Consider the following 122,967-nt stretch of genomic DNA (forward strand, 5'->3'; position numbering starts at 1 on the left):
TAATTTGCTAAATTTTACACTGTTTAGGGAAAACAAATTAAATATTTAATCACCAATTGCTTAATACTGGCAGACAATCATCTGACCCATAGGTGGCAGCCATCTCAAGCCAGAGGACGAGAGGACTCTAGCCGCCACGCATATAAAGGATTTAGAGTGAAAAACTTTGTTTTTACGGGTTTACTTGTATCGCTCCAACTCCACGATCGACGTTTTCCCGAACGCGTTGGGTCGGTTGGAATCATCCCCACAGCCCGTCTGCATATAGACAAGACTATTGACAGACGAGTGAATTGCAGTCGGCACACGGCACCACGAGCATTATTAGAACGTTGACCTCTGTTGAGTACCCGAAGCAGCGTCCTCTTGTGTTGGCTTTTGTTTGCTAACTTTGCCTTTTATAATAGCGCCCGATGAATTTCGCAATTGTGAGTTTGATTTCAAACTTGTTTTCTTTTATTCAGTTATTCTCTCAATGGTTTTATGGGTGGGTGCTCGTTCGCAACACTTTTACAGCTTTTAACACTCTTGCTAACGGATCGTTTGTCTTCAATACACCTGCATATTCGACACATTTTTACTGCGGTTGGTTTAATTGGTGGTGATGCCTGATTCTTTTATTCATGTCATCTTTTTTGCCGTTAGTAACTGATGAAAAAAGAAGGGGGAAAAATCAGCAAAAGGAGCACATGAAACAATATACAAAGTATGTATTAACTGAGAAAAAGAAAACATAATTGATCATTCACAAAGATGCTTGAGGCTTGGGAAATACATTTGCCAATTATTTTGCGACTGCTTACACCAGTGTTATTCACACATTTTCAGAGGGGGGCCACTTTCGCCGATAAGACATCACCAGTGTGAGGGCCGCCACACATTTGACACCATTGGGTTTGACAACATGATGGGGTGTTTCCACATTTGTGTATTGGAGGGTGGAGGGGGGGCGTCAGGAGGCGCACAAAAGGCCACCAGCGGCCGCCAGTCGCCCGTGGGCCTTGCAATGAAGATCACGGGTGAAGAACAGGTCTGTCGGAAAGACAGCGTCTGAATGACGCTGTCTATTCGACAGACCTGTTTGTTTTTCACCTGAGGACGGCTGCTTGCGTTGTGGCCGAAACGTCGTGAGAATTGTATTATTTTATTATATTTTATTTTTATTATTTTATTATCTCCCTTCTACGTGACTTTACCGAAAGAACCAAGAAGATGAATCCCTGCAGTCACGAAAGCTTTAAATCGAAATTTAAGACCACGGGGTTTATACAGTATTCATTGCGGGTAAGAAAAGTAGCCTTGGGTAGGAGACGCCACACGGTCAAATCTGATGGTCGGTGGTAGAGATGCACGGCGGAGCGGCAGCCAAATGAGGGAACTCACCAGAGAGCACGTCGATCGTGGAGATGGAGCCATGGGGTCAGCTCGTGTACAGCAGCTCCATGGACTATTGCATCTCAGGAACCGTGAGAGATGGTGGCGACGTGAATCATTCGTCGAGCCGTGGATAGATCATGGCTGATATTTCCTACACTTTGATGATACCTCTCATATACTTTGCACTACAATCGTTTTTTTTATTGTTCCTTGTTCTGACGTTGTGATCCGCCCCTACTGGACATCTGTGAAAAAGAGCTTTATAGATCATCGGATTCCTCCTGCAGTATAAATACATACAGTATTCTGATTATGATATTGATGTAGCCGGCGCAGATTTACATGTTAATGGTCATTTAATTGATGAATGCTGCCACCTGGCGGATGTGAGTGTCATCGCGGGCTCTAACAGAATCAGAATTATTTTTTTCTGGATGAATCCGATGAGCTATAAAGCTTTTTTTGTACAAATATCCAGCAGTTTTTCACAATGTCCAGTCGCAATCATCACATTGGTATCTATTAAACCCCACTATCGATGAGTAACTATGCGGTTTCCTGCTCAAACGAGAGCGGCATCTCTTATTTCGAGCCACGACTCAGTGGAAATTCCACACTGCTATGACGGGACATTAGTTACGAGTTAATAACATTAAATGTTGTTTACATTTCGAACCGGTAAAAGTCCAAAGTGGGTCACGATAAATCATCAATACTTTCCGGCCTTGTGTCAAGCCACTGCTGGATAAAGGTATCTCCATGAGTTTCGATCTTGGGGGTTGTTAGACCATGCTTGATTAAAAGCTGGTAAGTGCGCGTTGGTGAATGGGTGGCCTCGGATAGTATGTATCTTGAACTTCTTTCGCACCGTGTACAGCAAACTGTGCTAATTGGAGGTGCGTGGGAAGGACAACAAACGAGACACAACCAGAAGCAGTTGTAAAGAAATTAGTTTTAAAGGATCGGTTCAGATAACACTCACCACAATGGGTTCATCCATGGCCGGGAATCGAACCGAGCTCGCAGGGTTCATAGGGCAGTTGTGACCACTGCGCTAACCGCTGCGCCACCGCTCGTCCCGCCGCCACCAATGTATTCGGTGCAAATAACTCAGTGCGGGGAGGAATAAAAAAAACTCGGAAATATCTGCAGACATCGATCAAGCTGAGTAAGCAAAGTTGCCCGGCGATCACTCTTTAGCAGTTCGGACAACTACTGCAGATTGTGACGTTACTCATAGTCCCTCTTTAAAAGCCATGGCAGACAGAGAACGCAAATCGAACATGATTGCAAACTTTGTGGGATATTGCATAATGCATAGCTTCTGCATACAGCACTGACGTATGATAAATTGTTTCCACTGTTAAATGCACATTTTTATTCATTCATAGCGCGTGTTACACACATCGATATAACAATTTTACGCACGTGATTTTTTTTATCGTGTACAACAATTCAAGTAATTTGCTCTTGGCATTTAGATGTTATCGTTAGTTTTACTCTTAGCTCATAACCATTCCTGTATGTTCTCACAAATGCTCCTGATTCAAGGAGGTGCTTAACTCGCAGGCGCTTTTTCCTAGTGACCTTGCAGTCGTTGACCCTGAATCCCAACCTCCTTCACTCGTGAAATCGATCCCAGTTCGTCGTGGACAACTTTAGATTCACTGGGTATTTTAAATGTCACGTTAATCTCCAGAGCTTCACTCCGTATCTCTAAATAAGGGATTATTTGACAGCGACGTGATAGTCAACACATAAAATGTATTACGCACAGTACCAAATAAATAAATAAACAATTATAGAAAGGTAAGTTAGATGTCTTTGACACGTCATGAGAAAACTGGAGCAATAAACACAGGATATATATGTATCAAACAAGCGCGCTTCTTTAGTGATTTGCGAATGTGCACTCCTATTGAGTTTTTTTGTACTGTTTATTGTTGTAACGTTCTGACCCGCTCCTACTGGACATCAATGAACAAAGAGCTTTACGGATCATCGGATTCCTCCAGTAGAAATACATATCCTGATTCTGACATACAAATTAGCTTAAGTCATAACCATCCCCTGTGCAAGAATGAATAATAATCGATTCTTAACGAACGCGCTCCTCTGTCCACGTGACCACTTCCCACTCGCATTTAGATTTCGCACCACGGATAAACCCGCGCTCCCCACACCCCCTCAAACCACCCAAGGAGACTTTGCAACCCCGCTTTTGCATTTCCCAACACGGATAAACCTCCCTCTGAAGGTCTCCAGCCGAGGTGGGGGTGGGGTGGGAAGTGTGGGGGGGGTAGGGCGTCGTGCCCGTCACGTGCCACGCTTCCACCCAATCGCAGCGCGCGGCCTTCGACAAGCCTCCCAGCGTGACGTCACGCCTCGCGAGCCGCGCATGCGCCGTAGCGACCCTAAAGGCCTCGCCACGCACAGCCAAACCCACCGCCACCACCACCCGAGACGCGACCAACGCCGGCACTCGGCCTCGGGAACGCAGACATCGCCTCGCTCGCTCGCTCCTCGGGCTCGCCCTGCGCTCGCCGCCCTCTGCAATCGGTAGGAAGGCCCGCGCGCCGCTCGAGAGCCACCCCCCCCGCCAGCCAGCGTGTAAACAACGGGGGGTGTTGGTGGGGTGCGGCCTTGCGGGAGCGCTTCGGTCAGGCGAGCCCCATTGCATTGCAGCACTTGGAAGGGTTTTTTTGTTTGTTTGTTGGTTGCGTCGAGTTGTGTTCGTTGCGCGTTGGGGTCGAGCGCTGTGTGGCCGTCTCGTGAAGAGCGTGGTAACAAGCGTTGAGAGAGCGAGAGAGGTCGAGCGAGCGAGTGACAGGTGGCGGGGCCTGTAAAATCGGGGCTTTGCACGTGCGGGATGGGGGGGTCAATTGTGGAAATGCTGGCGCGAGTTTACGACTCGCCGTCGGCACGAAACGTCGCAGCGATTGGCGTACACCGGCATTCACGGGGGCACTGGTTGACCGCGGTGAAAGTGAGACTCGCTGGTTGCCATCGTGCTTGCCAACCCCACATCGCTAGGCCCCACTCTCTGTGTTAATCACTAATACGCATTGCCACTCGGCGTAATTGTCTGAACGGTTTGGCTTTAGAGTATTAGCATGACTTTCTCGTTCACACTCACATCGTGTTTACCACGCCTGCCGTTGATACAACTTGTTAATATGACTGAAATATTTACACTAATCGCCAACTAGCATGCTCTTTTTCGCAGTCGTAGCTGTCGAAATCATGAACTTTTATCGCTCCTCCCGTCAACCAGAGATGAGTAGGAGGTCGCTCATTTTCCTCTGCTGCCCTCAGAGTCTGGAATCCCATTGCCCAATAAGAGCTTATTGGCTCACAGGGTATTCAAACAAAACTGATCCGTGCAGGCGATTTCAGCCTCTGTTCAAGTCCACCAGACTCGGATATCTTTATTTTTTCCGCGCAAAAAAATGCGCCCGCCGTTTTTGTAGACCGTCCATTAATGTTTGCCATGCATTGAAGCGAAAATAGGAATTATTGGTAATGTGTGACAATAATTATACTAATTCGTGGTAATGATAATTGTCAACGCATGTCCATTACCATAATCACTTATCAGGTATGTTAGACTTTGCACGTGGCAGTTAAATCATTCGAATTCATTGTTCGTCCTCTGGGGACCGTGCCCTCATCTTGGGAATGTGGAGTTTCTGCTACTGGCTGACACCGGCACTTAACATAATTGAAGACGCTTTGGACCAGATTTATACGCTGGAAAACGTTTAATGGTTGTAGTTGTCTTCACAATGCGGCGAATCTGTTATTTCATCAACATCGAAATCTGTTCATAAGTCTACCAATGCAGAGAGCGTTAGGCTTTTGGAGCGGTACAAGTTTATGCTTTTCCTTCTTGTGGGTCTAATTTCTTGTTTAAAACGTCCAGCCGCTCCTACCCGTGCGTGGGTTGTGTCCACAGCGGTTGGCAGCAAGAGCATGTTGGGGAGCAGGCGTGAAACCAGGGAGGGAGTTGTGGTCACGATGTGCTGCAGGCCATATGGCTGTGTAAACAACAGTGGCTGCCGATTAATATTAGGCTGTAAATGGTGTATAATGTACAGCCTGTAATCAATCAAATGTTGGATGAAGGCCTCCCCACAACCTTTAGTCATGATAGTTTGACCATGCTCACGATGGTCAGTGTGGGTTGGTGGGCCGGGTGCCCATGAATGGGTCGGATATCACTCTCCATCGCTGGTGTTGGCTGTCTCCATACATTAAATTAATGTCGCCTGGGTTCATCGCTTAGTGCACTAACCACTACCCCCCACCCTACGCTGAAACGTATCAAGTGATAAATACACGTGTAGTGTTTATGTAATGCTGGGAGACCTTTTAACAAAACAACTCCTTTCCAAAGGGGGGCAGAGTTTTCAACGAGGCCGCACCCTGGCACAAAATGTGGCACCTATAAATCAAACATTGAAAAAAATATTTAACCAGGTAAGGCCCACTGTGCTATATAGCTTTTTTCCAGAAGCGACCTGGCCACAAATTATATCTCAAAGAAGAAGTGGCTTATGTGGACATTTATAGCAGCCAAATACTCAGAACCGCATGTTTCTAAATGTGGAGAGGAAAAACCGGAGGAGCCGGAGAAAAATCCGCGCAACCACGGGGGAGAACATGCAAACTCCAAATATACAAGCGTCAGCGTCCGGATCGAACCTACGACCTCCTGTACACCAGGCGAGGTAGTTCAGATCTTGTCACCGTGGCGCGCCTATCAGGGTGAAACTGTTCTCTTTGCTGCCTGTTAGCGCGCGCTGGGGGCGGGGTATATGTTCGTATGTTGCCTCGGTAATTTTTACACGCGGCTGCAGTCTGGAGCAGGTGTGCAAGCAGAGGCGGTGGCGGTATTTTTAACAAATGATCTCAATGCCATTGGGACTATAAAAGGCAACTCTTCAGCTCAATGAAAATATGGAGGGTCATTTGAACTGGTCGGTATGCAATGCTGAGGAATATGTTTTATTATTGATATTATTGTACATTAATTTCATGCTGAACTAAACTGCAGGTTACGTGGTGGGCATGATTGTGTAAAAAAAAAATCTACATCTGCTTTAACGTAGGTGTTGGTGACTATAATTGTTAGAGTCGTTGATTTGGCAATGGTTAATGTTTGCCTATGTATGTTGAACTTTTGAGCCGTACGTAGCCAACTCAAGCCAAACGTAACTTTTTTTAATCTTAAGGTATCACTTAGCACTGCAGTGCCATAGCGACACAAACAAGATTTTAAATAGTGTGTCTACTTAGTGTGTCTACTTAGAACATACTGTTTAAACCGGGCTAGTGTAATATACAATTTTTACATTTAATGTGTGAGTATAATATTAAGCATTAGTTAAAAGTATCAAAGCTAAACTTTTATTGGATAAGATTATATCTGTAAAGTCTATGACCAAATCACCTGGAATACACCAAATCTCATTAGATATTGGACACTTAGCGGGCGTGAGCCTGGATAGTGCTTGGATGAGTGACCATCATGCACAAACAGATTGCCATAGGATTCTGGATGGCTTGCATGGTAGGTAGGAGTTATATTAAAGTTATATGCTCTCCACTTGCCAGTGTGGTGAAGTATGGTCCAGTAATCCCCCACTACCTGCACAAGGGTGGGGATGCCCTCATTCAAGTGGAAAATGTATTGTACAATATTACAATTCAGGTCCGCAGAATATTGAGATTCCATTAAGATTTAACAAAGAAATAAAATGAGGTAGAATAACTCAATTAAAAGTAAAAATTAACATGATTAAATTAATTACAATTACTCTTTCTAAAAAAATCACTCCAAAGGTTCCATTAAACATTCTATGAATGAATAGATGTTTGAAAATATTAAATAAAAACGTAGTTATTTTAATATTGTTCTGAAATTAAAACAATCACACTTCCGATTTAGAATGGTTGGCTACGTACGGCGTGAAAGAAGTTCAACACACATACGTACAAACACTAGTCATGAAATAAAACTGCAAATGCCATACCTTCATTTCTTCTCGCAACTGATTGAGCGCTGCCACTCCAATGTCTCCGCAGGCTTGGTGTGGCGAGCGTGTGATGATGAAGACTCCTGGTTCCGGCCGCCCCTCCGCTGGCCCCCCTTCGCCGGGCAACATCCCCTCAGTCCCTGGTTCGGCCATGCAGCAGGGTGCCACAAACAATGGCAGCAGCGGTAGCAGGAACGGCCCTCCGATGCAGATGCCGCCTCAGCCGATGCCCCCGCACCACCAACACCATCACCACCACCACCCCCACAATTACCCGGGGCATCTGCATCACTTCCAGCACATCCCACCATCTCACCACATGCACCTCCAGCACCCGCAGCAGCATGGCGGCGGGGGCCCTGGGGACGAGAACCCGTTCGCCGACTTCATGTGGATGGAAAACGAGGAGGATTACAACAGACAGGTGCTTGGGCCTGTTCTGTACTGCACGTGCACCTAGAGCGCGCAAAAACAGGCGCAGACCCAGGAAGGCATCTTGACTGAAATCTCACTGCTGAAGCAAATGCAATGGTGTAAATTGAAAGGGGCCGTCAGTTTTTTCAAATAACTTTCACGAGCTATAATCATGAGCTCCCCCTGCTCTTCACTAACCAGACACTGACCAGCGTTGAAGTATGGCCAATATCCCCTTAGCTGTAAGTGGATTGACAAAATGGCTGTAGATGTAAACATCTGATATATGCGTCCAAACACGATGGATATTTCTTTATGAAACTCCCTGCAGCAGAGGACCTCTACGCCTTAAGTTAATTATTCCGCAAATTTTTTTTTCCAAGATTGTACAAGTGCAAAAAAGTTATTACCATTACCACCTAGTGAACCACTTAATTATGAAAAATTCAACAATGGCATTGAAGCAGTCCATGACATATCAACTAAAGCCATTTGCTGGCTAACAAATTTGGACCTAGACATACAGGTTCCTATTGATCCAATCATATACAAGAAGATTGCAACAACTCAATGAATGAATGAAGGTAAACATACTTTCCCCATGTGCACACAGGTAGAGCAGGAGCTGTGGGAGGAGGAGTTCCTGGAGCGTTGCTTCCAGGAGATGCTGGACGAGGAGGAGAGTGAATGGTTCATCCCGTCACGTGACCTTCCACGCCAGGCGGCCGCTGAGGCAGCAGCGCAGCTCAACGGTCTGAGCCTGGGCGATGGGCCAGCCAGCTCTGCTGCCCCCGCGCAACCGGTGAGCATGCGGACTTGGGTGGTGGTGGTGGGGGCAAGGAGGAGAGGGTGGCAGTGCCCTGCGCGCACACGTGTGATCTGACATTGCCTTGCTGCTTTCAGCTCGTGAGCTTGTCTGTGATCTCTACCGCAAACAGCCACGTTCGCCACAAAGCTGTAGTGTGGGTTTGTGGAAATGTGCAAGCCGATGTTTGTTTTTACAAGGTCGATTTGAGCACAAAGAGGCAGTCATTGGTAGGGAAGTGATTGCACGCTGTTAAAGTGACAGCATGCGTAGAGTGATTTGGATACGTCTGTTTACATTTGGTACAGTTAAAAGTTGCAAAAGTTGTCATTGCTTGGGCGAATTTTCGTTTGTGGATGAGAATTAGTTCATGGAGGTGCTGCTTTTCAAACATTTATGCAGGTCAACAGAGGCTAGACATAAATAATTAACGAATTTGAAACCTAAGAAAATATAATATTCTGCAATAGGTTGCTAAATGTATAACGAAAAACAGATGGTGGTATTGTAACATTTTTGTATGCAATGTTAACTTATCCTCTGCCAAATGCCATATCACTGGATCTCCTGGATGACATTCACATGCACAAATTCAAAACATTTTGCATATGTTTAACTGAATAGCTTGTATAAGTGCCCACCTTGTTACCGCAAGTAGTTTGTTTACAGCCAGTTAAATTGAGATGTGTGCAAGTGATCTGACACGGTCTCCTGTCTACCTGTTGCAGGTTTCCAGCAGCCTGAACCCCAATGCCAAGGAGTTTGTCCCAGGAATGAAGTACTAGTACGCTTTCAAGGCAGTTGCGAATGTGGGGCCAGTATGTTAGAAAGCTCTTGACCGACAAAACTGGGTTCGGCTGGAGGGCAGGGCCTTGTCAGACTTTGCACCCAAGTTTGACCGTGAAGCTGCAGGTAAAATGAAAAAGTGTTTAGTGATGGTGTGCATCTCCTGGATTGATTTTGTCCATCGGGATTTGGCGACATAAAGGTGCAGCATTTTGGAATTAGGACATTTATCGTTGGCTTGCCTTGAAGCAAAAGTGCAAAGTTAATCTTGTTTGAGCAAGTTTCTAAGATGTTTCATGAGACATAGGATTGCAATTAAGAAAAAAAAGTGCATCAAATTGCCGAGTTTGAGTTGTCCTTTTGTTTTTCCCCCCCAAACCAAACACTGTAACAAGGTACTGATACTGGCAACTGTACAGTAACTGGTCTTGGATCAGTGTTGAAACATCTGTAAATATTTGTCTAAAGAAGCAGTGGTTTCCTACTTTCCAAGCAAGTTTTGAGTAATGTGTCAATTTACTCTTCAGCAAACCCGTACCCTCTTTTCTAATCTGCCTAAATAATCTGTAAATGCACAAGATCTGTGAGGAGGAACACATTGGTTTGCATTTGGCACTTGCATTTAAATACAACACAGTGAGGGAGGAGAGCTCGACTTGGAGTTTGATATGTTTCTATTCATCTCATCTGATTAGATTTTAATGTAACAGCAGTGAGCTACAATGTTAATTTTGAACAATTTCTAAGTCTGCATTCATGGAACAGTATTTGCAAGCATGTTCAAGCCATGGTCAGTATTTCCTGACTTCCTGTCTGGAATAAAAAAAATATATCCCTTGTGCATTGGTTTTGCACTAACTGCCAAATGAATGTAGAAGCATTTCTTTTACGCATTTCCAGTTTTTTTTATGGTGGTGCTTTTTTAAAAATAGGTTTGGAAAGATGAACTCATTTACAAAATAATCAACCAGGCTCTAAGGTGTGTTGACACCTTTTCGTCATTCATCCTGTTAATGAAATGGTAATTTTTCTACTAGTGGTGCTCAATCTTTACTTTTTAAGACTGATGCATTCTTCAACAGTCAATAAAAAATGAACACTAACATATGAACCCATTGCATATCTTTAATTGCAAGGACAGGAAACTGCTGCTCTTGATTTAAGCCCTTGCTTTTCTTTAAAGACTAAAACTTTTCAAAGAAAAATTTTGCTGCGGCTTTGTGTAAAAAAGAAACGAAATACAAAAAAAATTTCAAAAAGTTAAAATTGTAAAAATAAAAAAACTATTTAAAAAAGTGTCCAACTCGCAGCACGGTTGGCAAAGTTTTTGTTCCCGTCGTCTACGTACCAGTTCTTTTTCCCGCAAACCAAAATTTAGTTTTTGTTCAGCAGACTATAAAATTGTTGGCTGGATACTTCAGTTGCTGTAGGTTTTCTACCCAAAAAAAAAGAGCCAGGGTAGCATTAAGTGTTTACTCGCAACACTTCTCCTTATCTGGCTGCTTGTTCTGGCAATTTGTAAACATGTTTGAGCTTTGTAATAAATGGTGGCGTCACCAAACAACTGGAGTGTTGACTCGTGCCCCCTTTGAAATTTGTAATGCTACTTTTACAAATATTGTTTTTCATGTTCATAGCAGAACTCCGTGCCTCCAATTTAGTTTTTAAACAATTTGGCTATGCCCACTGATGAATTGTAATGCATGATGCACACTCCTTACCAGCTGTTGTAAATTGTAAACACGTAAACAAAATCAGAAATTACAAGCTATGAAAATTGCTTTTATTTTCTTCAATTAAAGTTTCAATTGTGCTTCATTTTACAAAACATCCTTAAGACGCTGCAAGATATTGGTGCAAGTGACACTGTACAAAATAATGCTGCTCTATACTCTGCTCTTGGATTCCCAGCCCTGTGACCAAATCCCAAGACATGACCTAAAAGTGTCAGTGAGTAGTGTCTCAATGGTGCAATTGCTTTTAACTAAACCTCAAGGGGGAGTGGCTGAGTGAGGTGGACAGTGGAAGATTGGGCACAGTCACCCCCTTTGCCTGTTACTGGTCGCTGGTCCTGCTGCCTTGGAAAGTGTGTGTGAAAAAGACACTGGTGTTGGTGGCGCAGTCGAGAGGGAGGCTTGTGCCAGCGTGCTGGGCTCCCAGGCGTGCACCTCCCACAGCTGACGATCGCATCAGGGTGAGCAGTGAGATGCGGCTGAGGCGTCGGCCGACAGCGGAGGACTGCGCTTCCTCCAGGACTGACAGGAAACCTGCCGTTGCATGGTAACGATGCCGGAAGGAAGCCAGCCGGTGGAGAAGGAACAATTTTTAATTTCCACATCCATAATGTGGCATTTGTAAGCTATTGGGGCATTCAAGACTAGTGCATTGGAATACTGCATGAACACACCGCCTCAATACACGAGCGATTATGTTTGCAGGAGTGCGTCGGACAAAAAAAAATGCTAATAGAAAAGCCTGATTTGGTAAAAAATAAAAATCGATGAAGGGTGGGCAGTGTGGTTTGGGCTTCTTTGCTTGTGGCGTCTCACCTACATCTTCACCTGAAGTTTTTGTTGCTATTGCTGGAGTGGGCAGGACACGTTGAGTGCCGTATACAGCACATTGCCTTTCTAAATAAAAGTCTCGGCGTGGCTTGGAGCCTTTGCCTATTTTTTTCCCCCCGCTCTGCGATGACCCTGTACTTGTACGCAAATGTAACTTTATCGCAGCAGCAGTTGAGTTGTCCCAGGTCTCGAGCATCCTAGGAAAGGTCAATTGAGCTGACAAGTTTGATTACCTTTGTGCTGTACATCTACACAGGTGTGCGGAGTAAGCTGCTTCAAAGGTGAAAATCGTCGCTTCAGTCTAAGTGCATTGCTTTTGTTAAGAACAAGTTTAATACTGGAAGGAACCTCCTGGTTACACCAGCCCACAGGGGATTATTGTGTCCGTCGTGCAGGGTAGGGAGGGGTGGGGCTGGGTGGGGAGGGGCTGGTCACCCCGTGGTGCCCTTATAAAACTCAACGTTTAACCTACTCACACCAGCTTGTGCCCTCGGCCATGTTTGTGGAATACACCACGCCGCCGTTGACTCTGGCCATTGACTGAGCAACCCAACGTTCCTACCAGCTCCCTCCGCAGGAATGTGTTCTAACAGGGATGGTTCTCATTCCTGTAGCCAATTGTGCACAATTCCTAACAATGATTTTTGTTTTCCCTTTGATCACCGATTTATATTGTAAACAGGGGAAAAGACTGAATACAACTGACCATTGGGTGCTAAGCAGCCTCTAGATTTCCAAAATCTGCATGTTAGCCTCTTGGGCTTCCCCGAGTACTTTTGGAAAGTATTTAAAGGCTTGTTGCCAAGGTGTCCATAGAGGATGGTTAAGATAGCAATGCCCACTGCTGTGGATAGTGTTTGGTCTTGACACATCGACTGGCAGGAATATCTAATATGGCAGTGTTTTTTTTTTAAAGCTTTCGTGACTGCAGGGATTCATATTCTTGGTTCTTTTGGTAAAGTCACGTAGAAGGGAAATAATAAAAATATAAAACAAAATTATCACGACGTTTCGACTGCAACACAAGCAATCATCAGGTGTGAAATCCAAATTTTCTTTCTGTGGATTTCACACCTGATGATAATTGCTTGTGTTGCAGTCGAAACGTGAGAATTGTATTGTTTTATATGTTTATTATTTCCTTCTACGTGACTATCAAAAGAACCAAGAATATGGCAGTGTTTGTGCAGTGTAACACTTTCTGGCATGCTTGTCTCCCCAAAAGCTTATACTGATATACCACCACAATTAGAGCCATCCCTCCCATTCGTAGTTGATTTTTCATGGCACCGTTGTGTTTAGATAGTGCTGTTGGGTTCTTTCTGATATCCCGATTGAGTGGATGATGGTGTAGTCGAGCTATCGTGAGCGTCTGGACGCAATCGCCTCTCGACACGCTGGTCTGGTTGTGATTTAGCATTTTTTAAGGTGGGGTGAGGAAAACCAAGTCTCAATTTTGCAGGTCTCTTAGTCGGTCGCCACATTCCCCTTGGCTGTGCGTTCAGTGTTTTTCTAAATAACATTTTCCATTTGTTAATTTACTATTGTGTCTGATGCTCTACCGCTATAGTAATAGCCAGTGTAACGTGGTGGTGGTAGTATTTATACTCTTAATTTTTTCGGTAAAGTTACGTAGGTAAAAATTTGAAATAAAAATTAATAAAAATAAAATAAAAAATCACGACGTTTCGGAGGCAACACAAGTCTCCGTCATCTACTTGTGTTGCCTCCGAAACGTGATTTATTTTATTTTTATTAATTTTTATTTCAAATTTTTACCTACGTGACTTTACCGAAAAAACTAAGAGTATGAATCCTTGCAGTCACGAAAGCTTCAAATCTAGGTGGTAGTATTTATTCGTCAGTGTAACAGCTGAGAGGGGTGGCTAGCACTTAGAAAAATATAACATTCATGCGGTCGGTGCTTGTGGAAAAAGGACGAACCTTCCTTCATCAAGTCCCAGCTTTTCCACACGGAGCCCACACACACGACAGGCAGACCCAGGTCACCTGTGAGTAGAGTCTGGTGAGCAGAAAGGGTGCGGACTGGAGTTACGTTGTCCTGCTGGCATCATCGTTATTGCTGTTTTAAGGGTGACGGTCATGATCCATATGCCAAAAAAATGCCTGCTGGAAATGCATCTGCTGCTAACGGTAATCACTTGCAGATGTTTAAATCAACACATTTAAAACGTATTGCGTTTGAGAATAATACAGTAGTGTTTGATTATAAACAACTGGGACATAGGCTGCTATTAATAACCAATTTTCCATTACAGCAGGACCTTTTCAAAAGGGGTAAATCCCACGATGTATCCTCATAACTGGGGCATTTATAAATAATGCAGATCTATCTGGAGCAGTGACAGAGTAGAATATTTGAGGGCTGAGAGCACACAAACGTTGGAAGAAATGGCAATAAAAAGTGCGGCTATGTATTGTACTGCGCTTCAACCTGTTGCTGATCAGGCTGGTACAGTGATGCCATTAATCCTCCAACAAGCCCTCCAGAGAATGCAAGGCAGAGAGACGGGGAGGACAGGTGCACGATACCACCACCACTGCAGCCCAGTTGTGCCACTCGCAATTACCGTTGGATGTGGTGTCAATGTGAATGTACACCGCTCGATGTTAGTGCATGATTTGAGTATATTCAGCTTCTCAATCAGCATTTGTTGCACTCGCAGACCATGGTATATAGTACCACTTCATAACTGGCATTGTACCGTACTTATACTGCCTTTGACCAAAGCACATGGAATGCACACGATTTTGTCAGATCTTGAAGGCTGTGGGGCTACACTGAGCAGCAACGGGCAGTGCAGAACAATCCATTCTCCTGGACTTGTATGCCCCCTACCTTCAATCTGCACGGTTAAGTATGGTCAAACAACCCCTACCCCACAACCTGCATGTCGTGGGAAGGCCCTCATCCAGCAGTGGACTGACGGCGCTTTGCCTGTACAAATACACATTCATAATCACGTGTGTTCTTACAGGTAATGGAAGCTGCCAAAAAAGCTCCCTGGAATCCCAACGTTCATTTCGGGACTGTACCGTGCTTTGTCACCAGCAGTCACTTCAGTGACATTTGGCACGGAGCGGTGTGGTATTCATACCTCGGATGCCTTGGGCAGAACAGCAATGATGTGCCGAGCCAGCAATCTTCCTGCCTGGCGGAACACGTGCCGACACAAGGGGTCTCCCTCCTGGGCTCCTAAAAACACGTAACCGCGTGCCCCGGTCATGTGAAGCGCAAAGACTCCCCTGTTTAGCCTTTAACAGACATGGGGCAAATTATGTTAGTGAGCACCTATGAAGGCCGGCATGGCGCGGCGCAAGAGGGGGTGGGTGACCAACACCAGGCCGGGCCACCTTTGTCTCCGCAGTGGTGGTGTTTATGCGCACCAGGTACTCATTTAAGTTTGAGTCGACCTAGGGGAAGCCCAGGAACCGGTTCACGTATTCACCAATGTTATTGGTCGTGAGCGGGAAATTAACTTAGGTCACCAGATTCGTAGTGCAATTCCCCAACCACTGCACTACCGCTTCCAATATAATATAACTCACACACATACACAAGGGTATGGGCAAAGACTAAACAGCAGCTTGTGATCAGGGCTAGATTAAGTTTGACCGGGAGCCCAGGGCCAGCATCGTTGAGAAGGGCCACAATTTGTATAATCACTTCCATTGACTGATTTACCATCACCCATGCCCGATGCTAAACACTCTTGGTTTAGTTTCCATTAAGGTAAAAAAAAACAATAAAACCCTGGCGAGCTGGATTTTACATTTAACCGAACCAGGGGGAATTAATAATAATAACAGCACAGGGCCCACACGCCCAGCAGATGGCTCTCCACTTGCAGATCCGTACCCGGCCGGGTACGGGTACCTGTTTGCGACCCTGGTGCGGCCGGGTACGGGTAGGCCGTGAGTCACTGGTGAGTCACCGTTTGTCACTCATTTCCCAACGTCTTGTCTCTTCTGACAATTCAAGTTCCTAGAATCAACCCACCCGCGCCTGCAACATGGCTTCATCCCAGAGGTCGCAATCGGCTACCCGCGTACCCTACCAGATACCCGGCCGGGTACGGGTAGCCGGGTATCGGGTAGGGTACGGGTACCCATTTGCGACCCTGGTGCGGCCGGGTACGGGTAAGGAATCAAAACCCGTTTGCGACCTCTGCCCCTGTAGCACTTTCTCTCCTGCTTTGTTCTGACTCATTGTTTTTGTCTTTCGGTTTTCGTCTTTTTTTTTGTGTTACCACCACTTCGGTTTTTCTTTTGCCTTTCGTGGTGTATTTCACTCGGTGTGCCTGTTCATCGTTGGGTTTTACATCTCCGGGAGAATCCACATGCAGCTCAAATGTGAGTACAGTGCTGCACACACACTGTACAGTATTACTTCATGTTGTAATACAGGTACATCTCCAGGTGGATAAACAAGTTATTTTTCACACGTTTAACATGTGCGTAATTCTTTACGGTGTTGTTTATGTGCTAGTATATTTAGATTAATGATTTATAGGGTTAATTGTTGAAGCAGCTAGGCCGACTTATCAGACCAGCGTTCCCCTTTAAGTCCAGGCAGCTGAGGTTTGACTACGTGCGAATTAATACGCTAAATCAAAGTAAGAACTAATAAAACTATTTTAACTTCGGCATGTAGCTGTTGGCAACATACAGGGACGCTATGGCGTTAATCACCAAATGACAGTACAGTATAGGCTTTCTCGCAGTGCCATAGTATTTCATTTAATCAATTTTCGCACCTCCAATTAGCACGGTTGGCTACGTACGGTGCGAAAGAAGTTTAACAAACATACAACAATTAAAACGCAGTGTATAATGGGAAGGCTTCAAATTATGAAGCTCTGGGTTGTGGGCTCTGATTCTAAGTTAATCCGGGTCTGTTGAGATGAAAGCAAACTCATCAAAGGATGGGCATTTATTAAGAGTGATACTCACACACCAAAATAATAGCCATGTGGATAACGTTGAGCTATTGTACCACTGTTGACATTCAATTTTCTTGAATATCAATTTACAAAAAAAAGTTTATACACCCATATTAACAATAACATTCAAAATATACGTATAACATTGCATTCATTTCTCTCGAGATGTCCTGCAAACAACACATCAATGAAAATTTTAACAATATTTCTATGTAGTAATAAGTTTTTACCCTTTCAACTGGTACAAAAACTGACACCTTTATACAAGGCATCATCTTTGCAATAACCACAACACAAGCAGTCAAAATGCAAACAAAAATAAACTCTGATAATGATATGCACTGTCCTTGAAGTTGATTGGTCCACACCCGAGACAGCTTTTCTTAGAGCCTAGTCTTCATTGGTGTTGGACCAGATGACGCCAAAAGGCGTACCTTGTATAAAGGTGTCAGTTTTTGTACCAGTTGAAAGGGTAAAACCCTATTAATATATCTTGCCACTGGTAAAGGAGATGTCTCATAACATTTCTATGCTGAAACAGGCAACAATTAAGCTTTCATAAAAAGCACACAAAACACTTCAACGGCACCAGTAATGCGCATCTCACTTGCCTTCGGAGAGCTTTTTGCAAAACCCAGCGAACTTGGACTTGTCGAAGCTTCGGTAGAGATGGGTGAGGAGGCCCATGCGGCCTTCGACCTGCGAGGGCAATCGCAAGCGAAGCCCAAATGCGGCTCTTGAATCCGCACGGCGACTGCACGGCGCAGCCTCTACACTACAGGGCTCATCAACTGTCATTTATAGTGGGCCTCAAAACAAGCGTGCGTTGGCAGGGCACATGTATGTTGAACTTCTTTTGCACCGTACGTGGCCAACTGCTTATCGGAGGTGCGATGGCCCATGGCACCATGTGACATCACGTCATAGCATCATAGCATCGTGATGTCACGATGTCTGCTCATGTGACCGCTAATGTGTACGTGTTGTCTACAGCACTTTCTTCTTGGTCATAAAATTACGTAATAATACTTTACAGACATCTGTCAATCCAATGTTGGATATAAAGAGCTCAGCCATTTTCATTACAGGGGACCATACAACATATAACGATGCAATGCCTGATCCACAAATATGAAGGAGACATCGCAGCGATACACTGAATGTGAAATTGCAGTTGTTGCTCTGCATTTACATCAGCCATACGAGGGAATAATATTATGCGGGTTGTTTGACCATACTTCAGAGGAGGGGGAACGGGGGCCAGGACTGGGTAAGGCATTACTCGCGCACTGATAGTAGTCGTGGCCAGGAACCAAACGCGGATTATCGGGTTCATAGGGCAGCTCTACCACCTCGCATATCTCTACGTTTATCTTTCATCTCACCAATCAGTGTCTATGTGCCTTCTCGAGCCATATCTCTCGGCAGGCCGTAACTTATCGGGCCACTCCTTGAGTGTCCCAAAGACTTCCAATTAAAGCACCCTGTTCGAGGTGATCATAAACCTACATATGCTTTAATTATTACAAGACGTTGTTATTCGGGAGAGAGCTTAGGCAGCGGAATTGACTTACTTCAAAATACTCGCACATTGCCTTCTTGACGAACTCGATGTCGTGAGGCATTTCCACCAGCCCGTCCATGGCATCAAACACAGACTTGATAGCCAGGTGCGAGATCCAGTACGCTACGGCAGAGGGACGGCACAGGCACGACTCGCATCAAGTGTGTCCACGGTGGCTATCAGTTGGGTTACGCATGTTATCGTTCAATTGAAAAGCCCAAGAAATATTGCTGAGTGTATGAGTGAGCTGCGTCTGAATAGGCTGCAGGGAACTGGAGTATGTGTGTGTGTAATTCAGGAGTTGTAATGCAGCGGTTCATGCACTTTGATAAGGATCCTGCTGTCAAACAATGTATATGCTTCCCCTAAACATGTGTCCTTAGGAATATCACAACTGTCTCGGGCAATGTTTTTTAAATACAGTCATCATGAATCCCACAAGGTTTACCTCTTCATTTATACCAATCTTCTCTATTTGCATGCAAATTAGGACACTGCACATTGCACGCACTGGATGGTTGGTACCATATGGGGGTCACAAGGACCTGAGTTGAGAAACACTGGTTCTAGGAAGTTTACGTAAAGGCTTTCCTGACCAGAATGCCCAGACCATGCTCCCTGTTGGTGTGTGATAGTAATTTTACTCACGTAGAATTTGGACCCTGGGGTCACAATCATATTATTTATAGACCGTAGGGTTGAGCACGATGACTCTCAGCCCTGGGTCTGAATTAGGGTAAGAACTCTGACCCCGTGGGGGTCATAATCAGAGAACTAGGCTAGAGAGCTAAACTACCACAGCAAGGGTGGGTGGTTAAAATAATTTTCGGTATTCTAACCCTTGGATTAGAGTTCTACAGGGGTCAAAATATTATCCTTCATTAGCCCAGCGGTAGGGCTGGAGTGTGGCGGTGGGGGCGAAGAGAAGGGAGGCGCTCACCAGAGCCCTCATCGCCCATCATGTGACCCCAGCCGCCGCAGTTATGGGAGGAGCCGTCCGGGTTGAGCAGCGTGCAGTTGGAGCCCGTTCCAGAGATCAGCACCACTCCTCCTGCGGGGCACAGCAGTGAACCATCCTGCCACTGTTAAGTCACCAGTCATATGACATTATCATCATCAGCCATAATGAATCTACTCCACTCCTGGATGAAGGCCTCCGCCCCAAGCTGTTGCCATTTCCGAGCACCTGCACATGAGCTAATTTCATTGCTCCATTCCTGATGTACCCAGTGACACTTCCCCTCCTTTGGCCGCCACTACATTTGGATGTTTGGCCAATTCCATAAATGAGTGTTTTGTGTGAGGGAGGAAACGGGAGTACCTGGAGAAGTCTCACACATACGAGGGTGGAAACACTCAAGGCTCCGCAAAAATAAAACAAAACATTGCTCTGCTGCCATCTGCTGGTCACCTCGCAGCCCAACGGCGAGTCGTTTGGGAATTTCTTGTGTTTGATACTTTCACATTGTTTCTAAGAATTGAACGCCTGATGCTGGGTAAGATGGGTGCACATGGGGATAGATTGGGACACTCGGGAGACAAGGGGACACGAAGTGTCTCACCGTTGTCAGAGGCTGTGGCGATCGCCCCCTGGGTGTCCGTGGTGATGATGAAGCTCTCACTCAGTGCCGGAAACCTCGCCTTTATTTCCAACAACATCTTCTCTTTCGCTTCCGGCTGCTCGCCACCACTCAGCGACAGACCCTGGCCGAGAAGCACAATCGCAAACAATTACAGCACCATGCCAGCCTCCAAAGAATTACAAATACTGTAATCATAATGATTACAGTCCTTTGTCAATCCAGGTTTCCCCCGTCAATTTCGGCAATGGAGTTATTGGACCATACTACACCATGCTGGTCCGTGTGGGTTGGTGGAGAGGGGCATCCAGGACCAGTTTGGAAATCACTTGCCACTGATGTTAGTCATGGACCGTAATCAAACTTAGGTCACCAGATTGACAGTGTAGTGTGCTAACTACTTCAGACTTATCACCATCATCATCGACCATTGCTGGATAAAGGGCTCCACAAGCTGTTGCCATCTCTTACGGTCATGCGATGTACAAAAGCATCTTTTCCACAATATTAGTAATCAACTAAGCTCAAATGGCCCTCAGCCAAACTGTTGAACTTGACCTCGCAAGAGTGCGTGTGCAGTCTGCCGTTAAGAGGTAACATGCATAGAGCTCACGCACCTCAATACAGTATTAGGTCTGTAACAATGATTCCCTCTGAATAACTGAATTTTCACGATTGAATATACGTCTGCTGTCGTGAATGTAGCACCTCTCGTGGTTGCAGAATTCATGCGACGCAATTACGTACAGCGTATAACATTATACGTGATAGCTCTTGGCTAATTGACTGCTAGATGAAGGTTTCCCAATACCATATTGGTCATGGATGTTACCTTACCATGCCTCACCATGCTGCTCAGTGGCATTGATTAATGTAGCGGGTTCCTAGGACTGATTCAGATATATCACTCGCCACTGATGTTAGCTGTGGCCTGGAATCGAACTCAGGTCGCTGGGTTCAGAGTACAGTGCGCTCAAGCAGAGCGGCCATGGGGCGGTGACTCACCACAGCATGCAGTCGGTCACCGGGCCCCATCCCAGCTTTCACCTTGGCCTCCGTAAGCATTGTGTTGATGGCCTCCAAGCACTGATCCACACCGACGAGCTGGGAGCACAGGCACACACGGGCCCCAAGTTATCACACCCGCAGATGCAGGAGGGCATCAGGGCTGCAGAGTGTACGTGTATATATATGTTGAACTGCTTGAGCACCGTATTTAGCCAACCGGAGGTGTGGGGGAAGGACAACATATTAAGCGCCTAAAAAATGCGTTTTCAATCTAGATTTAAAAGTGCATAGCTCCAGTGGCTTCCTAATATCGGAAGAGTGTTCCAGACGACCACAGAAGTGCATCTGAAAGCGTGCGATGCAGTGGCCGTCTTTGTTCGATGGCCAGCCAAGAGCCGCTGCGAGGATGACCGGAGTGATGGGGTGGGTGGGGGGCAGCTAGAACAGTGATCACTGGGATGAGGGGCTTCAGAGGGCCTCATCTAACATTTTTACGAGGACCCCCAAAACAATTTGGCGACAACTGTAGGACACTGCATTATGGGTACAGTGACACAGGTTGGTGGTCGAACAACACATTGAAGGATATCTTAAAGGCATGGGGACATCGAATTCAGATTATACCACTGTACGAATAACCCAGTCATCAGGGAAACGCAATGTCTGGTCAATATCAGCACGAGCTCTCTTGAAATGTGAATTCCTTGGGCTTTAATAGTTGAAAAATGTTCTCAAAACAGCAGGATTGGTAAGATATACATAAGAGAATTTCGTTACTGAACCAAACATTCGTACATTGCTCTTTGAATGCCATAACCATGGAATGGCGTATATGCTGATGTGTCCCGAGACTACATGTTTAAATCTGTTTGCTTGATGACGCAAGAGAATTACTGTCTTGCACCTTGAACCTTTCACAACTTCAGGTGTACCCATGCATGTGACCTACAAAGTCTTCTTTTAAATGTATTTTTCCCTGCATGTGATCCCGATTGTCCAGGGGGCATGATGTCTTGAGATGAAAAAATCCACTCGGATCTCTCGCACAGCACCTCAAACCTTCACGTTAGAGAATGGCCAACAGAAGTGGATATCACAGAACTCATACTGAGAACTCTTTCAAGTGACTGTTGTGGTCCACGTAGTAGGGGGCAGAACTGTTCTTGGAGCTGGAAGTAGCCAAATTAAATACACAACCAAATGCACTACGCAGGGTTGTTTGTCCATTCATTGATTAGGACCATCAACTAACTCGCACTTGTGAACCTGGTTTAACCACGGGTGGTTTGCTTGGATTCGAACCCAGGATCTCTGTGGTGCCAGCTCAGTGCCCTGATCTTTGAGCCACCCACCATCTCTATCCTACCAACAGTATCCCACACACACAGGCTCCTTACGTTCGTGCAGTGGCAGGGTGGCACACGCCTGAGATCGAGCACTTTGGAAGCAAGGGCTGTTTGAACATTTCGATTTGTGAATCTGCCTTATCCGCTGGACTGCAAGACTGACAAAATGCGGTACAACAAATGATTTGATCCTTTGTGGAACTTGGAGTGTTACTCCCTCGTATGAATCGGGTTTCCCCATGTACCCCATTGTCCTTCAGTATGAAGCCAAACACTCGTAAATGGATTTGGCCAAACATATTATCCTGAAAAGTGTCTTGAGACTCAAGTGAGGCTGTCATATATACATAACTGGTAATGCAAATTATTATATTTACCCAGTGATTTGTGGATGGTCCATCTGTCTCTGCCAAAACTTTTCCGTCTTCTGCAACGATGACAGCCTTGGAGTGCGTCCCACCGCTGAGAATACAGACGGACACAGAGAAGAGCATGTCACGCCACATACACGACACGTTGTGATTACAATGATCACACTTCACGATTGGTGCCTCCGATTAGCACGGTTGGCTACGTACGGTGCGAAAGAATGTCAACATACATGCATACATAATCAGCCATGAAGGCCTTCCCAAGCCATCACCATCTCCCAAGGCCTTGCGATGTAACGAATCCATCTAGCTCTTGTACATGAGCTCATTTCATCACTCTATCTCTACGTTGGACGTATTCTCGGGATGCTTTGTCTTTCGCGCTAGGCTGTCGTCCGGCAACCACCGGCCATCATCCCTCCTAATGACGTGTCCTGCCAAAGTCCACTTATCTTACCAGTACATATAACATCTCTTACTTGCGTATGTTCTATAAAACATTACACTCACTGTAATTCCAAGCGTCTTTTCATACTCTTAAGTTTTTGCATAAAGTATAAATAAACATAAAAATGCAGCATACTAATTTAGCTAAAGAATACATTTTCTAATCGGTGTATATTACCTGCTATCATGAAGTACTGCAGCAAAATCCATTATTGTACCATACTTCTATGCTACAATGTCCATGCTCCCCGCCTTGACCAACCCGTATCGATCGACGAGAAGAAGTACGGTCAAACAACCTCCACCACGCCCGCATTGCCGAGCAGTGGATTGACAAAGGGCCCAGCACAGCAAGCACATGTACACATCACCCGCTTATGACATGGATCAGAAACATGGACACTGACGGACACGACACTTAACAAGACGGGAGCTTACCGCCGCAGAGGTTAGCAGTCGTGTGCGGAACACCCTGGAACACCCTGACCCACTGTCACACGGGCGACGCTTCGGGTAAGTGACGCAAGGCTTACGACGATGCCGCTTGTTTGCGAAAAGCAAAAAAGTGAACCGAAAGCGATCGACGGCAAAAACCTAATGATCCGGCACCACCCTCCCCACTCCACACCCCTTGAACCACGTTGACAACTCGCTACACAAATCGATGTCAACCCCCTTGATGGTGGTGGGGAGTTATTGACCATACTTCACCGCGGGGACGCTTCCGCGGGCAAAAAAAACCGGTTCGCAGCACGAGCCTTGCGTACTTAAAGAGGTCGCAAGTTCGATCATCCTACCGCGGTTGTTGACGCAAATGAGCAACGTCCCCCCCACCCCCCACGACTCTGTCCACGCTGCAGTGTAGAATGGGGGGCGCCGGATAGTCGATGGACAACTGGTCGCGTGTGTTGGTGGCAAAGTGTGGGTACACTTGAACAGCGTCTCGAAAAGTACGGGATAGCCCAGGAACGTTCCAGACGGTCCCCATGTAGCTCCCGTCTCAAGGTAGGCCCTTCCGCTGGCAGTGACGTGGGGCGAGCGGTTGCAGGGTTGCGCCTTTAGGGTTTTTTTAATCTTTACATTAACTTCACCACGCTGATCAGTGCGGGTTGGTGAATGTGGGGAGTGTAACACAGTGGTTTTTCTAGCCACAGTACAATGGAGTTTGCTTCACTACGCTTTGCTGTCCACCAGGTACCCAGTAGAAAGAAAAAAAACATCCGCTGGGCCAAACGTTGTTGGCACGTCGCTTGACACCATTGTGGACCCCAATGTCCCATGTTATATTGGGAAGCCACTAAAACCGCATATTTTATTCTTGCGTATGGGCAACGTGTTCCGGAGTGAAATGCCAATGTCAGGGGTGCTGCTGCTGTTACAGAGTTCGTGTAACTTCGCCACTCCTCGTGCGTCGTTGACGGTGTTGTTTGTGTCAAGGGTGGCACAGTCGGGTTTTTTACAACCGCGTTCAATTGTCTTTTTATATTAAACCCGATCATCTGAGATTGGGAGAAATCCGGTTTAATTGGTTCTAATTGCAGAACCGCACTTCGCCAACTTCTCAACGATGGGCTTCATCCATTCCAAGCTAAGGAACTCACTGGCGGTGCCCACGATTGTGGAGAAGCTCGTGTTCATCAAGACCAACCTGCCCGCCGCATTCTACGACTACCCCGTGCCCGACGGCCCCCCGAGTACGATAGCAGCACCGACGATGAAGCAGCCTAAGTCTATCAGAGTTTCGTATTCATTAAACCAGGTTTTAATTCCACGAAATAGTTTTTATTTATTTAAAGCTTTCGTGACTGCAGGGATTCATATTTTTGGTTCTTTCGGCAAAGTCACGGAGAAGGGAAATAAAAAAATACAAATATAAAACAATAAAAATTCTCACGTTTCGACTGCAACACAAGCAATCACCATCAGGTGTGAAATCCACAGCAAGAAAATTGAGAAAATTCTTGCTGTGGATTTGACACCTGAATTTTTTTTTTCACATTTACAAATATAAAACAATTAAAATTATCACGACGTTTCGACTGCAACACAAGCAATCATCATCAGGTGTGAAATCCACAGCAAGAATTTTCTCAATTTTCTTGATGTGGATTTCACACCTGATGATGATTGCTTGTGTTGCAGTCGAAACGTCGTGATAATTTTTATTGTTTTATATTTGTATTTAATTATTTCCCTTCTACGTGACTTTACCGAAAGAACCAAGAATATGATGTTGTTTGTGGTGAGTTCCGCCCACCGAATCGCTCACCGCCCAGGCTGAGACGCGTGACCACGGACGAGCTTGGGCACATTCCGGGTGAACCGGTCAATGAATGTGATGGTCGCAGCTTGTTACTATCAACCCCACGGTGACCTCGTCAAGGAGGATAACGCAGCACGCGAACTCACACAACCCCCCCACCACCCACCACCCAGCATCATCACAGCAGCGGATTGTGGCTATCATCGAACAATGATGATATCGCGCTGCGCTCTCAGACGCGCTGCTACTGCGGCCGTCTGGAACGCTCTTTTATAAATCGTCTAGTGTAAACGCGTTTCTTTAGAACTTATTTTGGTGTGTTTAGTTTGTAGTCCTTCCCCCGCAGTTACCGCATCTCCGATTAGCACGGTTGGCTACGTACGGTGCGAAAGAAGTTCAAGGTACACACACCAATGCCACCAGCGAGAAGTGTTTTGAGTATACGGGACCGTAAACCTCCACACTGTACACGTGCGATGTGAAACGTGGCAGCCAGAGTTGTATACACACACGCACTGTACCCACAGCGACACGTGCCGAGGGAGAATGACAGTCGACTCACCCCTCCACTCCTCCGTACATCCTTCTCACCATCGCTCCTTCACTCGTCCGCACTCACCACCACCACCAACTCACTACCCGCACCAACTCGCCGCTGCCGCAGCCACGTGACCCGCGATCAGCTGATTCCGTCCACGTGCGGCATCGTTGGAGAACGCCCACGTGGGGGTACCATGTGCGTCTTGCGGCCCTCTCTCGCGCCGGCTCAGTCGGTCGATTTTGCATTGTGGTGTAAGTCGTCCCGTGCGGTGTGTGTGAAGCCCGTATTGTTTGTTATGCAAGTAAATTGAGTTGTTCAGGTCCATGCGGCGTACGGACGTTTCAATGCGGTCAAAATGTTTTTGTTTTGTCTATTTGTGTTTCTCCCTTGTGATGGTACTTTGTAGGATGAACGTTGAGATGTATAAGGTGCACACGGGGGTTGTGATTAGGCCTCGGCAAGGTAAGTTAAAAGGTAAAAGCAACGAGCCTATCTTTACCCTACCTTTTACCTTACCACAATACAATCACTCTACCCTACCTTTTACCCTTTAGCAGGTCAGGTAAAAGGTAAAAAGCAACGAACCTACCTTTTTACCCTTACCCCATACAAATTACCCGATTACAGGGTAATTACTAGGGAACTGCACATGAACAAGGTTTATAACAGTAAATGCTATAGGTAGAGCGCTTTATGCATATAGAATACTCTCGATTATTCCAATTTTACACCCTTGTTGTCGTTGTATCCTCAACCCTTGTAACTAAAATTTTACCCACTTCCTAATGTGGTATCAACTGCAAACTTGGTATACTTATGTCATACTGATGACAACACTATATTCTATCATAATATATATTTTTTTAAACATCCTTTTTTATATGTTATGTTTCGGCTTGGGTCTAATCGTCCACGCTCAACTGACGTTGGCTGTAATTGGCCACGGTCCCTTACGTTATGGCAAGCTTCGGGGCCACTTCCTGGAGTCGTGGAGTTCTGCCATTACTAGTACAGTTAATAAAAGCGTGTTTTTAAGACCGTTTTTTAAAATATTACTTATTCAATGGAGGCCACGGACTGCGCCACGGAGCTTTTAGCGGTAAACAAGGTACCGTATTTACCGGGTAATACTTCGCGCTACCTTTACCCTACCGGGTAATTCTTCCGAGCTACCTTTACCTTACCCCTTGGCATGTCGACACCTTTACCCTTTTACCCGGTAAAAAGGGTAAATTACCTTACCTTGCCGAGGCCTAGTTGTGACTAATCAGGTCTGAATTGGTTTGTAATAAGGTAGGGCACCGATAAGGGGTTGACACGTATGTAGTGGTGAGTGTAGTAGTGGTGACTAGTAGTGGTGATTGTATATTTGTTTGTGTTTCTCCCTTATGATAATGCTTTGTAGGCTGAACGTTGAGATGCATGTATAAGGGCACGGGGTGTGAGTAATACGGTCTGAATTGGTCTATGTCAGGGGTCGGCAACCTACGGCTCCGGAGCCGCATGCGGCTCTTTACGGGCTGCTTCTTGACGATATGTACGTATGTACAGTATGTACATAGATGCATTGCGGCTCTTGAAATACTGAATTTTGTACCGAATTGGAAAGAAATGGCTCTTCTTGTTATTTTGGTTGCCGACCCCTGGTCTATGTAATAAGGTAGGGCTCTGGTAACGGGGTTGACAGGTATGGTATTGCTATGTACCACCTTTGATGACTTTTTAAATGTGGAATTGTACACGTACAACGATATAGGTGCCTTTTGCTACGTCCAATTTAGAACGTCACAATGCCCTCTCAATGTGCACTTTAGAATGTCAATGCCTTTGTGCAATTGTATATGTACAATGGTCACTGCCTTTTCAATTGAGAACGTACAATCTCAATGCAATTTGCAATGTACAATCTCGATGCTTTTTCAATGCACAATTTACTAAGTGCCTTTACATCATTTTTTATTACTGTATAGTTAAATGTGTGTCGTACACCCTCCTGCAGCCAACACAGCCAATTAATAAAATATGACGGTTTCAGCACACCGGTGCGTTGGAAAGCAATTGTTAAATCTTGCGATAGTGCTGTACGGTGTGCATTCCGAAGCAGCAATACATTGGCACGTTTGTTTATACCCGTCACAACGGTATGAATTGGCTGTTTCAGGTGGAGGAAGCAGAATGTACGGCACACATTTTACTCACACGATCTGACCCAACAATCAATTATACACTGGTCAACACCCTTTTTCTGGCATAAGGTATTCCAACGGTTTTAATGTAATTTTGGGGTGCTGATTCCAAAGCTGGCATCAGTTTTTGTCTATCGCATCAAGTTTTTGAGATATGAAATATTGCATTTTCAATAAAAACTGCAGAAGAAAAATATTAAATAAATGTGGATATCTACATAAAATGATATTATGAACACACTATCCTAAAAATACAGCACCATATTTTAACACTAAAGCAGTCACTGACTCGCAACAACTTGCAATCATAAGTGACAGAGTTAATTTCGGGTAAAATCAATGAAAATGGGGTATGCCGATAGCATAAAAATGAGATGTGATAGAGCAAATCTGAGATCAGATTTGGAATCAGCACCCTGAAATTAGTCTAAAACAGCTGCAAAAGTCCAGGCCAGGAAAAAATGTTTTTTTTGTTGACCACTGTTATGAATCATAATACCGCTCCCTGTATAGGCGGCCAAGGATCGGCCATCGACACAACATAAGACGAGACTTATTTTTTTCGAATTCGGTAAAACAAACTCAACATTTCAAGACTCGCAATGCACGTGGTGAATACGAGACGGGCCCCTTAATGAGTAAACGTCACAAAGCGGTCCTTAAAGAGGCGCACGCGGCTCCTGAGCCGCAGGTTTTTGCGGACCCCTGGTATCGGCCAAGCCCCCTCGACATCAGGGTTCTTCATCGCAAGGCCTCTGGGCCACTGGCGTCCCCTGGTGACCCCTGGTGACCTGCCGCGCGGCCCTTGATGTGCGCCCCCCCCCCCCCCCGACAAGACACAACACGTGAAAACACCCCTCGCAAGTGGTGTGGCGGCCCTCACACTGATGGTGTCTTATCGGCGAAAGTGGGCCACCTCTGAAAATTTGTGAAGAACACTGCTCGTGTGTCGGATTGATTGATCGATGTAGGCGCTTTCCGTAGCGCGTTCTCGTGGAGGCCAATTCCGCCAGCCGTGTCGCGAGCAATAAGCTGCGTGGTTGCTCCTTTACATTGCAATATACGAGGAGAGTATCACATTCAACATTGTATTCACTCTGTGCGCTATTCTGCAGGCAGCTGTCTCGTGCGGTTTCGCTTTGTGCCCCCCCCTCCTCCCTTTTTTTAGAAAGCATAAAGCGAGAGAAACCTGTAATCCTATAGGAATTGTATTTCCTCATGTAACTCTTTGGGGCAGTCCGTATTCACGATGGTAAGTCGGATGGGCATTTCATTTCTCTGTCATTTTTTTAGTCTGTCCATGTAATTTTACCCACAAACTGCTTTTTAAATGCGTGAATTGGTGACGAACACCATTTTATTACTTAAAAATTGCAGTTGTAATGCCATTTTTGAACCAAACAGCACCCTTGGTGGCTGGATGCTACTGGTTTCCCTTAAACTTTTTTATTGCTGGATTTAGTTGCAGTTTTGCGTTAAAACCACTGCTTACAGCTTCAATGTGGAAAACCTGCTTTAAAGTAATTTATTTGTCGAAAAACTTTGCTTTTAGATTACGAGGGGTTTCAATGAAAGAGCGCCCCTAGTGGTGAAAGAGTGCTCCCTAGTGGTCAAAATTTGATGGAGTTGCGCAATAAAGAAATCAAGGTTTTGTTTCTACTACTTCTTACCAGCTTTGTGTTCCTTTACTCAGGGCTGCACACCTCCAAGGTTTCTTTGTCGTCGTACCTTTTTTTTGGTCACCAACCAAGGGTGTCTCAATTCTTGCTTTGCAGACCATTGCTTAGGCAACTTTGTCCCGTCACCAGTCCACAGTTTATATTCATTCACTTGCCGTTGCCGGGATTTGAACCATCCCGTTTTCAGACTCTGAGGTTCTTGAGGTTGTCTCTCATTGCTCTGAGCCACCCTGTCCTCATCACAAACTCATGGGGCTTAACGTGGTGTCGAGGCTGCAATGTTCGAATGTAGCTGTGTAAACAACACACGTTGACGTCATTACGCACTTTTAAAATAAATGCAAAAAAAGAAACGTGGGATTTGAATCCCGGTCTTTCATGCTTTACAGAAAGTCAAGCTATCCGCTACACCACATAGCCTGTTTGATTGCAACACATGCTCTGGTTGTTAAATGATTGCGTTGTTCAATGTTACTGTTTTTCAAATGTATTTGGGTTTTTGGTACGAAATAAAAAAAAATTCACTTTAATACTTGTGATGGCTTTGACTTGTAAAAAATATAATGCATGAATAAAAAAGCTGAATTGAATCCCTTACTCTGACTCGCAGCCCCACGTGCCCTCCACTCGGCAATCGAGAAGTGGGGATTCGGTGTGGGTCTCCTGACCACGAAGCTGCCACGGGAGTGAACCTGGTGCCGAAGAGTTTCCTGACACCCGTTGAAGCACTCTCCACAGAAACACTCTCCTCACTCGGGGAAATCTGGTGTGGACAGCGGATTGACGTATCTCTCACCACGAGTTTTCTCCACGGTGGCGAGATGTTAACTTCCTCGCCCTGGAATGAGTTTAGATCCCAACCTTGACGGCTGTATATTTGGAGTTCTCCCCATGGTCGCGTGGATTTTTTTCCGGGTCCTCCGGTTTTCCCCTCCACATTTAGAATCAACAACGTGCATTTAAGAGTATTTGGCTGCTATACATTTTCACATAAGCTACTTCGTTGAGCTATCATTTGTGGCCGGGTCGCTTCTGAAAAAGAGCTACATAGCTCAGTGGGCCTGACTTTCTAATATAAAATGAGTTCCTAGTTCCCTCTCACAGACTCCAGATTGTCATCAAATCGCTTTTATTATTGTATCGTTCGTATATGCTCTGCTAAAGCGCACAGGGTACATTGTGCGCAGCAGATGGCAGTACATCACTAGTAGAGAGCCTGTAATCCAACACTGTAAAGGCGAGGGTTGGCATATCACACAAACAAAAACTCCCCCTGAGTATTGAGTGTGCCATTCCCTCGCTTGCCAGCAGAGGTGGTAGAGCAAAATGTGCACACAACCGGTTTCATCTGTACGAAACACACATGCAAACACTGATTAAATGGCCCATAATTATTTAATATATGGAGGACCATAGCTTGGGCAATGGTTAGCACTGGACCATTGCGTGGCTGCCTTCCCACTTGCCTGCAATTCCTCCGAATTATGTTTTCTCTACAAATGAGCGAATATTGTGCGCTTTACAAGTTTAAATGTATTCTTTTCCATCAGTGTACAGTCCTGGTGTGATAAAACTTTGACAACTAAAAGTCCTATTCAGCCGCCATGAAGGAAAAGCTTCCTCACTCGTATAGAATGCAACTCTACGGGGTCAATTCACTCTATGTTGAACTTCTTTTGCAACGTACGTATCCAACCCATGCAAATCGGATGTGTGGGGGAAGGACAAACTAAACACAAAAAGTAGTTATAAAGAAACTAGTTTTCAGTCGAGGTTTAAAAGTGCATCGCTCCAGTGGCTTTCTCAAATCGGAAGAGCATTCCAGACGGCCGTATAAGGGCATCTGAAAGCGCGCGATGCAGTGAGCGTCTTTGTTCGACGGTTCGCCAAAATCCGCTGCTGTGAGAATGACCGGAGTTCACGTGATCGTTTATGTTCTTTGACATCAGCAGTGTATTATTGCTCATTTATGGCAAGCACTTTGTGTGTAATGAGTGCGACCTTTTCATGTATTCGTTCGGCAACCAGAAGGCAATGCAGCTCAGCGCGTGCGTTAAGTGAGGCCAGCTCAGCTGTCACGTTTTTATTGACAGACGCTATGGAAGCGCGCAACACACGACGACGACGGCGGTGGGTCATCAAGGGCAGCTCGAATCTCGACCACGCGTTCCGCGGCCCGTGCGGGGTGGTGGGAGGCAGCCAGGCAAGGGTCAGCTCGCGTCATTCACAACGCGGATATTCAAGTGCATTCGACGGGGTATTCCATCGCCACATTGAACCACGGTGCGACGTGGCTCATCGTTAAAACAAAACCCTCGTAAACTGCAGTCACTAATTAACCGAGCTCTTTCGGACAACACAGTAGTAGTAATAATAAAGAAGACAACAGCAAAAAAAGGTAATCCTAAGCAAAGGTCGTACACCATTCACGTAAGCAGAGGACTCGGTGCCATAAGCGTTCATTTGCCTAACTCAACGGATGCAAAAAAAAATACAATTCAAGCAATATCTTTAGAGGAACAAATGCCATATTGTCGGCACATTTGAAGTTACATTTTCACATCTCTTGAATGTTAAGATATTTAAAGCTGAAATGTTTCTGCCCTAACTTCATTTTATTATTTAGCTGCCCTACCCAATGGCCAAAGGTTTTTAATTAATAAATGAGTGGTTACAATTCAAGGCTGCTGTTTTATTCAAAAGTTGATTGGGGGTTTTTTTGGTCACGTTTTTTGCCATACCATGATTTGTTTCTGCTTTTTCGTTCCATTTTCACGTCCCCCCCCCCCGCTCACCATCAGCCTGCATTGAACATTAGCACATAATTTGTATGTAATTAGAACGATTGGTAATTGACTCTGACGCATGGGTCTAATCACGATTTGCTGAGTGCAGAGGTTCTCCAACCCGTGAGTCAACACCCTCCCCCAGCCCCCAGTGGGGCATGAACGCCTCTCAGTGTGGGGTGTTGTGCAGGCTGCGGCATGGATACGGGGCTGGAATCATTTCAGTTGCGCAAACGGAACCTCTGGGGAACGTCAGCCCCGCATTGCAGACTACATAATACTGAGCAACACAAAATAATTGTGGGGACGTTGGGGAAACCAGTGTTCTTGATCGGGGGGGGGGGAGGCTGTCATGCCATAGGCCGAGAACCTATGGCTTAGTGTAACATGATGAAATTGTGTCTCATTACCAAATATCTTTGAACATCCTTCCTGCGTGACTAAAACACTGCGGCAACCAATATTTTTTTCTACCGTCATTTCCAAAAACATAAAAAAGAAAAAAAACACGAATCACAAATGTTTTTCAGTTTTTTGTTTGAACGTTTGAATGTCCTTGCGATTAATAACATAACATCTCGAAGCAGGGCTGTTTCTTAAAACGCACACAAGGGGACATGTACTTGAACTCAATATAGCAGCGCCTGTGTTGAACATGGCCGATAAGAGGAACTCAAAACTGTAGCTCACATTTGCCACACTTGTACAGATTTTGTTTTAACCAGCCCTCAACGATGCAATACAGGCAAACAAAATAAGTTTATAATAAATGTTGACTGTGCATACATGTAAACATGTAATCAGTAATGCTAATTGCAAATACAAGGCCACACTGAGAAACGGCGTGTGCGGCAAACTTAGACTTGGTAAAATGTTAAATTAACTTGTCTTGTTACAAAATAAGCTCACCTCCCAATGGCCAATCTCAAGTGTCCACAAGAAGAATCTGTCGACACCTATCAATAATTTGTTATGAATCGTTACAGCGGCGCAGGCTCTCATCCCGTTGCCAATGATAAGTTTATCTTCTTGGTTCTTTCGGTAAAGTCACGTAGAAGGGAAGTAATAAAATAATAAAAATAAAACATAATAAAACAATTATTACTTCCCTTCTACGTGACTTTACCGAAAGAACCAAGAAGATGAATCCCTGCAGTCACGAAAGAAGCTTTAAATCGAAATGATAAGTTTGTTCACGCATTCCAATGACATTTCACACGCGCTGGGACAATCCTCTTGAGAGCAGTATCAGCTGCATGCCGTTCTTCTCACATTTCAGCAGGGGGATTTTGGAGAATAGAACTTGAAATGCATGATGGAATCAAGGGATACAGCAACTCGACTGATGAGGTTGACGAGTGCAGGACAGTTACAGACGATAACATTCCCAACACACAGCTCAAGCCTTACACTTCTACATTTCTCGCCGAGCGTTATCACGCTCTAAGATGCTTTTGGTTGTCCTGCAAATGTGGACTGTGCTGGACGTCCAATCAGTGCAGTGGCACAAACCCAGAATTCTATCGCACGTGGACCTTTTAAATGAATCACCCTTGACACACATTTATATTATTATGACTAAATAATTTAAATATTTGCATTGAATCAAACAAAAACTTGCGGAAACAAAAAACAATACTAGTACCAGGCACACATACTGGGGGTCTGTATTCAACATTGTTTAAAATCAAGTGCAATACAAAACTATTTGTCTTTTGTCTTGCCGAAGGCCGGATAGCCTGGCATACATTCTATAGGTCTGCCAATCGGTGAACAGCAAAGAAAATGTCTTTTCACTGGCAAAACTGCAGGCCACCGAAGTGTAATATTCAAGGACTCCAAAGAAACATGTGCATTTAAGAGTAACTATAAATCAATAAGTGGTGCTGTCGCGAAAGTGCCAATGACAGATGCAGGTGGCACAACTGATTATTCAGTAGGAATTGCAAAAACGTAATTTTTTACATTTTCAAACACTTCTCAATACTAACCGTCCATGCTACACTCGCCAAATCCATATGCGTGGTGACCACATGAATGTTATTTTAAGGTATACATTTGGTAAAGAAAAAAGTGAAGCCGATTGTCTGACAAAGCCAACAGAGACAGAAAGTGGGAGGATTTCCCTATGGCCATGTGTGCTGCTAGTTTACCCAGAAAAGACTCACCGAGTCTCAATTGTTTTCAGGAGGGTCCTGCCAAGCTTTCGCAGTCGTGGGCTGTGTTGCTGCTGTGTGATACTAATTGAGTTATTGTACATGTAATTTTCAGCTTTGGCATGTTTGACCAATACCAGTTCCATTGTGTAGTATTTTAGCCACTGGAGGAAAATCAGAGAACCCAGACGAGAGCCATGCAGAACAGGGGGAGAACATAAAAAAAACTCAACATACAAAGGTGCACAAGTCAAGAAACGAACCCAGGCCCTTCTCGCTGTGAGGCACACTGTACCACCCTGCCACCCAAACTCCCTGTTGCCGAGTCCAGACTCACGACCTTCAGCTTCTCCTCTAGGACTGACTGCCTCTCTTTACCAAGTTATTGCGATTGCTGCTGACCTTAAACATAAATCTTCATTTCTGGTGGTCCCCGTGATGTGAATGACCTCTACTTTGCACGGCATCTTGACATGCAGTCATATTTAGATGCTCGATAGATCCAAATTGCATCAGTATCCGACTGAATTGCTGTAAGGATTTCAGACTATTTATCCTCATCATTAACAAAACCTGGATACCCCAGCCCTGCACCAGCTGCTGCTAAGCGCTCGTATCCACCGGGATTGGTGCCACAACTGTGCGGTCCTCAGGATGACCCACGCTCTTTCCGCACGCACGAGAATTAAACCTGGCGCGATCATTCTCCAGGACAAATTTACCCGGAGAGCGGGGGCATCCCTCCACTAACGGGCTCCACCTAATAACGATGCCGCCTGGCAAGGTGCAGTCGTGCGCGCCACACGGCACTTTAGCTTGCGTTGGGAATGCATAGGCAAGAAGGATGATGCTTCTGTGGCATCCGTGCCATTAGTTGGGGGGGGGGGGGAGGGCAGAAGGAGAGGGCATGGAGGAGCAGTGGTGGCAGATAACGTGCGTCGTGATGGGACGGCTGCGGTCACCAGGATGAGAAGAAGGGCTTGCTGCGGATGATCTGGATGAAGCTGGTGCTTCGTGAGCGAGAGGCCGACTCCACGACAATGTGTGGCATGTTGACAAGGTCCAGGGGCGTCTTGCCTTCATGCAGCGCTCGCTCCAGGTTCATGATCTGTTGCATGCGCAAGGCGACAATGCGTTTGTGAATACAATGATCATTGAAAATCGATACTATTGCGATATGAGTATTGGGAGTGTTATGTCTGATTATATTATCAATGGTTTTGCTCTAAAAATGTAATGTTGTTGTAGCGTGGACACTAGACTACTCGTTATGCAACATCACATCCCTATATAAACGATATGCGCACCACAGAGCTTGTTTTTTTTTTTACATACTGGTGAATGTAGTGTACACTAGTGGCGGCATTGGTGAAGTAAACCCAAAACACACAAGACATACAAAGCATCGATTCTTACACATTGAATTCGAGAAAGTGGTACGACTAATATCTGTCCAATCTATACAGGATAGAGTATTGCACCCTTGCACGTGTGAGTTTTCGCCAGGTGCTCAGGTGTTCTCCCGCATGTTAAACACTCAATAATTGGCTGAAAACACGTTAATATATGCGCCTGTGTGTTTGCGGATGGCAGAGCGTAGTGTGTGATGCAGTTGCATGCATTATGCTACGAAAAACTAAATATTATTATTGCTACTTTGAGAGATTACAAAACGATTCATGAACAGCACCTACCTGGCCTCTCATGACTGACATCTGCTTATCGAAGGTGTGTTTATCAAAGCCTTTGTCATCCTGCAAAATGAACAAGTCTGTGGTTAGATCATAACAAACGGAACTTGCGTAGAGGTTGCCTTTTAACAACATCATTTAAAGCTGTAATTGCAGGAATTTGAAATTTCATGAGACCGATAAAACAAAAATGCGCACGATATTTTACGCTATTTAATCTCAGATACTTTTTGAAAAAAATTACAACAAATGTAACGTCACATGTGCATGTTTAAGTCTACGGTAACTTCCATGGCAGAGGAATCACAGCACGGGACAAAAACAAAGACAAATAGGAAGATCCCCCATATAGCCTTGAAAGACTGTTGGGGCAAGTGCTGTTAGCGAGCACCTGTTGAGCTTTTAGAGTTTCTAAATGTTCACATGCAGCAGGTTGTTGTTTACAAATGACACCTTTTCTTCACCGCACCTAATACCCCTGCTTTTGTCTTGCAATCACATCGCTAACTGGTAGCAAGCTTTAACTGTTTTAATTTCAGCTTTCGGGCCATACCCATTGAGAAGCAAATTATTTGGACACTGATGATGGGAATCTTAGAGTTTTAAGTGTTCCGCATGAGAGTAAAGCATTGTAGCACTTTATACTGGCCCTGTTCTGAGTAAAGCCTTAATATTTCAAGAGGCTCCAATTATTTCGTTAATAGATTTTTCAGATTATAAGTATAGGTGTGACTATATTTGTACCAAATATCAGCTTTTTAGCCAACTAAAATATTATTATACTTCATGTCAGACACTCAGTAAGCCACAATCATATTTTTTTATGACCAGACATTTGATAGCGTAATAGAAGATCTTGGCCTAACTAGCACCATTGCTGGCTTCATAGCCCTTATAAAACATCGCAAGCATTTACATCAGTCCGTCGTGATTGTCTATGTTGCCTGAGACACGTACAGCCTTTCCATAACCAACCTTGCACAGGTCAAAGAGATCGTGGCAGAGGTCCTGCACAAAGCTCGTGTCCTCCAGCTTTGGCAGCACCAGGTCTCGGATCTCTTGTGAGAACTGCACCTTGGCCTGGGGCAGCCAAGCCCAGTAAAACGGATCTGCGGCGATAACAGACACCATCAACAACACTACGTGGGCTCTTTGTTGGCAATCCACTGCTGGGTGAGGGCTTCCTCACACCGTGTCGGTCGTGTGAGTCATTTAACCTTAAATCACCACCGCTGGTCAGTGCAGCATTAAACAGGGAACGTATCCGAGAGGAGGTCCACGAAAGAGGTGAAGCAATGAAATAAATTCACGTGCAAAGGACAGGTGGGACCGCTACATTGCAGGACTGTTATCGATTGTGACAACTTGCGGGGGATGGGTAGGGCAGGTGGCTCCATCTAGCAGTGGATAAATCGTGGCCGATGATAGTGAATGCAACAACACATTTTAATGTTAGCGTCAATGCATTGCTACATGCCTAGTTTGCGACACGAGAAGCAACAGCAGCTGAAGTGCAGCCTGTCAGGGGCTAAGCGCGAATGCCCGTACTCACAAGCTCTCCACGAGTCCGGGTGCTTGAAAGGGAATGCCAAGCCATTGTCAATAGCAGCGATCTTTATTACAGGCTCCTTCACCATCAGCCAGTCCGAGTCCTGTAATGAGACAGGCAGAGCTAGGAACCAACTACTACCAACTCATCGATCAAGGATGTGCAGATGAGACAATTCTTTAAGACAATTAGTTATGTTGCCGCTGCAAAATTCAGGGTGCAAATGAGTTAAGCCTAGGGATCTTCCACAATAAAGGCCAATATTAGCAACATGACATCCGTGTAGACAATTCTGATGGACTGAGTGATTATGATGTGTGACGATTTTTTAAGTGCTAGAGTGCTGAAATTTGGCACACACATAGGCCCGGAGGGTTGATTGGGTTCACTCATGGGGCAGGATCAGTCTACAATTCTACATTAAGATCACCATTATCAGTGAATCATACCACCCACCTCCCATTGAATATCTCACAGTCCAATAGAAAATGCAATCCTCTGTAATATGACCCTAAAATTCAATAGATGTGCGAACCACGCTACTGGTACAGTGTGTGTGACATGTGCTGGCAATGTTGTAGATGATGGTCCAGTGCCGTGGCCACTCACGCGGTTGTCAGAGACGGGGCAGTCGTACTTAATGAGCCAGTTGTCGTTGCCTCTGTCTGGAAAAAAGAGAATCAGACGGCAGTTTAAATACATTGCAAAAATTACTTTTTTTACTACAGCTGGAGATAATAGTAAAGCCCTTTGTTAACATAAGAAAGCTTCACTGAGTCTCAGATGTATTTTACAGGAGGGTGCTCCATTAGGATATTTAACAAATTCTGTTAAACAATTGTTAAGCATGTTTGAGGAAACTGGAGTACCTGGAGAAAACCCACTCTATATGAGGGGACAGATCGATGAAATACATCATTGTTATAAACAGCCCAAGTCTATAACACCTTGCCTCTGAGAATAAAGTACTTTATTCTACACTCCTTTGCTTTCAGCAATCCACAGTAAATGAAGTGGATGAAGTACAGTCACATAACCCCAACGATTGTCATTGAGTGGGGTTGCACTCATACAGCAGTGGACTGACAAAAGGGCTGTACACGAACCATAAATATTGTCGCTTCCCATTTACATCGGGTGGATGCCAATCAACACTCCCGTTTCATACCTTCGATCAGCACGGTTGGCTATGTAAGGCGCGAAAGAAGTTCAACATAATACATACAACACTGAATTGAACTCGAATACAGGAACAAAATGATCATGCAAGAGTGGAGTGACTCGGTGACCAGGTAATGGCTGATAATAATTAACTTTACTCTTACGTGTGACGTGCCACCCGCAACTTTTCCCAGTCACGAACAAAAGGGTTGCTATCCGCCCTCCGTGCGGAGCGACTGGTTGATGAAAAACACCAACGCGGCCATGATGCGGTAAGCAACGCTCTCCGGATCGGCGCCGTGAGCGGCCACGTTCGCGCACCTGTGTTGCGTATGATGTAGTCGAGGACCACGAGCCTTTCGAACTGCAGCTGGAATTGCTTGCGCGTGTTCTCAGGCAGTGGCTCCGTCTCGAACCTCCGCAGCCAGAAGTCGGCGTCCTTATAGCCTTCCACGAACAGCTGAAGCGAGCCCACCTGCCGTGTGCAGTGTCCCCAAGCGAATCCTTACATTACAACAGCATCGGCATCGTCGTTGTGGCAGTTCTAGCTAAGGGGACCCCACCCGATCCCCGGGTGGGAGCTGCCTCTGTGTAAGGTAAATACAGCACCAGCCTGCAAAGTTGAACCCTTAGTCTGCCAGTAGGTGGGAACATTTTGTTGCATGGTTTTTCCCAATTAAGTAAATTGTGAGTAATTTATCAAATTTGACTGCTGGCTTCCAAACCACAGTGGCTTCATACAGCAACAAAAAGCAATTGCTTTCTTGGATTTAAGTTGTATGAGACTGGTGAAGAAATGCAGAACATGTCCAAGAGGTCAACCACTGGCAAGGTGGAGTGACGAGATGTGCAGGAGCAAGATGGATTTTGGCATCACAAGGCCATCAATCAATGATGGCGACATGAGGAGGCCTTTGTCGAGTCGTGGAGATCATTGCTGCTGCTGCTGATGATGAATTTTCTAATGTGTGACATGCCAGCAGCAACTCTTTCCCGGTCATTAACACAGGCAGCCGTCTGCCTAAATGCGTTTACCTTGGGCGGCAATCCCACCCTCCGAAACATGCGCCCGACGGATGGCATCTTCTCCATGGTGAACTTCTTTCCCTGAGACTTGCAGCGGTCGATTGGCCCGTAGTAAAACGTCTTGCACGCCAGGTGCACCACCTGTGGGGCAACATCAAGCGCCGGCACGGTGTGCGACGTGTTTTGTATTCAATGCGCGTGCAACACTGGACAGCCAAAGAAGGAACGATCGTTAATGTCCAAGTCACTCCGAAATAACACGCGAGCCCTTCGTCAATTATAGAATATCAGAGGTGTATATTTTGTCCGTAACAGTCAGTAATGTACAAAGTCATTTAATTTATAACCTAACTAATTTATCCATAACAGTCTCATTGAGTCTTAAGACTCCCTTTTCAGGAGGAATTCCTGGACTTAACCAACTCTACCTTGGTTTTGGGGACCACGTTCAGGTCAAGCTTCTGGTCCAGGAGGCTGGCGCCAGCCTCGGAGAGGTAGCCGTGGTTGGGCACCAGGCAGCCACGGCCAAAGCAGCATGGGCAGCAGTTTTTGTGAACCCACTTGGTCCACTTGGGGTTCAGGTGTCCGTACGGTTCCTCATCCTTAGGCTTGAACACCCCAACCACTTTCTGGTGATGCACAGGACACAACCCTCAGATTAGCACAGTTGGCTACGCACGATGCAAAAGAAGTTCAACATACATACATACATACAATCCACAAATGGCAAATGAGATTCGCCTGAAGAATAAACTTGATATCTCATGTTGAATAAAGGCACGAGCCTTGGTGTGTTTTTATTATAGATGCGCGACTTGGAAAAGCCATCAGACATGCCTGGTTTAATTGTAAAAATGAAGTGTGGCTTTTCACTGCATGGCACCACATTCCATGTCCACACATTTTTCCACAAAAATCTATTAACTTTAGAACGGTTTTTGCACATTTAGCTATCAATGCTTTCACATACATTTCCTTCAGTAAAACATGTTTAAGAGTTCCATAAACGAGTAGAAAAAACCTCAAATTATTCGTCAATAACACTGCCTTAAAAGAAACAAAAGAGTAATAGGTGACATTTCGGGCAATGGCTCTTCTTCATAGTACACAAATATTAAAATGTAAAGTGATCGTTACCCTACAGTGTTTACAATTGCACATAATTAGGTGACAAAGCTGTACATGTTATATTTCGTAAACCACTGTATCAAGATACTGAAATTTACTTTTTCATAATTTGACAATGAAATGAGTCTTCAGCTTTGTTTAAAACCATCCAATTGAAATATTTATTTATTGTACACTTTCAATTAATTTATTTAGACATTCTGCCTATATATGGAGCACATTCATCACAGTGGTTTGCACGGAGAGCATCCTAAATCTGTGGCTGCCTTGAGGCTATCACAAGCTACCGTTAAAATTGTTCATGCAAAAAATAGCTTCATATATATATAAAAGCACAGTATTCTGCAATGGTTTAGTGTTTATATTTGTTTGGCCGTAGAAGTCACTCAAAATGAGATCATACATAGCAATCATCGCCCCCCTACTGCCAGACTAATGCCCGATTGCTGGCCAGGTGCTATTTGTTAACGCCGGCACAGGGGCAAGCTGCCGCTGGGGGTGTCCTTTAAAATGTGTTGAAATAAGATGCGACGTACATCACTCTAAGATGTCTCGCCACACAGGACGCAATACCAATGTCAAATCATGATTGTGACTTGAATCGGCGTAAATGTTCACATGCTAAGTTTGGCTGAAAACATGAATATACATGCACATCTTTGTGTTGCGGATTGTGTAGTGGTGTGAGATGTAGTTTGCATGAATGACGCTTTATAAAAACGTATTTATTTTTACAATACATATCTATCTGTACTGTACACTCACGTTTGCACCAACTGTTAATTTATTATCGTTCCAGTTCTATTTCTGTGACAAAACAACTTTAAATTCCAGTGGATGTGAGCATCGCTTGCAATCCAGCATCTATCGGCCATCACGAAGCTTAGCAGATAGACTGATTCTATCCAAGTACAAATGTACTGGCATTAAGTAAATGGAACAAAATGGATTTGTACACTCTGACACTTGTAACCAGACAAAACATATTTGTAAACGCCATTAAAGCGGCTTGAGTTGGTTATCGCCAAGGTTAAAAGATGACCGGGTACCTGAATCATTCTCTGCGTCATCAACTTCGACTACTGTAGAACTACACTTTCGCCATTCACACTGAGTCAAGAAAAAAACACTGTGCTTGGACAGCTTAAACATTTACAAATTACGAATATATATGTAGAATTACATCGAGCTTGCAGCACACACATTAGGTACGCAAGTGAGGATGCATATCATCTTCGTTCATAAAGATTGCACACTTTCATCCTGCTTTATTGAAAGGTGGCCTTTCTGTTATTGACATACTTTGCTCGAACTGTGTTGAGTTTCAAGTCCATTCTACAATCAGGAAAAACTAGAAATTCTAGGTTTGCATGAGTGCTTTTCAGAGACAGTTTAACATGGAGTCTTTCGCGACCAATATCATCCATAATATAGGTTTTGTGGGTTAGATCGCGTAAATATAAAGATGTTGTTAAATGCGCCACCAACCGACAGAGCCAATTCATAAGGTTTGTCACGTAAACAGAACATGCCAATTCATTACTAGTACAGCACACCAGTGTGTTGGAAGCAAATCCACAACATTTACAAGATTGTAAATGTTGTTGCTTTGCTCTCCAAACAGTTTTCTCAGGACCCTCGAGTGTAAGGTATGATCTCCAAATGGAAGTCAGTCAACTGCTCTGCTGCCCTCTCTCTGCTCTGAAGTAGGAACATTGACCAAAATAGTTTCAGTACTGTATACATTTTGTTGTTGTACAAGGCAGTGTTAATGATGAATGTGTTCAGTTCTCTAGGTTTATTGTTGTCCACCAATTCCAACGCAGTTCCTTAATGTTTTGTTTAATGCAGAAGTGGGTTGTGGCAGTATTGTGCACGCATATCAATAATCACATTTCTTTGAGATATAAACCAGCATTGCTTCACAGGATAAACGTACTACAACCAAATGTGTCGTGAATAATTCACAAACCACGGAGTTCTAACACTCTTAAATGTAAATCCCCATTGCATCGTACCAAAACATCTATCTGCAATCATTTGTAAAATACAGTGCAGTGGATCTGACTGCACCCACTGCAGCATATAAACATCTGTGCTCGAGGGCATCTTATAAACACCTTAAACAACCAAGTTTCAAGAATTATCCCACAACCACAGAATATACTGCTGATGAGACTTAAATCCGGCCACATTTCTAACAAGACTAATATAAAGAATTATAATAAATTAATAAACAAAACGTCCATACTCTTTGGTTCTTTCGGTAAAGTCAAGTAGGTATAAAATAAAATAAATCACGTTTCGGGCGCAACACAAGCGTCCATCATCAAGTGGCAAAGCATGGTCTGCTGCTGAGGCAGACTGTTCATGTGTGATTGTGAAGGTGCATGTATGGTTGCTGCCATGCCTCATGATAGCATACTTAGCACCGGTTCCTGCCATTGATTCGCTGGGGTGTATTAACTCTGGCTCGATGTATCTCTGTGCCAGATTGATGTGGTGACATTGCTTTAGGCCTTGAGAAGCTGCACAACCCTCCTTCACTTTAAGTCGCTTGCATCCACTCAGCCCAGATTCCCACATCAGCTAGTCAGGACTGTGTGTAACCCGTGCAAGCCTACAGATGCAATTCTCTTGATGTTTTAAAGCAATTCTCCACGCCTTACTCTTTGACCAATATTCATTTTACAGCACGATTTTGTAGCTTTATTGCTCAAGTTTTCTGAATTATTAACTAATTTTTATTTCTGCATTGCACAAGTCAAAAGTACAAATCGGCAAGTAAGTTAATGTGCTGTACTTCATCATTAATGTTGGAATGCTCATTGTGCATTAGTTGTGGAGCATTGTGGGTAATCTTTAACAAAAACAATATTGTCTCATTCATCTCTTTACATGAAATAGTGTATTCCATCGGCCCATGATGGACTTTCCAGACCAATATTATTCGGCATTTATCTAAACATGCTAACTCTGCTGATGACACCCAAAGTGTCAAAACAAGTGCTGAGACAGCCTTGTTTAACAATTCACCGTACTGTAACTGCTGGGTTGTTCGGATGTATTCACGGCAGCACTCCATCTACACAAAAAGCAATATCAGCAAGTGTATGGAAACTGATGTTGCCTTCTCGGGGGGCATTGAGTCATAAAATAAACAGACCTCCATTTGCCTCGCCATAAAAAAAAATGATTACATAAACTCTCAGTTGATCAAACTTTGGACCCAATGTCATCACCAAAGTTGGGCTACAGACACACGTACATGGACAGAAGGGGCTGATACAATATATAACTTGTCTGCCGTTGTACATTCCTCATGTTTTTTTCTCACAAACTACACCACAACACCCACAGCACAAGACAACATGTGACATATACAAATACACATGGCACCACAAAGTGTACACAATCGCAGACACGGCATCGTACATACACCAATGCATGACACCACGCTCACATGACACACACGGCCCTTTCGTCAATCCACTGCTGGATGAGATCCGTGTTCGTCCTTACCAGGATGTTCAATGCGAGTTTGGTGAAGGCGGTGAACATAGGTCGCGGGGACATGGTACAGTACAATAATTGGCTGTTTCCCACTGCCTCGTTCCTGGCCACAGCGAGGTTCCACAGCAGCCTATAATACCCACTCGGTAAACAAGGAACTTTGGGCCAACATTGCATGTTTACTGGGTACGTGGCTAACATGTTGTTTTCCTCAGATGCCCTATATGTACACTTAACCGCAACTTTCCATTCAACCTTAGCTTCTACCCTTGGTGATAATTAGTCAACCCATCAATCACTGTGATCTCTATTCGAGTTTGCGACCTCTCTCAGGCGGGGGACAAAATAATTGGGCCGAAATTGGTCTTGAATGCTTTGACAAATGGGTTAACGCCACAACTGTCGCGTTGCTCATATCCAGATCGACATCTTCACAAGCCACGTCGTGTAACGTGATACATGGCATGATACTACGCATCACGTACACTAAAGCACCATACACATGACACACACATTGCACACATCTCACGTGGCACAGCACACAGACAACGAAGACGACACGTACGTGACAAATACCACACACACACACGACACTAAACACGACACACGAACCATTCCCACGATTGAACATGTGACAACACACATCACACACAAACCCAACACTCACACATGACCACACACACTACGTAACTCACCGCACAACACGACAAACACCACATACTTGGATCAAATGACGCACTCCACTGACCCACACGTCTATACGTGCCATACATACTGTGGCACAGTACGACACAAACAGGCCATACACTGCACATATGGCAGACAAACCCAGCATACAGCCTGTAACAAGACTGTTTGGGGCAAGTGCTGTTAGCCAGCACCTATGAAGGCCGGCACGAGGGGGGTGGGTGGCCCACAGCCCCACGCCCGGCCGCCTTTGTCTCCCCAGTGGCGATGTTAACCACACACCTCTACACCAGCTACTCATTTGAGGCTGAGTCGACACAAAAACAAAGATCCCCGTGTAACCTGTAACAAGACTTTCGGGGCAAGTGCTGTTAGCGAGCACCTATGAAGGCCGGCACGAGGGGGGGGAGGGTGGGTGGCCCACAGCCCCACGCCCGGCCGCCTTTGTCTCCCCAGTGGCGATGTTGACCACACACCTCTACACCAGGTACGACACAATAACAAAGATCCCCCGGGTAGCCTGTAACAAGACTTTTTGAGCAAGTGCTGTTAGCGAGCACCTATGAAGGCCGGCACGAAGGGGGGTGGGGTGGCTACAGCCCCACGCCTGACCGCCTTTGTCTCCCCAGTGGCGATGTTGACCACACACCTCTACACCAGGTACGACACAAAAACAAAGATCCCCGTGTAGCCTGTAACAAGACTTTTTGGGGCAAGTGCTGTTAGCGAGCACCTATGAAGGCCGGCACGAGGGGGGGTGTGTGGCCCACAGCCCCACGCCTGGCCGCCTTTGTCTCCCCAGTGGCGATGTTGACCACGACACACACACACACCCCACCCTCACCCCACTGATGTCCTTGACGAAGTAGCTGCCGCTGGAGCCCTGCAGGATCCTCTCGGGGTAGACGCCGGCGTCCACGGCCGCCTGCACGTCGCGCATCACTGTGGTGAAGTCGGCGTCGTGCGGGAACACGTTGAGGCGGCGTTGGGGCGACAGCAGCGGCTGCCGCTCCCCGTCGGCACCACAGTCGGGGTCGACGACGAGACGCACGGGGAATCCCGGCGGGTGGTGGTGGTGGTGGTGAAAGTGGTCGTCGTTGTCGTGATCTGGTTGGAAGTGGACGTCGTCTTCGTCGTCTTGGTCGTGGTGGTCGTCGTGGCTGTGACCGTGGAGTTCATCGTACTCGTGTTTCTGCTGGTGATGATGTTGTTGTTGTTGTTCAGGTTGATGTTGTTGTTGATGATGTTGTTGATGGTAGTGATGCTCTGTCGGATGATCGCCCTGGTGTGTTTGATGATCTTGGAGTTGCTGCTGGTCGTATGGTTGTTGTTGTTGACGATCTGGTTGTTGTTGCTGCTGCTGGTGATCGTGTTGTTGTTGTTGTCCATCGTGTTGTTGTTCATTACCATGTGGCTGTTGTAGATGGTCACGATCGTCCTTAGAAGAAAGTCTTTCATCCCAGCCGTGGTCTTTGTCGAGCGACGGTTCCCGCTCCACGCTGCCATCACCGGCTTCGTCCATGGTCCCTCTTGGCTACGATATCGTAACAAATCGCCTTCTTCTTCTCGCTGCTGCTGATGATGATGTTAATGTTGTTGATGATGATGTTGTTGACGATCCCTCCGTGGCCTAGGCTGCTCCGTCCGGCTGCTAGTTTCGCTTTGGGAGGCCGCAGCAGACTTCACAATCCGCTTAGCCCCACAACCCCACACGGTGCCGTTCTACCCCCTCCCCCCCGATCGCACGTTCCACTTGCATCGACATCTACCAAGCCAACATCGTCAACAGCGGCATTCTAACAGGCAGCTTTACTGGGACAATCAAACCTTATACTCACCAACCCACCCCCTACGAACACCCGACTATACAACGATAACTATCTCGGTGTGTGTGTGTATCACCATACCCTCTGTGCGCGATAACAGCGCGCACCGAAACACACCGACACAGCAGCAGGCGAAGCGAGCGGTGTGACCCGCCCTCACCCCGCCCCCATCCTCTATCGCCCCGCCCTCACCCGCCCCCACCCGCCCTCGCCCCGCCCCCACCCGCCCTCGCCCCGCCCCCACCCGCCCTCGCCCCGCCCCCACCCGCCCTCGCCCCGCCCCCACCCGCCCTCGCCCCGCCCCCACCCGCCCTCGCCCCGCCCCCATTTGCCCTCGCCCCGCCCCCACCCACCCTCGCGCCGCCCCCACCCGCCCTCGCCCCGCCCCCACCCCGCCCCCACCCCGCCCCCTGCAGCAAACCCGCGCCGCGCGTCGCCACTTCCGCTCGCCGCTCAGAGGCTGGCGGCGATCAGCTGACACCATCAGCTGACGCGCCGCGCGTCACGTGTCGTCGGCCGCACGGGGGGGGCGGGGGAAGCGTCGGGCAAGTCACGTGGGGCTCCGGGGGGCGGGGTGGGCGGTGTCGCGGTCACCGCACAGCGCCCCCCAGCGCCCCCCACAGCGGCCCCCCCAACGTCCCTCACAGCGTACCCACAGTGTTATAACAATTCTATATTTAAATTTCGATTTAAAGCTTTCGTGACTGCAGGGATTCATCTTCTTGGTTCTTTCGGTAATGTCACGTAGAATGGAAATAAAATCATATTTTATTGTTTTATTTTTATTTTTTTATTATTTCCATTTTACGTGACTTTACCGAAAGAACCAAGAAGAATTCTATATTTATTTAAAGTTGCACATTTTGATGTGACGTCACATTTCTCACCCCCCCCCCTCGTCACACATCGTCACAAATGTCTGACCCCCCTCCCTAGGTGCGTGACGTCATTTATGGACGGCCCCAAAGCGATTTTTCTGGTCACCGGTGAACAGAATCGCGTCAACCCGTACGGTTTAGTCCGTCGTGTTCTTGTTCAGGGAAATTGAGTTTTCAGGTCCACGCAGGCGTACAGCCGCTTCAGTCCGGGCAACAAAACACGTCTATTTGTTTGCGATTCTCCCTCGTGATGGGACTTTGTAGGATGAACGTTGAGATGATTTATAAGGGCACAAAATAACCAATAAGGTGCGAATTGGCCTGTAATAAGGGAAGCACCGACAAGGGGTTGAACGATATGGGTCAATAAAATTTTGGTCAACGGTAATTCACAACCAGGCCATGGTTATTTGGAGCAAATTGGCACGAGACAAAGTGGGAACAAATGACGAAATGTGCATCGGTTACCTACAAACCATCTGCCCCCATGGATCGTGGTGATAATGATAAAGAATTCAAAGCCACAGTTGCCTCCGCCTTATCGTGTGGATGATGTTGATGCGGAGCAAGAGCTGCAATTTGATATCGAGGTCGTTGAGCCAGAAACAGAATATTTATTCACACTGGAGGAATCCAATGCGCGATGAAGCTCGTTCTCACAGATGTCCAGTAGCCATATGCCGCAACCCTCTAATTAGCACGGTGGGCTACGTACGGTGCAAAAACAGATTCCTGCGGAGGGAGCTGGTAGGAACGTCGGGATGCTCGGTCAATGGCCAGGGTCAACGGCGGCGTGGTGTATTCCGCAAATATGCCAGACTTTGAAGGCAGGCATAAGCCGGCGTGAGTAGGTTAAACGTTCAGTTTTATAAGGGCACCACGGGGTGACCAGCCCCTCCCCAACCAGCCCCAACCCTTCCACCCCCACCCATCCCCTCCCTGCACGACGGACACAATAATCCCGTGTGGGCTGGTGTAACCTGACGGTTCCTACCAGTACAAGTTCAACAACATATGTACAGATGATTGCATCAGGGGTAGCGGTGTGGCGTCGCTATGCCTCCGTATCGATCTGTCTATTGGTCCGAGTGTATGGGTCTCTGTGTGAACCTTTACAGGTCTCAATTTCGCCGATGTTGTGGATATGTTGAACGTCTTTCACACCGTACGTCGATGTGGAGCAACGGCTCTAATTTTACATTGAGGTGGTAGAGCCAGAGGATTACGTCAGGAGTATTGGAGTGACGCATCACTGCTGCGATTCCTCCCCCTTGGCGTTTGTGAATGTTCTCATGGTCTCTTCTGGATGCTGACCATCAAATACTGTATCCGCCGATGCCATGCTTTGTGCGGTTGCAGTTTCGGGTTGCTGCCCATAAACTACCCGGAAGGAAATTTCTGCGTAGTCGGGTCTTTTTTACGAGGTGGTTGTGCCCTCTTGCGAAATCCATTCGGCTTGGCAAACAGAAGATTTGAAGTTGCATCGTTGAAGGCCACGTGCGGGAGTACAATAATGGCCTTGCGCGACTCCAAGCCGTGGCCGCGATTGAGATCCACACAAATCGTGCCCATGTGGCTATAATGCCGTGTTGGCAGTGCTGTATAGATAACCCAATTCGTCAAGAACACTGCCTCAAAGGAAAACTGTATAAGATGACGTTTCAGAAAATTGTCTGGTTATTTCCAGAAACGTCAGTTTCCTTTGAAGGCAGTGTTTTTCTGTGACATGAAGGGCCATTGCCCAAAACCTTACCCGTTATACATTTCCTTTTTTGGTAGCATTTGACAAATGTCTAGGGGTTCTTAATTACTAGCTTGGTGAAGTATGGTCAAATAACCCAAACGACCGGCAGGGGCCCTCATCCAGCATGCTAGAGACAAAAAATGGGCTATGCGTCTGCACGTTTTACACGGCTGATGGTTTATTGAAAATGTTTTCTCATATTGCTTGTGACAAAACCAACCAGTTGTGCAAGGAGCAAAGTCCGAACAATTAGCACGCGTTTTCCACCATGTACTTGAAGCTGCGACTCAAATGGAGCAATAAAGTCGCGATCGTCTGTCTGGTTGTAATCGTTTGCTAGCCGCCTATTGAGACTGAATTAGTCGTTTTTTATCAGTACAGTACTGTTCATCATTTTATGTTTGGCTCATTTCCCCACAAAATCATATCCAGGTCTCAAGCCTCATGGTCAGGAGAGCCCGAGCAGTAGACAGCGATGTTGATGCACGTCATCCCAACCGAGGAAATGGCAGGTAATAGGTATCTTTGGCCAATAGCGATTGCATTTAAAAATGGGGGGGGTGGGTTCCTGTGGGAGGAAACCATAAAACCTGGAAGAAACCCATGCAGAAGTGGGGGGGGGGAGAGAACATACAAGCTTCGCACAGAAAAACCGGAAAAACTCATGCAAGAACGGGGGGGGGGGGGACTAAATCCACACAATTCAATGGCTCATGCCTGCGAACGAGGAAAGGAGCACCGCCAATGCATCAAACTACATTTGAAGGAGTGATTTTAGGTCAGGTGGTGCATATGGCTACGTTATTTTGATTTGCACCGGTGACCAATATGTTGTGGGGCGTGTTGAGCAATCGGACCCACACAGTAACACTTCGATCTATATTTAAAAAACGATTGGTAAACCTGACACTTTGGCAAGGCCCAATGATTGGGAGTTTTGGGGACCCGGCATTAAGACCATTACACAAGTTGTTTATAGGTTTGTCTGATATGGCAATGAGAAATGCCATACTAAGCGAAATCTAGTTGGGGAATATAGCCTGCAGAATCCTGTTCGTGTTTATAGATTCAGCTATTTTTGAAACAAAAGTCACCTACCCATATCGACAACAGCATAGTTATATAGGCTTACCTTTGCAGCAACCCGTTCGATATACGAATTGCACAAGCATACAATCTCCAGCAGATAGGTTAACACTAATGCAAAAAGGCCAACTTCAGCAAGCCACCAGGGGTGCCATGAGCAATGCACCACGTCAGTGCAGCCAATTATGGATAATGCACATTGGATATTTTCCAGGGTCTCATCGACCCCTTTCAAGCATTATTCAAAACAGGGCCCCGTGCCCAAAACATTAGCCTATATTTAGCCATTATGAAGCAGCTTTAATGTGGCAATATTTTTAGTTATGCCTGCCATACCACACATCTTATCTCGCACAGTACACAGTATTACTTTAGTACAATGCCTCATGTGATCCGTTTCAAATGAATTTTAAGTTAAAGGCTTTTCCAACGTAGAAAAATCATCTTTAAATTTTCTTTTTAAATACATTCATACCAAAGTTTAAAGTTACTATCAAGTTCAAGTCAGTATTCGGAACCGCACCACTGTTGTTCTGTATTAACCAGTGACAACATTGGAGATGGTCTCTTCGGCACAAAAAGCCCCCGCTGAGTACAGCGACGGCGGTAGTACATCACACCAGCGATGACGACACTGCCAAAGAACACCGTGATGGCAGCGTTGGCCATGGTGGACCCGTGGTTGCCAACGCTCTCATCTGCAAAGACACACCACAATACAATCCAGGTCTGGTCTACAGAGCGATAATGCAGTTTTCCCAACCCTCCAGTCTAGATGACCCCTTCCCCCACCCAGCAACAGGGTAGCTTACTGCGATTCATGACTATCGGGTGTGTGCAGTGCGGTGGCAGTTTAAATTACGTACTAATGAAAAAGACTGACACGCACAAAAAGCTCTAGTGTTGGAGGTTGTGAGGACTCGAGTTAGGAGAAACAGTGTTAGATATTCATTCTTTGATGTGTGCCTGTACTGTATTTGGCAAACGTTAGCCTACAAAAGGATTAAATAATTGGCAGGATCAGAGAATAACCTCGCGCAAGTCAACGGTTATATGCACGAGTGTTCAAAATCATGCGTGCGTGAAATTAACAAACAGGAGATGAACAGAAGGACGCAGCAACTTACGTGTGAGATGTTGAGAACTCTTTTCCTCCTGCACAATCAGGACCGGTTCATGAGCAGTCACTAGCGACAGGTCGACGTCTCCATCCTTTGTAGTCAAGTGGCCTGTGCAGAGGACAAAGCACTTATCCAATGGAACGTGAATGTGAAAGAATTTCAGCAAATCCAATGACCGTCGCCTGGAACGTGCCCGATACCATCAGATCTCGGAAGCTAAGCAGAATTTAACCTGGATGTTGTTTTGAAGGCAACTTTAAAAAACTGTTATAGGTTGCAGGGCTATGCAATGGGCAGTACAACAAAACTAATCATTGTACTATACTTCTACGCTTCCTACAGCACATAACCCCCCCCCCACCCAAAATTATGTGTGGGTGCCCTCATCCAGCAGTGGATTAACACAGGTTTGTACATGTGTAGTGGCATAGCGTTGGCTGCTGACGAAAAAGGGGAACTGCGGTGTATGGCAGTACTCAAGTCAGCACTAACATCAGCAGGCTATGATGTCTACCAGAGGGGGACATCTCGGGGAAAGGTCAGATGGGGCCCATCGGGAAGCCCCAGGAATCCGCTAGTAGGTTCCAGAAGGGGGGGCGTGGCCAGGGTGGAGCGAGGCCACGTTGGGAGTACAAGAGGCCCCCCCTCCCCCTGTGCGGGACCTCGTGGCTGTTGCTGGAAGTGGGATCCCCGTCGTGCTGCTCAAGTCCATCGTCGTCACCATCTCCTTGTCGTCTCCGCCTTCACCATCCCGGGGCGCTGCTAGTCAGACAGCCTAACAACTGTTTTAAGTAGTGCCGCTGACAATAGACAGTCTTAATAATAATAGTGTGCACCCACGTAGGGTGTTGTGTGTTATCCCGATGGTGCTTATTTAATAAAGAAGTGCCTCCAAGTCTTACCGTCTCCGAGTTAAGTCACACCACATGTGTGATGACAAGAGTCTGCATGCGGTGTTAGGCGACTAGTGACCACGGGAGGTAATGCCAGGGGTACAAGTTGTGAGTGCGAAGGGACTGGTGGCTACGGGAATGTTCGAGAAGGGAGCACGGTCAGGTGACGGAAGAGGACGGTAGAGTCTGCCAGTAGAGTGAGCGTCCAGAGTCGGCGAGAATGATCGAGAAGGGGGCCGTGGCCTCGTGTTGATATACACGAGAGATGCGCGGGAGACTGGGGTCTCCGCCCGATGTCAAGTGAACGTGTTTTCAATAAAGTGCCAGCAAGAGAAGTGTTTTAAGTCGTCATTACACATGTACAGGCACCGCCTGTCCACCAAGAAGGGACTCCGATTAGCACGGTTGGCACCGTACGTAACCAACCGTGCTCGTCGACTGTGTAGGGTTTTTGAGAGTCACACGGTCGAATAAACAGCCAAACTGCATCGGCCAGGCAGAGTCGCCCCATTGTTCCTGCCAAATGCAGACATCAGAACGTTTTTGCCCAAAATTCATGGAAGATGAAGGTCAATTTTCAGGACGTCGCCCTTGTCAGCGCACTCACGTTTAAACTTGGAGGAACATCCGGGGACACAGGAGGATTCATCCCCCTTGCACACGTAAGCACTGCAGTGAAAGTAGAGCTGCATAAAAAAAATTCGCGAAACGATTAACACCAATACAAACATATTATTACGCTCACAATACACTCGTCAGTGATTTCATGTTAATGCAAATCATTTGCAAGTTACGATGCTAATTGTGCCCTTGGGCTAATGCAACGGAGACAGAAAATAAGAGAAAACATAAGTGAAAGATTCTTGAATTGTCATTTCAAAATAAAGAAACATTGAATCGCTTCCAAGAAAGCACGTTTGGGAGGGGGTGAAGTAAATTATATGTCTAGATGTACATCAACCTTGGGCGATGTGCACATGAACCCTGCTGCTGTACCCCAATGTGTTCGGACACCATTTCAAAAACACTTTTCCCCTCTCCAATTTATTTATCCCAACAAGCCCAGCTGCGGTCAAAGAGAAAATACATTCAAAGTTAACGTTACCAGTAAGGAGAGAATTTTACGTTGAATGATAAAGACGGCACCCCACCTCTCCATAGGGCACCATGGCATCTTGTGGCCCAGTGAAGACGAATGTTTTGACTTCAAAGCGCTTGTAGCGAGAAGAGAGGAGTACGCCGGGAAACTCGCCCATTGGGTGCAACACGGTCTGGTAGTCGTCTCCGGAAAATGGGCAGCTGCAAAAAAAAAAACACAATTGCCATTTAGCACAGCCCCAAAGGGCACTTGTGAAAACGAAAGTTTCTAAAATAAATGGCATTAGATATTTTAGATTGTTTTGCCCATCAAAATTACATTCCAATTTTGCCATTGGCACAAGTGTCATGCAGGTTAAGAAAAGTTCAATGGGCACTCGGCAGCTAGCATACGACCCTGGAGGAACATGACGTCACAGAACTACTTCTGAAATTTTAGGGAATAGATCTGGAGGTGGTATGGGGGTGGGGGGGGCAGGATCAGTTCAGATATTATGCTCCACAGATGTTAAAAATGTGGCCAGAAAACAAACTCGGGCCATCAGGTTCACTGTGCAATGCGCAGAAGCGCATTTTGTTGAATAAAAAAATTGTCTAAGATTCATACTGGTTCATCTTCTTGGTTCTTTCGGTAAAGTCACGTAGAATGGAAATAATAAAATAAAACATAATAAAATTATTTTCACGACGTTTCGGCTACAATGCAAGCAGCCATCCTCAGGTGAAGACCAGGTCTGTCGGGGAGACAGCGTCTGACTTAAACAGCACCATGCTTGGAGCGTATATTTAAGCTGGGTTGGAAGGGGGGGGGGGGAAGGGCGCCTTGACTAAAGAATTTGCATATCAAGAGGAATTTAGCATAATGCACGGGCATAAGTAGTACAAATCACATACCTGCATTTCCCATAAATATGCTAAATTCATTTTGATATGCAAATTATTTGTCAAGGTGCCCTTCCCCCCCCTTCCAACTCAGCTTAAATATACACTCCAAGCATGGTGCCGTTTCATTCAGACGCTGTCTCCCCGACAGACCTGGTCTTCACCTGAGGACGGCTGCTTGCGTTGTGGCCGAAACGTCGTGAGATTTTATAATGTTTTATTTTATTATTTCCATTCTACGTGACTTTACCGAAAGAGCCAAGAAGATGAATCCCTGCAGTCACGAAAGCTTTAAATCGAAAAATTCATACTGGTTGTCCAGGACTCTCCACTGGACGCTGTTGAAGGGGTCCAGTGTCGGCGTGGCCCAGCAGTCCTGCAGCACCAACACGAGGCTCGGGTCCGGGTGGTCCAGGAGCCGAACCTCCAGGAAGATGGGGTCCCTCAAGAACTTGACGACTGGGAACTGCGAGTAGTAGTCCAGGTACCTTCCATCTGTAAAAACACAATTTAAACCATGAAATAATTTCGCCAGCAAATGACACATGATTAAAGTCAATCCAAACTTGACCGAAAAACTGAAAATGTATGTCGAGTACACATCGTTGATACCGAAAGAACCAAGAATATCATTGATACTATTGTTGGGAGCTGTAGAGTAATAGTTAGTGTGTCGAGCTCACAGCAAACAGCAGTGCCGGTTATCGGAACCGGATCTCACACCTAGGTTGACTTGGCCTCAAATGAGTACCCGATGCGGTGTGTAAATATCACCACGAGGGAGACCAAGGCGGCAGGCAGTGCGTGGTGCTGCAGTGTCGGCCTACATTAGGTGCTCGCTAACAGCACTTGCCCCAACAGTGTGTATGCTACACAGGGGATCCTTGTCCTTGTTGATCCTATTGCACGATGATATTTACAATTTTAAAAATCTGATACGAGCATAGTAACCAGTGTATGTTGAACTCATTTAACACCATACGTAGACAACCGTGCTAGTCTGGAGGTATGAAAAAAAAAGTCCTGATGCCAAGAGACCAGACTGAGGATCTATGGGCATTTATAAAATCAGCCCCAAAGCGGTGAGTACCCCGTGCAATCCGTAGCTCCAGGTAAAGAGGGCCTGCCCCGGTCACCGGGCGGGGAGGAGGAAGCGTGGCCACAGCGACTCCCAATTGTAGGTCGTCCTTCCCATGGAATCGGCACTGCAGCACCAACCTGGACGTGGTTGCACACAGCCCACAAGATCACCTTGGGATACTGTTACGAGACAAACACCACAATGAATTGAACCACCAGAAGTGTAAATAACGTCTCGGTCAATTAAACTGCTTACACACATTTCGAACACCACCACATTCCATTACATCGCAGACCTGAGGGATGGTGACGGTTACGGAATGCCTTCATCAAGCAGTAGGGGATTGACACGGTGAAGAGAAAAAAAACAGTGACACCATGCAGATCTTAATTCAATTATTTAAAACTTTCGTGACTGCAGGAATTAATATTCTTAGTTGTTTCGGTAAAGTCAGGTAGATAAAAAATAAAATACAAATTAAAATAATAAATTGAAAATAATCAAAGCAAAAAAAACCACAACGTTTCGATCACAAAACAAGCCGTCTAGATGAAGACCACTTATTGATGAAGACCGCTTGTGTTGCGATCGAAACGTCGTGGGGTGTTTTTGCTTTCATTATTTTTATTTTCTTCTTTTTTATTTTCTATCCACGCGACTTTACCGAAAGAACCAAGAAGATAAGATCTTAGTTACTTGTATGTCGCGGAGTTTGTAATGGCGATATTTCCATCCACGCACAGCTCGTGGTCGGCGATCAGCTGCGTTTCATAGACGAGCTCCTCCCCAACCCACTTGGCGAGAAGAAGCAAGAGGGCACACGAGTTAACAGAATGCTATAAAAAACAAGACAATCATATTGTATGGTCTAAACACATTTTTTTCCCCGATTTATTTTAACGTTTTCCCATAATCGTTCAGAGGTTTGTTGAAATCCATCCTCAGTGTTAACATCTCCATCCTTTAAACATCTCTTCCCCTTACAGAGATGGTGGTCACCACCGTCATCTCCATTGGTAGACATGGACTGCAACGTGCCAGAACGCCGTGGTGGGAGTGAAATTTTTTAACCACATAGCAGAAGGAACCCGTGATACATGTAGTGGTGGGTAGTACATCTCTCACCCCCTGCATCTCCCAAACATACAATTGCATAAAAGGCTCTGAATTTTTGTTTAATAATGAACGTATGAAAAACGAAAAACAATCGATTCGTAAAATTTACTTTTCGATTTAAAGCTTTCGTGACTGCAGGGATTCATCTTCTTGGTTCTTTCGGTAAAGTCACGTAGATGGGAAATAATAAAATAATACAAATAAAACAATAATTGTATTAAGTTGTATTTTTATTATTTTATTATTTCCCTTCTACGTGACTTTACCGAAAGAACCAATACAACAAAAATTACTTCAGCATTATTTTCCTTATAACAATGACGACAATGACGGTCGTAGTAACCATAGCGACCTATACCCGAGCTGTTGCTCCACACGAACTCATGGAGAAGTTGAAGACGACAAAGTCGGTGGACGTCACCACGGCTCCGCAGCTTTGGCGATCGCCAGGCAGGTGCACGGTGCTCAGGTTCAGCGGCGGCGAGGTCACGTGCCGAGAGACGGCGATTACGAAGCGCCCGTCACTCGTACAAACTGGGGGTCCCCCACCCCACGGCAAAGAAACAAACATCGTCGCAACTCGCATTTAGGGAGGGCTACGCGGCTGGTCAATGAATGCAAAACGTAAGAGAGAAAGGGCAGGTGGAAGATCGTGGCAATCACGACTTGGAAACCCGGTGAGCTGAACTCTCGGCCAGGGGCCATCGTCAGTGACGAGTGACATCCGACCCCCACTGTGCCAACCTGCACCAAAACCCCCGCACCTCCAATTAGCACGGCTTGGCTACGTGCGGCGCGAAAGAAGTTCAACATGCAGACAAACAACCCCTTAAACCACAGGTACAGCACGGGGAGGGGACCCTGCCCGCAGCAAAATAGCAATGGGCTGCGAATTATTAGTAGCCGCCGTTACTATTGTATGCATCTTCATGCATGTAAAAACACATTTTCTGCAAATTATTACAGAATTATTAGTAGCCGCCGTTACTATTTTATGTATATTCATGCATGTAAAAAAACATTTTCTGCAAATTATTACAGAATTATTAGTAGCCGCCGTTACTATTTTATGCATATTCATGCATGTAGAAACATGTAGAACCATGTAAAAAAACATTTTCTGCAAATTATTACATAACTATTAGCGCAGCACTCGTATGCAAGTTTGAGGCAGCTCACCTGGTTCCCCATAAAAGCACGCCTGCTGCACGGGGTCGTAACAGCAGCCCCTCTGCACACATTCGTCTCGAGTCGCCGGAGCGAATCCGCAGAGGAGCATTCCGTTCTCAGGCGTGCACGTGGCAGCAGCAGCAGCAGCCCTTCCCGCTGTCGAATAGAAACACAAAATGACCACGGATGTGCGGCGAGTCGTAAGCAACATGGGTGGAGTTGACTCGGCGCAATTGCGTGCGCAGAGGGCTCGACTGCAAAAACATATGTTTCTCTGTGGCTTTTGCAGTCCGCGTGCGGGGGGGGGGTCTACCCGAATAAAATGTGATTCGGAGCAATTTTTTAAAGAGATGATAATCAATAAGCCAAGAGTGACACTGCAAAAAAACAGGCGCTGGTCACTTGCCTCCAGCACGCAAAGATCTCATGTGCATCGGACATCTCACGGTGAATGTCCAGTCCCTCTGCTTTTGACCCAGCCAGTTCTCCTCCAGCTTAATAGTCAACATTCTCTGCTCATGCTGTAAGAGGAAATACACACGCGTAATGGGCGATTAAATGGCAAACATTGTTACGATTTTATACATTAAATTACAAGCGTAACAAAAAATAATAATGACTATGCCCTGCATATGCCCAGGAAGGCCTCGGGCGAGTCATTTATTTTTTCGGAGGTTCCGACAACATCGGTAATGTTTTGGACAATTCCACCTCTACAATGATCGTTTGACGCATGAAGGAAACTGGAGTAACTGGAGAAAACACACACATACGGACAGCAGAGTACTCAAATGGTATGCGCAGATGGGATCGCGAGCCCACTTGCTGTACTGCCACCTTCTTTGCCCATATCTCAACCCAAAAGGCTTGATAGCGTGCTGCTTCTTACACGATCTACCAATCCTTTCGCCTAAAGATCTGGATCGCAGGCATTAAATTACGATTGTCAGATCCCGTCTACTACTCTGCTTCCTCTTAAGGTAAGTTTCATAAACTACAGTCCTTACACAACCAACCCCACAGCACGCCATTTCCACGTGTCGCAACATTTACTCAATTCATATACAACACAAATTCACATGCCGCGCAAACCAGATGATTGGTAAACGTCCACGTGAGAGACACACCAATAGAAATGTATCGAGATCTTGTAGTCAATTGAAGAGCGCAATTGTGCACACGTGCGCGCATCATAAATGCGTATTTCCACGTTGATGTACGCAGCATAGTTTACCATTTCAGAAGCGCATGCCCGCATCACATGGCACGTTGATGCCTTCAATCAGTCGCGTGCAGCATATAAACCAACTTAAAATGTATTTGGACGGAGGACGAGGGAGGGGCTGGTGGATCAGGATGGAGATCGAGACACCCTGTGTTTTATACAGAGACCATCACCTTCGTCTTCACGTTGCATGCGCTGTTGGGCGCTGTGAATTGCATGCAGCCTGGATGTCTCTCGAGACGATATCCACATTCCTCCGCCAAGGACTCGGCGGGAACGTCGGCATTCTGCGCATCTGTTTAAACAAACAACAGCAACAACAACAACAACAATTAGGAGACGGTATCATGATGACGCGTCGCAAGCACGGTTTTAACTCGTGTTTACAAGACGTGCAACTGTGTCCACCACATCTATTAATTCATTTTTCAATTCTGGGTGTCGATTCTTCCATTTCATTTTCAATATCGCACCCGCTAGTGACTGGATCCCTGTACATACATTCTACGAATTATTAAAAAAAGTATCTTACACACGTGGGTCAATACTTGTACGGAGTAAAGAACAGCATTTATTTTTGTAGCGTTACACCAGATTTCCACGTGATCAAGACGGTCAAAATCGTGAGGACTTACCGAGAAGCAGAACTCTGTAAGACGTTCCGGACCCTCCACCCTGCCAAAAGAAAAATCCCACCGTTGTCGGGTGGCACATGACTTCCAGATCTGTAATAGAAGCGATCGATTGTGGTTGCGATTGTAGCATTAGATGGTCCATCAAAGACAAAGATCCCCCGTATAGCATTAACAGACTGGGGGCAATACTCTTAGTTTTTTCGGTAAAGTCACGTAGGTAAAAAAAATGAAATTAAAATAAATACAAATAAAATAATAAAATTATTATTAAAATTAATTTAAAAAATAATAAAAATTATTATTTTATTTTTATAAATTTTTATTTCATTTTTTTACCTACGTGACTTTACCGAAAAAAACTAAGAGTATGAATCCTTGCAGTCACGAAAGCTTCAAATCTAGACTGGGGGCAAGTTATGTTAGCGAGCACCTATGACGGCCGGCACAGCACACGATGGGGTGGGTGGCCAGCAGCACCACGCCCGGCCACTTTCGTTTCCCCAGTGCCAATCTTTACACACCGCACCAGGTACTCATAAGGCCGAGTCGACCTAGGGGAGGCCCAGGATCGAGTCACAATTATCCGTGGTGTTTGGCCGTGAGCGGAACGAGGGTCACCAGGTTAGTATCGCAGCGGTGCTAACCGCTGCACGACCGCTCCCCGCCCTGGTTGATCACCATCAGATAAACAGAAACACGCGCAGTTTGTTGGCTCAGCAGTTAAGCGAGCAGCCCGGCCAAAAATATTAACGCTGTAAATCTAAATCCTGGTTGGGGGATCGACTCGGCCCATCATTCTCCCGGGGTCGATAAACTAAGCGGAGTACTGTAACAAACAAAGTGAGCGTATACGTACTCTTTGGCGCCCCCGTTAGCAGAGCCCTGGCGGATGAACTTGGAGATTTTGCGTGGCTGAGTAATTTTCCCACGAGGCTGCGGTGAGATCAAGAGGGATATGATGGGGGGGGGGACGTCACGCCGGTGTTCTTGTAACTGCGAATTTTTGTTCAGGAAAAGAAGTGAAAGATGTTGGTTTTACTTGGTTGTAGAACTCGCCGGGAACGGAAGTTGAAAGTCGAGATCAAGCCAAAAGCGAAATTACGATTTAACTTTGTTCCCAACGTTTGCTATAGTTCTTATCGGTTCTTTAGGATGTGAAATGCAGTTGTATACACAGCAAGCGATGCGATACGTGTTCAGTCCGTTTGCAGACAATTAATTGAAAATGATAATACGTAAGTATCAATAATTTACAGTACTTTATCAATCCACTGCTGAAGCCATGCTCCCCCACGCAGTGCCGGTCATGGGGGTTGTTTGACCATACTTCACCACTGGTGGTCGGAGCGGATTATTCAATGGAGGGCTCGGGATCTCACCAAAAATGAAGCGGTGGCCAGAAAACGAATTGAATAATTATCCTAGATCGTAGTGAAATTAGTTCGCCAACTACTGCACCACCGTTCCCTCCGGGGTAAACAAAACCCATAAAACAAAGATGCCGAAGGAAAACGAACCACGCATTTTACTTCTATACATTTAACTAATCACACTTAATTAAGCACAAATTACGCAATTGTCTTACGCGTGGACGCATGCAATGAACGAACACAAAACCGAGTCGCACGTCCGGTTCAAGTTACTCGACTGCGGCCAGTGGACCAGCGTCTTAGCTGCCCTCGTTTTGCCAGCACGCGGAGAGCGACAAGGAGGAGGAGGGGGAGGAGAGAACGCGCTGCTGCTGGGTCCCCACCTCCAGACCGCCACCCTGAGCAGGACTCCTGCCAGGGACAAACTCCCCATCGTTCACTCCTGACGAAGAAGCGCTCACTGCTCTGCCGCCATGGGAGGTGGAAGGAGAGAGAGCGAGAGAGAGCGAGCGCGCGCTATAGAAAAAAATGCAATAAAAATTGCGCATCTCTTCTTCCGTGTTCACGCATTTATATCAATTAGGGGTGTAATTATGCGCCGGTTAACATCGATTCCTAGACGCCGATTCTTACGACCGACGTTTTAATCGCGCGTCTAAGTACCGACGCTTGTTATCGATCCGTACATGTTCTAAATAATGGGTAAATATGACCCCCACCCCATCTGCAGCCGCGAGATGCCGCAACATTCACCACGATATTAAAAAAAAACTGAACATTCTGAAATCGGATCGCGACCTTGAATCGTGACGATTATTTAAATTGGGAGGAGGATCGGTGGATGAGACGAATAATTATCACGGATCTAATTCATGGCATTAGAATTCCCCCCCCCCCCTCGCCATTTCTCCATTGCACTCAATGAGGCGGTCAGGCCGAATTGAGAGCACGTGTGGCACTCATCCACAGGGCTTCAAAACGATTATGACAAATTGATTCATACATGACCGTATAGCAGCACGAGATGCGGCAAAGGGTGGTTACAAGAAAGTCACACAACGATCAAGCTTTCTCCAGCTCTGCACGGGAACTCATGTCCGCAAGACCAACAAGCAACGGTGTACCAATGTGCCTCCGTCCAAACGCAAAGTGGTTACAGGCGACACGCGCCTGATGATTGCGAAACGAGGTCCAGGTGGTTAATTTGAATCGGTCCGTATAGGTCACGTGTGACACGCGCGTACACGCACGTCGCATGCACGGGATGTCCCTATCGTCACTGAAATCAACTCTTTAAATCGTCGCGGGGTGCCACTTATTGGCAATCCTTAATCGCGTGCAAGCGTTTTTAAGTAATACATTTTTATTTTAACGGAGAAGACTGGCAAACGTAGAGAGAAGGGTTGACGTTTTGAGAAAACCTTGCTCTGTTCGAAGGGCCATTTCAACAGCAAGAATAAACACGCGCGTGGTACGGAAAGAGCACGATTATGTCAGAGCTACAAATCTGTGTACGACAGAGAAATATAATGGGAGTCCCACACCTGCACGGTTGTTACCTTTCCAATTACACCCCCCTGACTCCGCCTCGGAGTGCACGCAATTCTATAAATGGGCGAGATGCTCCCAGCGCATTCGGTGGTGTGGAGTGGAGGTGCTGTACTGGGAGATGGTTCGCATTTTGCTGTTAAGGTAGGCGCGAGTTTGCGTTCGTGGAGGTTGTTTGCACATACTTCACCAGCCCTCTTGGGCGTGCATTGACCATAAAAGAGGATGCAGTCCATATAAGTTGGGTGGTGTCGTCTCTACACAATTACTCCCCCCCCCCACCCCTTGCAAAGGAAAGCGAGAATCCAAGTTGGCGTTGGACCTTTCCCTCGTACGGTTGTTGGTGTTCACGTATTTGCCGAAATGTGATGAAGTGTGCAAAACTAACTGGGTGATGCTGAGCCTCCGATAAAGTAGCACGAACACACCCGATCTGGTCGCACGAAGTTGTCATGCCAGGTGATTACGTGAGCCTCCATTACAGGATCCCAGTTAAGAAAGGTGGCACACCGAAGGGAGGTCGAATGGATTCGAGGATATGATGTCCAGAAAGAGGGAAACGGCCAAAGGGAAGAGAGAAGCTAACTAATGAGAAAGCACGTGACGTGTCGTCCATAGAGATGGAGAGCACATGTTCAGTATGCAAACACATTCCCGCGGGAGGGAGCTGGTAGGAACGTTGGGTTGCTCGGCCAATGGCCAGGGTCAACGGCGGCGTGGTGTCTTCTGCAAATATGGCCGACTGTGAGGACGGGCACAAGCCGGCGTGAGTAGGTTAAACGTTGAGTTTTATAAGGGCACCACGGGGTGACCAGCCCCACCATCCCCACCCTCTCCTCTCCACCCAGCTCCACCCCTCCCATTTTTGGATGCACGATGGACGGACGGACGGACACAATAATCCCCTGTGGGCTGGTGTAACCAGGAGGTTCCTACCAGTATAAGTATGCAGCACTGAATGTTGTACGGTCTTGCTGTGCGTGTATGTAAACGGTAGTGGTCGTCTTGAGTTGCTTTGCTCTCGCCGTGGAAATCGCACCGGCTCGGGACATCCAACTGAGATGAGTGCTATCGTATTGCTCGTTCGGGTAGAGACCATTTGGTTTTCAATTTATACGAGATAAATGGCCCTTTGTTTACCAAGCAAAACTTTTCGTTTAGTGTTGAGACCTTTTCAGGAGGGTCCTAGATGGGATGTTTGGAAACGTGAACGCTCAAATGTCCGCACGAATATGTTGACGAACCCGCTTTTGCTGTACCGCCATCCTCCTGGCAAAACTCATAACCCGGCGGGGTTGGAAGATTTACAGATGTGCACGAAACGCGCCCACCTTTGCTCCCCCTGGGTATCCAATACAGGTCCGCGTAAATACAGTGCAGACAAAGAGTCTATCTGCAAACGTAAAAAAAAAAACTCTACTTTATTTTGGTCCATCAGTCTTAAGAGTTTAATGGTGCAGTGGCGATCAAATTTGGCGTACGGCGCAATCGTCGCATGGGGGAGTCACGCCGCAGTTGCGCCTGTTAACGTCGGGAGACTGTGACAAGCTGTAACCAAGAGGACGCGTCCACGCTGATGGGCAATCTGTGCCCTCGTGCCGCTGCCACCCCCTCCCCCCCTGGCGCGCAGCGTGCTGTGCACGTGCACGTGTCACGCACGCGTCGCGAACCTGTGGAAACGCGTGGGCTTCCAAGACGCTCCACGAGGTGAGTGCAGCCTCCTCGCCCGCGTCTGACACTTCCCTCGCCGCCCTCTGCTGCCGCACTGAGCCCCCCCCCACCCTTTCATCAGCGCCGCTCATCCACGCCGCTCATCCACGCCTCCTGTAACGTGGACGGAGTGCCACGGCCTTGCGGTTGCACGTTCGCCGCACGTTGTGGAGGTTCACGGTTCGAGACCAGCTGGCCACCATGATTATTATTACTGTGGATGTATTCGCTATGATAACCGTGGTAAGGCACCACATGCCTCGCAGTCGACGTTAAAGATCACATGTGTGGGCTATTGTGTGCTGGCATCGGGGTCCAAAAATGTGCCAAATGGGAAAATTGCTTAATTGGGTTAATACCAGGGGCAATCATCACTCTAATGGCAGACTATAATGCTGCAGGCCACTCTTCTGCAAATTAGACGATCCTAGTCTCTTGATGTCTTATCTGATCAAACACATTCAGAAGTCTAACCGTGATCAACATACCTACCCACCAGTCTGCACACTAATGACAAATTATCTTTCAAATGTCACCGATATCGCAATGGTGAATGATCATGGAGAAACTTGACCAGCTACTGCATAGCTACCCAAATTCAGATCGGCATCGCTGTATAACGTTAATATTGCTCGCGAATGCCCTCGCGTGACCAGATCTCGAGACGCGATGCCTTTCCACATCACTGGGATTCTTCATCCCGAAGAGTGGCTCTGCCCAGAGGTTCACGATCAGAGTCCTGGGTAAGGCTTTCTCACCGCCCTATGTTGCTTCACTGTTACAAATAGATGTTTACAGCAGTTGCTGTAATATGCGAGCAAACCACGTGTTTTAATTTCCGAGTACAGGCATAACGACGTTAACGATTACTTGCCACTTGGCGGTATTGTGTACCCGGTACATTGGAAGAAACGTGGTGAATCTGGAGAAAAACAACTTGTGATGATATCTTATTGTCGTCGTCCCCCAATTTAACCCGATTGTGATGTTGGTGTCGTTAGCTCATGATATGACGGAGAATCCTTTCGGTTCTGTCGGAGAGAAGCGCGCACCTTCACGGCAGAGAAGCCGTTCACAGAAGTGGCGATGTAGCCAAGCTCCTCCGTTTAGCGCGGTTGGCTTGCGTACGGTGCGAAAGAAGTTAAACGTACATGGATATCTCTATGTGAAATCCTGTCGGCATCGTCGAGCGCAGCCCTCTCCCACCCACCGTCAAACGAGAGTGGTGCTCATCACGTGGCGGTCACGCTGACGTCTTGATCATCGGCGTTGGAATTTAGCCACATTTGAGTGCTTGGCCAAATTTTAAGTTGAGATTTATTGCGTAGCCATTGATGACCAGGCAAAGTATATCAACTTGATACACTACATGCGGTCATCTTTAGTGTCCTAAAGCACAGCGCTTGAGCCAAGTGGAGAATCGATTTTATTTAGGATGAGTTGGCATATCGTTTGTGGGCATTGTAGTGACGTTTTGGCCTTCGTCCAACAGAGAATAGCAACATAGCCACAAATATTGAGACTCTGCCAAACGAATGCGGCTACAAGATCGAAGATGACGCTCGTGGGGTGGAGTTCAAGGTTAACAACGACGCTTGCTGCGTTCACACCAAGGTAGGCTTTACTTTGCAATTTCATTGGAATGGCGTGGTCTGTAATTGCAATCTCGACAAACGATTAGCGAACCACAACGTTTTAATCGGTCACTTGTCGGGCTGTGTGTGTGTGTGTGAGTGATGGTGTTTTTCCTCCTCTAAGAACGGAAAGAGGACTGTGAATATTCATCTTGAGGAAGCTGTGGATGGGCAGACAACGCAAGCGTGGAGGTTCACCCTTGACTGTCCACTCAACCTGAGGTCGCTCAGAATCGGCGGTACCTAACGACGAACATCTTTCACGTCTGTATTCGCCAAGTAACGATGCGTCGATTCATCCGCTACAATTGTTACATTCGCACTACACAACTAAACTTGTGCATGCGGTTATTGATTCTTTACGAATTATGTCAATGTGTATGCAAGTAGCCTTTGTGAGGGTGTCTTATAACCCATCTCCTCTTCTGATCGATATCTTGTTGCTCCATGTAAGCCATCTCGGTGCATCTATTTCACGTTCATCAAAAAAACTAACATTCTATTTCTCTACAAAGTTTGAATGACTGCGCAAAGTTTCCACTGGCTCTTCACTATTATTTACTGGATATTCGCGGCAGCAAGATGCTTGTGACAATTAGGTTTGGTGACATACACGCCAAAAAATGTTAACGCGTTTTAAAGTGTTTGCCATCTCCTTTACGCTGATGACAGTCATCATCACAAATAACGGTGATGAACTCCAGGAAATGATGGAAGAACTTCAGAAGTCTGAAAAATGAGACGATAAATAAGAAAATTACTGGGGGGGGGGGAGGGGTGGAGGGGTGGAGGGTGTGAATGGTGGAGTTGAATTGTTAAATGCCCAATATTAATGGCGTGCACGATCATTCAAAGTTTCATTCGGTTGTTCATTTAAATTCATCACGCATAGTCGGCGAAGGACCGTTTCGCCAAAAAGGTGTGACACCTTGCGACGGCTTTAGCGCAAACTGCTCTTGCTGCCGTTCACCGGTGTCTCGAGTAAATTGTTTGATCCACGTATTACGGGGAGGGGGGAGCGACCTTTCCTTCTGAGGGTCGCAGTCCACCGAACATCAAGCGCCAACTGAAAGCGCGCAATTGGGCTGCGGTTTGCGCATTAAGCTGTTGAACAAGGGTCGCGTTTTAAGGCGACGGGGTTCGCGGTTTTCTCCGCAACGTGTGGACGCTTCAGAGTCTTCGGCCTGCGCGTCCACGCTCCCACACGTGCGCTGCGGTGATGCCTCTGCTCGCTCGGACAGGGACGCGTGCTCGCGCAAAGGATGCTGCTACGACCCCATCCGACAGGTGTGCCTCTACGGAGAAGCAGGTGAGTGCCGTGACTACGAGGCCAAGCCCCACGCTGTCTTAGAGCGCGGTAACGAAGCTCATTAACGATGCCAGAACAATGAAATCGTGCTTTACTCGGAGCAGTGTTTCTCAAACTGGTGACGAAACATTAATTTACAATACCAGTAATACAACATGATTAATAACACATTCCTGCGGAGGGAGCTGGTAGGAATGTTGGGTTGCGCTTATGGTTAGTTTTCTCAATGGCACATTTGGTGTCATGCACGTGTACAATGTGTACACGCACAGCCTTTTTGCCAATTCATTGCTGGATTAGGGCTTCCCCCACACTGTGGATTGTGGCAAATATTTGACCGTAAATCACGATACACCACACATGGTGGTCACCCAGCCGGGCACTATTCAAGCTTGACACCGATTAGCTTGCGAGATTGGGGGCACGGCTGTGATTATCTTCCCATGTGAAAAAAAGTAACTTTTCGAGCGTTTATAACTTTTTGTATTTTGCTCTTCACCGTCAGCGTGCACCACGGATGGCCGATTTGTCATCACCGTTTCCCGCAATCTTACTTGGCCGCCACTAAACCTGAGCACCGTGCACCTGAGCGGCGATCTGCTGGGCTGTGGACCCGTGGTGCTGTCTCCAGACCACGTGGTCTTTGACTTCTCCGTGAACTCCTGTGGCGTGACGACGAGGGTACGGAACCACCACGTTTTTCGCAACTCCACATGCCAGTGGTTTGCAAGCTCCTCGCCTAATTCGGTTGTATACTGCCAACATATATGTATACCAAAAATATACATTTATTGGCAATTGTTTTTACTCGTGGCACATCACGGGCAGGGCAATGGATGTTGAACGTCTTTCGCGCGCCTTATGTAGCCAACCGTAATAATTGGAGGTGCGGGGGGAGGAAAAACAACTAAACACAAAAAGCAGCTCTAAACAAGTGAGATCTGTCTAGAATCAAGGCTGTCAATGCACGGGAAATGTGGAAGGGAAGAGAATAGAGAAGAGACAAAGCAAGGGAAATTGGAGGGAAAGGATGGATAGGAATGGGAAACATAGGAGCAAGAGGATCAGGAAAGACGAGGATGGGAAGGAAGAGGCGCTGCGTGTTGGGGATTCTCGGCGCTGGCGCACGGCGAAAGCGCAGCGTCTGTTTCCCAGAGGGGGGCGGCGGGGAGATCGGAGGAATTTTGCGTTTGGGTGGCCACACGCACGACGTAACGTGATTTACGCGAAGCTAGAGCCGATTTCGATAGAGAGACGGGGACGTCTAAAGGCAATGACGACAAAATGCACGGTAAAAAAATTATTTAAAAACTTCGTTACAGGGTCCACTCTTGATGTGCACCAACGCGTGTAAATACACCGAGGGGGGGGGGGGGGGGATAGCAGCAGCAGGTTGATGGCTTCATAAGAACAACACGAACACGAAGGGGTAAAGAAAAGTCAAAACTAAATGAGGGAGCAGGTGCTCCATGAGCAAAAAAAAAACAATTTGGAGTGACGTTTCAGCCAGTTGGCTCTTCAGATTGCCCGAGATGTCCGCCGGTATAACCCAAATGTACGTTGATGCTACAAAACCATCCGTTGCATCTGTGCAGCGAACATCCTCCCGGGCACGTCCCCTCTGTTTGCTACGAGCGGAATTATTGTAATTGTCTGGCCACGCTGTCTGTGAAGCGCACGTCACTGCCCGTGTGTGTGCGTGCGTGCGTGTGTGTGTGCGTGTGTGTGTGCGCAGTGGAACGAGGTGGAGCTTGTGTACGGAGCTCTGGTGACCGCGGAGCATGAACTCTGCGTCGACGGGGACGTCGCGATCACCAAATCTTCAACCTTCAAGTAGCCTACACTGCCATTGCCACGCTGCATGCACACACACACACCATGCAGAGCTGTAGAGGGGGTCTGGAGGGGGTGGGGGGGTAGGCTTCTCTGAGTCTCGGATCCGAGAAAGGGTCAGAGGAGGGTCTCATCTGGCATTTTGCCTTGGGGGGGCCTCTAAAAAATATTTTGGCAGCCCTGCCATGCATGCTCTGAGTGTCCATGATTAACCCCCTAAGTGGGGCAGCGGGTGGGGGGGGCAGCATGGCAACACTTTATCCAATGAATGTGAGTTTGTTATAAATTACGCTTGTCGCCAATAAACATTTGCGTCTGCAACAAAAGTATAAGCAACGTTTTTTGTTTGTCTGTTAGGCTGCTGCTGGAGTGCAGATTGCTTCGGACGGACGAACGAGCGTTTCTAGGTGTCCAAGTCAACACGTACCCACCTCCGGTGCCCGCCACCGCAATTGGAACTCTCTTCATAGAGCTGCGAGTAGCCACTGGTACATGTCAACCAACTGACACGATATGTCCCTTGAGTGTTGCTTAATATTGTCATTAATATCACTGTTGTAGAATCAAGTTCCCGAAAAAGTCAAGACGTAAGAAGGCTGGAAAGTCTCGTGAAATGAGTATGGCGTCGAATGGAAAAAATCGGATTCGATGCAGTGAAATAATGATTACGTTCTAAGACGTATTGAGGAAGCGAGAGCCTTAATGAGATATCCAGAAGGTAAAATATAAAGATTGAGCACATTCTCAGAGTTACAGGAAATGATGTTGGGAAAGAGGCAATGACAATTTGACAACTTGCTGCTTAACAATGTGCAGGAATCGGATCCGCATAGTGCTCTGAAGAAGCTTGCTCGGAATTGAACAAGATCGAGGGATTTTTCGATTAAAAGCTTTCGTGACTGCAGGGATTCATCTTCTTGGTTCTTTCGGTAAAGTCACGTAGAAGGGAAGTAATAAAATAATAAAAATAAAACATAATAAAATAATTCTCACGACGTTTCGGCCACAACGCAAGCAGCCGTTCTCAGGTGCTTGCGTTGTGGCCGAAACGTCGTGAGAATTATTTTATTATGTTTTATTTTTATTATTTTATACTTCCCTTCTACGTGACTTTACCGAAAGAACCAAGAAGGAGAAAGATCGAGGGAGTTTGAGTATTGGTTCTCCTATTGGACAGAGGAAATATAAAAGTAAAAGGCGCAATCTCTGGCTGTGCTGTTTCCTAGACGGAGATTACCTGGACTACTACTCGCAGTTCCCGGTCGTGAAGTTCTTGAGGGACCCCATCTTCCTGGAGGTTCGGCTCCTGGACCACCCGGACCCGAGCCTCGTGCTGGTGCTGCAGGACTGCTGGGCCACGCCGACGCCGGACCCCCTCAACAGCGTCCAGTGGAGGGTGCTGGACAACCAGTGAGGCAGAGTACCTCGGGGCATTGGCTCGAGATTTCCCAGACTCCTTGTGATGACCCACCATGGCGCCCCACCCGACTGCTTACCGGACTTGCTCTGGTCAAATAGAGAAGACACTGTTACATGCTGCAACATGCCTGATGATTTGCGAACATATTCCACATGATGTAGAAGTGTATCTCGTCTTCTTGGTTCTTTAGGTAAAGTCGCGTAGAATTGAAATAATAAAATAATAAAAATAAAACATAATAAAATAATTCTCACGACGTTTCGACCACAACGCAAGCAGCCGTCCTCAGGTGGAGAACAGGTCTGTCGAGGAGACTCTGTCTGTCTACTTGCGTTGTGGCCGAAACGTCGTGAGAATTATTTTATTATGTTTTATTTTTATTATTTTATTATTTCAATTCTACGTGACTTTTCCGAAAGAACCAAGAAGATGAATCCCTGCAGTCACGAAAGAAGCTTTAACTCGAAATTTAAGTATATCTCGGTTTTGCAAGTTGTCACGTGGCGGCTGATGAGGCTCTGTGAAATCCTTCCACTGCCTCCGTTCTCTGGCCGTGGCGATGACTTCCTTGTAGGTCTACACTTCTTCTTCGGTTCTTGGTTAGAGTGCAGATTCAAATTAACATGCAGTGTGTGTCCGTGCGTGCCTCGTGATTCATGGAGCATTCCTGTTGAATCTGGACTCTGCTTAGATGGGTTTGCCAATCATCAGGTTTATGAAATGTGCAAGGACTCCTGTTTAAAACTAGAAGACCTTTAAGCATGTAAAAAAACTGCACGAATGGGCCATGAAGACTGGAGTTTTGGAAACCCTGCATTAGCATATATCATGTAGTTTAATTACCAGCCGATGGTTTTGGATGCAGTTTGAGCCAGCATCAAGTTCACTTTCCATTTAATAGTTAATCCACTTTGCATATGTTGGCTCCGTCTGGATTAGTGTGCTGATGTTTCCTATCAAGCATGAGCGCGTCAGTATATGCTGCTTCTATCTAAAATGAAAATGACCACGTTTTGGTTTTATGCACTAAAACAAGGATGCGTGCATGCTACGTGGACAGTGCGGTAAAGTCCTGTGACATGCCCAGGGGTATTATAGGGAGGGGACCTATCTTGTGGTGGCCACAATCGTGCCTTGTGCTGTCTACAGATATCACCGTTGGCTTGTACCACCCTCGTCATCATCATTTGCATTATTACTGGTGTTTAGGGTGAGGAGGTGTTCTGTTGCTCCTTTAAATGGGAATGGCCACCAGCGTCTCCCCGACTTTATCGCCAAATCTCCCACGCGTTTGGCGGACGCTCGTCTCGCCTGAATATACTGGACATTGGTGAACAGAGCTTCATAGCTCCACCGGATTCCTCCAGTATACTTGCATCCATGTGCTGATTGTGATCCTGACCGACATTCCCGCAGCTGCCCTTTCACAGGCGACAACTTCCCGACGGTGCTGCACCCCATGACGGAGTTCCCGGACGTGCCGCTTGCCATGCACCGCAAGCGCTTGGAGGTGAAGACCTTCGCCTTCGCCGGACCGCAAGGAAACGTTTTGCCCAACGGACAGGCGAACGTACGTTCCAGTAAAAGCACAATTGCCGTAATTACCGCGTCGCCTCAATTCAACCCCCGCAGCAGCGTTGAGACTTTGATAGTGCTTTGATGGGTGACCGCGTTGCATAGAGCAGCAGGGTGTCGTAGGGAATGTTGGCGGCAGTGGGCAGGTTTTGTCCTGCCCCCCCCCCTCCCACACACCTTCAATTTGGCGCGATTGGCAATATACGTTGGGAACAATAGTTCTGCATACGATGCATCAGAATCCACTGCTGCAGTGTACTTTTGTTCTCCCGCGCTTATGTCCCCCGCTGCCCTCGCCAATCCGTGACGTGCGGTCACGGCCTGCACGTGACGTGAAGAGGCCCTCACCCGGCACGTGACGTGAAGAGGCCCTCACCCGGCACGTGACGTGAAGAGGCCCTCACCCGGCACGTGACGTGAAGAGGCCCTCACCCGGCAGGAGATTAACGAAGGGCTGTAGATGAACAACGCGCACACGCGAGCGACTGTTGCTGGCGGTGCGCTTCGTCTGCATTCTGTCTGCTTCGGCAGTGCATCGGAGCTAAATGAGTCGGGTTCATTGATGTGGATTGCACATTTGTCTTATGTGTTTAGCATGAGGCATCATGCAATTTAGAGTTTAGGCTAATCATCCCCATATGAGTAAAATGAATCCACATCTGGGCTTTAATTATTGGTGGCCCAAATAAAAATTAAACTGTTTTTCAAATATCTCTGTCGACTTGATTTTGCTTGTGCAAAATCTCAGCATCATTGCCCTTTGTAGAATGTCCTTAAACTCTGCGTCAGTTGGTCACTCTGTCCCGATGGTCTATATTTATCAGATGTATGGTGGGCAGCAGGTACCCCCCCCCCCCCCCCAATCGTTGTAATGACTGGATACCGGACGCGCGCCTCGCGTTGTCCGCCGCCTCGTGCGATTCACTCCCCCAGCTCTACTTCCACTGCCGCGCGTACGTGTGCCAAGGCGACGATCGCTCCTGCGTCCCCGCCTGTCCTCTCTCAAGGTTGAAGAGTAAGTCTCTTTTTAAAATGACTGCGCGCGAGCCCAGAACAATGGCACCAATTGCAGAGCAAGAAGGGCGGGGGTTGGTGGGACAAAAACTCAGCGGTCAAGAGCCCGAGATTAGCGTGCGACTGGGTTCTGTGGAAGGGGTTGAGTTGGGTTCCAATGCCCCATCGAGGTGCGAGGGTCAGAGATGTGAAATGTTTAAGTAGGGGGGTTGGGGAGGTAATGGGAAGGAAAACTAACATAAAAGGCGACATGGGGAATGGGAAAGATGTTGGGAGAGAGGGGGGTAGGTCTTTAATTCCAGGCATGGTAAAATCCACTCCAATCTCAATACCTACTGACGACTGGATGTATCATCGATGTCTGAGTGACGTGCGTTTTAACCTCAGGAGTATTTGGTTCGTGGGAGGGAAGCAGACGATGAGTGGCTTGTCAGGGCAACGTGGGTTTGCATGTTTTCACATATGGTAGCATGCCACTCGTCTATGGTGATGTGTGGGGTAAGGTCTCACCTGACCCTATGATTTGTGGCACATCAAAATTATACCCCCCCACCCCCACACACACACAAATCTGTGCTGGAAAACTGCAGATTTTAAAAGCATTTAGCCGGTAAACTAAAATATTCCGTGGAAAATTCACAGATTATAGTCGTAGCAGGGTACATGACAAACCACTTTAATAATACGTGAGAGAAAACATGCAGTTAAGCATGGTTTTGGAAACCCCAATGGAGAAAATGTGGCATCGCGGTAAATAGTTCAGTATTTTAATATTTTTGTTTACTTTAATTTCATAGTCTTCCAGTTCACACCAAGGGGTCGGTGCGGCATAAATCAAATTTTCCTTCCTGTATAAGCATTTATTACATAACCAGTGGGATACACTTACACGAGGGTTTATCATACTGGTATCCTCGTGACCCCACCACGTGGTTGTAGCTTTCTGCATTCAAATCCGAAATTAAGCAGTCACATGTTTCAACGCAATAGTTTAGTAGAAGATTGAAGCAAAAAAATGTTTCACGTTGGGCGATGAAAACTGGCGTTTGAGAATCCCCTGCGTTGTATAATACAACATTTTTTATTTTCAATTATTCTTATTGTTATTTAACCAGGTCAAACCATTAAGAATCGCATCCCATTTTCTGACGAGGGTGGACGTGCAACTGGCGCCCTTAGAATGGCCTGAAATTGTCATAATTGTCAGTTCCAATTAAACCTGACGGCAAACATAACCAATAATTAATACAGAGCACAATACATGATTTGAGACAATATTAAAATTAAACGTTACCACTAACACGAAAATAATAATGTAATCAAGTAACGAAATTAACTCGTGAAAAATAGTATGAAATGTTATAAATTAGCTATTCACAATCAAGTGCGTGAAATGTTATAATAACCCAATGTGGTCATAGTGGATACATTTTTAAAATTTTTAGACGCAATGTATAACCTTTCCTTTAAAGACACGACATCATTACATCGCTTTTAAATAGCATCGAACTGATCATTGAACCATTTGCACTTGCATGGATCCATGTATGGGTACCGCGCTTGTCACGTGACGACTGCTCCAACACGATTCTTCTCTCTCCACCGTGTCCCCCCCACTCGCAAGGACAAGTGGGTGATGTCGTCCAGCGTGACCACTCGCTGGCCACGTCGGAAGGCGCCGTCGTGCTGCTGGAGAAGAAGCCAACCACCGGAGCTTCCACGCTGAGCAGCTTGCTGAACTGTAATTGCATTTTGCGAGCCTATGAGGATAACTTTTGTATACTGTTGCATCTCGCATGTCTTTGGTATTGAAATGTGTAAATCAGGATCGCCTTGATTAAACATGTGCTAGCTTCCTGTGGCGAGATGTTCACTACCTCGCCTGGTATACAGGAGGTGTGGTAGGTTCGATCCCGACCCTGACGCCTGCTGTGTATTTGGAGTTTGCTCGTCTCTCTCCCCGTAGTCACGTGAATTGTTCTGGGGTCCTCCCGGTTTTCCCTTCCACGTTTGGAAACGTGTGTGTTTAAGAGCATTTGGCTGCTATACATTTCCACATGTTGAGCTACTTTGTTGCGCTATCATTTGTGTTGCTTCTGGAATGTGTGTGTGTGTATATATATATCTCTCAGTGGGCCTTACCTGGTAAAATAAAAACATTGTTTAGTAGTTCAATTTTATCTCGCAGTGGCGAGCCATCGAACGAAGACGGTCACTGCATCGCGCGCTTTCAGATCCGCTTCTGTGGCCGTCTGGAACACTCTTCCGATATTTGGAAACCACTGATACTATGCACTTTGAAATCTAGATTGAAAACTAATTTCTTTAGAATTGCGTTTTGTGCATAGTTTGTCCATTAACCGCACCTCCGTTTAGCACGGTTGGCTATGTACAGTGTGGAAGAAGTTCAACAAGCGTACAAACGTGTGCACGTATTTAGGACATGCGTTGATGCACGGGGTGGTTGTTGGGTAGTGGCGGCAGGGGGTGGTTGGACCCGTCTAGCCCCTCCTGGTGGTACTGTGCGATTATCAGAATTGAGACCCTTGCTCGCCCCCCCTCCCCCCTGAACTTGTCACGGTGCAGGTGACGGGCTGGGCTGTGCGGCGTTGGCGCTCTGTGGCCTGGCTCTGCTCGCCATCCTCTGCTGCACGCTGCTCGTCCTGGGCAGAGGCTACATCCGCCTACTGAACGCCACGCGGCACCGTGGAGCCGCGCGGCGCTCTCGAGTGGCAACTTCTACTTACAGCTGGAGCGGTGCAAGCGGTTGCTGAATATACAGTTTATAAAAATACACAAAATAAAAAAAATGTGAAAAAATTCTTAAAGTTACTTTTTGGTGAACCTCGATTTGATTGCTTTGTCTGTGCTTTTTTTTCCCATTTGAGTCTGTGGCTATTAAACAGGAATAGTGCCCATGACGTAGCTGTCGACTGTGTAAGGCGTTGCAACCTGCACTGGGGGGGGGGGGGGGGCACGTGGCCTGCAGAGGAAGCCTCCGTTTTCTTAGAAGCTTGAAACCCCCAAGGCCCTTGTAAAGCCATGCGATGCCGCTGAACATTGCCCCATTTCCAAAGAAACGTATTTTCTCCCCGTATTAAATCTTTCATCAAAATGCAACGGGTGTAGATGGCAGATATGGCACAATGTGCTCGTAGTTGTTTGATACGAGTGACTTGTGTTGCTAGTCCACCAATGTGTATCTGCACTGGTCGAGCACGAAGTAACGGATACATCAATTGGATACAGGGGAGAATCGGAACATTGGCAAAGAAAATGGAACAAAGTTTAAAAGTGCACAATGACCTGTGTTCAACATTAAAAGTATATTGCTGTTGAGGGAAGTGGACTTGAGCAGCAGGACACGTTGCTGTGTGGGATGATAGCCGATGGAGAAGACTGATGCAATGGCAGCCAAAGCAGAGATAATGCACTCGACAATGTCTACTGGAGAAGGAGCAATACATCATTTAGTTTCGTTCATGTGCAGGATGGTTATGGATTGTGGCGTTGCCAGACTGAGGGATGGTGGCGGCTTGGAGAGGCCTTCAACACATCTAATGATAAAAGTTACAAATCGCATTTGCAAATGTAACTATCCAGTACTAATCTTCTGCTTGAGGGTTTCCAAAACTTGGTTGCTCGCGCTCTACCACTCTTCGTCTTTCCGCGTTTACTAATTTACTCCAAATACAAATTAACTCGTTACACGCTGCACGCGTCCGATGATTGTTAAACGCGTCCCACGTGACGCGCTAAGCAATTAACGCTGTCTGCGTGAACAGAGCCGATTATAAAATTGAGATTGAGGGTCTCGCTCCCAGTCGTGTGCCGTGTCGGCCTTCACAGGTGCTACTCGCGAACAGCACTTTCCCCAAACAGTCTGAACGGGCTATAGGGGTATCCAACGAACCATTAACGGAGCCTCAGTGGAGCGAGCCAACAGCTTTCAGGTTCCTCGGAGTTCACATCTCAGAGGACCTGAAATGATCCCGGCATGTGGATACACCGGTGAAGAAGTCCCAGCAGCGCCTTTATAACCTCTCGCGGAAGGCTAAGGAAATTTGGCATGCCCCGCACCTGTTCTTAGGTGCACCATTGAGAGCGTTTTGCCCGGCCGCATCACCACCTGGCACGGTCACCGCACCGAACGGGGCCTGCAAAGGCTTCAGAGGGCGATGCGGTCCGCCCATGGGCTCACAGGCGGTGCGCTGCCCAACTCCGAGAGACCGCGCGACACCAAGATTTGCATCGCGAAGGCCCAAAAATATCATCGCTGATTCCAGCCACCTAGGCCATGGCCTTTTCACCAGGAAACAATCCAAGAGGAAGCCCGGGCTACATCGGCATTGCGGCTACCGCCAACCGCGACTCGGGGACGGTTTCTATCCCCAGGCCATCCGGATGCTGAGCTGAGCAGAGCCCCGCGCAATATCTGGCCAAGCCTCGCCAACCCCTAATTTTGTCCCCCCCCCCATTACCCCCATTCACACCCCCCCCACCCACCGACTGCACTAGACATTAATCAGACAAGAACATTTTGCACGACAAGATATATTTTATAAAGCTCACCCGCAAGGGGCCATATTTCTGCAATGCACATGTCACTTTTATCATCTGCACAGCAATTTTACATAGCTTAAAAAATATATATATTTTATAATATTGTTGCTGCTGTTGACGTTGTTGTTGTTAATTTGCACAAGCTGAGAGAGAGCAACATGGGAACAAATAGTCTCACTGCCATGTACCTCATATATGCATGGGGATGTGATCAATAAAGCTGACTTACTTGACTTGTCTTTATGTATGAACGTGTTCCACATGACGCAGACAGAGTGTATTCCCTAGCGCGTCACCTTAAACGCATTGCAGAGTGGCATTTAAACATAAAATAAAGTCACATTTACTAACCTTTTTTTACCTTTGCCGCTATTCATGAGCCCACGTGCAATGAATGATTGTATCCCACGTAATTTTAACATTACCCATCGAATATTTTACTTGCCAAACTCCCCTTGGGGACACATCTTGGCAAAAAGTTACATACAGTATAAGTATATATACTGTATATGAGTATCTACTGTATGTTGAACTTTTTTCGCACCGTACGTAGCCAACCGTGCTAATCGGAGGTGCGGGCAAAAGGACAACAACCTAAACACACAAAAAACTGTTATAACGAAACGAGTTCTTAATCGAGATGATTTAAAAGACCACAGCTCCAGTGGCTTCCTAACATTGGAAGGAAGAGCGTTCCAGACGGCCGCAGAAGCGCATCTGAAGGCGCGCGACGCAGCGAGCGTCTTTGTTCGATGGCGAGCCAAACGCTGCTGCGATGATGATCGGAGTTCGCGTTTTGGCTTATGCTCCTGGGAACCAAAGGTACACTACTGACGATGCGCTCCCCAAATTTCACCAGGCTCACTGTTCATGAACTCTTGGAAGTGCTTACACAAAGGATAGTAACATCTCATCCTGTGTTCTTGGAATCTGCAGCAAGGTATAGAGAATGAATGGCGAATATTCAAATGTAATGCTGTTGCATTCAGACTAACGGAGGGAACAAAACTGCACAAACGACACAGAAACCAAAACATTACGAAGGAGTCATAAAAAACGAATCGAACGTTGAATCAGATCGTGACTTTAAACCGTGAACGGGCTTCGAATCAATGGGGGGAGATGAGGAACAATCGTTCAATGCCGAATACATAATTTCTAATCAGGCGCAATAGACAATCAATGCTGCTCTCTAACTTGATAGATAATAGAAAGAGATGCGCTGGGGCCGACGTAAAGCAGTAGCAGCAGAGCGACCTCGATAACGCGCTGGAGAATAGAAAATAGAGACGTTAAGTATCGAATTGTAAACGTTGTGGGTTTACTCTCCAACACACCGGTGTGCTGTACTAGCAACGAATTGGTATATTTTGTTTACGTGACACCCCTTATTAATTGGCTGCGTCGGGTGGTGGCGGTTTAAACGACACCTTTATATTTACGCGATCTCACCCAAAAACCCTCTATTATGGATAGTGTCTAATGAGTGGGCCCCTCTTATTAGCCGTATGACTTAGGTGTTGGTACCTTAGGTGGTACCAGTTCCTGCGCTGGGTCATGAACTACGTACTTGGAGTTGCAGCTTCGTGAGATCAGAGAGAGAAAGATAAACAAACTATAGAGGGCCTGGAGGAGCGGTGGGAGTGATTAGCGAACTGCGCCATTATGAACCCGGCCAGCTGAGTTGGATTTCACGGCTAGCATCAGTGGCGAGTGATATCCCAAGCAGTTCAGCCTCGCCTCGTATCCCCCTCGACAAACCCACTCTGGCCAACTTGACGAGTGAGGAATTCCCACACAGCCCCTCTATAACCGGCGCAGTGTCGGGAGGGCTTCATCCAGCAGTGTCCTGACAAATGACCGTTTCGATTGAAAGCTTCTTTCGTGACTGCAGGGATTCATCTTCTTGGTTCTTTCGGTAAAGTCACGTAGAAGAGAAATAAAAAAATAATAAAAATAAAACATAATAAAATGATTCTCACGACGTTTCGGCCACAACGCACCTTTGTCTTCTCGACAGACCTGCTCTTCACCTGAGGACGGCTGCTTGCGTTGTGGCCGAAACGTCGTGAAAATTATTTTATTATGTTTTATTTTTATTATTGTATTATTTCCATTCAACGTGACTTTACCAAAAGAACCAAGAAGATGGAATGACCGTTTCATTATCAAATGCGCATTTCATTTTGCATTACATCCTTGCATGCCGTCGTTTTATCATCGCTCATCCACACCGCATCTCTTGCAGGCTGAGCAAACACAACGTTGCTTTCAATTGCTTCTAATTGTGGGATGGGAATTAGTCGCACGTGCTCGTGACGATAGTTTTCGCGTGATTGCACGAGTAGCGTGTGCGGAGTGGCTCATTACGCCACGTGAGGCCACGCGCGTTCCCCACCACGGCTGGGGGGCGACAAGGCGCGGCGCCGAAATCCACGCCGTTTATTTAAGAGACGCGGAGGCGGGAGGCTCCTCTCGCTGGAGGAATGGTCGCGTGGCCATGGCACCTTTGTCTCGAGAATCGGCGGCGCTTCGGTTTTTAGTGTTCAGGTAACGCGCGTAATCACGCCTTGCTGCGAAACCCGCACACCCCGCCCGGTTGTGATTCAACGACTTTAACGAAGGCAAAACATGCATCCACGTGTAGCCCTTGCCGCCATGTGTGCGCCTCGACATCTGTGGGAAACGCGCTTCGTGGCTCATCGGATTTCTCCCAGGATATTTAAAATTATGTTTCTGTATTTGCGACCAGGGTTCTTCTTTTTGTTTACGTTTCAGTGTCCTTCAAGTGCCTCCACGTTGGTGCCAAGGCGCTGCTGTCGACCTGTCGCTAGGACCCTACGCCGAACTTGACTCGCTGTGTCATGCCGTCTCTGTGCTTGCCCTCCCGCCTTAGCGTCTTGGTGGCTCACTCGGCGCTGGCCCAGATTGATCGTGCGTGGAAGAACGCCATTGAGTCGCACGACACTCCGAGCAGTGCGTAAACGCCCCCACCCACCCCATGTGCCCGCTCTTTGTAAAAATTACCATCCGCGCAGACGGAGTCGCATTGCTCGTTGGGAGGGGAGCGGTGTCTGGGTGCCCGAGACGGCACCGCTGGGTGCCCGGGGTTCCGTTCTGGCTTTTGAACGGCATGGTGCCTTTGGTGGACTCTGCCCGATCACCGTTGACCGCACAGAGAAGCCACCCTACTAATGGTTGGATTTGACTCCATATGATAAATTCCAATTTAGACTAGAGTTTGTCACGTGGAGATTTCTTCGGCGTTTAGTGAGCGAAACGGCCTCACTCGTGTATGGGACTTAATGCAGCGCCCCGAGTTATGTGATATCGCTCTCCGCCGGTCGTTTGACTCGTGACCTAATACGGGTAATACAATTTAAATGATTGGGCAATGTAAACCAAAACGCATCCCATTGCTTTCTAATGAACCTGAAATATTTTCATGAGCTTTACTTTAAAAACGTATCTAGCCGCGATTTCGGGCAACTGTAGTTTTCCTGACAAAGGCTAGCGAGCCGAAACGGTGCTGCTCTCATCTCGATGAAAGCGAAAAAAAAAACAGTATCTTAACTCTGCTCTTTCGTGGTCGTTAGGTGATGCTCAAAGTTGAAATGAAACTTGTGTGCACGCAAAACAACTCTTACGCATTGGCACTTCAAACGATGTCTCTACGCGCGTGTCGCTGGGTCCCCCCCACCCCACCCCGGCCGTCCCCGTGCAGATCTCTACACACAATGCCAGCCGTCGACCGTGGGCTTCCTTGTGAAGGAGGACGCGCGCTCCACCGTCTACTACATTCGAATCCTGGGTACGAGTCCTGCGTTGTTGTTAATCGTTGGAGGAAAATCCCTGAATCGATGACCCCCCCCCCTCCCGTGAATTTCCCGCTAAGTAGGCGTTACGATTCATGGGCAGATATCCCGTAGGTGTCCATTGCACATTTCGTTATTAGTTTTCACTTTCCTGTCTTTTGCCAATATGCTCAAATGATGCGCAACCAACCTGATGTGATTGTTCGTGGGTTCTCCAAGATGATCGCCGACGTTTTTTGCTCCACGTGCTGGTGGTGGTAGCTGCTATTTTTTTCAGGCACCCAAATTCTCCAGCCAAGTGGAGGCAAACTCTGACATACACGCGGTCACAACCCAAAAAGACGTCTTGGAGCTGACGGTTGCATACGTTTCAATCGAGTTGAGGTTCTCATTACAATTTTCGCCGTTAAAAAACTTGCCATAAATACAAAAAATCGAATAGGAGGCCGATATTTCGGCAAAGGGCCGTTGTAAAACGCACTGCTCTCTGAACCTCGGGACCAGAATTTGGTTTCCATTCCGACATAAACATCGAATGTGGAATTCGTATATCAGAACTTGTGCTGTGATTTGTCGCAAAATGGAACTCTGTGATACGGAGTGGGGAGTCCTTCGTCCAGCAGCGAACTAAACAAAGGGGGTGAACATTGTGATCTTTTTATTATCGTGAATCGTGTTTTCCCCCAGATAAACATAACACGGCCGAGTATGCCGAGACTCTGAAGGCAGAGGGCTGCGGATACGAGATCACCAGAGATGCCAACGGTTTGCATTTCGTAGCGCCAAACGGGGGTTGCCGCGTCTACATCGACGTGAGTATCGTTGAGGTTCTGAGTGATTGATTTGAGATTCGAGAAAGTGGAGGTCGTGGCTTTGGGGGTTAACGGAGCAGCTCCTCCTGTCGTGGCGAGCGCGCCAGTGTTGCCGTGATGACGCGACTCCCCCCCCACCTCGCCCACCCCATCCGTGCCGATCTCTTCCTGCAGAATGACAAACGAGTCATGAACGTGGAGGTGGAGAAGGTGGTGCGTGGGCAGAAGCAACGCGCCTTGAGATTCGCCATCGAGTGCCCCATTAGCTTGAGGTCGATTGGCGGTCAGAACCGAGGTATAAGTGTGGTGGTTTTTTTTGCCAGTTTTTGGCTTTCTTGTTGGTGAGGTTATTCCGGGCTTTGTGGTCTGTTTCGGCAGTGGTTGATGTGTTTACACGAGCGCCGTGCGAATTTTACTAGTTTGATAAAAAAAAATACATCTACAATCAAAAGTCAAACAAAACACACTTGTATCATGCAGTGCATAATTTTTGACTACAAAGTTCTAAAAACCTTGCTCAATTCAAGAAACTAATTTATTCACATCTTCTGCACATCCATCAGTTTCCAGCTTTTTGTCAATCCAATACTGAATAAAAAGTGTTTTATCCTGGATAAATCCGATGAGCTATGAAGCTCTTTTTTCAGATATCCAGTATTGTAAGGAGGCTTCCCATGTCACCTTGGTGAAGGGGGGGGGGGGGGAGCTATTTGACCATACGTCACTGCTTGTCAATGGACTTAGAAATGCTGAACTATTAATAGGCCTTTTTAGCAAAACGCCACTGGGCCCTGTACTTGTCCCGTGTATGCATGTTGAACTTTCATGCAGCAAGTAGCCAACGGTGCTTATCGAAGGATGGAACGCAACACTTGACCGGACTGTCCTCTGCAGAACTTCCGTGGCAAGCGCCTCCGTCCCCATCCTGCGACGCCACCACTCGCCGCATCCCGTGTGGATCTGGCTCTCAAATTCCGAGCGATGCATCTTGCAGGGAGCGGCGCTGCTGCTACGATGCAGCCCAGCAGACGTGCTTCTACGGCAACCCAGGTGTGTGTGCTCCCTGCCCTACCACAAACCATTGGGGGCGATTACATTTTTTGTAAACTAATAATCCCAGGTCCAAATTTCCTCCGCAAACCGGTAACGACGGACGCGTGCGGCCTCGTGGCTCAGTTTGCACCACAGACGGCCGCTTTGTCATCCCGGTGCCACGAGACATCACCTCGCCGGCCCTCAACCTGAGCACCGTGCACCTCGGCCTCGATCTGCCCGAGTGCCGTCCCGTGGTGGCGTCGGACGAATATGTCGTCTTCGACTTCCCGTTGGCCTCCTGTGGGACGAGCTCGCAGGTTCGTTGTTGCGACTTGGCAACGCTGATGCCCTCCCCCAAAGTGCGCGGAGTTGGTTCAAATTAATTTCTGTAGAACTCTTTTTTGTGTTTTTTAGTTTCTCCCTCGCACCTCGATTGGCTACATACGGTGTGAAAGAAGTTGGACAGTCTCAAGAGCCCCCTTGCTCTTAATGGGGAGGGAAAATAAGCTTGACTCTCACATCTCATTGAACAAGAAGTCTGCTTTTGTCGCAGTAGGTAGATTAAGTAGATCGAAAACTTAATTAAAGTTTGACCGTCGGTGGTGAAGGGGAGGGATGATGCACTGGAAGTGTTAGGCATGGGTTGTTCATGGCTTATGTCTCCATGACATCACTCCTCCAACGGTGCACGCATGATTTGGCATCGGTTATCCTTTAAATAACAATCTTAGTCTTGCATTGACAATTGAGCTGCGTGACTGGTTGTATAACACAACTTAAAACAAGTGGACTTGCAGGCATTTCCGGGTAACATTGTTTAAAACGTGTACCAGTGATTTGGGAAACCATCAGTTTAAACCTCCAAAGTCTTGACAATTCAATCTCCTTACAGGCTGGGCCCACTCGCCATTTGAACTTGGTGATAATATTGAAGTATTTTCCAGGAATTACTGAATTGTTTTATACAAAACCTAATTCAGTTTCTCTGGAAAATTGGTTTGTTTGACCATAAGACGTTAAGCATTTGATCTCGTCTTGCAGCCTTTCCAACTCTGATGCGCTGCTATTAAGACCTGCCAATGGGCATTTTTATTCCTCGCATAATAATGCTCGTCGTTCAACTTGGAACCATTTAAATTATTGAAAAATAACGACCGAAAAAAATACAGAAAGATGAACAGTGGGTTCAAGCGTCTAGAAATACGTATTCTGTATGTTACCAGATATGAGCTTCATGTTGACCCTTGTCCTGTCCTGCTGCAGTGGGATGGCGAGGATCTCGTCTACGGAGTGACGCTGATCGCTGACCGAGAGCTCTGCACCGATGGAGATGTTTCCATCACGAGATCTTCAACTTACGAGTAACCTCCCGACAAGACGAGTGGCTGCACAGCCCACCAGTCCAATGTGCAATCCGATGATTTTCTCCCCTCCGTTTGACCTGTAAAATTTGACCGAGAGTACGTTACGGCATCTCTCTCTCCTCCTCCCTTACAGGCTGCTTCTGCAGTGCAGATTCCCAGGGATGAGCGACGTGGAGATGTTCGGCGTGGAGGTCAACACACTCCCTCCTCAGCCACCGGCCACTGCCCAGGGACCGCTATTCATAGAAATTCGAGTGGCCACTGGTACGAACGGTGCACCGACTGACAATGACCCACCGAGAATTTAGTTTTTAGGCTGCTGCTCCGCTAGGTAGGATAGAACCACTCGTGCATCATTTAGTTTGGAACTGTCGTATGGCTAACGCTATACATTCTTCCTAATTAAAGTGTAATGACACAATTGTGTGATTCCACAATGATCTACGTGTCCATTTTCAGTAATGCTTAGCGCGGGCTATGACTAATAAACTACACCAACTAATCAACTGTGCACATCACCCACGGTTGAAATGTGTCGCTTTGCAAAACTAGAGCAAGGAGTCGCCACCCAGTCTGCTTTGTAACGCCTGTAACCATTCATAAAAGTGACCGTGCCACTCTCCCAGACGGAGATTACCTGGACTACTACTCGCAGTTCCCGGTCGTCAAGTTCTTGAGGGACCCCATCTTCCTGGAGGTTCGGCTCCTGGACCACCCGGACCCGAGCCTCGTGCTGGTGCTGCAGGACTGCTGGGCCACGCCGACGCCGGACCCCCTCAACAGCGTCCAGTGGAGGGTGCTGGACAACCAGTGAGGCAGAGCACTAATTACACGCAAAGTTGTGCACGTATGGTGAAATACAAGTGTTTTTTTACTAATTTGCAGTGAAAATTCATTGACGCTCAACCTGAATGTGAACGTGTTGTATGTGAAACTTGAATGTCAATTTGAAAGAGTGATTTTTTTTTTAGCACTCAAACTCGTACTAAAGTGCAACGTGGAAAGGTGTGTAATATGTTTTTCTGAAATGAAATCTGAAGGTGGCGTCATCACTTTGTGCTGCAGGGTGGCAAGGTAACGACACTCGCAGAGAGCTGAACATACAAATAGACGCAAGGGGAGTTGAGAGGTGGTGGGTAATTTGAGTCTTCAGAAGAGCATTGACGATATAAGTGGAGAGGTAGTCAACATTAAGGGTAGCATAGAAGTCTAGTGCTGAGATAATGAGTCCACTTAAGAGCCACGGTGGAGGTGAGAGAAGAGCCACAGGCTGGGGGATTATGCCATGAATATGCACTAGTATTTGTTAACTCCTTCAGTGAGGCATTACGATACGGGCTGGTTTTCACCTAATCCTGAAAAACAATCTCTGCAGCTGCCCTTTCACAGGTGACAACTACCTGACGGTGCTGCACCCCATGACGGAGTTCCCCAGCACGCCCCTTGCCACGCACTACAAGCGCTTCGAGGTGAAAACGTTCGTCTTCATGACGCCGGGTGGCACCGTCTTGCCCAACGGACAGGTGAAGCTCGCCGAAATCGAGAATTAATTCCTCGCTGATATGCGTTGCCGACATGGCGGTTTACCAAATCGATTAACTATTTTTAAATCCACCGAGAGACCTCCTTTACCAGTGGCAAAATATAGTAGTAGGTTTTTACCCTATAAACTGGTACATCTGGTCCAACACCAATGGAGACTAGGCTCTAAAGAAAGCTGTCTCGGGTGTGGACCAATCAACTTCAAGGACAGTGCATATCATTATCATCATCATCAGAGTTGTTTCTCTTTGTTTGCATTTTGACTATTGCAAACATGATGCCTTGTATAAAGGTGTCAGTTTTGTACCAGTTTAAAGGGTAAAAACCTACTACTATATTTTTAAATTATCAGGTATGGTTCAGTGACCTGGCTGTGAAATGGGTACTTAACGAAGTGGCTTATCACGTGCACATTTATAGCAGACAAATACTCAGAATCTATGATTCTAAATGGAGGGGGGGAGGGGGGAGGAAACCGGAGGACCTAGATAAATATCCACGCTGCCACGGGAAGGACATGCAAACTCCAAACATACAGCCGTGAGGATGGCAGAGTGAACCCATGATCCTCATGTGTACCAGGCGAGGAGTGAGTTAACATTTAGCTTGCCAAGCAAGATCAATCGCTGGAGTCTTAATCGATGCACTGCTCGAGCACTCAAACTCTGGCTGGTTGTTAAAGTGTGCCTCCTTGAATGCTATAGCAACATGCACATTAATCGCTTTGAGTATTCTTATGAACCGCTTAAAATGTGTCGTCAGCCTGGGACGCATCCTCTGTAGAGTAATTGACGCTATTTTTTTGGTTTCCGTGTGATCTTAACATGTCCAAACACTGCCTGTCCACTGACCTTTCAAATGTAATAGTTTAAGGTGTAAAATTGCAGCACAGGTATTTGCACACTACTACAAACCCAATGACCTGAGGTTTTGGTGGCAGTATGGTCCAACCCCAATGACTTGACTGTCAAGTGGCCCTTCATCCAATAGGTGGATTGACAAAATAATGTAAATAAATTATCAGTATTTGTGTAAAAAAAACAAAGTGAACGCCAGGTTTGTCTTGTCAGCTCTACTTCCACTGCAGCGCCTACGTGTGCCAAGGGGACGACGTCTCCTGCGTGCCGCCATGCCCCGTCTCGAGATTTAAGCGTAAGGTCTTTGCGTTCCTGCCCCGTTTTCGCCTGCTCGGTGGTGCTCGGGTTTTTTTAAGTGGTGCATATCTAAGCAAAATTGGATGCGTTACGCATCCCAGGCTAACGCGCTGTGAAATTTAGTGTGTGTGTGTGTATATATGCAGAGCCCAACAAAGCTATGATCAATCGCAAATAGCAGTGGTGGCGTCATTGTATTTACGTATTGATGCTCTTGACCTTAAGAAGTGGTTCATATGAGAGCTGTGTTTTTGGGATGTCTTGCTTTTAACCAATTTTACCCCAAATGTCAAGACTGCCTCATGACATCTGTCTGTCACGAGAGTCTATTCAGAGCTTCCTTGGCAGTAAAACCCCATGTGGGTTCATGGCCATATAACGTGGGTATTGCAGAACTACTTTAGAGATCCCTTCAGGGGAGTGGGTTTTTACTTTTAGTGAACATGGTTTGCCTAAATGACGGATGGATCCTCGCCGTTGCGTTTTCTCCTTCTACAGGAACGCCTGCTGATGCGGAATCTTTGTCCCTCGTGACTGTACAAGGACCTGTCATAATTTTGGTACCCGAGGAGAATGAGGAGTGGGGATATCTATCGAGTGACGTAATGGACGGTAAGCAAGCATAGTTGGTTGGTTATCCATAATAATGCATTTGTAATAACCACGTGAAGAATCCATTGTGGCAAAAACATCTCTTAAATCCAGATGTGAGATCGATTGCAAAAATCCTTTGGTATAGAAAATTACGAAAGGTTAGTGTTTTCCACAACTAAACGTGGACAAACCATGTATCTGTAAATGCAACACTTTTTTTTATTAGTTAATGGTCCATATGCCAGTGTTCCTGAGAATATACAATGCATATCTAGCGCCAGTCAGCTGGGCAACCTGGCCACCTATAACCTCTTGGTGTGCCCTTTCTATGTCTTACATTTGTGAAATGTTAACAATGCGTTGGTGTGGCAGGGTGATTTGCAGAGGTGTGGACTCGAGTCATGTGACTTGGACTCGAGTCATGAATTTGATGACTTGCGACTCGACTTGGACTTGCATAACAATGACTTTGTCCCACCTATGAGATGTGGACTCGAGTCATGTGACTTGGACTCGAGTCAGACTCGAGTCATGAATTTGATGACTTGCGACTCGACTTGGACTTGCATAACAATGACTTTGTCCCACCTATGAGATGTGGACTCGAGTCATGTGACTTGGACTCGAGTCAGACTCGAGTCATGAATTTGATGACTTGCGACTCGACTTGGACTTGCATAACAATGACTTTGTCCCACCTCTGGTGATTTGTCAACGGCATGACCATTTTATGACGACTAAATAAGCAACAGCTGAGAGCATTTCCAATAAGGAGCAGTAGTGGTGGGAAATGGCGGTATATATTATAATGGAAATTTTTTGAGACTTAAATGTCCTGGTCTTGGAGTGGGATTGACCCTTTTTAAAGCACGCGTTTACTATTTATATTCTTTGGGTCTTTCGGTATAGTCATGGAGGTTCAAAGAAAATAACAAAATTACGACGTTTCGATCCCAACACAAGTATTGTCATCAAGAAAAGGAGGGTTATATTCTAAAAACGACTGTTCATAAAGGTTTTAAATGGGCGTAGCCCAAATGTCAGCACCCAATATGAATGACTTAACCGAACGACCTAAATAATATAAATTCCTACAGGCACGAAAGCTTTAAGTCAACATTTCAGACGTTCACTCTTTACTCATTTAACCGATCTTGTACAGACACATTGGAAACGCAGCTTCTATTGCAAAATAAGAACCATGCTGTTTTGCGGGGAGGTCTGAAGGTGGTTTGAAAATGTTTGCCCTAAACGGCCACCTAACTACGCGCTCTCTCTCAACGCGTCCGTCCCACTGCACAGGTGATGACGCGATCAAGGTGATGGTGCTGACGCTGTCTGGAGTGAGCCTGGTTGTGGCCCTGATCATCACCCTGATCATCGCCGTCTTCTGCCGGCAGCAGCAGCAGCGCGTCGTTGACAAAGCCTCACCCGAGTTCGTTGCCCTCGGCTCTTGAGGACGCCGCGAACCAAAACCGGCGTTCAATAGCAACGCGACTCGCTCGCATTTTGCACATTTTGGTGGCGTTACGTTTTACTTCGGTTGAACAAGTCCATTTTGACGTTAGGTTGAAGACTTGCGATTCTCAAGTTTGGTGTCAAAGGTGACGGATTTACTGGGATTGCTCGACTCCCCAGAAGGTCCGAGAAACCGTCCGGTGGAAGTGAGCGACGTCCGTTGAGTGTCGGTGACGCCGGTTGTGCAACGCCATCCTTGAAATAAAAGTAGTGGCATCTGCTCAGGTGTGAAATGTGTTTTTTGTGTGCTGTCACCGTTCGTCCCCAGCAATGGTTGTGCAAGGGGGGTGCACATTTTACAGGAGCCTTTAGACGTAAATTTCCGAGGCAATGTGGTGACCGGTGCACATTTGGTCAACTGGTGGATGCCAAAGTGACGGAGGCGTGCTTGGAATTTCTCAGATTCCAAAGTCGCGTTTAGAATGAAATCGCGCCCCTCCCTCGATTAGCGCGGTTGGCGATGTATTGTGGGGAAAGTTCCACACGCAGCTGGTTAGGCTCTCGGCCAATGCGGTGACTAACTCCCCCCACCACCTCGGAATTTTGACGATACAATTTTATATTTCAAATTCTACTGTGGCGCATAAAATCATTTCGAACACGTTTGCTAAACAATATATCTTGGGGTATGCAACTACCAAACGCATTAAAGTATGTGTACGTGGGACGGTTATTGCTGGTGGGCTGGTATCAAAACAATACAGACAAGAACAGGTTGGACGGGATAACGGACAAAGGTGCCTAACGTATGTTGTGCAATGCCGGGTGAGGATGGAGAGCCCAACGTTAGAGATGGAGGACCTACAGAAGGATTGACGACGAAGCGAACGCCTGGAAAAGAACATTCCTGAATAAAAGGGACGAGGCCAGAGCGATGTGGCACGAGCGATAGAAATGAGACAACTTATTCAAATCCATAAAATTTTGACCAATAAATGACTTTAAACCATTTTGTCAACATTATAATGTTGTAAGCGGTTTTAAGTCTCGTCGAAATCCATCCGGAAGCACGTAATTGCTGTGAAACTCGTACGAGGGGTGCTCTTTTATAGGTCCACTGCATTTAAAAACGTATGAGGTGAAGGTGGTTCGGAGCAAATTGAAGCATTTAAAACCTAATTGATGGGGTATAGACGGAGTGACGGACCGAAACATGATAGAGAAACAACGCCAACAGACAAACAATGATCGGAGTCCACGTGTAACTACTGGACGCGTGGGGACGTAGATTCAATGTTACAGGTAGGAACAACAGATTCCACACTGCCCACCAGGGATTGTCTGTGTCGTGCATATTTGTCTGTCGTGCACGAATGCGCTGTCCAATCAAGTTCCTACCTGCCCACTCCGAATGAACGTGTTTATTGGGGCAGGTTAACTTGGCTGCAGAATTAAACACCGTCTCTAATCACTGCACAGCAGCTGAAGCGAGTTTACACCCGTGAATGTTGTGGCCCTTTCAACCAGCAATCATTAATGGCACATTTACAGTATCAGAAGGTGGGAATGCAATAACACCGCCGATGAACACGGCTGGCTACGTACGCTGCGAAAGGCGTTCAACATGCATACAACACACGTGTATATGTGTCCATGTGCGACGAAGCGAGTGTTGGGCAGCCCCCACCCACAGATATCCTGGATGATGATGATGAGGCCCCAAGTGGCTCCCCATGAGCGCAGTGCTGAGACGCACCCAGGAGCGAGTCCACGTGTCCCGCCCGCACCTGGCGGCTCGCCCATGTCCCCGCTGTGGGGGGCATCGCGTCTCCCAGCACGCGGGGGGGGGGGGAGCTGGCTTTGCCTCGCTTGCCGCCTCGTCTCTCCTCCTCGCCCGTGAGCTCGCAGATTCGTACAGGTGGCCACCGCTTTGGAGGGCGTTACAATGACGTGCTTCGTCGCCAACATCACTCGCAACAAAACTTAATATAATACACGCATATACCGTAGTTTTTCCGGATTATAATACGCACATGTATATATGTTGAACTTCTTTAGCACCGTACGTATCCAACCGTGCGAATTGGAGGTGTGGGTAAGGACAAACTAAACACAGAAAATACTTCTAAAGAACTTTTTTTTTGCCCCTGTATTTCACAGCAAACGCTGGGCGTGCGTCTTATAATCCGGTAGGTACATACACGTGTGTGTGTGAGAGAGAGACACGCCAGCGTTGAGACTTCATTGACACCGCTCGCAGGTTCGGGGTGCGCTTCACTCCTCGGTGCGTCTTACAATCCGGGAGAATTTGTCAATCCACGCGCAAGGGAACACGCGGATTCCCCCTCCTGGTCTAGCGCGTGCATCAGCTGGCCGTGGACACAGCTCGGCAAGTAACCCAAGCGGCTCGCTGACGGCCCTGACAGCGGCTGAAATACAACCCACCCCGAGAGTCCCCCTCTCTCTCTCTGCCTCCAGAGACACGAGGATCACGGGTTCGTCACCGTCGTTACGGACGATGGGAATCGCCGGGGCGAGGCGAGGCCATGGACGCAAAAGACGATTGGACTGAAGCCGGTCTTGGGTTTTAAGCACATTCGTTTCCATGCTCTGCGTTGGGCAGTGGTGCGCGCACAAGCGCGAACGACATTACACACTGACTCTCAACGCGTTTGTCAATAAAAGTTCCTTGAAAGGAAAAATAATCCATATTTCAAAAACCGTTGTCTCGAAACGTCGCCAAAATGATATATTTCATTTGAAGGTAGTGTTAGTGACGAATGCGTTGAGTTTGTAACTCTTTCGAACGATGTCACACAGGGTTCTAATTGTCCGCTTCGCAACATACGGAGAGCCTCGGTAACTCTACACCCCCCACCCACCGCATAAATCACCTGTCGGTCGCGGGAAAGACCTCTCCAGCCTCTTCTCCGTAGCCAGCAGCCGGCTTATTTACAGTGGAGAATTAAGACTCGGCGCGGAGACCTTGACCTATATTTTGTTTCATTTAACTATACATAGACAAGCTCGGGTTCCACCTCCTTCGCCTCCCACTTACCCGAGTGATACCTTCCCATCATCCCTCCACCACCGCTTCTCCCTCCACCCCCCCGACCTTTCTCTGAAGGTGCCCAACGCGGCCTCCATTGTAAGGAACCCGCATTTAAAGACGCCCCCCCTCTTCCTCCAGCTCAAAGCAGGTACCGCGGCTCGGGATGCTGGGATGGACCCCTGCATCACCAAATGTCCCGTGGCCCATCCAAGTTCGCACTCCTTAGCGGTGGTATTTCAGCAGGTGCGTGAACAATCAAATTGCCGGCATGCATTTACCATACTATCCTTAACCTACTAAACTATATATATTTTTCCAGGTAAGGCCCACTGAGCCTATGTAGGTATTTTTTTCAGAAGCGACCTGGCTAAAAATGCTAACTCAACGAAGCGGCTTATCATGTGGAAACGTACAACATGTTTATGCACACAACCACGGGGAGAACACGCAAACTCCAAATATACAGCAGGCGTCAGGGTCGGGATCGAACCCAAGACCTCCTGCATACTTGGCGAGGTAGTTAACATCACGCCACCCTTTTGGAGACCGAAGGCCGAAGAAACTTTTCAAAAATATCCCGCAGTAACACCTTTGCGTAACCCAGTATCCGATTACTATTGATTACTACGGCTCACATTTGCCTCGAGAATACGACGCCTTTGTCTGCTTTACTCTCACTAACGCGTGCGTTATTGTTGTTGTTGTGTTCTTGTTGATGTCGGGTCGTAGCTCCGATGTTAGACGCGCGGCCAAATCTGCTTGCAGTGCCGCAGATGGTTTACGACCTTTCCCAAGTGGCGGCCACATTCATGTGTGCGGAGTTTCGGGAGTCCGTTTCCTCCCAAGTGCAACCAAACACTCCATCAACGGAGCTGAACAAACGTCCCCAATTGCAGGACCATCCTGAAAACACGTTTCGAGAGGCGGCTTTCCGGGGTAAAGGACACAGCAGTATAATTGTTTTTAGCCGTGACGCCGTTAAAGTGTTATTAGAAGTGTTACGAGACGTGACTACGTTTAAGCGACTACGGGTTTTCTCGTGTCCGTCGTAGACCCGAACGCAACTTATTTACGAAGAAGAAAAAAAAACAACATTCCGAACAATGCTGCCAATTCGACGTAACGGGATTTAAAAACACAACTAAAGCGACTGCGAATTGCACCGACCTGCCCGAGCCACGTGAAGCGCGCGGGCAGGTGAGAGCCGCCCCCATCGCCCCCGCGGCTCGGGGCAGACACGCGGCGCTACCCCGAGCTATGCAAATGCGCGGTGGCTGTAATTGGATCTGGTGCACGGGACATCTCCCGTTGCCACGTGTGCGACGTGCAGGAGACGCGTCCAACATTACGGCCTGAGCCACGTTCAGTGCGTTCATTTACACGGCCACGGCCACTCACTGGAGCCGCAGCCGTGACGCATAGAGCCGCACACACGCGTACCTACAGCCACACACACACACACACGGCCAAGTTCAGTGCATTCGTTGCCACGGCCACGGCCACTCACGGACCCAGAGCTGTGACACGCCGACCAACACGCGTACTCGCAGCCACACACAGGGACACAGAGCCCCACACACAGACCCCCAGTGGTGACACAGACACACACAGACACAGAGCCGCGCAGGATGAAGCGCACCTTCCACAGTCGTCCCGTCGCGAGTCAATGACACGAGGCGTCGATGGGGCTGCCCTAGACGACTCCGCCCTTGCAAGGGGGCCGCTCTCCGCCGCATGGAGGCGACGGCGCCGCGCACGACGACGACGACACCCGCGGGACGACCTCGCCAAGCGCCGAGGGCCTCTCTGCTCCCTGCCGAAGAATCCACGGCCCTCTGGTCAAGGATCAGGAGCCGAGGGCTCACGCAGCCCAGGCGGCGACAAAAGCCCCCCACGGCAGCGGCGTCTGGGCCCCCCTGGGACTCGATGGGATGGAACGAGAGCGCGGAGCCTCGCAGTGACGGTGCGTCACGGTACAGGGGTCTGAGTTTACCGCAGGGGGTTATAGGAATCAGCGACCCAAGTGAGGGGGTCATTGGATAATGCTTAGGTCAGAAGTGTTCAATGGGTTCGTGCGGTGTATTGTTATCATTGTTGTCCGTTTTGTCATCGTAGTAATTATGATCGTAAAAATGTAGGGCATATAAGATGCTTCGTCATCATTCAATCCTTCATAAAATATAAGGCGTATGTGATGAAGACTACAGACCATCATCATTAAATGTACGACCAATGTGATGCATCGTCGGCATCGTCAAATGTATGATGCATCCTAGTAAATCCAACATCATTATAAGCGTTTGCAGAAGTTTGTTCCAGATGAAACTTTTCAAACTCACGAGAGATGTCTCGCGTTGGCAGCGGCCGATGAAGAGAGAACTTTGAAACCGCGGTGATCGTTGGTTGGGAGGATGACTTCTCGTGTTGTGGAAAAAGACGAGAGAGAGAGAGAGAACACGGCGTCATCATCGATGTCTTGTATCAAATCCAGGTCTTGGTCATTTAGACGACCAAAAAGATCCGAATAGATTATTTGTCTCATGACTTGACGCCGATGGAATCGGGATATAATTTTGGGGGAAATACAAAACTACAAATATAATGAATTTGCTGTACTGCAATTTCTGGCCAACCCAAAGTCTTAGCCAGCCTCAACTCCGCTTATCATCCGAGATGAATTCAGGATCTGGTCGGACAGTCGCGATTACCGCAGTCCCATACTTTCAATCAATACTTAAATTCATATTCTTTGGGTCTTTCGGTAAAGCCACGTAGCTTTACCGAAAGACCCAAAGAATATGAATTCCTGCAGTCAGGAAAGCTTTAAGTCAAGATTTAATACTTAAATTCCACGTTTATTTTATATTATGTGTGTGGTTGATTGACAATAGTAACCCAAGAATCCTTCACAAAGCACCGACAAAGAACCCCCTTCACTACACAAATCATTCATCATTGACGTTCGCTTGCCACGAACAACATTTTAAAGAAGTTCCCTCTGTCTTTTTGAAGCCGCTGGCTCATTCAGATGCCTCCCAAAAGCGTCGACATTGTACTGCTCCGCAAGCATGAAAGGTCGAGTGGTGAGCTTTGAATATTCATAGGGTGAACACACGATGCATTGTGCACCTCAGAGGAGGACAAACGAGAGTCAGCAATGATGCAACGTGATGGGAACTCCACCATCGTTACACACATTCTCCGTCGACCGTTCGATGAATCATTTATATCTGTACTATGCCACTGTCTCTGTGCCCCGGCATTTCGCATGCCGCTGTCTATTTGAAGATTCCGTCATCACAACATAATCAGCGTTGTTGAAGGTAGAATAATGATTCCACGATATTTGTCCCAAATGTCGTGGGCATTTTCTCTTAGCCATGGCTAAACCTGTCGGGGGATCCAGCCACTCACTACACCCACATAGGCTGCACCTCTGTGTACAACACCAACACACACGACGACCAAATACAACAGACAGAATGAACTAATGAATGACTGAATGGACCAGCTGTGCTCCAGTTCCTCGTCCATCACGGCACCACCACCACCCCTTCTCCCCGTGTCTGCAGCGGAGAGCGGGGAGGAAGGTGGCGAAGCTCAGGCGGCCGAGCTGAGCCTCACTCTGAACAGACTCGGCCATGGCCCCATGGGATTCAGCGTCCGCGGTGGGGCCGAGCACGGCCTGGGCATCTACGTGAGCCGCGTGGAGGACCGCAGCCAGGCGGGTGCGTGCATTGGGTGGGGGGGGGGGTGATGGGTGGGGGTGATGGGTGGGGGGGGGTGATGGGTGGGGGGGGTGATGGGTGGGGGGGTGATGGGTGGGGGGGGGTGATGGGTGGGGGTGATGGGTGGGGGGGGGTGATGGGTGGGGGGGTGATGGGTGGGGGGGGTGATGGGTGGGGGGGGTGATGGGTGGGGGGTGATGGGTGGGGGGGTGATGGGTGGGGGGGGGTGATGGGTGGGGGGGGTGATGGGTGGGGGGTGATGGGTGGGGGGGTGATGGGTGGGGGGTGATGGGTGGGGGGGTGATGGGTGGGGGGGGTGATGGGTGGGGGGGGTGATGGGTGGAGGGGGGTGATGGGTGGGGGTGATGGGTGGGGGGGTGATGGGTGGGGGGGTGATGGGTGGGGGGGGTGATGGGTGGGGGGGGTGATGGGTGGGGGGGGTGATGGGTGGGGGGGTGATGGGTGGGGGGGGTGAGGTGACGATCCCATCTGTGCACATTAACATTCCTGTCCACTGACCACGATTAATCTTCTTAGAACTTCTTATTCCCTATGGACTAATTTACAGCAGATTAAAGATGCAACTTTAAATGTTGTTTATAAGACCTTTCTTGCCAGTATTAAAATATAACAATAGTTTTTTTCCCAGGTAGGGTAAAACCTATTGTTAAACTTTAGCTGTTATCCACTCAATTGTCTGTTCAGAAGCGGAGTGGATCTCGTCCATTCCTCCTTTAACGGAGTGGAGACAGCAGCGGCAGCTGCGTGACTTTACCTAAATAACCAAATAATATGAATTCCCGCAGTCACGAAAGTTTAAAGTCAACAATTTTACTTAACTTTGACACACACATTCAGTCCATCAACTGTCCTGTCCTTGCAGCACAATTAACCTTGGAATTCTTCGCCCCATCCCACCGCACACAAACACTGCGCACGCGATCCACAATCGCCAACGCACAATATTCCTCCACCACAGCGTCCCTTCTGATAATTCACGCACAATGCGTCCACCCCCCGTGCCCTCTCCCGTCCCCTGCAACCCACGACGGCTCTTTGCGCCACCACCGCGGGCACCCCTTATGCCCCCCCCCCCCCTACCCCCGCAGCCCAGCAGGGCATGTGCGTGGGAGACCGGATCGTGGCCGTGAACGGCGTGAGCGTGGAGAACGTGACCCTGGCCGCGGCCGTGTCGGTCATCACGAGTGGCGCGGGTCTCCTGCGCGTCACCGTGCGCCGCGTGGGCCGCGTGCCGGGATTCAAGCGCTCGAGCGAGAAGATTTCGTGGTGAGCGAGACCCATTGCACCAAGGCCGTCGCCATGGAGTCAACATTGGGGGGGACCAAATCTTCCAGGGTGTCTGGGGGTCCCAACCCAGAAAAATATTTAAATTTGAAAACTCATTTCTTGCCTAAAACATTTAAAAGTTTACTAACACATCGGATGGATTTCGATTTAAAGCTTTCGTGACTGCAGGGATTCATCTTCTTGGTTCTTTCGGTAAAGTCACGTAGAAGGGAAATAATAAAATAATACAAATTAAACATAATACATTTTATTTTTATCATTTTATTATTTCCCTTCTACGTGACTTTACCGAAAGAACCAAGAACATGGGATGGACTTTTATTTTTTACAATAATGTCCAATAGTGTATTGTATTACATTGCTATGTTTTTACTTTTGTACCTTTTCTTGTTTCATTGTATGTAATGGCAGAGATTAGGGGTTAATAAAGTACAACCATAACCACAATCATATAACCAGAAATCTATGCATTGATTTATATGAAGACAAGTCCAGATATTGTGGCCAAGGTTTAGCAAAGTGTTGTTTTTATTTACATAGCATAGCAATTTTTTATAGCAATATATTGGGGGGGACATTTTGAGCATATTTGAATATTGGGGGGGGGGGGACGTGGATTTAGTCATCCACTGGTACGAGAAGATTTCAGAGTTAAATGATCAACATAGTCTTACATTTCAAACTGGACTTTGAGAACACATTTAAACGCGTTTGTAATCCCTCTTGTTGTGAATCGGGTTCACAAAGACAAATATTGATCCACTACTTCACTTCGAGGTTTTTTTTTACTTGAAAAGCCCGCCGAGTCATCTCTATCCTCATGCGCTCCGCCAGAGCGGGCTGAGTTTAATTGACGCAGTCGGTTACCTCCAGTTTCGAGTAATCGAGAAAGCTGGCCCAATGATAAACAACAATACAGGAACCTATCGGTTATGAGAAAGTAAGACGCACCCACATTTGTGCCTGGTGTCAATAAAGTTTCTGAATGCGACATCTCAAAAGACGTCATCTAAATTGGGCAGACATGCCCATCCAAAGAGTTTACAGAGTGATTTTATTCATTAGACCCTGGAATGAGGGGTGAAGTTCAACTGCATAGAAAGGGTATTGAGAAAATATGATGGTATAAGTGTGACTGAAGACACTTAATATGTACGTTTTGTTGAAATTATTTCGCACCGTAGGTAGCCATCCGTGCTAATAGAGCGAGACATGCCAATTCGTCACTGGTACAGGACACCGGTGTGTTGGAGAGCCAAGCCACAACAGTTACAATCTGAGTACGACGTTTCGCCAGTAATTACAACTAGCTTCATCAGGCGGCAGCCACGCGGATGAGGACATTGATAGTCTTGTGCTTGGACTTGATGAGGCAGAGGGTTTCAGCAATGCACATGGCCAGATTCAGGTATTTTTTTTCTTTTTAATAGCCATTTTTCCAAAAACACAGTAAACAGTGGCATAGCGAGTTTCAGTATGGGCCCTGTTTAAAAGGGATGAACTACAGCCCCCACCCCCCTCTGCCTGCCTTCTTCTCCCGTACGTATGCATGTAGAACTTATATCGCACCGTACATAGGCAAGCGCGCTCCCTCTTCATAGCCCGGCACCTGAGCTCCTACACACCCAGTGGGCCACGTCGCAGTTGCACCGCCTGCACACACTCGATGGCCACTCCACTGCAGGGCACACACACGAAGCCTGTGCGTCGCCGTGCCCGCGCAGGGTCGATGTCGCAGCCAGACACCTCGTGAACGGCGCGGCTCCTCGGGACCGAGTTGTGCACCTCCGCCTCTCGCCAGAGGACCCGTGTCTGGGTCTCAACATCCGCGGCGGCAGCGAGTTCGGCCTCGGCATCTACGTGTCAAGGTGCGCACACAAACACACACACACGGGTCGCCACGGCTATGGCGATCCGTGTAATTGTGATGCTTGCATGTTGAACTTCTATCTTAATTTTGGAGCTTTCGTGACTGCAGGAATTATTACTTGGTTCTTTCGGTAAAGTCACGTATAAAGATAAAATAATAAATTAAATAATTGCATACTACGACGTTTCGATTGCAACCTGATGACGATTGCTTGTGTTGCAATCGAAACGTCGTAGTATGCTATTATTTAATTTATTATTTTATCTTTATACGTGTTGAACTTCTTTCGCGCCGTCGTCGCCAACCGTGCTAATCGGAGGTGTCTGGGGAAGGAGAACAAGCTGAACGCAAAACGCAGTTTAATCTCGATGATTTAAAAGTGCATAGCTCCAGTGGCTTCCTAATATCGGACGGAAGAGCGTTCCAGACGGCTGCAAAAGTGCAACTAAAAGCGTAACGCAGTGACCCCGTCTTGGCTGGCATAGTTTGACCTTTTCCATTTCCTTTGTTTAATTTGTCGTTGTCTCTGTCTCATTTGCAGTTTTGTTCGGAATCTTAGTAATTCTTTACCTCTCAGTTTGCACACACTCGTTAATGATGATGTATCATGTTCACACAGAGGCCCGTAAGAATCGATGTGTATCGATGCATCATCACGCTGCTCACATCTCACATGGTGGCGAGATGTTAACTACCTCGCCTGGTATACAGGAGGTCGTGGGTTCAGTTCCAACCCTGACGCCTGCTGTATATTTGGAGTTTGCATCTTCTCTGGGTGCTACGGTTTTTCCCTCCACATTTAGGAACTTGCGTTTAGAATATTTGGCTGCTGTACATTCCCACATGATAAGCCACTTCGTTGAGCCATCATTTGTGGCCAGGTCGCTTCTGAAAAAGAGCTTTACAGCGCAGCGAGGCCTTACCTGGTGAAATAAAAGTTTAGTTTTAGTTTAAACGAACACCGCCCCTCCCCGCCCCTCCTCTCCTCGCCGGCCCAGGGTGGACACCGGCGGAGTGGCCGAGAGAAGCGGAATCAGGATCGGTCATCAGATCGTCGCTGCCAATGGCGTCAACTTCGAGGGAGTGTCGCACGCGGTCGCGGTCGAGACGCTGAGGCAGCACGAGCACGTGATCCTCACCATCCGGGTGAGGGGCTCCACGCTCACCGCCGTGACATCACACCCTGCACTGCATCGGCAGAGGTGTTAAAAAATTAACCCGTAAAAACAAAGTTTTTCACTATAAATCCTTTATATGCGTGGCGGCTAGAGTCCTCTCGTCCTCTGGCTTGAGATGGCTGCCACCTATGGGGCAGATGATTGTCTGCCACCATTAAGCAATTGGTAATTAAATATAATTTTTTTTTCCTAAAAAGTGTAAAGTTATGGAAAATGTTTTTAACGAAAATAAATTGTCACGCACAACGAGACTGTGTGCAAAATGTCAGCTCGATTGGATCACGGAAAGTGGGTTAAAAAACGACCGAAAGATTTGCACGGTCGTAAGCGCGCAAGCAAGCAAGCAAGTGAACTTAATATAAAGGATTTAAAAATATAGACAAAATGTATTGATAGATCACGGCGTTTCGATCGCAACACAAGCGATCGTCATCAGGTGAGACAAACACGGCAGGAGAACCGCTGAGGCAGCAGGACACCTGCGGTGTTTGTCTCACCTGATGACGGTTGCTTGTGTTGCGATCGAAACGTCGTGATCTATTAATTTTCTATCTACGCGACTTTACCGAAAGAACCAGAGAATGGATTCCTGCAGTCACGAAAGCTTTAAATGAAGACAAAATGTATCGTTACAAAGTGCATTTGCGACATTTATCGCCTCAGTCGAGGAGATACAAATTACGAATTAGCGAGAAACTTCATTTTACAGTACACGTTACATGACGTTATATTATCATACGTTATATGACACTCTATGCAACACTTTGTTATAGATTATACTTTATTGTATACATTTCATGAATTATTTGCACACTTCCGATTATCACGGTTGGCTATGTACGGTGCAAAGAAAGTTCAACGTTGTTCTAGAATCATACCACATCGGGTTACGTCTCAAATGTTCAGTACTGTAACTGCAGTTCAATCACACTGCATTCTCAGTATATGTGCCAAACCTTTGGTTTAATCACACTGCACTGCAATCACACTGCACTACAATCACACTGCACTACAATCACACTGCACTGCAATCACACTGCACTACAATCACACTGCACTACAATCACACTGCACTGCAATCACACTGCACTACAATCACACTGCACTACAATCACACTGCACTACAATCACACTGCACTACAATCACACTGCACTGCAATCACACTGCACTACAATCACACTGCACTACAATCACACTGCACTACAATCACACTGCACTACAATCACACTGCACTGCAATCACACTGCACTACAATCACACTGCACTACAATCACACTGCACTGCAATCACACTGCACTACAATCACACTGCACTACAATCACACTGCACTACAATCACACTGCACTACAATCACACTGCACTGCAATCACACTGCACTGCAATCACACTGCACTACAATCACACTGCACTACAATCACACTGCACTACAATCACACTGCACTACAATCACACTGCACTACAATCACACTGCACTACAAACACACTGCACTACAATCACACTGCACTACAATCACACTGCACTACAATCACACTGCACTACAATCACACTGCACTACATTGCCAGGCTGTGCCATATCTTCGGTAATTCTATCAACAAGGTCAGATGCTGCATTAATGGAATCATTCCCTGGGTGTCCATCAAGTATGAAAAGTATAAGTGGTGTATCTTACAATTTTCTCGAGTAAGAATTGATTCCCTTTAATGGCCACTACTGTTATTTACAATTTCGTTAAGGTAGTTTATTCCTGATTAAAAGTGTATTTAAATGAATGCAATGTATCCTGTGCAGCTTAGTTTGGATTCCAAATGATTTAAAAAAAATGATGTATACATTTGTATCTTATTCACTAGCAGAATGGCTGCATATAATTGTTGTTCATCGTATAATTTGTCCCGAAATTTTTGAAATGAATAGCTCTTATTAGAATTAAAAGTTGAACAGGAAATCCAGTAATATCCTTTGTAATACATGCCTCAGGTGAAGTAAAATCATGGCATTGCCTTTGCATACAAGTGTAACTTTATTGGCAAATGGAACTCTTTCGTGAGTGTTGTGTTCAGTTCATAGTGGACACATTTTTCTACAACTCCTCTGTTGGATTCTCTAGGAGGTTGGCCGTTACCCCGCATTCCAGGAGCTCGTTGAAGAATACAGCTGGCTCAACAAGGGTGAGTTCCTTTTGGCGATGACGCTAAACACACCACACCGGGCAGAGATACCGTGGCTCAGCCAGCCGTGAGGAGTGAGAAGATCTTCACTGGTGGAGCCGCGGCCGAGTGCCATCTGTTACAAGCGAGAAGCTCCCACGTGTCCTCCAACTCACACATCCATCCATACATTATAAGGTCCCGATCATTATACACAAAGTGCTTTTCACAAATGAATCACAATACCTAGTTGAAATCGTCAAGGAGCCAAAACCATCACGCAAACTCCGGTCATCCTTGCAGCAGCGGCTTTTGGCGAGCCATCGAGCAAAGACGGTCACTGCATCGCTCGCAGATGCACTTCTGATATTAGCAAGTCACTGGGAGGTATGCACTTTAACATTCAGATTGTAAACTCATTTCTTGAGAACTGCTTTTTGTCTCTAGTTTGTTGCCCTTCCCCCACACCTCCGATTAGCACGGTTGGCTACGTACGGTGAGAAAGAAGTTCATCATAAATTCACACTGGAAAGTAATTCCACAAAACACACAATGATTACTTACAGCTCCTTGGCAATACACCGGTGGACGAAGGCTTTCTCACACCGTGTCCATCATGGGGGTTGCTTGTCCATACCTGACCACGCTTGTCAGTGTGGTTTGCTGAAGCGGTGCGACCGGGACCGGTTCAGACATCGCTCGCTACTCATGTTAGCCGTGGCCGGAAAGTAAACTCCACTCTACGGTTCATAGCGCAGGGTGCTAACCGATGCACCACTGCACTACTACTCCACCCACACTCGTAACACATTCCTGCGGAGGGAGCTGGTAGGAACGTTGGGTTGCTCGGTCAATGGCCAGGGTCAACGGCGGCGTGGTGTATTCCGCAAATATGCCCGACTGTGAGGGCGGGCACAAGCCGGCGTGAGTAGGTTACACGTTGAGTTTTATAAGGGCACCACGGGGTGACCAGCCCCTCCACACCCAGCCCCACCCCTCCCACCCCCCACCCAGCCCCAACCCAGCCCCTCCCCACCCAGCCCCTCCCCACCCAGCCCCTTCCTCCCCACCCAGCCCCTCCCTGCACGACGGACGGACACAATAATCCCCTGTGGGCTGGTGTAACCAGGAGGTTCCTACCAGTATTAACTGAATGAATGTCGTTTGGTGTGTGTCCCTTCATTGATCGTTGCAGTCAATGTCCACGTGTCTCCACCAAGCACTGCTGCTGCTGCTGCTGCAATGGGCTCATCCTTGGCCAATGGGCTCCTGCCGAGCTACCAGCTCTCCCCTCCTCTCGCCGAGCAGCACTCGGGGTCTTTCCACGATGACCCCTTCGCCTCGAGTGACAGCGACGCTCTGAGCACGCGGAGAGAAGCCTTCGTCCAGACAGACCTGGACCATCATCGCCCCGACGGAGAGCCCCAGTCGTCCGACGGAGAAGGTACAGATCATCTCTATGGCAACATTAGTTAACACCCTCCTTCTTTTGAAAAACCTCGCCTAACAAACCAGTTTCACATCTTTTTACGCATCACTTCAATCTGCATTATATGAAGCGTCTCGTCTGCCCACGAGTCTGTCTGTCTGTCAGAGCAGTTCCTTGAGAATGTTTTTGTTGTTGTACAGATTCAAGTAAGTGCACATTCTGCCCGGAAGGAACCAAATGCCGATGGTAGTGATGATAATCTTGCACGACATGTGACTTGTAACCTCATTTCATGGGGTTTTAAGATGACTATTTGCAATGGCACTTACATTTTATTAGGGCAATTGTGAGCGGGTGGTGTAAGACAAATTCCTTATGAGGATTCAGGTCTCTCGCGTAATTCTGCTGTATTGAGGGAAAGCAATTGCAACCAAACTATTAAAGATAATGGAAATATTTCAGCTCATAGTATGGTATTAAATATTTCCTTGGCCAAACCAGCTGGATAAATGAACATGTTACATCGAGGGATGTTGTTGAACTAATGTCGTGCTGACCAGACGTGACATAAACATGCCTCTCTGCTAAGATCACAGAAAATACCTCTGCTTAGCAAAATAGCACACCATTACTGCAGTGTTATAATAAAAATAAATATACCATACAATTAGATTTGAGACAGGATATACATGTTGATTCTGTTTTGGGGTAAGTCACGTGATGCATCCTGTTTTACAAATGACCAACAGTACCGTGCTGAACACCCACTCTAGACACTAAACATTTCTAACTTGTGTAAAGTGATGTAATATTACAATACCAATATCGCCCTTGGCCAGGATAGCCTAACAGAATCTCAAGACACTTTGTCAAGAAGCTCCTGCTTTTTTTGGGAACTTTAGCCACTTACGTTAGCGAGCGTTTGGCTTCTTGCGGGAGGAGAATCGATAACCCAGTTAAACGAGGTGGGAAAACCGAGTGCTCCACACAGATAGATTTATGGATCCATTGCTCTACTTCCATCTCCCGGTCACCTCGTAATCCAAGAGAACAGCACCCAGAATTCCCAGGCAATCTACCATCAAAGTACTTGTGTCGTTGGTCTGGAGACCGGGAGATCGACGATCGATGTTCGGTCAGTCACCGCGTTGACAGCATCCGTCGTGATTTCTCACTTGACAGAGTGGGCGGCGGTGATGGCTGCCATCTTCCACTCCATCAAAGTACTAACCAGGCAAAAAAGTTTACTTGGCTTCAAAGATCTGCCGAGATTGGGCACATCTACGGTTACTCTTTGGTTCTTTCGGTAAAGTCACGTATAAAGATAAAATAATAAATTAAATAATAGCATACTACGTTTCGATTGCAACACAAGCAATCATCATCAGGTATAAATGAAATAGCAACAAAAATCTAACCAGAAAACTATCGACAGACATATAAGCAGACAGATATTGTGTTGCAATCGAAACGTCGTATGCTATTATTTAATTTATTATTTTATCTTTATACGTGACTTTACCGAAAGAACCAAAGAGTAATTCCTGCAGTCACGAAAGCTCCAAATTTAAGATCGAACCACATCTACGTTGATATACGGTCGTACAGCACCCATATAAGACTGTGACGGCCACAAACGTTGGGCCCCTGAATGCGGCGCGCCAGACGCCGTGGTGAGGCTCTCCGAGACGTCCCGAGACATCTTGCTGGTGAGGCCGCGCACGTTTTCTGGCGGGACGGAGGAGGCCCCCAAGCCCAAGTCGACCTTCTCTGCCAAGACGGCCCTGCTGACGGCCCTCAGCTGGCCGCGCCGGCCAGCCCGGAGGTCACAAAGCTCCAGGACGCTCACAGGTGACGTGGGGTTCCGTGGCCCAACGAGGGCCCCCTTTGCACGACAGCACCGATGAGATGACGCCGCCACGTGACATCGGTGGGCGCGGTGGTTAACTCAGCGCGCTATGAAACTGCAGCCATGCGTTTGATGAATTATACGCGTATCGTTTGCACGAGCCTACAATGATTATTTCTTGTGCCCACGATTCGTGCATCGTGAGCGATACTGTAGATTATGTGGCAAATATAAAATTATTTGTACAACCAAAATTGTGACGCTAAATTGTAAGCGTTGATCGAATTTTAGAGGGAGTAAATCATTACTGCCCCACAGCATGAACAAATACAAAGCTAATAAATCCGTTATTTCTTTACGGTAATATTTGTGTAGAAATTGCATAAAATAGGAATGATGGATTTTCCAATGAGGTGATACCAATACAAATATGAGAATATAACTCATTACATTGTGGCGGTAAAGTATGGTCAAACAAACCGCTTATCTATTTCTTTATTTCTTCTTGAGACACATTGGTGTGTTACTTTTTATAATTTAAGTTTAGTTTTCAAACACCAAGCCAACCTGCTGTCATCCACCTGAAGTACAGAGATGGAGCGATGAAATCAGCTTGCGTGCAAATGCTAGATGGATTGAAGCTTACCTATTCTCTATCGCCCATCATCTTCCCTCACCCCTCCACTCCTTCCTGTCCCTCCCCCATTCTTTTTTTTTTATCCCAAGTACCCACTATCGTGGTCACTCATTCCTCAAACCTTGCACGCCTCTGCCATCTAAATCGTTCTACTCTGTCACCTTTGTTTTAAACTTATGGCAAGCGCCTTGAGTGAAGGCGCTCTACAAATAAACAATTAGATTCGGTTGCATCACAAGACCACTGAGAGATTACGAAAGCTTGGTGAGGTCTTCATCCAGCAGTAGTTGGATCGTGACCGATGATTGAAATGATGATCTCTTTATTTGGATACCTGGCCAGGTTTATATTAGCCTTTCCATTCCAGTTTTATTTTATTTACTAGCTGTAAGAAAGAAAATTATCTAACTTTGAAAGTACAGTCTGGAGCGGGGATTACCGCATGACAGCACAGGAGACGGATGAGTTTTTGCTGACGGTGACAGCAGCGATGGTAGCAACGCAGCCTTCTCATGCCCCAGGCAGCAGAGGCCACACTGCTTTGGAGAGATGGGCGTGCATGGGAGGAAGTGGGGAGATTCACCAGGGCCAGATTTATTGCGAAGAGACTTTAAGGGTCAAGAGTGATTTGTTAAACTTACGCCAAGTTGAATGAAACTTATACGGAGGCTGGAGGGGTGACGCCTCTGTCGGTTTGCGTGATGTTCACGGACAGGGATCTCCTTAAGCCAGGGCCCGTCAAAACTCCAGCCATGAGTAAGACTACAGACAAAAGGTGATTTATGGACAGCAAAATACACTCTTGTGACTATAAGCCTGGTCTTTGCATGTCACGTGACATCACCATTCTGTGTATATATATAAAGCACACAGCCTCGGTTTATACCACTGAAACAATGTGGCCACAATATTGTTGTAAACTACCAAGATTCAAAATTGTCACAAGAGGGCTGTCTGCTATTTAGAATTCACCTCCCTATGTCTTTTTATTCTTATGCCAAGAGCCTCTACACGCACTTTTCTGTCGATGAGTTTCTCATAATTTATAAAAAGTGTTAGTCCAGTCCTTATGTCCCACCACAGTGCAAATAAAATGTTCCATCAATCGTCAGCGGTATGCAATGTGTAACTACTTGCATTTGGATGTCGAAGCCAAATCAGGCTACTGGAAGCACCTGCATTGATTTAATTGTTTTAAATAATGTTTTAGTCATTTTGTCAATCCAGTGGTGGATTAAGGCCAGCACACGTGGTGTCAGCCATGGGGTTGTTGAGCCATCCAGTATTTCCCCATACTGGTCAATGCAGGTTGGTAAAAGTGGGGTTCCAGGTCGCTTGAATAATTATCACTCGCCACTGTCGTTAGCCGTGGTTGGGAATCAAACTCAGGTTGCCCCGTTCCTAGCTCAGTGCACTCACCTCTGCTCCACCCCTTCACCGAGTGCTAATGTACATCAGGCATATCAAGTAAAATTACTCATCAATAGTATGGAGTTTTAAACATACCTGCAATACCTCTTTTATAGTACAGTATTTACAATTTTTGGATAACAAATCTCACCGGAAATTTGGCGATGCTAATCCATTGCCTAGAACACTTATTTCCCTAGTTTAATGACCTAGAACACGTATTTCCCTAGTTTCATTACCTAGAACACGTATTTCCCTAGATTCAGCAAAGGTGTCCTGACAACGCTGCGATGTGTATGCTGCAATGAATGCTCTGCAGCGACTGAAAAGGCTCACCACACATCGCCCCAATTGCACTGCCCATATAAAAGCTTCGTGCGCCACCAAAATCAACAGACGGACAAGGGTCTTGTGTTCTCTCCGCGTAAACACGACGCAACATTTCGGTCAGTGGCCCTTGCGTACCAACGTCTTGGCCACCAAGGGCCCATCGTCCGCTTTTGGCCCCGCAGGCCGCCGGGGAGGAAGTGAGGCCGCTGCCATGGCCACGCTGTGCATTAAGAATGGAGCTCTTTGTTCTTCCTAGAGGAGGAGACAGATGAGAAGGTGAAGAAGAAAGTCAAGAAGAAGCTGACGTGGGTGAAGAAGAAGCAGCCGGGCACGACGAGGTCGCGCCCCGTCATGAGCCTGTTTCGTGGAGGCCGCGCGAGCCCCGCGGCGGCGGCGGCCCCAAGCGACGAAGGGCCCTCCGTGGGTGACGAGCGACCGCCCTCTCACTCCGCACCACGGCCCCCGTACCCAGGGACGGCGGCTCCCGGCTACCCGCACGAGGGCGGAGATCTGGCCCACGCGGAGGGGTCTGCTGACGGTGAGTCGATTCGATTACTTTTTTTCAACGTTTTTCACGTTGGGATTTTGTCGCGGGTTACCGCTTGCACAGGTTGCACGTGCAGTTTTATGTTCGCTTCTAATGCGAAGGAGGTCCATTGCCCGAAACATTGTAATGTCCGTTCACTTTTTGGGGTCGTGTTAATGAGGAACGTGTTGGGTTTGTGTTGTTTGTGCCTGTGCACCACTGCCAACGTAGTATCACGGTTTTTTGTGATTTTAATGTCATTTTTGAGGAAATATTATATTGAACGCATGTGTATATAACCAGATTTTCTATTCGTATTCGTCTAGAGTTCAATGTACAAAAACAGTTGCGAAATTAGTATTGTGTTAATAATTAATGAAATTGGAAATAATTTTGTAACCATTTTTTTAAATTTCTGTAAATAATATCTAAGTAACACGTGACATATTTTTTGTTATCTTCACAGCATCATCACCGAGACCAAGATTTGTTATCCGTCCTTCAAAAAGTAATTCATTCCAAATGGTTGCCATCACTTAATCCCGCGCGAAAAAAAAAATCACACGTTCGGCACTCGAAGAGATTACAGAAGTCGCTCCATGGCATCCACATTCCGAGATTTCTGAATAGCTCCTTCAAAATCGTACTCGGCGTGACGAGCTTGTGCTGGGTGCGTGTGTGTGAGCAGCAATGCGGAAAAGCCGGCGTGCCTCGTCTCGGTTTGGCTCCCGAGGCTTCCACGATGCAGGGCAGCAGCAGATAGAGCACGCGCGACAGGTGGAGGAGCAGGTGGTGTCTCAAAGCCCCATCGAGGAATCGAACGGTGCGTCGGGTTACGCTGCAGAGAGACCACCAGGGTGCTTCATCATGAGCCATGATCTGTCCACCGCTCGATGATGGCCTTTCCCAAGGCCGTAGTCACCTCTCGTGGTCTTGCGATGCAACCATCTAGGCAAGGCGCCAGGGGTTAATGCTTCGAGTCAGTCCCTCCCTGCCCAGTAGAAGTGGCACGAGTGCCGAGGGAGTGGGTTAATCGTGTCTCTATACTCTTTGGTTCTTTCGGTAAAGTCACGTAGAAAAATAATAATCGATCACGACGTTTCGATCGCCACAAGCGGTCGTCCTCAGGTGGGAAAGGACGACTGCTTGTGTGGCGATCGAAACGTCGTGATCTATTATTCGTTTTCTACGTGACTTTACCGAAATAACCAACGAGTATGAATTCCTGCAGTCACGAAAGCTTCAAATCAAGATTGAACCGCGTCTCGTGTAAACACTCGAGCGCGTGAGTGGGGTCGGGAGCTTGTGAAATAGGACATTCGTGGTTTCTTTGTTAACCCAGAAAATGATTACTCGGCCTCAATTTTCATAGCTCTCACCAAAGTGTTTTTGGTTGGACCTCGTGTTGTTTGGCACGATGTCCGACATTTCGCTCCAGGAGTTGAGAGCTTATTCAGGGACGAATTGAAGAACTAATTTGCTTTACTCAAGAAGCTCTCAGCACGTGGAGCAAAACGTCGGACATCATGCCGTACAGCTCACGCTAAAAGACATCGGAGCGCGATAGAGCACAGCCGCAGAAACCTACGCAGTAGTCTCAAGACTCGTGTTATGCGGGATTGTGATTTGGGATTTTTGTCCAATTTATGTTCTGCATGTGAGATGAAAAATATGTCGTAGAGAACACGGACACACACAAGGAGTTACCGAACTCAACGTACTCAATACATGCTCATAACAAATTATGAATAATATACGTGTTTGAACTGCGATATTATTTCATACTGTACTTGGGAAATAAGAACAAAATTAAGAGTATGGATGTGTTTGCAGATTACTGTCCAGTGCTTAGAGCTACTGAAAAAGGGATGCCAAGAAAACAGTTGATCACTCCTGTTCCCGGTGAGTTCAGTCTTTCTTATTCATCCATCACCGGGTGCTGTTTTCGGACAACTACCATTGCACTATACTCATTCATTACACGGACACAGACAGACCTTTGCCATGCAAGGATTCATACTCTTAGGTTTTTTTTCGGTAAAGTCACGTGGCTCTTCCCCCCCTCCTCTTACCCTATATAATAATGTCCCATCACAAATAACTGTCACTACAGTTATTTTGCTGTGCCTTTTTTACACCTGATGAAGGAAGCTTGTGTTGCCTCCGAAACGTCGTGATTTATTATTATATTTCTATTATTATTGATAGTATCGAACTTATTATTTATTTATTTTTCCCTACGTGACTTTGCCGAAAAAACCTAAGAGTGTGAGCCCTTTGCCAGTTCACCGGTGGACGAGGGTCTCCTTACGTTGCGCAGGTCATCAGCGTTGTTTGACCACAATTCTCCACGCCGGTCGGTGTGGGTGGGGCGAAGGTGGGGAGCATAGACCTGGTGGCATAGTACAATCCAACAATGACTTTTGCTGCAACAACCCTCTGCTGCCCACCACGGAGGCTCACAGCAGCCTATAACGACCTGCTATAGATGATGCTAACCCAATCCAAGCACTATGAAGTCTATAGCCTCCTTGGCTTCCGGCATCTGTTGAGACCGGTCACATTCGGGCTGATTGGATCTTAGGCTTATGCTGATTAGGGTTGTAATAATTCACTCCCCAGGCAGTTTGATGAATTGTCACGATTCTATGAAATGTATATTTTATTACATTGTGGTGAATATAGGGGCCTCTAGTAGCTGCAGGGATCACATTAACAACCCATTACATACATCTACAAATTGAAAAAACCGCATACTTTCTTACAGATGTGATTCAGTCGATCAGCTTAAAAATCAATATTAATGCATCGAAGCAGCATCATTACACCCATTATATTCGTGGCTGCTTTGAAAATGACTTGCCGATGTGGTCGCAGATTACCATGGTGGATTTTTGCTGAGACCAATGAATGAGGAGGAGGAAACGTCTCGGCTGTTACGAGCATCGCTCGCTCGGATGAAACTCAAGCCGGTACCAAAGGTCGCCTCTCTGGAGGACGTCTCCCTAGGTGACTTCGCTGGAGCCTCAGCGGCGAGTGCTGCTCAACAGGACGGCAGAGAGCGCGGGCACGGTCTCGTTTTCTTAAAGATCTCCAAAAGGAAGCAATCGCTCGGTACGTCGCGCACACCGATGAGCACGGTTGGCCACGTGCAGTGCGAACGATGTTCAACGTACGTACACACACTGCACATAATGCTCCGTTGTCAATGTATCATAATTTGCCCAGATAAACCTCACTTGCGACAGATAGGTGGTTTGGCAATGTGATGGCAAGAGACAGAGAAGATGCGATTCGAAGAGCTGTGGAGATGCCGCTGGTGCAGGGTAGGAAGACGTAAAGGGGCCATTGAAGGAAGGATGTTGTGGAAACCAAGTAAGAGGATGGTGGCCGTGACTCAAGAAGAGGCAGAGATTAGAGGTACATCGGAGCAACTGATCTCAAGAGGAAAAACCTTATTGAGCCTCGAGAACATTTTGTAATGTTGGGATGCTGCCATGGTGTGATGGTTGGCACATCGGATTTGCGATCCAGAGATCGGCGGTTTGTTCTCCCGGTGCGGCAATTGAATCACCGGTGCTTCTGTCCACCCTGCAGTATAAACGGACACACAAATGAGTTGATCGGCAGGTCAACGTGGGTGGTGTAAGGTGTGGGTAAAACTATAAGAAACTGTGAACGATTTTTATTTTACCGGGTAAGGCCCACTAAGCTGTAAATCTTTTTCAGAAGCAACCTGTTCCCACAAATGATAGTTCGAGGAAGTGGCTTATCGTGTGGAAATGTATAGCAGCCAAATGCGATGGCTTGTGTGGCGATCGAAACGTCGTAATCTATTTTTTCTCGACCTACGTGACTTTACCGAAAGAACCCAAGAGTATGGATTCCTGCAGCCACGAAAGCTTCAAATCAAGATTCAGCCAAATACTCTCAACACATGTTTCTAAATTTGGAGGGAAAACCCGGAGGAACCAGAGAAAAATCCACGCAACCACGGAACGAGCATGCAAACTAGATTTGAAGCTTTCGTGACTGTAAGAATTCATAAAGTCACGTAGGTAAACCTAGGTAAACCTACGTGACTTTACCGAAAAAACCTAAGATTATAACATGAAAACTCCAAAGACAGGTGCTTATTGACATGCACGATCGATGCGTTTCTGGACAAGCGCACACATCTCAAAATCGCGTATGTCAAAAGCAATTTTCCCACAAATAATGGTAAAGGATGGAGTTAGGGGATTTCGCTCACACTCGCAGACAATCGCCTATTTTATCCTAGCCTATATCAATACAAGAGATGTACAAACAATATAATACTTTACATTTTAAAAAAATCGTGTAAACTCTAATATAATTCCCATAAAATAAAATGCAGTAATACTTACTTGTAACTACCCTACACCGTAATTGCGTTGTGGGGACAAGGGGAAGAGTCGTCGTACTGCCCAGGCTGCTGGCAATGCCACTGGGTCGCGGTGCCAGGCCAGGGGGTGGCGGACGTCGCGTTGCGGACGAAGTTATTCCGAAAATTGCCTCGCGTGTGTCAATAGAAAGGTCTCCATACAAAGCGCGCGTCATTCCATAATGGCGTACCACAAAAGTGCGTGAACCGAGGATTGGCTTCTTCTTGGTTCTTTCGGTAAAGTCACGTAGAAGGGAAATAATAAAATAACAAAATAAAACATAATAAAATAAAATAATAATATAATATAAAATAAACTAATAATATAATATATTAATATTATTTAAATAAAACATTATAAAATAATATAATAATATTATATATTAATATTATTTTATTATGTTTTATTTTTATTATTTTATTATTTCCCTTCTACGTGACTTTACCGAAAGAAGCACGAAGATGAATCCCTGCAGTCAGGAAAGCTTTCAATCGAAATTTGAGGATTGGCTTTATAGAGGCTTCAGGGTCGGGATCGAGGCCACAACAACCTGTAAACCAGGCGCGTTTAGTCAGTGTGGAAGAGTAGGCCAAATACCCTCGAGAAGAGCTCCCTCTAGTGGAGGCCCTTCTGACAGCATTGGCGCGAGCAATAAATTGCAGGGCTGCACGCACCGTTGTTACCTTGGTGTGATTGCTTTGTTTGACCCCATTCCCTTTCCTCTGTGGAAGACGTCTGCATTAAAGATGTGCAACCGCCACACACAGCCAGGACTGTTGCCTCTCGAAGTGCGACTCAAGCCCTTGCTGTTGCCGTTTTGGGCGCAGTACAACCGGACCCGTCACCTTAGGAAGAAGGCTGCTTAAAGTTCCGCAGCGAAAAAAATATATGAAATAAGATTTTACGAAGTAATAGACGCTCACCACCGGGAGGCAGTGTTTATCCATTATCCCTGAAGAACAATGTCGGATAAATCGAGTACCACGAGTCAAAAACAGACGGTGTCATTTTCAGTAAGGCACGCAAACTGATATTACTCCAGTGCGACTGTTATTGTCTAATAGATATTGCAATGCAGATATTATTATTTTTATTATAGATGCATAGCCAAGTGCAATAAATACAACTCCTGCAGGAAATCTCCGGATCCATCGGTGAGTGTTATCGGCGCGGAGTGGTTTTGAACGAGAGTGTTGCCAGAGTGATGTTGCCTGGTGATGTTGTTCCCTGGTGATGTTGCCACATCAGGAATGAGCATTTCTGGGGGCAGAGATATCGTGGCTCAGCCTGCCGTGAAGATTGAGAAGATCTTCCCTGGTGGAGCCGCGGCCGAGTGCCATCTGTTACAAGTGAGAAGCTCCCACGTGTCCTCCAACTCACACATCCATCTCTACATTATCAGGTCCCGATCATTACACACAAAGTGCTCTTCGCAAATTAATCACAATACCTAGTTGAACTCGTCAAGGAGCATAAACCATCACGCCAACTCCGGTCATCCTCGCAGCAGCGGCTTTTGGCGAGCCATCGAGCAAAGACGGTCACTGCATCCCTCGCAGATGCACCTTTGCGACCATCTGCTCTCGTTATGTTCCCTATGCTGAACTGGGTCCACTCCTTAATGTGGTGTCCACCACCATGTCCGTCTCTGTCGCCCTCTTGCCCTCCTGCCCACACATCTTCTAAATCCAACATCCTTCTCTGGGCACCCGATTCATTCCAGCGCGTTCGTCATTGCTCTTGTTCATCCCACACGTGGCACATAATGATTGTTTACGTTGCATAAGACACCGCAGTAAACATGCCAACGTTGGCCATGTTTACTGGGGCAACACTTACCCTGCACAAAGCTTTGCTTTGCTTTGTGCAGGACACAAAACACGCTCTCAATTTGTCTATCACTGTACATGGTCTCGGGATAAAATGCACAATTTATTAACAGGGGGCAGCCCATGAAATGATAACCCATTAACCCTTTGCGATCTGAAAATATCGACAAAAAAAGCCTTGGGCACTGTGTTGTAAATGGAGTGCTCTTACCAGTAACATCTGGCGATCCAGTCGCACTTGTTTAATAAGCCTGACTCCAAGAGTACATGTTGATACACTTGAAGGTTAAAAGCGGTCAAGAGTTTGCTTGCTTAAACAAATGCTGCTGGATATAAATTGGAACGGAAACCCCACGGGGTGGTGGAATGATTTAACATTTTCATTTGGGGAGATAAAATAACATCTTGAAATTATTTATTTAACTGCCCACAACGTTTCGCGACAGCTTATCGAGTTCTTATACCGGCGATTTATTTTTTACTACAGATGTTCTTGTTTTAAACAACAACAACAAACAATGGCAATGGAGTAAGGAATCCAGCTGTGTTTACAGCCCAGGCTATTACTGCAATAACACAAACCGTCGTAAACATTTTGCTGCCCTTTACATTGCCAAGGGTCACCTGGAGCTGCAAAATATCAACTGCTTCCTCGAGCCCGTGCCACTGTTGTTTGCATTGTGTCACCCAGCACGGCGGGGGGTGACGAGATACATAATTAATGCCCCCAGCCAACACGAGTGCTCCAGCAGCGGCGCTGCCCCTGTGCCGTTAAACATTCATGCCCTTTCTTCTTCTTCCGATCAGCGCACCAGGGGGGGTTGCCACCTGTCCTGGTTGTTTGCCAGCTCCTCTTTTTCGATGCAGCGAATCCTGGGGAATCTCTTGGGTCTTCCCGGGACGTTCTTCACGTTCTTCACGTTCTCCTCCTCCTTCTCATTCTTCTCCTTCATCTTGTGTATGATGGAACTATGGCTCAGGAGCCAAATGCCAATGTCGAGGTCCGATAGCCACGAGAGGAGCGTAAACCATCACGCAAACTCCGGTCATCCTCGCAGCGGATTTTGGCTGGCCATCGAACAAAGACGGTCGCTGCATCACACGCTCTCATATGCACTTCTGCGGCGGTCTGTGACACTCTTCCTTCACATATTAGGGAGCAACTGGAGCTGCGCACTTTTAAGTGACGATTGAGAACCAATGTCTTTAAAACTGCCTTTTTGTGTTTAGGTTGTTGTCTTCCCCCGCACCTCCGATTATAATCAAGGTTGGCTGCGTACGGTGCGAAAGAAGTTCAACATACACACAGAGGGCTTCAGCGGATAGTGTTGGTGTAGTGTTGCTCTTGCAAAGGCCTGACTCGGGTGAGCTGGCTTAAAGCCATGTGCTTAACTTGAGCCGGCTCTGAGCATGGTCCCAGGCACGCTTCACGTGTAAATCCGCCTGGCCTGTAAATAGGCTTTTGCGAAAAAACAATTCCTGGTAGGAAGCTTTCATGACTGCAGGAATCCATACTCTTTTGTTATTTCGGTAAAGCCACGTAGGTAGAAAAATGTATTGTGACTTTACCGAAAGAAGTCAAACATTCATCTCACAAAATCTAATTTTTTTCTTTTTAACACAAAGCATGTGCAGGTACCACTCGGTTGAGATAGTCATTTAGCGTGCCATTAGCACATTTTAATGTGTTGACTGGCATTGTATTTATTGTGTGCGTCCACAAAGATACACAGAGTCCATGTTCGCAAAGCAATTAAAATAATTGGGGGATATAAAAGCGCTGTGATGATGCTGCAGTTGAGATGCGGATCAAAATCCTGCTAATGGAGTTTACGCCCACTCAGGAGCAAGTAACGGGCTAATTTGATCAGTTGTGGCACTGAACACGCATGAAATTATGCAATTTTTTTTAATTGTTGTTGTTCACATGGACTATGTTTACATTTCTGTGCCATGTGATTTGGTTCTCTCTGGCGTGACGATTAGGCAACTGACATTGCATTGATCCATCAACTGACATCGATTCTCAAGCTCACAATACTTGTATCGTCAAATCGATTATTTACAATTAATACAAATGCTATAACAATGTTACAAATGAGCTCATCTATAAAGATGTACAGGTGAGACAAACAACTAAAACAATGAGAATTTAGTTTTATAGAACTACTGTACAACCACAGTGATTGTGATGTGTTGACTATAATATAGAATATGGGAAATGTTCTGAACGTATTTCACCACGCCGGCCAGTGAATATTGGGTGAAGGGGGGACGCATGACCAGTTGAGATATGACTTGCCGTCGATGTTTCAACCACCGTCGGGATTTCAACTCAGGAAGCCGGATTTAGAGCGCAGTACGCAAAGCACGACGCGGCCACTCCACCCCGCCATGGGCTATACAGAGGAGAATTATCGGGGTTACATAAGAAACACAAATCATACTTGAAGCACTACTAAGAAGACCAAATGGACACTGGCAGGCTAGTGGAGAGGACATTCAAGTGAATGAGCAGGGCGGTGTTGAGTTATTCACGTGGGAGACGCACGTTTGGCACGATGGATTGCGTATGCACGCAATTGGGAGCAATTCTCGTTGTCAGATATGTGACGTAGCAGGACATCAGGCAACACAAATCAGTGCATGGGGGATTGACACCCTCTTCCATTTGTTCCCGACATTTAATTTGCACACTTTCTCAGGGCAGCATCTAATGTACACATGGTGTCTATAAAGGTATCATCCATTATCAAATCATCCTAACGATGTCAGTTTGAGCTCGGTTGATAAAACTCGGCACACACTCGCACATTGGCTGTGTGAAGAATTTATCCGAAGAGTTTAATTCATCCTAATATCCTCATGTCCGCGACGGTGTTGGCGAGACACAACTCAAGATAAAACAAAATTATTCAGGCGTAAACCAACATCTGCGATTGTCACGGGTGGCTGCTACATGACGCTCACAATCGCTCGACCTTTTCTATTTAAACAGTTTCATTACCCAAGAAGCACTCGGCCAACTTTTTTCACACTTCAAACTGCTAATAAAAATAATAATTGTCTAAGAATGGACACCTCTATGGACACCTTGTAAAATGGTGGTAAAGGTGCAGCCCAGTAATTGCTTGGCCCTCGCCACTGCTTCGGAAGGGACCTTCACAAGAGGAATCTCGTCGCAAGGCCCGCGGGGCCACTGGCGGGCCCTGGCGACCTTCAGTGCGGCCCCCGACAATGCACAACGAGTGAAAACGGCCCTTGCAGGCGGTGTGGCGGCCCTCACACTGAACATGTCTTGTGGTCGAAAGTGGAGCCCCCTCTGCAAATTCGTGAAGAGCACTGCTAGAGAGAGCCCCCCTCTAGAGAGTATTTTACCCTCTTCCACACGGATCAGACGTCTCGGTAGAAGTTAGGAGTACAATCACTTTACCCCAACACACGTGACCTGTATCAGAATCGGTTTTTATCATTTCTGGCAATAAAACAGCTGTGTTAAGATGTTGAAGCACCGAAGAGAAACCGTTTTAGCAAGAAAACATGTTTGCATTAACCACATATACTTGTGGTGAACATGCAAACAAAAAATAACGTGCTCTGATTTAATATGGCATTGTCTTTGAAGCCGATTGGTCCACACCAGAGACAGCTTTCTTTAGAGGTGAGGCTCAAACAGTGTTAGACCAGAGGACGTCGAGGGGGATTTGAGACACTTGGCCTATTATTTAATCTGCCGTACCGGGAGATCGAATCGACCTCTGGATTGAAAGTCCATCGTGCTAACCGTCACACGGCGGCAGTATCCCAACTCGGGAGAGTAACAGTAGAATACACTTTAACGGGAGTGATATTTGTCCAGAAGTGGCCAAGCGGTGGAAAATTTGTCATCAGTTCGTGCCGTGTTGTGATTTGGTCTTTCAGATTTTCCTGCATTAAAAACTTGGAAGGTGCACCCACGGAAAATACTTTGGCCGTTATTAAAATTAAAACATTGCATACATGCAGTGCTGTATTACCTTACCGGTTTATATTACTTTTCCTAAATACATTACCATGTTTATGCAAAAAAATGCATAAATTCAAACCCACATTTCACTAGACAGCATTGGGCAACGTCACCAACTCACACCAGCATGGTGAAGTATGGTAAAAACCCTCGTGACTGATGCTGCGTGGAGAGGCTTTCATCCAGCGGTGGAGTGAAAAGGGCTATACATATGCAAGTGTGTAATCTCCAAATAAGTATCTGCCTGAGCTCAAGTATCCGCTCCACTACCAGTGATTACATTTAAAACGGGTTGTTGTTGTTGTTATTATTACGCAGCAGTGGCGTGGCTACCGAGATTCTAGGTGGACAACTGCACTGGAGTCCACGTCCACGGCCCAGGTTCTCGGCTATGAAGACGGTGCTGAGAAATTGGGACAGGGGACCGCTATTTCATTTCTTGGACCCAGGGCGCCTTGCCAATCACACGACGCCACCGTTATGCAGCGTAACATTCCGAGGACGTGTTGAGGAACGTGTGTTTCCATATGAGTGTTGGCAACATCGTGGTTAGTGTGCACTGCACATGAACCCCAATTTCCTCCAAGTTTAATTACCGCTCGTGGCCAACCGTAAGTGGCAATTATCTGAAACAGTCTTGGGCCTCCCCTAGGTGGACTCGGCCTCGAATGAATACCCGTCGAGGTGTGTGCGAACATCAGCACTGCGGAGACCAAGGCAGCCTACAGCCATGGCTCTGGCCAACACCGCCGGCTTTCACGTCGCATTCAGGGCCCTTGATAGGCGCTCGCTTTACAGCACATTCCCCCGACAGCCTGTCCAGGTGGTTTGGTGGTTGGGGGGGGTGGTGGAAAAGGTGGTAGTTGGATCTCTTTTTGTCTTCCGACTGTAACGTCGACGATGGCCCCGTGGCGTATGGCGCTGTGCGTTTCTCTCTCTCTCTCCCTGCGCCCCCCATCCGCTCAGCCCGGAGTCGAGCTCATCTCGGCGGACGGCGTCAGCCTGCGCAGCGCCAGCCACTGCGAGGCCGTGGGTACCATCCGCGCCGCCTTCCGCAACAAAGCGCGAGAGCCCATGGCGCTGGTGATCAGGTGGCCCGGGCAAGCGGCCCTCTGAGATTGACGGGACACTTTTGAGTGCAGGAGAAATAATTTTTTTTTTAAGTCACGCTTTTTACGTGACTTTAAAACGGAAACAAAGGCGCCGCGGGTCGAGAGAGAAGAATCATCTACTCACAATGTGGGAGTAGAGGAAAAACAAATCATGGCAATGTGAGGTTATCTGAACCCGAGTACTTGCTTTAAAATGCTTCACAAGGTGTTGAAGATCGAGAAAAATGAAAATTCCCGACATCGGTTTAAAACTACCCTGTATTTGCAATGTGTATGGAAAAGGATTCTAAACAACACATGCGCAACTCGGAGTTGGTATAGCATTATCTGTCTGTTTCAAATATAGAATAACAATTGGTACCAATTCATGTCACGAGTAAATATTTAGAACATGACATCAAGTACAGCAAAGCCAGGCAAGTATTAGTGAGATACATTGTGTACAGTGCAGTAATCTTATCGGAGGTCAAATGGAATATTTATGGAACTATAAATTTATGGCAGCACGTTTACAAGAAAAGTCAGTACTTTATGGAAATGTACACATAAGTTGTTTATTGCTGTCATGGCAATCGGACCTTTGCCCTCGAAGACAATGGATTGTTGCTTGTGGGATTTTATTCTATTAACTTTTTGATGGCTCCGCCTAAGATTGTGGCCAGGATGAGGCCTACAATAATTGTGGTTGAGTAATAATTAAGCAAATCACCCTCCATTACCTATCTCTAGATACAATTGTTAATATATTTTAATGTATCTACTTATTAACCTTCCACGCTTATGTTAACCAGCAGATTTTTTTTAAGCTGGACTGGTTTCGCCCTGCTCGGGCTCATCAGCAAAGTCAGGCATGCTTGGCAAATACTGCTACGTCATGGTTCATCGGTACAAACAATAACCCCAATGTAAAATACAATCCACTAGAGCGCTAATTGAGGTTTCATATAATGGATGTGATTTACTGACAATGCTTGGCACTCAGCACTTTAAAAACTGGAAAATGAATGAATGAATCAGCGAATGTTATATTTATTGTTGCATTATTGCAATTGTATATTTGGAAGGAGAGGTTTTTTTTGCTTTAGATAATGAGAGGTTTGACAAACGTGTGCCCTGTACACTTTTGATGGTAACAGGCAGATTGAGGCACTTGGAAGTTGAAGGCTGTGATTTTGAAAATGGCAAAGCGTCTGATGACTGTAATAAAGATGCCAAGTGTGTTTCCATTTAACTGTGATGGCTCCCCTTCTTTGCCGCAATAAGACGACCAGCCATTTGCCTCGGGGTGGATTTTCTCACATTTAGGTTGCTCTTTAAAACCTGGGCAAAAAAAAACTCATTGTTAAATGTTCTCCTTGAAACCCACGACTACTTATAAATAATGAAGTGTAATTCAGGCATATTTAGACTTGCCCTTTGGAAGGTGAGCAATGCCAATGCTTCAGATGTATGTCTATATCAAGCATTTATAAATGCTGTTTAAAATCTAAATAATTGTGTAATTAAAATAGAAAAATCACACCATCTGGTCACATTTATTAAAATTAACAAGCTGCCAAAAATCTGCCATGTTTGTTTCTAACAAAACTCTATAAACACATTCAATGAGGTTGTGTTGTCATACACGTTGATGATTAAACCCAGATCATGCTTCGTCATCAGCTGAAGTTGTGAATTACGGTCACGTAGATGCGCAGCTACATCTGTGCAGCTACATCTGTGCAGCTCATCATCCACTTCACCAACATGCTGGTTAGTGCATGTTGGTGAAGGGCACACAGGGGAGCACTTCGCCAATGTATTTTTCTGCACTGCCCTTTGCTGACCACCGTCTAGCCACGCAGCCACGCTGTTATGCACGATGGTCACCCATCCAAACACGATGCAGGTTCAACCGTGCTCAGCTTCGAACAAGATGGGACACATTCCGGGTGAATTGGTCACAGGCATACTGCATACACACGATATTAAATGGGTATGGCAACATACCTTCAATTCGGCACGGAGGTTTT

General features: G+C 46.7%; 7 protein-coding genes across 8 annotated transcripts; 4 read left to right on the forward strand and 3 right to left on the reverse strand.

Annotated features, from left to right (window-relative positions):
- The first annotated feature begins 3,765 nt into the window (after positions 1 to 3,765).
- On the forward strand, positions 3,766 to 11,128 carry LOC144935144 (uncharacterized). Its single transcript, XM_078861591.1, has 4 exons — positions 3,766 to 3,936; positions 7,465 to 7,839; positions 8,443 to 8,631; positions 9,363 to 11,128. Exons 2-4 carry the CDS (start codon positions 7,486 to 7,488, stop codon positions 9,417 to 9,419), a joined length of 600 nt encoding a protein of 199 aa, XP_078717717.1. The 5' UTR covers positions 3,766 to 3,936; positions 7,465 to 7,485; the 3' UTR covers positions 9,420 to 11,128.
- Positions 11,129 to 11,191: 63 nt separating this feature from the next.
- On the reverse strand, positions 11,192 to 26,205 carry NAGK (N-acetylglucosamine kinase). 2 transcript variants are annotated; one of them, XM_078861589.1, is made up of 10 exons: positions 26,090 to 26,205; positions 22,824 to 22,908; positions 21,098 to 21,196; positions 20,075 to 20,216; positions 19,453 to 19,563; positions 18,523 to 18,635; positions 17,560 to 17,647; positions 15,104 to 15,201; positions 13,929 to 14,007; positions 11,192 to 11,687 (listed from the first exon to the last, which is right to left on the reverse strand). In XM_078861589.1, exons 1-10 carry the CDS (start codon positions 26,119 to 26,121, stop codon positions 11,476 to 11,478), a joined length of 1,059 nt encoding a protein of 352 aa, XP_078717715.1. In that variant the 5' UTR covers positions 26,122 to 26,205; the 3' UTR covers positions 11,192 to 11,475. The 2 variants fall into 2 exon arrangements, with proteins under 2 accessions (XP_078717715.1, XP_078717716.1); XM_078861590.1 differs by lacking the exon at positions 26,090 to 26,205 and adding an exon at positions 23,703 to 23,844.
- A 5,781-nt stretch (positions 26,206 to 31,986) lies between these two features.
- LOC144935145 (phosphatidylinositol 4-kinase type 2-alpha-like) lies at positions 31,987 to 47,612 on the reverse strand. The gene is made up of 9 exons (XM_078861592.1): positions 46,475 to 47,612; positions 40,731 to 40,931; positions 40,312 to 40,443; positions 39,598 to 39,751; positions 38,725 to 38,780; positions 38,119 to 38,218; positions 37,542 to 37,675; positions 36,570 to 36,629; positions 31,987 to 35,983 (listed from the first exon to the last, which is right to left on the reverse strand). Exons 1-9 carry the CDS (start codon positions 47,150 to 47,152, stop codon positions 35,834 to 35,836), a joined length of 1,665 nt encoding a protein of 554 aa, XP_078717718.1. The 5' UTR covers positions 47,153 to 47,612; the 3' UTR covers positions 31,987 to 35,833.
- Positions 47,613 to 51,668: 4,056 nt separating this feature from the next.
- On the reverse strand, positions 51,669 to 62,241 carry LOC144934959 (zona pellucida sperm-binding protein 4-like). Its single transcript, XM_078861218.1, has 14 exons — positions 62,139 to 62,241; positions 61,242 to 61,318; positions 60,386 to 60,475; positions 59,924 to 60,045; positions 58,932 to 59,046; positions 58,535 to 58,681; positions 57,714 to 57,889; positions 56,936 to 57,033; positions 56,249 to 56,376; positions 55,470 to 55,653; positions 54,330 to 54,477; positions 53,786 to 53,864; positions 52,292 to 52,393; positions 51,669 to 51,862 (listed from the first exon to the last, which is right to left on the reverse strand). Exons 1-14 carry the CDS (start codon positions 62,186 to 62,188, stop codon positions 51,669 to 51,671), a joined length of 1,710 nt encoding a protein of 569 aa, XP_078717344.1. The 5' UTR covers positions 62,189 to 62,241.
- A 1,183-nt stretch (positions 62,242 to 63,424) lies between these two features.
- Positions 63,425 to 76,572, forward strand: LOC144935149 (zona pellucida sperm-binding protein 4-like). Its single transcript, XM_078861596.1, has 14 exons — positions 63,425 to 63,447; positions 64,934 to 65,010; positions 65,670 to 65,756; positions 66,506 to 66,627; positions 66,772 to 66,886; positions 67,822 to 67,956; positions 68,462 to 68,637; positions 69,692 to 69,789; positions 70,147 to 70,277; positions 71,016 to 71,199; positions 72,626 to 72,779; positions 73,718 to 73,799; positions 75,423 to 75,539; positions 76,385 to 76,572. Exons 1-14 carry the CDS (start codon positions 63,425 to 63,427, stop codon positions 76,570 to 76,572), a joined length of 1,689 nt encoding a protein of 562 aa, XP_078717722.1.
- A 4,286-nt stretch (positions 76,573 to 80,858) lies between these two features.
- LOC144935148 (zona pellucida sperm-binding protein 4-like) lies at positions 80,859 to 90,134 on the forward strand. Its single transcript, XM_078861595.1, has 14 exons — positions 80,859 to 80,911; positions 81,258 to 81,337; positions 82,086 to 82,172; positions 82,864 to 82,988; positions 83,163 to 83,283; positions 83,883 to 84,038; positions 84,165 to 84,340; positions 85,287 to 85,384; positions 85,521 to 85,651; positions 86,014 to 86,197; positions 86,763 to 86,910; positions 88,000 to 88,081; positions 88,582 to 88,695; positions 89,980 to 90,134. Exons 1-14 carry the CDS (start codon positions 80,862 to 80,864, stop codon positions 90,132 to 90,134), a joined length of 1,707 nt encoding a protein of 568 aa, XP_078717721.1. The 5' UTR covers positions 80,859 to 80,861.
- Positions 90,135 to 94,805: 4,671 nt separating this feature from the next.
- PDZD7 (PDZ domain containing 7) lies at positions 94,806 to 120,959 on the forward strand. Its single transcript, XM_078861219.1, has 15 exons — positions 94,806 to 95,150; positions 96,760 to 96,915; positions 98,025 to 98,202; positions 99,948 to 100,091; positions 101,092 to 101,239; positions 103,382 to 103,442; positions 104,617 to 104,865; positions 106,516 to 106,701; positions 109,333 to 109,614; positions 110,069 to 110,110; positions 110,291 to 110,425; positions 111,436 to 111,504; positions 112,480 to 112,716; positions 115,257 to 115,357; positions 120,810 to 120,959. Exons 1-15 carry the CDS (start codon positions 94,922 to 94,924, stop codon positions 120,957 to 120,959), a joined length of 2,367 nt encoding a protein of 788 aa, XP_078717345.1. The 5' UTR covers positions 94,806 to 94,921.
- Positions 120,960 to 122,967: the final 2,008 nt, after the last annotated feature.

The sequence above is a fragment of the Lampetra fluviatilis genome, chromosome 12 (assembly GCF_964198595.1).
Source record: "Lampetra fluviatilis chromosome 12, kcLamFluv1.1, whole genome shotgun sequence".
Taxonomy (NCBI): domain Eukaryota; kingdom Metazoa; phylum Chordata; class Hyperoartia; order Petromyzontiformes; family Petromyzontidae; genus Lampetra; species Lampetra fluviatilis.

Bases quoted from the DNA above. Each gene is read 5' to 3' on its own strand.
- LOC144935144 (XM_078861591.1), top strand. From the start codon at position 7,486: ATGATGAAGACTCCTGGTTCCGGCCGCCCCTCCGCTGGCCCCCCTTCG. The intron at 7,840-8,442 runs GTGCTTGGGCCT...ATGTGCACACAG, and splicing joins AGGAGGATTACAACAGACAG to GTAGAGCAGGAGCTGTGGGA. The intron at 8,632-9,362 runs GTGAGCATGCGG...TACCTGTTGCAG, and splicing joins CTGCTGCCCCCGCGCAACCG to GTTTCCAGCAGCCTGAACCC.
- NAGK (XM_078861589.1), bottom strand. From the start codon at position 26,121: ATGGTGAGAAGGATGTACGGAGGAGTGGAGGG. The intron at 21,197-22,823 runs GTAAATATAATA...CTGTGCTCCCAG, and splicing joins GACCATCCACAAATCACTGG to CTCGTCGGTGTGGATCAGTG. The intron at 20,217-21,097 runs GTGAGTCACCGC...CTTCTCGGCCAG, and splicing joins GTGACCGACTGCATGCTGTG to GGTCTGTCGCTGAGTGGTGG.
- LOC144935145 (XM_078861592.1), bottom strand. From the start codon at position 47,152: ATGGACGAAGCCGGTGATGGCAGCGTGGAGCGGGAACCGTCGCTCGAC. The intron at 38,219-38,724 runs GTGAGTGGCCAC...GTCTCATTACAG, and splicing joins GCCCCGTCTCTGACAACCGC to GACTCGGACTGGCTGATGGT. The intron at 35,984-36,569 runs GTAGGTGCTGTT...CGCATGCAACAG, and splicing joins TGTCAGTCATGAGAGGCCAG to ATCATGAACCTGGAGCGAGC.
- LOC144934959 (XM_078861218.1), bottom strand. From the start codon at position 62,188: ATGGGGAGTTTGTCCCTGGCAGGAGTCCTGCTCAGGGTGGCGGTCTGG. The intron at 60,046-60,385 runs GTAAGTCCTCAC...TTGTTTAAACAG, and splicing joins TTACAGAGTTCTGCTTCTCG to ATGCGCAGAATGCCGACGTT. The intron at 53,865-54,329 runs GTGGGGTGCCGT...TTTTTTATGCAG, and splicing joins CCATGGTGCCCTATGGAGAG to CTCTACTTTCACTGCAGTGC.
- LOC144935149 (XM_078861596.1), top strand. From the start codon at position 63,425: ATGGTTCGCATTTTGCTGTTAAG. The intron at 67,957-68,461 runs GTGAGTGCCGTG...CTTCACCGTCAG, and splicing joins GTGCCTCTACGGAGAAGCAG to CGTGCACCACGGATGGCCGA. The intron at 69,790-70,146 runs GTAGCCTACACT...TTTGTCTGTTAG, and splicing joins ACCAAATCTTCAACCTTCAA to GCTGCTGCTGGAGTGCAGAT.
- LOC144935148 (XM_078861595.1), top strand. From the start codon at position 80,862: ATGGCACCTTTGTCTCGAGAATCGGCGGCGCTTCGGTTTTTAGTGTTC. The intron at 84,341-85,286 runs GTTCGTTGTTGC...GTCCTGCTGCAG, and splicing joins CCTGTGGGACGAGCTCGCAG to TGGGATGGCGAGGATCTCGT. The intron at 85,652-86,013 runs GTACGAACGGTG...CCACTCTCCCAG, and splicing joins AGAAATTCGAGTGGCCACTG to ACGGAGATTACCTGGACTAC.
- PDZD7 (XM_078861219.1), top strand. From the start codon at position 94,922: ATGGAGGCGACGGCGCCGCGCACGACGACGACGACACCCGCGGGACGA. The intron at 95,151-96,759 runs GTGCGTCACGGT...CCGTGTCTGCAG, and splicing joins CGCGGAGCCTCGCAGTGACG to CGGAGAGCGGGGAGGAAGGT. The intron at 112,717-115,256 runs GTACGTCGCGCA...TTGCCACATCAG, and splicing joins CAAAAGGAAGCAATCGCTCG to GAATGAGCATTTCTGGGGGC.